The following is a 117,039-nucleotide window of genomic DNA, read 5'->3' on the forward strand; positions in this document are numbered from 1 at the left end:
ATAGACCTGATTCTCAGGTTCACACTCAGCTGTGGAATCTGAAGACTTTTCCAAAGGCATTGCTGCTTCTAGGAGCCTGTGGTCAACCAGGTAGTATTTCAGCCTAGCAGAAGGGAAAGGGGGTAGGAAAAATGGACCAGACATATTGAAGACTGCTAGAGGTAGGCAACATAACTAGGAAGAAACTGTCAGTCAGGGCACGAACCAAGGATGTGTACAACTCTAGGGAACACGCCCTTCCCAGAGGCAGGAAGATGTGCAGTGGTTGGGAGGCAGTCAGACTGAATTCTCAGTGGAAGGAACTTTGGTTTAGACACACAGGCAATGACTCAACCCAGCAGGAGATTAAGATCTCATTGGAGAGAGACAAGGTAGATCTGGGGCTGTGTCTCCACCCAGTCTGTGGTGGGAGATGGGTAGACCAGATTGTAGGAGACAGCACTCCTCCCTGGGGGGTGGGGGGTGCAGAGACCTGGTGAACAGATGAAAAAGATGTGAACAGATTTATTTGTCCAAAACCCAAGCTGGGTCCATGATGGTCTCTGTGCACCTGTCAGCACAGCCAGCCAGCCAGGTTCCTTCTTCTTATTGTCTTCTTCTTTTCTTATTTGCCAGTCTGTTATTTATTTGAATGCAACTACAGGACCATGAAGCTACATGCGAATAAGCAAGCCTGTGTGATGTCTCAGTCTGTGCTCATGTCAGAAGAGGCAAGGGAGCTCTACGGGATCTCTTTTACAAGGTCATCAGGCTATTCATGGGGTCTCCAACTCTCATGACCTCCTCACATCCCAAAGGCCCCACCTCCGAATACTGTCACTGGGGATTAGGATTCAACATATGAATTTCAGGAGGACACAAGCCCTCGGTCTATAGCACCCGGTATTTTGCAGGCTATGTTAGAAGGAGCAAACCCTGTAGAAATCATTTGAATATCACTGAAATCATATTGAGTGCTCAAAGTAAAAACTGAGCCAGACCATGAGCAGAGAATGGGAATGACCTGGACTGGGAATAAGGGCCTGGAAATAAGAAAGCACATCTTCCCATTCCACATCCTACAAAACCGGCACCAAGCAAGGATCCACAACACCCAAGAGAGGCAGATTTCTACAAGGACACAGAACCAACTACGGTTCACCAACTCTTTTGATTTTTTGACAAGTACTGAATCCATGATCCAGAATCCGGCTTCCTGTTTACTTCTATAACTGGCATTCTACTTACTTCGCTACACCTTAATCCTCATGTAACTTGGTGGAGCATTACATTCATCAGATAGTCCCCATAAAGATTGAGAAAGGAGCAATGAGAGTGTGTCAGTCAGCCCAGGCTGCTATAACAATATCACAGACTCGGTGGCTTGAACAGCAGATGTTGATTTTTTGGTCACAATTCCAGAGGCTGGAAGTCTAAGATCAAAGTGCTGGCAGGTTTAGTTCTTGGTAAAAGGGCCCACTTCTTGGCATGTAGGCGGCTGCCATCTTGCTGTACGATGGAGGGAAAGCAAGCTCTGGTCCTTCTCTTCATACAAGCATACTCATCCCATCTTGGGCACCCCATCCTCATGACCTAATCTAAATCTAATTGCCTTCCAAAGACCCCACCTCCTAATACCATCACACTGGGGGTTAGGGCTTCAACATCTGCATTTGGGGACACATAAATGCATAGTCTATAACAGAGAGTGAGGAAAGAACCACACTTCTCAGGGGCTCTGAAAACTTCTAGATGCTGCCTTTTCAGGACAGTGAGGGGGAAGGAGAAAGCATGGGCTGGTTCAGCTGCTGTCTGTGTCCTCGAGTGTGGTGTGGGCCAGATGTGGGGGCTGAAGTCCCATGGAGGTTTCCAGTAGGGAGTCAGGGCCAAGAGCAGCCCGGTAGTGAGAGAAGACATGATTTTAGCCTGTTCTCTCACAGGAACCACGGAGTGGGTGGGGAGTGGCATCCATACTAGAGTCTGAGAAACTTTCCACCGCAATCACTGTAGAAAATACTGCAAGATGCCCTTCAAAGGAAGATATGCTAATGATCTACATTATTTTTTTGTTCAAAGTTTCTAGAGTCAGGTCCACTGGCCTTTTGTTACCTCACACATAAACCGGGCAGGGAAGGGAGGGACTGGCTTTTATTTGGGTAACACTTTTAACAATTCTGTGTGGTTGTAGCACAGTGGACCCTGAACAGCTTGCGGTTTAGGGGTGCCAACCCCACTCTCACCCCGCACAAGTCAGAAATCCCCATATAACTCTTGACTCCCAGAAAACTTAACTTCTAATAGCCCACTATTGACCGGAAGCCTTACTGATCACATAAACAGTCAATTAACATATACTACTGTATTCTTCCAGTAAAATAAGCTAGAGAAAACAAAATGTTATTAAGAAAATCATAAAGGGAGCGCCTGGCTGGCTCAGTTGGTAGAGCATGTGACTCCTAATCTCGGGGTCGTGAGTTCGAGCCCCATGTTGGGTGTAGAGATTACTTTTAATGAGTAAATAAATAAATAAAATCATAAAGAATAGAAAATACATCTACAGTACTGTACCGTATTTAACAGAAAAAAAATCCCCGTGTGAGTGGACCTATGTTGTTCGAGGTCAGGGGCATTATTCCTTCTCCAGATGACCATTCATGAGGTGAAATGACTTTGTCACGGGCACAGTTAGCACGTGGCACAGCCAGCAGGGGAACACACACAGAGCGAATGCAGTGAGTGCTCTGTCTCAGCAGCACCAAGAGAGAAAGGAGGCTTGGGCTAAGCTTTCACGCCAACTTAAAATGTGGTTCCTGGACAAGGAGAGGGGAGTCGTTGATGAAATACGATATGTTCATTGAACATTTAAGAAAGACAATGACCCTACGGAGTGCCTCTGATACTCTCTGGCTCTCTACCAAGCTCTGAGCGGGGAAGGGCCCTGGAAACAAAGACAGAGTCTGGGCTGGGTCTCTCCACCCCCAGTCAAAGCACGGGTGGGTGTGCAAAACCCTGAGTCTGAGGTGCGGAGGCCTCAGGACCCTCTAAGTGGAATCTGGTGTCTACCAAGCCTCCCTAATTGGCCGGGGCATCTGGTTTTCTTCTGTGTACTACCACTCCTCTCCTTCCTTCTGGTTGGAGCTCTGTGCATTTCCCAATCGTGACAACACACATTTACAGACAACATTTTGTCTTATAGACCACAGACGTGATCGCCTCCATTGTTTGAGAGTTTTCTAGTTTACCTCCAGGAGGAAATCTTTCCCTCATTGCCGAGTGTATTAGAAACTTCATTCTTCCTTCCACTTCCTGTCGAAGGTAACTTATATGACCTTTATTTTACAAACTGAGAATCCGAGGCTTCATGTGATGGAGGAGTATAGCCAGGGCCATGCAACGAGCAAGCAGGAGAAATAAATTGTGGAGATTCAGAAGAGGGACAAGATAAGAGACTTGTCTTGGGGTGGAAGGCAGGGGCAGGGAGGACAGTCCAGGCTGAAGAGCAGTACGCAGCAGGTAGGAGGGCAGGAGGGCAGAAAGCAGGTGGTAGAGTTCATCAAAAACTAGAGATTAGCAGGGCAGATGTTCTAGAAAGACAGGAGATGACGGAGATGCTTGGGCTAGTTAGAAACGCAGTACACAGGAGAACAGAGATGGGGGAGGCCTGGGAGGTGACGAAACAAGGGGCTGGGTGCACTGGAAGGAAACAAGTTGGTAAATTGACAGTTTGATCAAAATTATAATTTGATCAAAAATAATAATTCCCAGGGGCACCTGGGTGGTGCAGTCGGTTAAGTGCCCCACTTTTGGTTTCCGCTCAGGTCGTGATCTCAGGGTTGTGAGGTGGAGCCCCGCATAGGGCTCCGCGATCAGCAGGGAGTCCACTTGAAGATTCTCTCCCTCTACCCCTCCCCTGACTCTAGTGTGTGCACACTCTCTTTCTCTCTCTAAAAAAAATTAAAATAATAATAATCTCCAGAGACTGGGTGTGTACTGATACTTTCGGTCTACCACAGAGGATGACTTCTGTTGACATTTACATACCTCTAAGCAGTTTTGTCCATTTTGTAGAAACTTTTTTGATTTTTTTCCCCTACATTTTTTCTCAAGTCATTCTCTACAGCTGTTTCTGCTCTGCAAAGTTTATAACAGTGAAAATCTAGAAACAAACTACACAGTCAATAATAAAGACTCAGTAAAATTCAATTATGTTGGGTGACAATTTATATGGAAGGATCCCATTTTTGTTTTAAAAATAAGTAAACATATACAGAGAAAGCATCCAAGGGTTATTTGCCAATCTAAGTTTCTCCAGATAGGTGGGATCACAGCAGCTCTTTATTTATATTTTTTTGCTTGTTTGTATATTTTCCCATAAAAGAGTTTACAGGTTTGTAGAATTTTCTGAATTAAAAAACATTTTTTAGGGGCGCCTGGGTGGCACAGCGGTTATGCGTCTGCCTTCGGCTCAGGGCGTGATCCCGGCGATCCGGGGTCGAGCCCCACATCAGGCTCTTCTGCTATGAGCCTGCTTCTTCCTCTCCCACTCCCCCTGCTTGTGTTCCCTCTCTCGCTGGCTGTCTCTCTCTCTGTCGAATAAATAAATAAAATCTTAAAAAAAAAAAAATTTTTTTTTAAAACTTTTTATTTATTTAAGAGTGAAAGAGCACAGGGGGAGGAGCAGAGGGAGAGAGACAAGCGGACTCCACACTGAGCGATGTGGGGCTCAATCTCAGGACCCTGAGATCATGACCTGAGCTGAAACCAACAGTCAGACTCTTGACGGACTGAGCCACCAGGTGCCCCTTAAAAAGCAATTTTAAATTTATTTTCTACCAACTGATGTCTGTTTTGCTTGTTTGACAGATTTTCCATAAGTCTTTGTGTTGATTAGTTGAAAACTAACCCTTTCCATAAGAAGTTTACTTTTTAAAAAACATAATTTTTGTGCATGTTTTATGACTTAAATGTGGATATTTTTTAGATGCTGAGTTTACATATGCATTCACCTAAAACAGTCAATAAAACTATGAACTGTCAAAAAAAAAAAAAAAACTATGAACTGTCAGGGTGCCTAGGTGGCTCAGTCAGTTAATCTTTCCACTCTTGATTTTGGCTCAGGTCATGATCTCAGGGTCGTGGGATCAAGCCCCACTTTGAGCTCTGTGCTCAGCATGGAGTCTGCTTGTCACTCTCCTCCTCTCCCCCACATCTCTAAAATAAAATAAAATCTTAAAAACAACAAGAACAACAAGTACAAACTGTCTTTATCACTTTTCAACACTGAGTTTCCTACTCTTCAAGGAGCCAGAACAAAAGCTTGATCTGTGAGCAAATGACTCGGTGGGGGTCTGTTATCTTTTCCATCATGTCGTTTGGTGCTATCCCCACAGTGCGTGGGCAGAAGCAAGCCTTGCTCCAGAACTTTGATCATGAGTACAGCTTTGAGTGACAGCCTTAATGTGGTCCTCAGTGTGTGATTGGGTCATCAAAGCCAGATCAATGGCTTACGTGGCAGGATCGGGAAATGAGTTTATCTGTGATCAGAGGGTTTCGAGGGATTAGTAACCCTTTTAAGTTATGCTCTTCCTCTGTGGAGAAAAGCAGTGCAGAGAGCAGTGATGACAGCCCAGCATGGAGGTAAGACATCCATAGAACCGTAGAGAGCCAGTGCTGATCTATGCTGGGAATTTTAAGGTAAATCGTCTCTCTTTGATCTTGAAATACCCCTTGAGACAGGTGTTATTATGAACCTTTCAAAGAGGTCAAGTAATGTGCTTAAGTTACAGTTAGTAACTGGCTGGACTGTGATGAGAGCCCAGGTCTGTATGAGTCTGGTGAAGGTTAGCATGCTTTTTATTACAGTAAGCGGCCTCCCGACCAGAAGGTAATTTAACTAAGAGCAGGACAGTGATGCTACAGCAGATACGCCTCCGGTACTCTACAGTTTATGTTACTCTATAGTTTCGTCTCCACGTTCCATTGGAACTCTCCCGTTCCTCCTGCTCTGGTAGATGATGCCGCTTATCGAGCACTTTCTGTGTAGCCGCCCCTGGGCTGAGTGATTTGCATATATCATCTAAATTTATTCTTCAAAAGAGCCCTAGAAGGTGGCTATCATCAGCCCCATTTACAGATGAAGAAATGGCAGCGAAGAGAAATTATTTGCCCATGGTTCTAAATATAGGAACCCAGAGCCCCGATTCCAAAACCTGTTCTATTAAACTCTATGCCTTACTCCACTAATCAAACATGCACAGAGATCAGGTTCACGGCCACATACCATGTCCATAGAGCGGAAAAGTCTTTTAAGTCTGAAGTAATGTTTTCTTTCTAACATTGCAGGAGGACTTAAAAACTCTTGGATGCCTCCTTAGGTTTCATGGAGTTCCATCTTGGAATTCCTGAGCCCAGTTTCTTAGAAACTCATGCAAGATCAGTATTGTGGTTCAGAAACTAGGAGCTTTGTCTAACTTTGAATATCAAAGCCAAGGCTGAACCAACTCTCCAGTTTTAAAAGGGAAAGGTACGATTTGTACTGCTCGTTTATCTTCTCAGATGTCTACCTAAAGCCACAGATAGGACCAGACATAGAAGCGCAAACTCCATCTTTACAAAGAATGCACCTCTGATTCTGGACTCTGGGGAAGGGCTACCAGATGCAGGGGAAGAAAAACAGCACAGGATAAAGCTCCCGACGGTCCAACATCTCAGGTACCAAAAGAACACAGCTCTCCAGAGTAAGCGCCTTACACCTAGGAGCAACACCGATATTCCTTTGTTTGAACAGGTAGAAATGAAACACAAGAATAGCCGGGGAAGTGGGGTGGCCGAGGAAAAGCACTTTTGCAGGAAGCTGTCTGTACCTGAGGCAGGGTGGAGGGAAGAAACCGCAGCTGTGAGTATCCTTGCAGCTGCTGACTGCGAGAAATAAAGGCTGAAAGAAAAGAACAGACTCCAGCACGTACTCTCCACGCCTCAGAAGTTCTGCTACTCTGGACCATGACCCCAGCATACTCCCTAACCCAGCCCCCTGCAAAGGTCTAGTTTAAAAAGGACTTAACTCACCAAAATTTCGACAAAAATGGAAAATGTTCCCAGCACAGATCAATACCAAGTCATACCAAGAAAAAAAGGAAGAAAATAAAATTATCTGAGAAAAATATTCCACCGTCACAGATGAATCCTGGGACCCAACATATTACCATGAAGTTTTTACAGGTAATGAAGCGTTGGCCTCTGTCAATAGAAATTCAAAGCAGAGATATCAGGGAAGATAGGATGGGGAAACTAGAGGTGAAACCTAGGCTGCTTGTGCTCAGGAAATTAGTGCAAAGGTTTCAGTGGAAATGGGACATCTGATAATAGACCCAGCTGAAAACACGGCAAGGCTGAGAAAAGTTAGCAACCCTAAATGGACGTGAGCAGAGCTGTAATTTTAGGGCACTGTCTAGGTGCACGGGAAGGGTACACCAGGGGAAGGAAGGCACTAGCGATGGGAGGTGGCAGGCGTTTCAGAAGTTCAAGGAAACAGGAGCTATAAGGACAATGAGATTGTGTCTAAGTCCATTTGAGTTACTAGCACAAAATACCATAGACTGCATGCCTTATAAAGAATAGGAATTTATTTCTCACAGTTCTGGAGGTTTGTAAGTCCAAGATCAAGGTGCTGGCAGAATCGGTGTCTGAGGGGGCCCCACTTCCTGGTTCACTGACGGCCATCTTCTCTCTGGGTCCTCACATGGCAGAAGGGGCGGGGAAGGTCTCTGGGGTCTTCTTTATAAGGACAATCCCATTCATGAGTGCTCCACCCTCATGACCCAGTCACCTCCCAAAGGCTCCACCTCCTAATATCATCACCTTTGGGGTTAGGATTCCAACATACGAATTTAGGGGTATGGAAGATACAAACATCCACATCATAACAAATGGCTATTCCTAGGTTCCACTGATTTTTTACAAAGAACAAATAAAAGCCTGTGGGCATTTAATAAGGAACTGAAAGCCAAGTCTGAAAGCCAGAGAAATTCCCACGTAGCTTTCAAAGGGGCTTTCCTGAGTAAGTGAAAGGGAGGAGAACACTGAAAACTCTGCTCAGCCAGCATTTCCCCTTGTTTTAAGACAATACGAAGACCTTTTCTCCACAGCACAGAATCGTTTCCCTATGGCCCCCCCTAGACGTTAGACTTTACCTAGGGTTGAGCAGCAGCATAAATCCAGCCAGGGACTTTTTTTCCCCCAAGGGATGTCATAGTCTAGCAACCATCTCCATAAGTCTTTTTTTTTTTATGATATGTTAGTCACCATACAGTATATCCTTAGTGTTTGATGTCGTGTTCCATGATTCATTGCTTGTGTGTAACACCCAGTGCTCCATGCAATACGCACCCTCCTTAATACCCTTCACTGGGCTAGCCCATCCCCCACCCCCCTCCCCTCTGAAGCGCTGTTTGTTTCCTGGAGTCCATAGTCTCTCGTGGTCCATTTCCCCCTCTCCTCCCCACTACTTCGTTTTTCCCTTCCTTTTCCTAATATCCTCCCTGCTATTCCTTCTGTTCCACAAGTGAGTGAAACCACATGACAGTTGTCTTTCTCTGCTTGACTTACTTCACCAGGTCAGTCTTGCACGGCTGCCTGTCCATCCATCCTGCTCCTAATTGTGCTCATTGCATTGCTTCATCCCATCCTCCTCTTGCCCCTTGTCTTCTGGTGAGTGAGAGCTGGCACCTGGCCTCTGTTAAAAGGGCCCCATTGCTATGAGGAAGCCTAGCCAGGCATCTGGCAACGGTACTACTCAGTTTGTAAACATCAGAAGAAATGAAGGGTGATTGAACAGGTGGCTGAGGGAAGTCATCCTCATAAAACCGCATCATCCCTTGCCCAATTTCCAGACCTGAGCCAGTTATCAGACACAGGACCCATCAACAGACAGGGAGGCTCATTCCCCAGGAAGAAGAGGAAACCTCTGCAAGTCCTTCACCCAGGGGACCTGTGGCCCTTTACGTAGGCAACTGTACTAGGGAAAGAGAAATAACAAAAAAAAATTTTTTTTGAGGATTATTATTGACACGGATACCTAGAGACCTGAAGGGTTATTGCGCCCCCTTGTGCAAGTTGGGGTATGAGAAGAGATAATAAAGAGTCCTGACCAAAGTCCACCTACATGGACCCACCCAGTGACCCATTTTCCCAGTTTCTGAATGTGCAGTTGAGATTGATGTCCTTGAGAACTGCCATAGTCCCCACCTTGGTTCCTCGGCCCTTGCATGAGGGCTATTATCGTGGAAAAGGTGGAAAAAAGTTTTTGAAGCTCTGTGCTCCTGGATCAAGATAGAAAACAATAGAATGCCCCAGGGAGTGGGAAGGATGGCAAAGATGAGTGCCATGCTTAAGGATCTAAAGCAGGAGTTGGTAAGCATTTTAGGCTTTGCAGGTCCCAATGGTCTCTATCTAGCACAACCATTTGTCTTTGCTGTAGTAGCAAAAAGCAACCACGGAAAATATGTCAATGAAATAACATTTCTGAGTTTGAATAAAACTTTACTTACAGACACTGAAATTTGAGTTTCATATAATTTCCATGTGTCATAAAATATTCTTCTTTTGATTTTGTCCCAGCCATTTAAATATGTAAAAACCACTCTTAGCTTGCAGGCTGTATAAAACAGGAGTAGGTCAGATTTGGCCCATGGGCCAAAATTTGTGGACCTGTGATCTAAATGATGCTGGGTGGTAGTGGTCATCATATTTCTACTAAATTCACCAGTCTGACCTTGGAAAACATCATACAGATCCTGAAAAATAATAGTAGACTACCGTAAAGTCAAGCACATAGAAGCCCCTGTTGCAGCTACCAGAATAAATATGGTATTTTTGCCAGAGCAGATTAAGATGGCCTCAGGTACACAGCAGGTGGCATTATGATTTGGCCAATGAGTTCTTTTCCATTTTAATCAGGACTGGTTATAAGAGACAACAATCTACATTTATGGTTTTGCTCGAGGGCCATGTTTACTCTCCTGCTCTCTGTTATAATTCTCCAGAAGAGATCTGGATGGCTGAGACATCCTACTGAACATCCCATGCATATTATTATTATTGTTATTATTATTATTATTATGTTCAGTTAGCCAATATACTTTGATAATCAGGCAGATGAGCAAGAAATAGCTAGCCTTTTCAGATTGGCCTCTTCCACTTAGTAACATGCATTTAAATGTTCCTCCATGTCTTTTCATGGCTTGTTAGCTCATTTCTTTTTAGTGCTGAATAATATTCCATCGTCTGGATGGACCACAGTTTGTTCATCCATTCACCTACTGGTGGACATTTTGGTTCTTCTAAGTTTTGGTGATTATGAATAAAGCTGCTATAAAATATTTTGTATGCAGGTTTTTGTGTGTACGTAGCTGTTCAACCCTTTTGGATAAATACCAAGGAGTGCGATTGCTGGTTTAGATGACAAGAGCATATTTACTTTTGTAAGTGTGAGTTTTGGCTGGTTATGTCTTTCAAGGAAATGGGCGCAAAATTTGTGGACATAGAGTTGTTCACAGTATTCCTTTATTATCCTTTTATTGTTCATGTCGGTAGTGATGTCCTCTTTCACTTCTGATATTGAATTTTTCGTCTTCTCTCTTTTTTTCTTAGCCTGGTTGATTGATTTTATTGATCTTTTCAAAGAACCAGCTTTTGGTTTCACTGATTTCCTGTTTTCAACTTCATTGATAGCTGCTCTAATTCTTATTATTTTTTCCTTCTGCTTATGTTAGCCTTAAGTTGCTCTTCTTTCTTGAGGTTCCTTAGGTGGAAACTTACATGGCTGATTTTAGCTCTTTCTTCTTTTCTAATATATTCACTCGATGTTGTAAATTTCCCTCGAAGCACTGCTTTCTTTGCATCCCACCAATTTTCATAAGTTGTGTTTTCATTCTTACTTGGTCCACAATATATTTTGAAATTTTTCCTTTCAACTATGTGCTGTTTAGAAGTGTGTGGTTTAATATCCACATATTTCGGGGAATTTTCAGTTATCTTTCTGTTACTGATTTCTAGCTTAATTCCATTGTGGTATAAAAGCAGCATTGTATGATTTCTATTTTTTTTGTTAAGATGTGTTTTATGGCCTATAACATGATCTGTCTTGGTGAATGGTTCATGTGAGCTTGAGAAAAATATGTATTCTGCTCTTGTTGAATGACATGGTCTATAAATCCATTACATCCCGTTGATTGAAGGTGTGGTTAAGTTCAGCTAGGCCCTCGCTGATTTTCTGCCTGCTGAATCTGTCCGTTTCTGAGAGAGGGATGTTGATGTCTGTAACTGTGATAGCGGTTTCATCTATAAACCTCACAGTTGTATTAGTTTTTGGCTCACATAGTTTTGATGCTGCTATTAGGGGTGTACACGTTAAGAACTGTTACATCTTCTTGGAGAATTGACCTCTTTATTATCATGTAATGCCCTTCTTTATCCTGATAACTTTCCTTGCTTTGGAGTCGGCTCTGTCTGAAATTAATACAGCTACTCCTGGTTTCTTTCGATTAGTGTGAGCATGGTGTATTTTTCTCCATCCATTTACTTCTACTCTGTATGTGTCCTTATATTTAAAGTGGGCTTCTTATAGACAATATAAAGTTGGAAGACTTTTTATCTAATTTTTAAAACTTCGAAGACAGAGGTGTTGGAAATATTTAGGAAGTAATAGAAGACAGCTGGGTACTCTCACTTTTGAGTGCTCCTGGTGGGCAGGCAATGAATCTTTAAATCGCTCCTGATGCTATTAAAACGGCCCCTACTGCTATTGCCATTTTAAGACAATATGCCTACATTCCAACTACCCAGGATTTCATCATCATCAGTAGTAACTTATTGGCACTGTCTATATGATTCACCTCTGGGCTGACTACGGAGAGGGAACTGGCAAGTGGCTTTGAGGTACACAAAGGGGACTATGGGATAGACGAGGCCCAGGGGCATCACGTGGGTCACAGGTGGTTATGTCACAACACACATGCAATACACCAAAATATACCCCAGACAGACTTCCAGGAAGGTGGACTAGCTGTGCTTTCATTAATTTTCTGTCAAAAGAATAGCCATATATTGGTCAGTCAAAGTGAAGTTCTAAAGATAACTATAGTCTAATTTAGGGAACTGGTGCATGCCGGGATCTTTGAAACTCATTACTGGGCACATTCCTCAACATGGGTAAAGATCCACCATTGTGTTGACACCACTGTTTCAGATCATAACCTAGATGACCTTAAGACCTCTTCTACTTCTGAGGACCTACTTCTCATTTCCTTTTAAGGGACAGGGGCAAGGGTCTAAAAGACAGGCATTTGGAACCTAGGAGGACAAAGGCAAGGCCAACCAGTGGCCAAGTTATCTCGAGATGACTCCTACAGTACCATCTGTAGCCACCCTCATCCACAAAGAAAGCATGTCTGTTGGATGCATAAAGCACTCTCTCCTTGGGTAACGAGGTCTTGTTCTGTGGGCTCCCTTTAGGAAACTCTAGAGGCAATCTTCCTTCTGTTAGCACATTCTTCCAACAGGCAACCAAAATTTATCAGATTTAACTTTTTAAAAAATACATTCAAGTGACCTCTGCTTACCTTTACACCCACATTATCTTCATCAGACATGTGTTCCCAGATTTTCTCAGAGATTCATGGCAATCATTGCTGGTTTTACTTCTATGGGAGTTTGCATTCCCTTGTTAATTTTCATTTCAAAAGCTAATTTATTTCCAAGCTCTAAGGATTTGTGTACTGGCCATACACATACTATTTAGTATCTTATATAAAAATGTCTTTTGCAATAAAGATTTCAAGAAATCACCTCCGATCATTTCTTATATATTTAATTGCAAACTCAATGATAGATTATTGATTTTTTTCAGTGGTTTACTTATTATCCTATTTGAATGCAGGGTGCATTTCAAGTTCTTTTTCTAGTCTAATAACTCCAAATAATGATTTCCCCACAGTACACTCTCATATTCTAAAACGCACATTCTTAAACCAGAGGATTGTTTCCTAACAGTGAGCATGAAAATCAAGATGCAAAGTATGGAGGACACATACAAGTGTGGTTAGAAAAATGCTGAGAAAAGAAATAGAAAACAACAACAACAATAACGATGAAGATGGCCTTGGGGAAAATGAAAAACCTTTTCTTCTGTTTCCCCTACCTCCTACCCTCTGCTACATTTCAAGGTAAGGTGACAGCTCTGACTAAACACCAACTGTATCTTCCCCATCATATGAAAAGACCACAAGCATTAAAGAGGATGTCTTTATCAAAATATCTGTAATTGTGACCTTCAGAGAAACAGAACAAGAAGTACTAGTGAATTTCTTGTTTTTTTCATGGGTATCCCTCCTCCCTTCCTTTCATTTCTTTTATACCTAAGACTTCTTCCTGAAGTAAAAACATAGTTTCTATTACAAAAAATGTTGAAAAACAGAATTTAATTCGTGTCTGTCCATGATGGTTTCTCTCTTCTGTGACGGTTGGTTTTTCCTGTTCTAAGGAGAGACACTTTGTTTGCTGGACCTCAATACCAGAGGGGCAAAAAGCAAATCTGAAACATGTTTTTCAAACCTAATTTGGGTCATCCTCCTGTCAAAGTCCATAAAGTGACTCCTGCACACCTCTGTGCTTTCTTGTGTGAGAGAAAGGGATGAGACTGAACAGTCGTTACAGAGTCATACAGTTGTGGGGCTCAAATAAACTATAGGCCCCATCACCATGTTCAGTGCTTAAATCTTTTCTGTTGTACTCACAATGTTGAGATTTCACGGTGCTAATTAATTTACACTCGCTCCCCTCTTAGTTCTGAACCTGTTGAGAAATAAAAGGAGTGTGATTTTGTGACTTAGGATAAGAAATATATATTTGGTCTTCATCCCTGTTTCTGCCATAGAGCTCCTAAAACCCTTGGAATCTCCTAAGTGACACGAGTGATCTGCGTATTTTGTTAGGTGGATGAGATGATTTTCAGAAGGCTCCTACTGATGGAGACTCCCCCTGACTCTGGAGAGTGGAGAGGGGCTGCAGGTTGAATTCAATCACCAACAGCTGATGATTTAATAACTATGCCTACGTAATGAAACTTTCATTAAAACCCGGAAGGAAGGGGTTAAGAGAGCTCCCAGGTTGTGAACAGGTGGAGAGTCAGGGAGAGTGGCACGCTCAGAGAGCATGTTAGCTCCCACCCTTTCCCCATACCTCGCTCTATGCCTCTCTTCCATCTGGCTGTTTCTAAGTGTATATCCTTTTATAATAAATCAGTGATCCAGTAAGTAAAAATATTTCTCTGGGTTCTGTGAGCCACTCTAGCAAATTAAACAAACCCAAGAAAGTGGTCTTTGGAACCTGTGATCTATAGCCAATCAGTCAGAAGTATAGATAACAACCTAGACTTGCAATTGGCATCGTGAGTTGGAGGCGGTTGCTAGAACTTCCGATTTGTAGCCAGTTGGTCAGAAGTACAGGTAGCAGCCTGGGCTTGTGGCTGGTGTCTAAAGGAGGGGGGCAGTCTTGATGGACTGAACACTTAACCTGCAGGATCTGACACTATCTCTGGGCAGGCAGTATCAGAACTGCGTTGAATTGTAGGATACCCATCAGGGGTCTGAGAATTGCTTGTTGACGGGGAGACCACCCATCCCCATCCCCTCTACATTGGAATTGATGATCGGAACACATAGAAGAAGGAACACAGGGACCAAAATATTAGCTTTACTGAGGTAAAGCTAGGTTGCAGCGGGTGGTAGACCCAGGCACAGGCCTTGGGATGTACATGGGGAGGATTGGGAGTGTAAAACAGACAGAAATATAAAACATAAACAACGTCTACTAGACTCTTGACATTTCACCAATCAGGGAATCCTGTCCCTCTCCTGGGGAAAAGGCAGTGATGTGGGGAGGAAAGATAGCAATTTCTACCCAATACTTCCAGTAGCCAGAAACTCAGTCTCCAGAAACTGTCCATACCTGGACAGTACTGACTTCTACAAAAATTCCTATGTGCAACTAAAATCCATATTGCTGAAGCTTCTACTCTACAGCACCTGTTCTATTTGGGGGTCTTTTTTAGAATAAGACTAATTCCTCTTCCATGTAACAGCCCTTAAAAAGCTTTGAGACATACTTTTAGACAGTATCATAGCTCATCTTCTCTCAGTTGAGCATCTGTAGGTGTTCAAATGAAAACCCATTGGTCTACTCACGCACTGCCTAGGTCTGCATATTTGATAACTTTATGGTAGCTATGTTTAAAAATCACCTTCATTTACAAGGGGCAAAAAACAGACCAAATGGGGAAAAAAAACAAATATTTGTAAAGAAAACTTACTAAAAATAATAAACTATTACAAATGATGAAATAATAAAAATCTCTCACAAAAATCTAGGAATTGGACAGGTATGCCCATTCTTATCATTGTTGTTAAGTATTGTTTTGGAAAGCACTGACTAAGCAGTAAGATGGGAAAATGAAATAAAGGGTAAGAATCTTGGAAATAAGACAATAGTTTTAATCTACTGATGACATAATTATATTGCTAGTGAAACAGCCATGACTTCTTAAAGATTTGTGATACTGTTTTGAAATTTTCTTTATTAGCTCTTGCTGGAATCCAGGAAATTTTACGGCATTAAGAGATGTTAGGTGCTATCTCACAATCTTTTCCTCTTAAAAATACAAAAAGCTATGTTCATGGACAAAAACAACAACAACAACGAAAACAAGAACTAGACTCACTGTATTTTCTGTACTATTTACTGTTCATTACAAAGCTGTCTTGGCTCTACTTTCTCTTTCGAACTTCAGCTCAATTTGGATTTTAGCTTTATTACATTATTAAACAGACCTGTGGCTCATCTTATAATCACCATGGTTTTACCTTTCTGTCATGCATGTTTGAAATCTTAGTATTTCAGAATCCCATTTAAGTTATCTATTTTCCTCTCTCATTGGCATCATTATTTGCAACTATACTATCAGAAATTAAATGTTCTGGCTTTCCAACCTTTTCAGGCCATCTTTCCTCTGCAAGTGTTATGCCGCCTAATCCTGCCTGCCTTTTTATGAACTTCTGCAACATTCCTTTCTAAAGGTAAATGATCCCTCCTACATTGTTGGTGGGAATGCAAGTTGGTACAGCCACTCTGGAAAACAGTGTGGAGGTCCCTTAAAAAGTTAAAAATCGAGCTACCCTATTATCCAGCCATTGCACTACTGGGTATTTACCCCAAAGATACAGACGTAGTGAAGAGAAGGGCCATATGCACCCCAATGTTCATAGCATCATTGTCCACAACAACTAAATCGTGGAAGGAGCCAAGAAGTCCTTCAACAGATAACTGGATTAAGAAGATGTGGTCCATATATACAATGGAATATTACTCAGCTATCGAAAAGAACGATTTCTCAACATTTGCTGCAACATGGACGGCATTGGAGGAGATAATGCTAAGTGAAATAAGTCAAGCAGAGAAAGACAATTATCATATGGTTTCACTCATTTATGGAACATAAGAAGTAGGAATATTGGTAGGAGAAGAAAGGGAAGAAGAAAGGGGGGGTAAACAGAAGGGGGAATGAAGCATGAGAGACTATGGACTCTGGGAAACAAACTGAGGGCTTCAGAGGGGAGGGGGGTGGGGGAATGGGATAGGCTGGTGATGGGTAGTAAGGAGGGCACGTATTGCATGGTGCACTGGGTGTTATATGCAACTAATGAATCATCGAACTTTACATCAAAAATAAAATTAAATTAAATTAAATTATATTAAAAAAATAAAGGTAAATGCATGTGTCTGGTGGCTTCCAGCTTTCCCTTTATAGGTATCACAAATTCTAAGAAAATAAATAGAAATATGGCTATCCCCCCACCCCAAATTCCTGCTACTTTACATTACTCATTTTTTTTCTTCTTTATTAGAATAATGTAGAGCAAAGATTCTCTAAGTGTAGTTCCCAGGCCCATGCAAATTCTCCAGTCCAAATTCTCCAGGTGTTTTCCACACCTAGGGGACTAGGAGCTCTGGAGATGGGGTCCATCAAACTGTGTTGTAACAAGCCCTCCAGGTGATTCTGATGCATTCTAAAGTTTGTGAATTGCTGACACAAAGGACAATAATTTATCTCTATATTGAACATTTTTTTGAGTTGTGAAAGCTCTAAAAGATATTCCTTATCAGAATGTACCTAACCTCTGTGTTCTGCAATTTATGTTAGGAATGTGGTTTTCTTAAATTTTCTTTTGAAGATTTCCTGGCTGATTTTGTTTTCAGGGTGATAAATGTTCATGCAGATCTCTACCCTCTTGACATGCTACAATAGTCCTCATCTCCCCAGAAGTCTGCTTCTTTGAATCAGGCATGCTCTTTCAATGTTACATCCTTTTTTTCTTTTTAAGATTTTATTTATTTATTTTACAGATAGAGAGCGCACACAAACAGGGGGAGTGGCAGGCAAAGGGAGAGGGAAAAGCAGGTTCCCCACTGAGCAGGGAGGCAGACACGGGGCTCGATCCCAGGACTCTGGGATCATGACCCAAGGTGAAGGCAGATGCTTAACCGACTGAGCCACCCAGGTGCCCCTCAATGTTATATTCTAATCATAAGTACTTATCAGTTGGTCGTCAACAGCTGCTTCAGCATTCTTCACCAAGTGAACCAACCATGCTAGATTTTCAAATGGTCCTGCTGTGCCCAGGGTTTTGTGATGGCATTTTGGGCCCTTGGGCCCATGGCGGGGGGGTAAGGGGGTTAGGGAAAGACCTAGCGGGAGCACTTGGAGTCCCCCACCCCCACTTTAATTGAAGTGCCTCTGCATTGGTCAGTTTTAACATGGGGTTAACACATTTAATATATTTGTTTTAAAAAGAGAGGAAAGTTTTTATGCCTTAAAAAATATTTGACAGCAACTGGATTAAGTAAGTAGAATACAAGTCTGTCTAGAAATGCATAGGTAGGGTCCAGAGATGGGACAAATACCAAACGTCTGAAGCGACGACACCTGTCTAGTCATTACGATCATTATCAATCAGAAGACAATCTCATTGCCGTTCTTGACGTTCATTGCAGTTCATGGAGAACTGCAGAGCAAAATGGCTGTTATTAGACTCATCCTTGGCCCTCTACTTCCCACTCCATCATCCCAATGAGTTAATTCCCATAAACATTTATGCCAATAATTTATTTATACCATTAAGCATTTATTGAACAGTGACCACCACCCTCAAGTTAATCCCAAGTCCCTGCAACTTAAGAAAGGGGCTCCAGACTTTTCTTTGCTTTCCATGTACACGATGCAACCAGCGTCCTTTCTCTTCTTTCTAACTTCCCTGTGCAAGAGTGTCAGAGCCTGGAAGCAGGTTACATGTATGAATGCCTCTTTTATTCAACAAAAGTAGAAGGTCTTACACTTCATACTGATGTGTTGGAGTGAGGAAGAAGTGTGCATAAACGAACAGGTGAACAAGTAATACAAAACAGGAAACAAAGCATCACAGTAGGTTTTTGATGTATGTATAAATATATTATTTTGCAGCAGTTTGAATTCTCATCTATGTTTTTATCATGCTTATTCAGTTAGTTTTAAGTTTTCTCTGCTCAAAATAATCGACTGCAAGGAATATAGTCTTAGAGAAGTATGCTTTAAGACAGAAAGAAGCCAAGTTGAGATTATAAAATTGCGGTAAAAATTCACCAAATGGAGACTCAAGAGTTGAAAACACCACATATTCTAATTATTTCTTTCTTTCCATTCATATTCTTCCTTTTACATTTCTGGGTTATCCTTATTCTCTTTTGTGTGCCTACTCAGCCTAGACTCACTGTCTTGAGAACTGTGCCCCTAACACACACACACACACACACACACACACACACACACACACACACACACAAATGGGTTCCTCTAGCCATAAGCATTTCATGTGGCCATGGTCCTTTGGCACAGTTCTTGGACCAGGAATGGATCTCTGCCTTAAGGAAATTCAATTCATTGGTTATGTATGGCCAGTCAGATGCTCTCTTGAGGATGTGAATTGATGGACAAGAAGACTGAGTGCTCATGAGTAGTCATCTAATGCTGGCCTATTAGACTGACAGTTCATACTTTCCTACAAAGCCACAAAACCTACCTTGGCCAACAAATTCTTGAGACCTAGTTCAGCTTTCCTTGGATTCTGTGATATACCCCATATCCTTCCATAAATACCCACTCTCAGTTCTCCCTCTCTCCTCTTTCTGCTTACTTTGAGTGGATTTCTGTTAAATGCAACGAAATATTCCTTAAGACACTCTATCTTTGAGAAGGTTTATTTATTAGCCCCTACTGTTACTCTGAAACATCAAACCATAAGCCTCCCCTACTTCCAAACTCTTTTTTAAAAAGATTTATTTATTTTAGAGGGAGAGAGAGAGGGAGAAAGAGAGAGAGCATGCATGAGCAGGGGGAGGGGCAGAGGGAGAGGAAGAGGAAAAGAGAGAATCCACAAGCAGACTCCCCACTGAGCGTGGAGCCCCACACGGGGCTTAATCCCAGGACCCTGAGATCATAACCTGAGCAGAAACCGAGAGTCAGCCACTTAACCAAATGAACCACCCAGGTGCCCCCCCACCCTACTTGCAAACTTGTAATCTCAAATCTTAGTAACCATTTAAACCATGCTTCTCAATACAGGCTACAATTGAAAATTACTTGGAAATTTTATAAAACTTATCATGCCCCGGCCCACATCACACACTGATTGAGTCTGAAACTCCAAGTGCAGGTCCTTGATGTTAAAAATGATTTTAAGGTTCTCCAGATAATTCTAAGAACCAGCCAAGACTGCAAACCACTGGGATATGACAATAACCACCCATTCTGCCAATGTATCTAGTGAAGTTCATACTCACCATGAACTTGATCTGGCAGTGATGTCTACTCTAAGAAAATCAGATATAGAAAGATCATTTTAAAAAAAACAGATAAATTAACAAGTAATTCTTCTCTTTAAAAGGAGATTTCTCTTTCCAATATGGTATCTTTTACTGTTTTCTTAAATAACTGTTCCCTGTTGATTAAAAATATGTTTCAATTTATTCAGCAACCATTAAGAAAGTGAAAGCCACAGACTGGGAAAAAATACTTGCAATATAGATAGATAGATAGATAGATAGATAGATAGATAGATAGATAGATAGATATCTGACAGAGAATTAATATAAAAAGATGCAGAATATACAAAGAAATCCTAATAATCATTTTTTAAAAAAAGACAAAACACCCAACTTTGAAAAAACGGGAAAAAGACTTTAGACACCTGACAAAAGATGATATCCAAATAGCCAATAAATATATGAAAATATCCCCCATACTATTATTTCATTAGGAAAATGCAAGTGAAAGCCACAAGGATATGTGAAGTAAGAAAATGACATACAAAAGAATGACGTAATTAGAACATGTGTTATTATTTTTTATAATATTTTTTATTATGTTATGTTAGTCACCATACAGTACATCCCTAGTTTTTGATGTAAAGTTCGATGATTCATTAGTTGCGTATAACATCCAGTGCACCATGCAATACGTGCCCTCCTTACTACCCATCACCGGTCTATCCCATTCCCCCACCCCCTCCCCTCTGAAGCCCTCAGTTTGTTTCCCAGAGTCCATAGTCTCTCATGCTTCATTCCCCCTTCTGATTACCCCCCTTTCTTTATCCCTTTCTTCTCCTACCGATCTTCCTACTTCTTATGTTCCATAAATGAGTGAAACCATATGATAATTGTCTTTCTCTGCTTGACTTATTTCACTTAGCATTATCTCCTCCAGTCCTTATCCATGTTGCAGCAAATGTTGAGAAATATTGACAATTATCACATGCAAATTAAATCCAGCAGAATATCTAAAATTAAAACAGACAGGGGGCGCCTCGGTGACTCAGTCAGTTGAAGGGCCGACTCTTGGTTTCAACTCAGGTCATGATCTCAGGGTGGTGAGATCGAGGCCTGTGTCCAGCTCTGCGCTCAGCGGGGAGTCTTCTTGAGGATTCTCTCCCTCTGCCCCTCCCCCCCATCATGTGCTCTCTACCTCTTGCAAATAAATACATAAATCCTTAAAAATAAATAAATAAATAATTGAAAAAGACAGACAGTGATGCGCGTTGGTGAGTATGTAGGCAACTACAACTAGTACCTATACGTCCATTGCTAGCATGAGTATAAAAGAGTCACTTTGGCCAAGTGTTTGGCAGTTTCATATAAAGGTAACATACACCTACCCCGTGACTTAATTACTCCACTTGCATGTACATACCCAAGATAATTGTGTGTGTATCCACAAAAAAGCTGTGTACAAAGGTGTTCTTAGGGGCTTTATTCATACTTCAATTTCATACAGTCAACATGGATCAACCAACGCCCCAGGCATTTGCTCCTACATATACCTGGAAGAACTGAGTGCATGTGTCTACAAAAAAAGAAAGAAAAAAGTACAACAATGTTCATAGGAGATTTACTCATAATAATCAAAAAACTGGAAATAACCCAAATGTTCATCAATAGAAGAGTGAATAAACATTTTAGTATATTTATATGATGGACTGCTACACAGTAATACAAAAAGAGAAAAACCTACTGACATAGGAATGACATGAATGAACTCAAAAACATTATGCTGAGTGAAAGAAGCCAATCCCCCTCCCCGCCAAAAAAATATATATATACACCTTACCAGTTACATGAAGTGAAAGAACAAGCAAAACTAGTGTATGGTTAAAGAAATAAGAGAAGTGGTTGTCTCTGACAGAAAGGAGATACTGATTGGGAAGAAATAGAAGGACACTTTCTAGGGGGATGGAAATGTTCTGTAACTTGATTGGGATGGTGGTTACAATGGTGTGTATGTGGGTTGAAATTCATCAGGCTGCTCATTTAAGACTTATATATTTTAGTGTTACATACACTAAAATTATACTCCAGTAAAAATGTATTTAATAAATATTTACCAAGCTTCTGTTAAGTGCCTGGACCTGTATGAGGCATTTAGAATTCAAAGATGAATGAGATAGAAAGGAAACTTCTGCCTAGAAGGGATGTTGGAGTTTTAGGCAATGTATTGATAATAACCTTCTCTTTCCTTCCTGGGTTCACAGTTGAAGGAAGGAAGGAAGGAAGGAAGGAAGGAAGGAAGGAAGGAAGGAAGGAAGGAGAGAAAAGAAAAAATGCACAGGGACTTATAGGTATCAGAATGTCAGCATTAAGTTGGTACAGCTTAATGGAAAACAGTGTGGAGGTCCCTTAAAAAGTTAAAAATTGAGCTACCCTATGATCCAGCCATTGCACTACTGGGTGTTTACCCCAAAGATACAGACGTAGTGAAGAGAAGGGCCATATGCACCCCAATGTTCATAGCAGCAATGTCCACAATAGCTAAATCGTGGAAGGAGCCGAGATGCCCTTCAACAGATGACTGGATTAAGAAGTTGTTGTCCATATATACAATGGAATATTACTCAGCTATCAGAAAGAACGAATTCTCAACATTTGCTGCAACATGGACGGAACTGGAGGAGATAATGCTAAGTGAAATAAGTCAAGCAGAGAAAGACAACTATCATATGATTTCTCTCATCTATGGAACATAAGAACTAGGAAGATCGGTAGGGGAAGAAAGAGATAAAGAAAGGGGGGTAATCAAAAGGGGGAATGAAACATGAGAGACTATGGACTATGAGAAACAAACTGAGGGCCTCAGAGGGGAGGGGGTTGGGGGAATGGGATAGACCGGTGATAGGTAGTAAGGAGGGCACGTATTGCATGGTGCACTGGGTGTTATACGCAACTAATGAATCATCGAGCTTTACATTGGAAACCAGGGATGTACTGTATGGTGACTAACATAATATAATAAAAAATCATTAATTAAAAAAAAAGAATGTCAGCATTATTACTGCTATAAGGATTGGAGAAAATGGCTCTAGATTTATCACCCAAATCTAGACATGATTTGGCAGTTCTTGGACTCCCAAGAGTCCATCCAAGGAGAAGTTTGGGTCTACAGATCAGACTTCCCAAGATGACTGGCTTCACATCCCGACATTTGTGACAACATGGACGGACCTTGAAGTCATTATGCTAAGGGAAGTAAGTCAGATAGAGAAAGACAAATACTGAATGATCTCACTTATATGTGGAATCTCAGAAAACTGAACTCATAGAAATGGAGAGCAGTGGTAACCAGGGGCTTGGGGGTAGGGGATGTGGGGATTTTTTGGTCAAAGGGCACAAACTTCTAGTCATAAGATGAATAAGTTCTGGGGATCCAATGAACAGGATGGTGATTATAGTTAATAATACTGTTTTACATACTTGAAAGTTGCTACGTGAGTAGATCTTAAGTGTTCTCACCACAAAAAAAAAAAAAAAAAAAAAGGTACGTGACATGATGAAGGTATTAGCTCACCCTGTGGTGGAAACCATCTTGCAATACATAAGCGTATCAAATTAACACATGGTATGCCTTAAACTTACACAATGTGTATGTCAATTATATCTCAATAAAGCGGGGGATAAAAGAAAAAAAAAGATTCCTGGCTTCTCACAATTGTTGCAGAGTAGACCCACTTTCCGAGGTTGCTGGCTCAGGGAATGGTAATAGAACAAGAGTGAACCTTTAGTGCTTTTGAACTTTCAGGAGAGTAGCTTCACCCAGTTGAGAAACAGAGGACAGTGGATGTTACCCATTAATCAGGTTGGTCAGTCCTCCTCCATGGAGAGGAGTAAGTCAGGAGTGGGAAGAAAGGCTGACTGTGTGTTCCAGCAGAAGACCCTCCACGTGAAAACGTGAGGCCAGAGAAGCACAGGATCACCCAACAACCCTCAAAACAGGGAGACAGACATAGAAACAAGCAAGTGCAAAATGTTTTGTAGATGACAACAACAAGTTTACAACAGATACACAAGAGAATGGTCTATTCTATTGGGAGTGAAAGTCACAAACACTTCAAAAAGGAGAGATGAGCTCACTTTGAAAGACAAGGGGTGGAGGGACTCTTCAGGCAGAGTTTTCCCAGAACATGAGAAAAGCCATGAAGATATGAAGTGGTCTGACACACTTAACGAACTTTGGGGACTAGGTAGTTGGTGTAGCTAGCAGCTCAGGGTAAGAGTCAAGGGGAGAGACACTGAGAATGTGACATCTTTGAAGGAGATGGAGAATCCGGGAGAAGGACTGAGGGGAAAGAGAGAGTTCAGCTTGGGAAGCGTTGTGTTTGAGAGATTTACGGGACCTGGACAAATCTCTCAAGATAGCCCGATGTATCACTCTGTAGTGAGGGAGGAACATTGAGGCTGAAGGTACAAATTTCTGAGTAATCCAAATGATTAAGGTTGTGGCTAGACAGAGTGAAAATAGAAAAGCACTCCCCTTCTTGGTAGAGGATTCTGTATTTCTCCCTGCCCTCTGTCCCTTGAGTTGTGTTGCTGCTTGTGGGAAGAGTCTACCTTCCCATCCCACTGGTGTCATGCTGGGCTATGTGACTTGCTTTGGTCAATGGAATGGAATGCACGGTGGGCTAAAAAAGCTTTAAGAACTGTTCTGTTTCTGTAAGCTCTCTTGTTTGATTCCTTGTGTCCTAAGGCTGGCAACAAGTCAAACAGGGACTGATTTTCTTTTCTCTCTCTTTTTAAAAAATATTTTAGAATATATTTTTTTCAGTTAATATCCATAGGTTTTATTTATTTATATTTAAATTCAATTAATTAACATATAGTGTATTATTAGTTTCAGAAGTAGAGTTCAGTGATTCATCAGTCTTGTATAACACCCAGTGGGCTCATTACATCATGTGCCCTCCTTAATGTCCATCCCCCAGTTACCCTATCCCCCACCCTCTCCCCTCCAGTGGGACTGACTTTCTAATTGAGATCTGCGAATGAAGAAGACCAAGACTGAGAAGAGTTTTAGTCTGCTCGCTGTCTGGAGCAGAGCCACAGCCATAGCAGAGCTGTAGATGACCCTCAGCTGACATGTAGATGGGTGAGAATTAAACCTTTTTTGTTGTGAGTCATTGAAGCTTTGGATCATTCCTTATGGCAGCGAAACTGATTAACACCCATTCTTACCTCTTACACCTTCTTGAATCTACTAGAATGTAAATTCCATGAAAGCACAGATATGATTTTGTTCACTAATGTTTCCCTGGGTCCCAAAATGGTGACTGGCACGTAGTAGTTGCACAATAAAACCTGTTGAATGAGCCATCTCCTCTAACATCCCTCAGCTTCCCCTTTTTCTCAGGTGACAACCTTGCTTCTTTCATTTCACTGAGAAAATGAAGCAATCAGAAGACTCATCTCGCCTCTCACCACCACATTTCTCAGCAGACCTATCTCTGACCAATTATTCATTCTCTTCCGCCTGTTTTAATGGAAGCACCGTCTATGCTGGTATCTCAGGCTGGTTCTTTTGTCTACACATCAAATTCGTTGGTCTTTCTCTTACTCAAAAACTTTGTGCCTGAAATTCTTCTCTCTCTTTCCAGCATTTCATCAGCAAACGACTCTACTATAACTCCCTTCCTAGAAAACAAAAATAATTTTTTAAAAGTCACAGATTGCCAGGGGCTAGGGGGAAGGAAGGAAGGAATAGGCAGAATGCAGGATTTTTAGGGCAGTGACACTCCTCTGTATGATATTCTAATGGTATATACATGTCATTGTACCTTTGTCCAAATCCCCAGACTTTACACCCTAACAGTGAACCTTAATATCAACTAAGGACTCTGGGTGATGATGATGTGTCAAGGTAAATTCATCAGTTGTAAGGAATGTACCATTCTAGTGGAGGATGCTCATAGTGGAGGAAGCTGTGGGGTAACAGGGGACAAGGGGTAATTGGGAAATCTTTCTATCTACCACTCAAGTTTTCTTTGAACCTAAAACCACTCTAAGAAATAAAGTCCATAAAAAACCAACTCACTAGCCCCCACTGCTATCATGTCAGGCCAAGCCACTATTGTCTGTTTCACTTGGACAACTGTGGTAATCTGATCACTTTACTCCTCAGCTCTCAGCTTTCTCATAGCTTCCATCGATTCAGAATAATATCCCAAACTCCTGACCTGGTCTACAAATCCTTAAATGATCCAGCCTCTCCCTACTTTTCCAACCTGTGTCTCTCTCCTCTGTCCTCCGGCTTGTTCATTCAAACCAGCCAGATTGTTGATCCTAGGACATCGAGCTCATTCTGCCATGGGGGTCCTGTTCTTCCAAATAGCTACATGGCTGTTCCTTCACTTTACCCAGGACTCTGGCCAAGTGTCACCTCCTCAAATGAGCTTTTCTTGACCTCTCCACCCCCATCCTCGAATGCTTTAGTTACCTGCATTAGTTTCCTTTGTAACACCTATCGCCATGGAACATTATCTATCTATTCCTTTGTTTGGTCGCTGATTGTCTACCTGCCTCACCAGAACTTAAGCATCACAGCAATGGCAAAAATTTTGTCTGTTTTGTTCCTGCTATAATGCCAGTGCAATGTGGCTGGCGCGTATTAGGTACTCAGTAAATAGTAGTGGAAACAGAGCACCAAAAATGAGCTCAGCAGAAGATGAAGAATTCCCTTCTTTGTATAAAACAGACAGATAAAATCACCAATGTCAGGAAATATGGGTAATAACAGGAGAGATGTGGTTTTTTTTTTTCAGGAAAAAGAGAAGTGAGAAAATAAGGATTTAGTCCTTGTTTACAGTCTGGATAAAAACTAGCCTGATCTCAACAAATCTCAGTCTCTTCATTGATCAAACAAGAAACAATATTTTGCAATAGCGTGGGGAGGAAAAAAAGGAGGTAACTCAAACAAAAAGTTTTGAGCTTTTCAGAAAAAATGAATTTCATCAATTCGAGTTATTGTTAATACCCCCACTGGTCATGACTGATAGAACAGACTTTTGGATTTCATGAATTTAACAACTTGCTATGTCACTTCTATGTTCTTCCTTTGTTCTGTTTTAATCCTCCAGCTTCATATAAAATCCAAAATTTGTCTATTATAAAATCATCCTCTTACCTCATGACCCAGAATGTTCCTGTTTTTGGTTTTCCTTATTATTTTTATTTATTTATTTTTTGTTTCTTTTCCTTTTCTCAAGCTCTGAAACTAGAAGTTGCTAGAAAAACATGTAGGGAAAGTTGTGAGTTTTCATGAAAGGGCAAAGTTGCTCAGAACCTAAGTAAGCAAAATATTGTACTCCTCCATTCTTACCCTCCCTTGGTCCAGCTCAGTTTCTGGAGATCCATTGGCTCTTAAGGAGAGGAAGGTCTAGAGCGAAAGAGAACACACTCTGCTCCTAAAATGAAGGAACTTACATCAGCTGGCTAATTGCATCCAATTCTTTGGATTTATGATTGAGAATACTGACCATCCTTCCTACTTAAACTGAAGGTGTGAGTACAATCAAACCTTTTGTAACCTATTGCATAATTGTGGACTCAGATATACCACAATTGAACGATTTCTCCTCAAACCCAGTCCCATAGAGTAAATGAAATGAAAGTAATGAAAACCAGTTAAGGCTAATACTATATTGATCTTGCCTCCCAAAACCAGAGCTCTTAAAGGGCTCTCCATGTAATCATTCATTCAACAGATACTGAATACCTATTATGTACAAGGTAGTGAAATGAAGCACTAAGAATAAAAAGGTGACTTAGAGGTATTTCCTGCCTTCAGAAACACATAGTCTGGTTAGAATGATCAGATAGGTCTCCAGAGACCTGTAACACATTATAAATCTGAAAATGCCCTGAGAGTGATGGAATAGGAGTACTGATTAAGAAGTAGATAGACCTAGGTATCTAGACATGACACCACCCCTAGTTAATTGTGCAATGTGGGTGTTTCACAACCGCAATGAGACTCAATGTCTTCATTTGTAAAATGGAAATTGTGATAGTGCACTGACCTTATCCAGGTGCTGTGAGAAGGCAATGAGGTAATACGCATGAAATGCTTAGAACAGTGCTCGCCATGGAGTATGTGCTTAATCAATGCTAGTGATTATGATTCTCAGTGAGATGAGGAGGAGAGATGGTACTTCCAGGATGGAGGGATAAGCTGAGATTTCCATTAGAAGGTAGCATTTGAGCTGGATATTAAAGAGTCACTAACATAATATGATAAAAAATATTATTATTTAAAAAAATAAAAAAATAATGAGTCAGTTAGAGTTGAACCAAGGAAGGAGGAGGTTATATTGTAGGATTAGTGAGCAGTTGATGATTTTTGTTTTGTTTGTTTGTAGCAAAGCCGGCAGGAAGGAGAGGAGTGGAGAATTCCTACTGAAGAGCTAGGCTAGGGCAAATGAGGAAGGATCTTGAATGCCAGGTGATGAAAATGAACTTAATTTCAAAGACATTATGGATTCCTAAGACTCTAGGTTTGGGGTAAGGGAAGGAGAAAATGACTCTGCTTCAAGAAGATTAAACTGGAAGCAATGGAGAAGAATGATGGAGGAGCCAACATGCCCCCTCTGAATAAATCCCTACAGCCCCCTGAGCTCTTGATGGAGCCCCGGGACCTGCTCCAGGCAGCCATTAGTAATTGATCAGTGCTGGCATGAAGGAAAAGATGTAAAAAGATGATTATTTGTCCCTGAACTACAGCCACAATGGAAAAGGCGATATCCATCTAGCAAACACATCCTGTTCTCAAATGGAAAGGGGGAAAAGGAATCTAACTTTTTGGCCATCTCTGCGAACCCAACAGGACTGGTCATCATAAGCAGCAAAATGATAGCAAGGTCAACTTTCAGCTGTTAGCGATGGAAGGCTCAGTTTTTGATTCATTCAAACCAGCTGTTCTCTCCCAGTATCTTATAGGCAGGGCAATTCACAATCGTCAAATGGCTCCTTGGAAACTAGACATGTGGGGAGGGGAGTTCTTCAGTTCACAGTGGATTTAGATTTTCCATGGCACCCCCGTGCCCCACTTAGTCAAATCTGGTGAAAATTACAAACTGTAGAAATTCAACTCTGTGTCACAATAACAGGATGCACCTGTAGATTTCATAGAATTAGCAGCAGCATTCTCTCAACACCAGTTTGAGAGAAATAAGACTGTTTGCATAGCACCAACTGCGGCAAAATCTGAAGTAGTATGACATACCTCTCAACGATGAAAGGTGTCACTCACAGCAGATACTGACTACGCACCCACCCCGCACTTAACAAACATGTACTGAAGACCTCCACCTGCCAGTTTCTCTGGTATTGGTTGATTTGCTATTTGGGGGATTACCAATTTAACAAACGCGTTTGCAGTTGGTGGGGGGCTTTTCTGCTCCCAATCTCCCCAATTATACTGTGGGCTCTTTGAGAGCAGGAACGCTGGTTTTAATTTTCTTTGCATCTTTCAGATCCTGGACTGAGTGCCTTGTTCCTGGGTTCTCAATCCATATTCCTTGAATTGAATTATAATGAAGGATGTACCCAAGAGCACGTGTGTTGTATGGAAAAAAGTAATCGTTAGGACCTTTAGTGGAGATTTCAGACCCATAGCTAGGAGATAAAGTGAGAAAGGCCTGGGACACCATAGGCTTGGGAAAGCAGCCTCTTACTGAACTGAACAAGAACGTGAGCTATGTAAACAATAGACCCTCTGCAGTACCTCTTGTCATTTGACCGCCGAGAGTCCTTCTCTCTGCATTCTGCCTCTGACGCCGCAGCTCAGCACGGTGCTCTGCGGGGAGTGTGAGATGAGAGAGCGAGGCTGCTTTCATGTGGTGCAGCTGGGAAAGGCAGGGCAGGCCTGCAAGGCTCAGAGGATCCCTGAAGAACCCACCAGTCATTTCTCTTGTCAAGAGCTTCTTTCTCTCTCTGAGTAGGTTGTGAGCATCTCCAGAACAGGTCTGAATTTCTTAGATCGCCCCCAGATCCTAGCACCATGCTTTCATCGTAGGTATGCCGTCAACATTTGTGGAGGGATGACTTGACAGGGGTGAGATTCTTTTATCCAAGTTTTGCCTTCTTCCTTCCTGAGACTCGCCTGTTGGAGATGTGAGTCCACAATGACATGGCGACGAGGTCAGCAGCAGGAAAGGAGAGGGAGAAATCGTGGGATTCCTGGGCTCACTGGCCTTCTCTCTTGCCCCTATCTCACAGAGAAAGCTGTGCTCAGCATTTTAACACACGCTCAAAGTGAAGTCAGCTCCACAAGGGCATGAACAAGAAATGGGATTTTTTACTCAAGCTTTTCTTGGAAACGGGTTAACTCTGCAAAGCAAATCACAAACTTCTTTGCCAATGATCTTAAAAATCTCTTTAAGCTCTCTATTATTTCCCCCAAAGTTCCCCTTAATTTTTCACTCTCTCTGAACCCCTTCTCTGCCATTCTCTGTCATCTCTACTTCTCATTACCAATCCACCATCTCTTTTTACTATAAAACAATTTTTCTCACCCCTGTCATCTCTAAAGGGCATACTCACGCCCACCCTACTGACTACGCCTTTGAGAACTGGCGACACCATCCTCAACAAATCGGAGTCAGCAAGCTGTGGCATCTCATCACCTCCAGGACTCACCATCCCTCACTGTGATCACTTCTTTACCTCTTTCTTCCTTACCCCATCCTTTCTCCTCATTTTTTATTTCTGCTTTCAATCATTCAAGAGCCATCTCTCTTAGCTTCCTTTCAAAGGAGAATCTGTGTCACTTGGGACTAGGGGCATTCTTGAAAGGACCATCAAAATGACAAGGCATATGGTAAATGAGGGGAAAGTGAAAGAAGGTGATAGGTTTCTCACCACATCTTCTCCCTTCACCTGCTCCTCCTTTACCCCCTTCTTCCCTATCTAGACTCTTAGAAATAGTTTCTGCTACAAGCTAACTACTCATTAGTGGGGTGACGGAAGAGATGGGGAAACCAAGGTTTAGGATAGTGTGGATGATAAATGCCAAAAACAGGGTTCCTGTCTTCAAGGACCACCCAATATAGTGGGAATGAGAAAACCACCAAAAGTGAAGAACTAACTCTTGGCCATTAACAGCACCGCCTTTCTGCCCCTCCCCTAACCTCAGCCTCAGGCACCTGGATTTTACCACCTGCTGTCTCCTCCCATCAGCCCTTGCTGGCCTCTTCATTCTGTGTTCATTAGCATCTTCACCAGGGAACATTCAAAGAAGGGAAAAGATGAGACTCAAATCAGTGAATTTTACCTCTATCAAAGTTCACAACTTCCATTCTTTACTTCTTGCCCCCGTATACCACGTAATAATGCTACATTTTTCCTTTGCAAGATGTCCTGACATCACCCCTCCTTGCCATTCCAATTTGTATCACTTCATTCAGGTCCTTATTATTTCATGCCTGGGGACCATCCTGGCATCTCTATACTCCCAATCTCCCCTGCACCTTTACTCTCTCCTGTTGCTGCCCCAGCTCAGGCATCACCTGGATTGTGTCCCACCCCTTCTTCGACATCTTCAGTGGTTAAAGTCTGGATATCTTATATTGTCCATCACGGTCCACCCCAGTTTGAATCCAACTGCCATTTCTACCCATAGCTTCCACCACCTGTCTACCCAGCTCTGCTTCTGGCCACTGCAGACCATGCCTTCTTACCTCAGTATGTCCACCTACCAAGGCTGCACTTATCCCTCAAGGACAATTCTTAGGCCTTTGTTGATCATACCAACCCACTAAATTTTCCCTTCCTAACTTTCTGCTGTTCTTCCTATCATGACCATTTGTAATTGTCACTTTTTGCCATTAGAAAATTATCTCTCAAGCCTAAGATAAGGCAGATTGGTCAGAAATTTGCTGTCCGATGTAAGGAACAGTTTCTTCTGGGAAGTACCAAGCTTTTCTGGTAACAGGGTTGAGCAATTTCCTGATAAACTGAGACTCAATTTGCACAGTTGACCGTCTGTCCTGTGAGGAACTCAGTCACCTTTAACCAAATGTTCCTTTCTTGAGCCTAATATATCAGTGTTCTCTAGTTACCTTTCCTTCCAAAAACAAACCCTCTACTAGAAAAGAAATCTTTGAACTGGACTCATTGGAAATTACCTCCTAGTAGCAGGCTTGAAACAAAACCTTGACATGCGCTCACAAAGAATTTGTCTGTAGTTGCTTTATCATAGGCTAGTTGTATTTTTATGCATGATTATCTCCACAAATAGCAGCATAACAGCATATAAAACAGTGGATTATGGTACAGCATGACAGGTACTGTGGCAGTGAGTAGACAGGGTTAGAAAAGGCCTCTTGGAGGAAGTGATACTCATGTGTCTTTCCATCTCAATTGTAAATTCATTAAGCACAGCAGCTTTGGTATATAGAGCGTCAGTGTGAGATGATATATAATTCATGACAAAATGGTTCTGCTACCCTCTCCTCTCCCTAGATCTTCTGTCTCTGCACAGTCCAGTGTGACATCAAGTAGAAAGCCCAAGGCCTGGAAAAAAGGACTGAAATTTCACTCAGTGCAAATTGTACAAGTCAACTCAGTTATTTGTTTTATATTAGTCCATCTTAGCACCAAGAATTGACCCTCTTATTTTGTCAGAAAAACTGTGGGGGCTTTGTGATATGGTATTATTTTGAAACTTTTCATTAATATGAACTTAAATATTTTATAAAGAGAAGGGCCATACACACCCCAATGTTCATAGCAGCAATGTCCATAATAGTCAAACTGTGGAAGGAGCCGAGATGCCCATCAACAGACAAATGGATAAAAAAAGATGTGGTCCATATGTACAATGGAATATTACTCAGCCATCAGAAAGGATGAATACCCAACATTTGCATCAACATGGATGGAACTGGAGGAGATTATGCTAAGTGAAATAAGTCAAGCAGAGAAAGACAATTATATGATTTCACTCATTTATGGAACATAAGGAATAGCAGGGAGATCGGTAAGGGAAGGAAGGGGAAATGAAGGGGGGTAAACAGAGGGGGAAATGAACCATGAGAGACTACAGACTCCAGGAAACAAACTGAGGGTTTCAGAGGGGAGGGGGGGTGGGGGAATGGGATAGGCCGGTGGTGGGTATTAAGGAGAGCATATATTGCATGGTGCACTGGGTGTTATACGCAAACAATGAATCATGGAACACTACATCAAAAACTAATGATGTATTGTATAGTGACTAACATCATAATAATAATTTTTTTAAAGATAATTAACTACTTAAAGGCATTTTTTGTGCTGCTTTACTAATGGTTCCAGGTGTTCCTTAGCTACTTGACCTTCAATAACATCTTGTTACAAATGTCAAGATATGTTTATGTGAAACTTTAATATTAGCAAGAAACCTCTAATTACAACATGTCAGACAATGGAATCATTTAGTTAGATTTATTGTTTAAGGCAAAATGGCAGAGGCCCCATATTTGGGAAAAATAAGGTAAAAACATTTTAGTTTAGAAGCTAATAAAATGCTATGGTTTTTTTTCCCATTTATGGTAAGTTATGGTTGTTCTTATGTGATTTGAAAATTGTTGAGCCATTACTAAGCAAGCCTGCTATCCCCTTGGAAATCACTAATATAGGGACATGTGATGTTTGATCTGTCCATCGAGACCAATTATATTAGTCAGGGCAAGTTAAGCTGCTATAACAAAAGACCCCGCAAGAATGTGGCTTAATGCACAAAAAAATTTACTTATAAATAGCAATTTGAGGTACATATTCCTCTTTCATATGTAGCTGTGTCCAGGCATTCAGAAATCCCAACTGATGGGGCGCCTGGGTGGCGCAGTCGTTAAAGCGTCTGCCTTCGGCTCAGGGCGTGATCCTGGCGATCCGGGATCGAGTCCCACATCAGGCTCTTCCGCTGTGAGCCTGCTTCTTCCTCTCCCACTCCCCCTGCTGTGTTCCCTCTCTCGCTGGCTGTCTCTCTGTCACATAAATAAAAATAAAATAAAATCTTTAAAAAAAAAAAAAAAAGAAAAGAAATCCCAACTGAATGCCTGGAGCACAGTGCTGGCCTTTTCAACACCCAGCTTCCAAAATTACTCTGGTCACATCATTCCAGCCTGCAGGAAAGAAGAAACTCCAGGGTTTCCAGTAAAACAAATGAGGTGGAAGTCCAAAACATCACTTCCACTAAGTTTCTTGGCAAGAACTTCCTAGAACCATACGTAGCTATAGGAGGCTAGGGAATGTATTTTATTCATTTGCCCAAGAAGAAAGGAAGAATGATTTTGGTGAACTGCTGGTGGTCTCCATCACACTATCATGTTGTGGTTGTCAATTTACTGGTCTCTGGTCTGTCACATAACTTGAGTTTTGATTTCGTCATGTGTTTATGACATTGTTTAGTGAATACCCAACATTTATAACACATAGTCCTGCTGACTCACCTCTGTGACTAAAAGAATTTTAGATGGTTCTATAACTGGGACTGACATAAACAAGCAACAAGTCCTAACATTTCCAAGTGAAAATGAAAAAATGCAACCTGAAATTTCTTGAAAATGAAGTGAGTTTCTGGAGAAAATCAGCTGATAATATTTTTGGAGCAGTGTGCAATTTCTATGCTCCTCTCTTTTCCCCAACATACCAGTGTAAGACAGGGTGTAAACACTATCAAATGTGGCCTCTGTTAGAAGGATCTAACTAAGCCAACACTCCTCATAAAAATTACAGTTGTATGGCTTAAAAGACCCCCAAATCACTATTTTCATTTTAACAATTTGTATACCAGGGTGTCTGGGTGGCTCAGTCGGTTGAGCGGTCGACTCTTAGTTTTGACTTGGGTCGTGATCTCGTGGGTCTTGAGATGGAGCCCTGCATCAGGCTCCCGACTCAGTGGGGAGTCTGCTTGAGAGTGTCTCTTTCCCTCTTCCCCTCCCCCCACTTGTGCATGCACGTGCTCTCTCTCTCTCTCTAAAACTAATAAATAAATCTTTTTTTTTGAAAGATTTTATTTATTTATTCGACAGAGATAGAGACAGCCAGCGAGAGAGGGAACACAAGCAGGGGGAGTGGGAGAGGAAGAAGCAGGCTCATAGCGGAGGAGCCTGATGTGGGGCTCGATCCCACAACGCCGGGATCACGCCCTGAGCCGAAGGCAGACGCCCAAGCACTGTGCCACCCAGGCGCCCCTAAAACTAATAAATAAATCTTAAAAAAATAATTTGTATACTGTTTTTATAATAAAATGAAAATTAAAAGATTTTATCTATTTTGTTAATACTTTACCACTTTGTTACTAATAAAATAAAATAAATTTAGCTCTTCGAATTATTAGGAGGAAGAGCTGAGGGAGGTTTTGCTGTAAAGTAAAAAAAAATCATGCTTCAAATTTTGATTATTTTATAAAGAAATTAATTAATTTGCGAGATTAACTTTTGTTGTCTACTTTAATCCAAATGTACATTATGAGTCCTGGTTAGTATCTCTTTGGTCCTCGATTTGTAAATAAATAACATTAAATTTAATTTTACTTCAACTTCATAAAAGAAAAAGAAACTGACATAAAATTGAAGGTATTAGTGAACTTTAGGTAATTGTCACTTTCCATCAAGAACTATTAATTGCTAAAACCTTCTAGAGTTTAAGAAAAATATGAAGCACACAAAAAATCTTGGAGGTAATCGTGGTTTTATTTACTTCTTCATTACATATATGCTTGTTCTCTGAGCATGTCTGGATTTCACACTGTGGCCTTATTTTCTTTTTACTACTTTACTCTTGCTGGTAACCACTAGCCTGCCTCCTCTCCTTCCTTTTTTGAACAATTCAGTCCTAAGGCTTTCAGGCAGAGCAAAGCAAGGGAGACAAATGTGGTGGCACAGTAGCCCAGAATGGTGGTGGGGTCACAGCCCAAAGGTAGTGAGCAAGGTGGCTCCATGGGAAGACTGTCTGGAATGAGGAGTCAGGGTCCAAGCAGAGTGGAGTGGGGGTCCCAGTGGGGGAAGTTAGAACCTGATCAGGGTGAGAGGGACCCACAAGAACAGGCAGATTGGCAAGGGCTATCTGAGCCCAAGTGGGATGGGAAGGAGGTTCACACATGGGGTTGGTGGTGGAACTCGAGCAAGCAGAGAAGGTTGTCCCCAAAAGGAAGGGCCCAGCATAGTGGTGCAGCACCCAAGCAGGGTCAGAAGGACATCTGTGGAGGTGTGGGGGGCCAGCCTGGTAAGGGGTGTCAGAGCCTGATCAAGAGGATGTCATTCCCTGAGAGTTTGGGGGTTGGCTCAGAATAGGAATTCAGAGCCTGTGCAGGGAAAGGAGGGAATCCATATGGGGCAAGGGATGGTGGCAGGGATCAGAGGCTGATAACATACAGGGGGATTTATCAAAAAGCAAAGAGACTAGAGATAATAGAAACCAAATTTTCCACTATCAGGAAAGGGAGTTACAAATATAGGAAAAGAAAAAACTAGAATTCAACCCTGTGGTATTAGATTGGAATTGGGATATTGGGATGTATCAGTGTGAACTCCTTCACGATTTTCAATATGTATAGATGGGTATAGAAATACACACAGATGTAAAGGTGAGTGGGTGAGTGTGTGTGTGTGTGTGTGTGTGTGTGTGTGTGCATGTGTACATACATATACTGTATGCCCATAGATTCCCTAGCTTTGTCCATTGGGGGAGCCTGGGATTAGTTCTTCCCCAATGGCAATGAGCGCATCTCGGCTTCTAAAAATTATTTTACTCTAAAGGAACCAGGGCTCTTTGGATAAATGGCTGATTCCAGAGCTGGGACAGAGAAAGTCAAAGATCAGCCCAGAAAATTTTTTTATGCCCCCAAAGCAAGAAGTACTCAAGAGGAATGATGGGGCACATCAAAAGGACACAGAAGCCAGCTTGAATGGGCTCCCAATTGACAAATGGAGACAATTTGAGTGTTGAAATAAATAATAATAATAGATTATAAGCCACTGAATAAAATAAAAAATCATGAGTCCACATAGATACAAACAAATAGATGAAGAAATAATGGATATTTACATCATACCACAAAATATTTATTACAAAGAGGAAAACAGTGTCTCTAAAGTGGGGGCACCTGGAAGATACCACTTTATTTAATCAAGTGACCAAAGTAAACATCATCAGCAATGGGATAAAAGGGTGTGCTGGTAAGAGCACAGCACCACTTCCGTGTTATTCCTGCCAAAGAGCAAAACCTAAATCTAATCACAAGGAAACAATATATAAATCCAAATTGAGGGATAATCTACAAAATGACTCATCTGTAATCCTCAAATATGCCAGGTCATGAAAACCAAGAAAAGACAAAGGACCTGCTAAAGACACATGACACCTAGATGTAACAAATGGTTCTGAACTGGACCCTTTTGTTGTGAGGGACGTCACCGAGACAACTAGAGAAACCTGGGCCTAAGGATTGAATGGTTGTAATGCATCAACATTGTTGCCTAACTGATGGTTGTAGTGATGTTGGAGAATTTCCTTGTTGGTAGGAAATACCCGTCAAAGTATTCAGGGGCAAAGGAACATTGCACTGGCAACTACTCTTACATAGTTTATTGGGAGGAGATATTTGTATTGTACTTACAATTTTTCTGTAAGTTTGCTTCAAAATTATACAGTGATAACTCTATCTAGCAAAGCTCCATTAAACTGGAGCTTTTAATCTCTGGGACAGACTCTGGAGATAACAGGAATTGCTGTACTCATGCATATGGTTGAAAATGTTTCTAGCAGTGAGGTTAAACCTGCTCTGGAATCTTAAAAAAATAATCTTGTCACACTTTGATAAGTGTCTCACTCCCAGAAAGAGATCAGTTGACCATTTTTCTCTGCAGACTCCGGTACTAAGCTTGGAAACCACTCTTAGTTCATCTGCAGAATTCCAAGGCTCTCTTCAGAGGTAGTTGCTCTTCTGAGAGAATGTCAGAGGTGGAGATAATACGTACTGGAACCATGAACTGCTTTGCTTTGCCCAGATGGTCTTCCTTTTGCTTGCTTTTGAATATTTTAAAAATTGTATTTTACTATAACTAGATGGTTGCTAATGGACATGAATTTCCAGGTAGCAAAACACAGCCAACCATTTCATGAAAAGCAGAAGATAACTCTGATAATTAAATAAGGAAGAAAGATCTAATTTTGAAAAAAAAAAAAAGTACAAAGTTTAAAACCAAAGCCCACTTTTTTTAAAATAATAATATTTTTTTATTATATTATGTTAGTCACCATACAGTACATCCCTGGTTTTTGATGTAAAGTTCCATGATTCATTAGTTGCGTATAACACCCAGTGCACTATGCAATACGTGCCCTACTACCCATCACCAGTCTATCCCATTCCCCCACCCCCCTCCCCTCTGAAGCCCTCAGTTTGTTTCTCAGAGTCCATAGTCTCTCATGCTTCATTCCCCCATCTGATTACCCCCTTTTCTTTATCCCTTTCTTCTCCTACCGATCTTCCTACTTCTTATGGTCCATAAATGAGTGAAACCATATGATAACTGTCCAAAGCCCACTTTTATTGTTTTAAGATTTTATTTATTTATTAGAGAGAGAGAAAGAGCATACGCATAAAAGAGAGTGAGAGAGAGAAAGAGAGAGAATAGGAGCAAGGGCAGGGGGAGATGGAGAAGCAGACTCCCCACTGAGCAGGGAGTCCAATGCAGGACTTGATCACAGGACACTGGGACCATGACCTGAGCTGAAGGCAGACACTTAACCGACTGAGCCACCCAGGTGCCCCCAAAGCCCACTTTTAGTATGACCTCTTAAGAGAAAGACAAATCTGGAGGCAAAAGATCTTGTAAAATGACAACTCACATTCAAGAACCTGGACATCATGGTGAAATGATTATAGCCACTATCAAATATAGATCTCGGGAGACAATTCATGAATTCTGAGTATGGTTCAGTCTTCTGCTTCCTTTTCAATTACCTCAATATTGAAGACCCCGCCATAGTCCCCCCCCCCCCCATCTTGTGTGGCACCTGCTGACTCCTCAGGGAGCTGCAAGTCTGGGGGAGGACCTCAATTTCACAGTGATGTCAACTTATGAAACGCTAAATGAGACCACTGCCAAGAAATGCTTGCTCACCCTCTTTCAGCAGCAGGGGAATCTCCCTTCCCTTCTCTGGGTGAAGCTGAAGAAAGGATTCATAAATGAAGTCCAATCCTTCTCACCAACCCCAGCCCACACCTCCCAGCAATTGAACTTGAAAAAAAACCTGGTTAAAACCACTTCCTATATTTGAGAGTAGAGAGGGCTAGGCACAATTTCCTGACTGAACAAAGCAGCCTAATACTTATAAAGAGCAACTCCAGACTGTCATAGAGACTAGAGGGACCACAGCAAGGGTGGCACCCCGAATGGATTGATACCCTTTCATCTCCCATCCTCCCAGCATGATGCAAATAAGATGCTGATAGGAAACTCGGCCGTCTGCAAAGAAACACCTTCTCTTCACTGCCCTCAGGAAGGCGGCTGATCCCACGTGCCAGGAAGATGGAGCCAAGCTTGCTGATGTGGGGAATCTCTACATTCGTCACAGTGTCTGCCTACGTGACAGGTAAGAGGTCATGGGTGCCCTCAGAATCTTGGGAAGGCTAATGGATATTACCTTTTCCCAGCCACAGAATCGGGGGCGGGGGGGCACCTAAATAGAAAGTGCAGACAAAGGGGTTGAATCTCAGGGTCTACTCCTTGTCCATGACCCACCAGGGCCCCATGTTATGCTTCAGTCATCCCTGATCTATAAACAGAGCTTGAAATGGTGGGATCTCCTGCCACTCGGTCTTTGTTATCTCTGGGGTGAATAGAGTGGCATGATATTTGAATGTTAACAGGACGCTAATGAGCAGATTCCTCAAGAAATTTTCTCCTATCTTCCAATGGATTCAGTTTTTCACTGCACCAACCAGCTGTAAGAAAACACTAAAAATCTACCAGGAATCTCTCTAAGACCAGGGTAATGTCCTGAGATGTCAGTAACTAATATAGGAAACATCGGGATAATTTAACTTTGGCTTCAAGGATGTATATGCTGTTTTTTACTGCCTCAGGAAATAATACCTAGGATTCTCCTCACATGTACAACGTTATAGAAATTTTAGAAAGCATAAGCATACTCACTTTCAGAACACTACTTTTTCTTATATTTTCACATGTATATATGCATGTATACATAAGTGCATGTATGTATGTGTGTATATATATGTATATGTGTGTGTGTGTGTGTATACACACACACACACATATGCAAATTTTGGACTTCATTCATCCTTTCAAATGGGTTTTGTCAAAGATCTTTTTTTTTAACAAATAAGAAACCACTAACTTCTACCTCAAACCACCCTTCCTAATTGAGTGTGAATTTTCTAATAACTTCTTCCCTCGCTCACCCAGGAAGACAGATAAGATATCAAAGTCTACAATTTCATAGCCTTAATTTCTAGATGAATAATAATACTAACTGGCCATAGAAAGATGTGTTAAGAAGTGAAACATGTTCTGCATATAAGGCGTCTTTTTGCTTACTTGGTGAAGTAGCTAGGTTATGGTGAGCTGTGAACTGACCCAGGGGTAGGAATTTCTTCACTGTGGAGTTGAAGAAGGAGAGATTTCTGGAAGGCTTATAAGATGATTTCCGTTTCCGAATGGTCTTTGCAAAGCGGGAGGACAGTACAAGAACAGAAAAGCCTTTACAATATCTCTGGGAAACACATTCCAAGTAAACTTGTGTTATTGCTAGCTGCTGGGGACTTATCTGAAGATATGAAAGGTCTTGGTGGCAGTCTGGCAAGTGGGAGTATTATGAGGACTCTTCCATTCACTCAGGTCTCCAAAAATCTATTCGATACCCCTTAGTCCCCGTTTCAACACTGTAAGAAATATGAAAATGAACAAGACATAGTCTCAATCCTTGAGAGACTTATAACCTAATAAGGGAGGGAAAGGCATGGGTAGCATAACAATACTACAAATTAGAATTTGATGGGATCTATGTGAGCAGGACTAACAGAGAAGCTTCACGACAGTAGCATGACAGTAGCAAAAGAGCACTGAGAGACTAGTAAATTTCCCCAAGTGGACATTCCAGATAGAAAGGCCCCTGTAAGCAAAGCCACAGCAGAGGATGAAGGAACAGCAAGTGGTCCGCTGTGGCCCCCAACACTGGATGGGCATGTGGGGACATTGGGGATCAAGTCTGAAAAGTAGGATGGGGTCAAATGAATGATCAAAGGCCTTGGATAGCAAGTTATAAATTTTAACTTCATTTGGTAGTTAATGAATAACTACTAGAAAATAAAAATGACCATGACCATTTATAGAGCACCTTCTATGGGCCAGACATGTAGTCTTATTTTCATCTTCATAACCACTTCGCGGTGTGGATGTCACAAACTCACTGGATGAAGAATCCAGAACTCAGACGTCACACAGACAGGAACAGAGTTGGGGTTCAAACCCAGGGCTCTCTGACTTACATTTTTTTCCATTCATCACAGACACTTCTATGGAGGTGACTCTGGCATAGAGTGGAGGGAGATCAGGTGCACAGAGACAAGTTGCGAGGCCCCTAACATAGTTCAGTCAAGAGGCAAATGAGGATCTGGTGGCCAAAGAGAGTGAAGTGGGTTGAGTTTCTGGGATGGTTTAGGAACCACCCCAGGATAAGAAAGAATCTCATCTCAGACCTTTTCCTCCAACAGCAGGAACCCCGTCTTAAAGTAAACAAGACTTTTTATTCCTCAGGGGGGAGAGGTCTCTAACGAAATCAAACGGACTGTCAACAGATGCAATTTCTAGCTGATTCATAAGGCAGATTTTCATTCTGAAAATTTCCAAAGCCACCAATTAAAATTGTGATGGGTTGCAGAGGATGTGTTAGTCAACTTGGCTGTTTTTAGTCTCTATATTACTGGGTCCTGGGATGTGGTTAAAAAGAGAATTCTCCTGATGTTACCAACATGGCACGTTAGTGAAGGCACCTTTCTCAGAATTGTGGAAATTCTGAAAGTTTATCTATGCTTTGATCATCTTTCTTTCATTCTAGGAATTCTGTGATCAAATCTTCATCCTCTAGATTGAAAAAAAAAAAACCCAAAGTGTGGAAACCCATTAAGATGATATTTTTGTCTAATTATCCCTTCTTGTAAAGACTACTGCCCACACTGGAATTTCCCATCTTCACATCTGTCATTAAAACCCAAAATGTTTAACTCTCCACATCTAATCATTCCATTTCTCTAGATCCCAAAGTGTTGTTACTGTGGTTAACCTTGCTCATCTTCAAGATATTCCTTGGAGAGCCAGGGCTTTGGTAAGCTGAGGGAATACCTTATAGATCAGTGGCTACTTTCTTTAAAACAGCATGTCTTAAATAGGCAGTGCTGTATGTCACCTGTACTTACGCTCCATTTTGGATTTGAGCAAACCAAGGCACACAAAAAAGTGATTTTACTCATGGTCAGTTAGAGGTAAAGAACTGTTATTGACCCCTACAACTCTACCACTTGATCCCATTCATCCCAAAGAGCAGTATTCTTAGGTTTCTTTGGCTAAGTCTTGAGCATTCTGGATGCTTCTCTGTTATGTCTTGTGGAAGTCATTCCTGTAACAGCTAGAGTCATGCTTGAGTCAGGCTATCCCTCAAGATGGTGGCCATTCAAGTGAATTTCCTTGCTCTCCTCATTGCCCAGAGGTCAGTAGAAACTTCAAAAATTAAGAGTTCCCTTAGAAAGTGGGGTCTGTCACCTGAGGTCAGTGAAGAGAAGAATAAGAAGAAAATTAAACTTTGAAAGTGGGCCAAGGCACCTCCTAACAAACATTGTTGGAAGACAGAAGACGAGACATGTGAAGAGCATGACTTTTGACGAATTGCTCTCCCTCCCTGGGCCTCAGCTTCTCTCTGTAAAATGAGAAGGTTGAGAGAGATGATTTTGAGACTGCTGTTGTTCTGTCAAAAATTCTGAAAAGGAAATAAAATAAGCTCTGCTTAAAAGGCATTTTCAAGCTGAGGTATTTTCGGATGAAAAAGTTTCCAGACTGAAGACATACACACAGGGTCTGGGTTAAAGAGACATTTGCGTGGCAGAGTACCGAAGCCTGACATCTCATCGCAGGTTATTTCCAACTCTTGAAAGGTCCCCCACTGCCCTCAGGCATGGCCCACTGCTTCCGTATGTGCTGCAGTTATAAGCATCAAGACCAAAACACCGCTGAGTGTTGGTGAGGCGTTCTGCTGCTGGTTTGCTTCCTCAGGGAATCTTCGCCCTCAATTTCCTTGCTCCTCACAGGAGAGGTCTTACAAGAGTGCGAACCTGTTTCTCTTCTCTTTATTGCTGGCCATTTCCTGCGAGAATGGTCTCCGTTCAATTGATTGCTTCAAAAGTTATAAGCCCTCCATCCCTGAAAATGTTCAAATAGAGAGGCTGTCTGGCCACTTCTGGGGGATGTCATTGAGGGGTACACATGCTGGACAGGAAGAGGGACAGGGCGGCATTCTGGACTCTTTCCAACCTTCCATTCTGGTTCTTCTCTGCCTCCTTCCAATATGTCTTACTTCCCCTCCTAGAAAATGAAATTAAGGATACGTAATTTTCACATTTTTCAAATCCAAGATCACACACAAGTGCAGATTTTGGGCTCTAGGAGAGAAAGCACAATCCAGTCCACTGTCTGCCACCTGGCCCAAACTCTGGGCAGTGGTGAGAAACAGAAAAAGAAAGGGAATCGGAATAGGAAGGCAACCGAGACTGGGCAAAGGAAAGCCTCTGATAAGGTAGAACTTGAACCATAGGTTTATTTGTGTTCGGCAAACTTCCAGTAGCCAAACATTTGGAGTAAAATGTTCCTCGCCCCTTTCTTCTCCACAAAGTCAAGGGCTCCCTTTCTCTGGAAAGGGTTAAATGAAGCCTCAATGAGCGGTTGTCAAATATGGTGCAGAGATTTCCCAAACCAGGCAGGAGGCTAAAGTGAGAGCCTCTGATCCCTTTGGACTTAGAATCTGTGACTGCTTCTCTTTGGGTTGACAATGCATGCCACGCTGGCATCAGTCTGTGGCCCACCGTGGGCGGGGGGGCCTCAAAAGCTCCTGGGGGTCTCTAAACTTCCTGAGATCCTGGTCTCTTGTTCAGGTCTTTGTCTAAGCAGGTATAAGGTGAGGAAAGCTCAAAGACCCTTAAATACCTTCCTCTTCTTCTGTCTTCCTACTAATTTCTTCAGGAAGTTCTTCTTTGGTGGAGGCAGCCAATGCCCCAGGTAGTATCAAGTGGGTTAAAAAAAGCCCAGAGAACCTCACTGCATAAAGATCAACACATTTGTCACTCCTATACACAGAGCCTGAACATCTCAACAGGGAGAACAACGTGATAGCAAGAATCCCTCTAGCTTTTTTGTTCTTAATCTTTTTTGAGTGCTGGGTCCTTAAGAAAACTTGATGAGATCTGTCTCCTTAGAAAAATGTACACACACAGAAAATTTGGAGTATAATTCTCTGGGTTGTAGCCTCCCTGTAAACCAGGGTCACCCAGTAAGACCTCTGAACCGTTCTTTACCATCTTAACACTCATAGTCATGAACAGAGAGCATGAGACACAGAAAGCTACCTCCCTGGGAAGAGAGCTGTAGTCGGCTTGGCAAAGGCAACTTAAGAGGCATGGTTGTACCTAGGGAGGATAGCAAGAAAAGGGTGCCAAGGACAAACCAAAAACACTAGGGAAGCAAGGAAAGTGGAAAGCCAGGACTAGAATCCAGGCCTCTTAAATTCCAGTCCAATATTCCTGCATGTCTTTACACGGACTCTCAGTGATACACGTCCATCCATCCATTTGCACGTTAGGATCACCAAGATGAAAGACAGTGTGGCCCTTGCCCTCAATCTGCTCACGGGAGTGAGCGGTTCCTTCTAGAAGACAGCCAAAGGAGAGCCAACAGTGTCTGCCAATGAGTCAATGCCCATCGCTGAACCCCCACCAGGATTTCAAATAAGTCACCCTCTTAGGGGCAAACAATAATGTAGTCATCTAGGTATTTTAGGTATTTTCCCAAGATTACTCAGATAGTTTTTGGCTATTTGACTTATTCTCTGGTTCCTCTCGGATTTGCATCCACCAATAAGGGAACACAAGCCTCACTGGGAAATGTATTCACAGCAGCGTGTTCCCAGTGTGTATCTGGGATGCTATAACACATGCTATCCAAGCCCCACCCAAGACCAATTAAGACCAGTTAGGGCAGACTCTCTGGTGATGAGAACTGGACATAACAATAACACTTTTTTATCTAAGTTCCTCAAATGATTTAAGACACAGTTAGGATTGAAATCCACAGAATGACGATTCCTATGTTTGGTCAGGTTCCATGATTTCATTTCTATTCACTAAGAATAGGTGCCTTAAGGCAGTACTTCTCAAAATTTAATGTATTTTCAAATCACCCCGGAATATGTTTACGAGGCAGATTCTGATTCAGGATCTCTGGGGTGCAGATTGAGATTCTGGTTTCAAACAGGCTCCTGTATGGGGCCCATGTAGTTGGTGCATGAACCTTATTTATTTATTTATTTATTTATTTATTTATTTATTCATTCATTTATTTATTCATTTATTTATTATTTATTATGTTATTCACTATACATCATTAGCTTTTGATGTAGTGTTCCACGAGTCATTGTTTGTGTATAACACCCAGTGCTCCATGCAATACGTGCCCTCCTTAATACCCATCACTGGGCTAGCCCATCCCCCACCCCCCTCCCCTCTAAAACCCTCAGATTATTTCCTGGAGTCTATAGTCTCTCGTGGTTCATCTCCCCCTCTGGTTACCCCCCTTCATTTTTCCCTTCCTTCTCCTACCAATCTCCCTGCTATTCCTTATGTTCCACAAGTGAGTGAAACCATATGATATTGTCTTTCTCTGCTTGACTTCTTTCACTTAGCATGAACCCCATTTTGAGTAGCAAGGCTACCATATGAGAGAGGAAATACACATTGTGTCTACCTACACAGAACTTGCAGCTAAAATGGGAAAACCAATTTGGGAAAGACGCAAGATCAGATATTGCAAAGTAGGACATGGCAAAGTCAACACATGCCATAGTGATCCGAATAGGGAGAGTAGCAGGCTTCCTGGAGAGTCTGGAAAGGCTTCTCAGAGAACGTGGTCCTAGGACGTAATGACTCTGAATTTGTTCTTGCGACTATCAGGACATGGGCTGGAGGATGGTATTTTCTAATGATTTTACTAAACTTGTATACATGGATCATGCTCTGTGAGTACCAGACTGAAAACTGAGGAGTTTACAAGGGCAGTGAAATAAATGGCCCATATTTCATGTATAAACCAAAGCTTTTGCGTGTGTGCTGAGCACAATGAGGCTCAAATGGCGGGTGCTTCTCTGACGAAAACAGACCTTTGCTCAGACAAAAAGCACTTGAGTCCTCCCCTCACTTTCATCCTCTAGGTGTCTACACATGTCAGTGGTGTCTGGTGGATTTCCTTCGCACAATGAATCATTGGATCGGCATCACCAGTACCATATGACAGCGCTGATAACAGTCAGGAAGCCCGGGTCTAATTTCCCTACATCCAAATTTTGCCCGTGACTTGGCTGAAGCTAACCGCATACCATGAGGCTAGATTGTAGGAGCTTCCCTCCTGACAACCCACCCCTATGCCCCCATGCCCCCAGTCCTTAGGGCTTTTAATCAGCCGCTCAACTCAGGGCTGGATATCCTGCCAACAGGACCATTTCAGACAGAAAACTCTAAGGCACAAAAGTGTGGGTGGCGACCAGAAGATCACCTCACTGGGAAGATAAAGGGAAGGAGTTAGGTGCAGATCAGAGCTCTGTGCCTCAAAGCAGGGCTCCCCCAGGGAGGAAGGCAGGAGGCAGATTAGTCAGACGTGCTTTTTGGGATTGTTTTCTCTCCAAGTGGGTAGGGTGGTGCCGGGAGACCAGGAGCAGTTGAGTGCTTTTTCCCAAAAGTAGAAGAAAGGGCGGCAGGTTTCTAAAGAATAAAAAGGAAGCTCTAAAGAGGCAATTGGTTCCTTTCCCCTGAAGAGCAAGGGAGAATTACCACGTCTCCGGTAAGCCAAGCTGCCTATGGCAGGAGGGAAATGGGGAGCGGGTGAGCGAAGCTGTAAGCTGGGAGCTGGGAACAGAGGGCCACGGAAGGCAAGCCAGCCCATGAACCCCATACCAACGCCTGCTGCCTCCTTGCTTTCAGCCTTGTTCCAAGAAACTCTTCCTCTTTTTTCTAACATTTTTATTTTTTATTTTAAGATTTTATTTATTTATTTGAGAGAGAGAGAGCACGAGCAGGGAGAGAGGTAGAGGCAGAGGGAGAAGTAGACTCCTTGCTGAGCAGGGAGCCTGATGTGGGACTCGATCCCAGGACCCTGAGATCATGACCTGAGCCAAAGGCAGATGCTTAACCAACTGAGCCACCCAGGCGCCCCCAAGAAAACTTTTCAACAGGAATCGTAATGACAAGAGCTAATATTCATGGCCTGCACGCACTCCTTCAGGTACTTCAGAAGGCACAGTGTCTCTTCAGCTAACGCTCAATATCAGGGAGGCCTCCTCATCATCCCCATTTTACACCTGGCACACTGAGGCTCACCGAGGTTACATGGCCCAGCGGCATAGACTAGGGAAGAACTAGGATCTAAGACTCTGTTCTTTACTATTCTTCTGAACTGCTGCTAAGGCCATCAATTCATGGGCCGTATTAATAAGGGAGTTGAAGTAAGTGTCTATGAGGTCTGTCCCGCTGCTCCTGCGGTTGTAGAAATCCCCATGTCTATGCGCCCCAAATCTGGACCCTGAGGCCACGAAGCTGCCCCTGCATCTACTCAAGGGGCCGAATTGACCTCTCAAGTCTCATGGCTTCCTGGGAGTCTTCGGTTCTCTGAATCCTGCTGTTCCCCTCCCGTGTTCTTTCCACCACCACCACCCGCCCCTAAGAGCAGCCTCGACTGTCTTTCTCGATTTTGACTCTGCTTCAAAGAAAGCGCTTCAGGGGAGCCAAGTCTGCCCTAGCCGCCCACGAACAGAGGAAATTCTGAGCACCTTCAGGCATGAGTCAACCCCGCCATGTTCAGGAATCTCTGCCCACAGCATCACCCACGGTTTTCTGTTTGGGCCCGAAATAGATACCTTCTTTAGAAGCCTTGCTGCTTTTGGTATTCTCAGCAATAAAAAAACAAAGGCAAGGATAAGGTGTATGTCCCCGAAGCGTGGTAGTGGGAGTTTTCTCTGCTGTGGAGTTTTTCAGAGTGTAGCATACATTGCCACCAAGGTGCCGTGGACAGACAGGTGGAAGAGGGAAGGGGGGGGTGGCTGGGGCCAGACTCGTCTGTGGCAGGACTTCTAGTTATGTGTTCGTCCCTTTGTGTAGTAATCATTCAGCAAGTCGTTATTGAACAACTACCTTGTGTCAGATACAGGGTTAGAGATGAAGGTGGTAGAACTTGGCCTCTGGGAACTCCTCACCCGTCAGGAGAGAACTACCATGCAGACATAATTACAACACAGGGTCAGGTGTGTGATGTAAGTGAGAAGGAAGAGTGGATGGGACACACGGACGTTCCTTCTTATTGTGAGCCGCGTCATGAACTGCCTCGCGTTTACACTAACATCTGGGACACGAAGGAGGGCTGAGAGCGCTGTGTTGTCATTATTAATTACTAAAATTATTGAAATCGAATACCACGGATGTCAAATTACAATAATATTCGAATCACATACAAGATTTGCAGAAGCTCTCTTTTGCCCAAGAAGCTCTTTTATGGAGAAAATGGGAACATTTCAGGTGGGAGTACTCACATTCCTTTAAGAACAAACTGATTGCTCCCAAGGCCCCCAAGTATTTGCAAAGCAGAGCGTAGAGACCCCGCTGGCCAAGTGCCGCACCCCCAACTGTGCGTGAACAAGTCGCCAGCCCTAGACGTCCGGAAAGCAGGTGCCTCTCCAAGAAAGACATGAAGGGCACCTAATCACGATTTAAAAGCGAAGCAACAGTGTTTTTTTCACTTCAAAATGAAATGAGTCCCATGGAGCAAACTGGCCCATCTCCTCAGAGAAAGATCGGTTTACGATGATACCAAGTAAAGGGCGTAGGAATCATTTGTAGGAGTTTTACTTGAAGCCCTGAAACTTAGGTTGACGTCAGCTTCTTCCTGTCTGGGAGCTTGGTGAGTTTCCCGGGAGTTTTGGGGGCGCTGACTTTGCAGGAGGCTACGCACCTGACAGCTGTCCTGGCCGCCGTGGCTTCCCCGCCGCTGGGGCCGGGCAGAGCCTTGAACCCAGCTGAGCAGCCTTGTGGTATCTTGCTTCCGGCCCCTATGGTAGTGACACCTCTCTTCAGAGCCTGATTTAGAATAAAAGGACCTTTGTAAAGACAAAACTCCTCATTTTAAGTGGAAAGCAAAACAAACAACTACAAAAAAAAAAAAAAAAAAAAAAAAACCTTTGTAAAATGAAAGGCAGCTTCCTCAGACATCCTGCTAACACCCGGGGGAGCACAGAGACCGCAAAGGGTAAGCATGTCAGCTCGCTTCGATCATTTTGCGTAGAGTTCACTTTGGGGCTTTCACTGACTGTCACCGCCTTTCACCCGGCAGCCTGTCAGTTTCACTTTCCGACTCCCAGGGTCTCTGGCCTGAGCTCTCAATGCGTGCGTGCGACCAAGCCGCGCTGGGCTGCAGCCTCCACACCCACCATCCCAGGCAGCCCCACAGCAGCGCTGCCAGATGGGTGCCATTATCGCTCCCATTTCACAGATGAGGAATCCAAAGTGTTGAGCAGTAATTCGCATGCCTGAGAAAGTGACTGAACTGGCCTATCTGCTCCATCCCCATACAACAGAAGCAAGCTGTTGACAGGTGTCATTAAGTCCCATGGGCTTCTTAGGCAAGCCTTCAAGTCTCTCATTTTAAGTGCTCTTTCAACCATCCCCAGATTAAGTCTCATCTTGGCGTTCTTCGCAATTGCAAAGCATCTTGGGAGAGTAGAAAGGGCTCTTGACTTCGGGAGTCTACAGGCTTGAATTCAAAGCCTTGCTTGGAGTTGTATGACTCTGTTTTCCTCCAGAACAATTGGTGGGTGCCATTCTCCGCAGGCATGAGCAAGGGGGTGGGTATCTCACTGACATAGGGTGGCAGACACTGGGCGAAGAAATAGCAGGGTGCCTGGGAGTGCAGAGGAACGCCACATAAACCAGAGATTAGGGTCCAGAAGGCTTCCTAGAGAAAAACGTTGAGGGAGGCCCGTAGGACAAGCAGGAGTCAGGAAGATGGGAACTGAGTTGTAAGCACAGCATGAGCAAGGCCAAAGACAAAAGACGCAGTGAGCTCTGAGAGCTACACGCAGTTCCAGCAGACTGGAGAGTTCAGGCGGGCAGCGGAGGGGAGATTTCTGAGGCTGAGCCTGAGCTATGACAGAGCCTTGCCAGGTATAGGGCTTTGGACCGTATCCTGCAAGGAACGGGATACCAGTGTGGTCTTAGGGAAGGGAAAGACTCCATCTGTGCTTTCGACAGTCTAGGTGAGAGTTGATGGCAGGTGGGTTCTTTAGTCCTCTGTGGGCCTTAGTTGCTATGGGTATAAAATGGGAATAACAGGGGCGCCTGGCTGACTCAGTCAATGGAGCGAGAGACTCTTGATCTTGGGGTTTTAAGTTCGAGCCACACGTTGGGTATAGAGATTCTGTTAAAAGATAAACTCCTTAATAAAGTGAAATGGGAATATCATGCCCCCATCCTGGGTGGCTGTAAGGCTTGCAAGACAGCCTGCCTAAAGTAACCAGGATATAGCAGGTGCTCAATGGACATGACTTGCTGGACTTCTAATTGGCATAGTCCAAGGCCCAGCAGGCCTTCCCCATGGATATCTCACAAGCTTCTCAAACTCGACACACATAGCATTCTCTGCCCCCGGACCTGCTCTCTCTCCTGTTTCCTGTTTCAGTGAAAGGCATCCCCATCCTCCCCTGCTTGACTCCAGCCCTCACCATCTCTCTGTGCTCGCTCTCATCACCCCCTGGTTTTATTTATCATCCTATTAATACTATAGTATTTTCTATATCATATTTATTATATACTTATATATTTGATTATATTTTAATTATAATAATATAAAATAATAGTCATGTTAATTATCACTAATATTGGTAGTAGCCTACTTCACAGGTGGCTGGAGAGACAAGGAACGAGAGAAGTCCACGTGTATAAAGTGCCTAGAACAGTCTCTGGCATGCAGTGACTCTGGGACAAAGTACGCACCGTCTACGCATGCGAGCAGATTGATAGAGTCTTCAAGCCCCCTTTGAGCCCCGACATGCTGCAGCTTACTAAATCCTTGCCCTAAAGCAGAGTGAAAAGTCCTGTGTCTTCAGCTCTGCGCTGACCTCCCCGCGGGACGGCAGGCTCCCGACCCGCATCCTGTCTGGTCCTGAGCAGGACTGAGACTTTGGTCCAAGCCAAGGAAGAAAGTCTATCCAGTTCACGCTTTAATTACCACTCCTTGATGAGTCCCACGTGTCACTCTGCAGCACAAAGCATGATTCCCAGTGAATCATGGTAACAGACTCTAAGTTCCTATGTCCTTGAAAAACGCAGCCACGTCGGGTTTCAATTCTGGAAGAAGCCCATATTCATGCCCACTGCAGGATCACCATCTGGGGCCATGCCCTGTGATCACTGACTTTGAGGTATCTGTTGAAAAGAATAGCATCTGCTCACTGAAAGGATCAGAGACTGTGGTTTTGCGTGTTAACCAAGGGTTTATGGAAGGCACGGGTGCGTGTAGAGCCGACACTCGGCAGGGAGCTCTGGGGAATGTGGAAGGCTGTGTTTCCTGCAGCACTGGCTGAGGGACAGCGGCCCACTCTGAGCCCAGAGACCGAACTCAACAGAAGCCTCTCAGTGGACTTTGCTTTTCTGAGGCCAGTTTCTCAAGTAGGGCGAGGGCATTTGGTATAATTTAATGGACAGTCTTAACCTCCTCCCTGTGTGGGGGGGCCACCCCATCATCCCACCCACACTGAAATGTCCTGTCGTTCTTCTGTCTGTGGGGTAGCACCTGCCAACACGTGGGTTCGGGGTGCACTTTCAGGCTGCTGTTTGTTTACACTAAACCGGACATAAGCAAGGCACAGTAGACAAGCAGGTCGGGGCTGTTGCCGGAGCACCGAGAGCCCCAGAACCGAAAGCAGCACTTTCCCTTCAGTTAGTGACCTGCGTTTCCACGTGTGGATCATCACGCTCTGTGAAATGCATCATGCGTATGTCTTACTCCGTTCCGGCCGCTATAACGAGTACCATAGACTGGGCTCTATTTGTCCACACGTCAGGGGCCAGCAGGGTGAGGACCCGCCCCGGGGGCTGCAGATGATGACCTTCTCATTATGTCCTCACATGGTGGAGAGCAGAGAGAGGAAGCCAGCTCTTCCGTGACCCTTATGAGGGCACTCATCCCACCCAAAGGGCCCCACCCTCGTGACCTCATCACCTCCCCACACCCTCACTTCGGGCAGTAGGGTTTCTCAACATAGGAATTTGGCAAGGGGTGCAAACACCAGTCCAAACAGTATACACTGTGTCTTGTTTAAAACTGGAGTGATTCTTCAGATCAGGAATGCAGAGTTTCCTCCGAGTGAGGAGGACAAGAGGGACCCCCGGGACACAGCGGTGGCTGCGGGCCACCTTGGATCCAGTGCCATCTGGGCTTCCGCGAGTATGGATTCACTGTGCCTGACACGATTAGGTCCTGCGTCAGCACAGCTGGCCCTCGCCTGACACCCAGGCTGGGCTGTGGTTCTGCAGAGAAGCACATCGTCCCTGAAGGCTCCCGCGTGTCCCGAGACTTTTTCCTTATTCCTTCTTTTCTGTTTCCCTTCTGGTGTTAAGTTTCTACCAGCATCATACTTAGCTGTTTGGTATTCTTTGAAATCTCAGGGTAAAGTTTGTTGCTTTCCAGTTGAAAATCTCAATTCTATTTCACAGAAGGGTCCCTGCGGCAGACTCCGGGTGGGATTCACCGACGGACCATATTTCTACTAAAAATATTATTCCGTGCCAAGAAATAGGTTTCAAAGGTTTGAAGAAAAACTGCTTTTAGATTTCAAAGAACAAGAGTATATTGTTTGTCTCATCTGATAAGGCTTTAATTTTCATCAGGTTGACATTCTGTGGTAAGCGTGTGGTTAACTCTTTCACGTCCGGAAGCTTGTTGCCAACTGAGAAGGCCCCCCGGGGCAGAAGAGAACCACCCCCCGCCCATTTCATTTGCAGAGGCATTTGAGATCCCCAAACATGTCCCTGTTGATTCAGAGACAGCTGCTGGGAAGACTATTTCTGGTTCCCTGCCTCCTTCCTCCCTTCCAAGGTAAACAGAAAGTAACTGGATTCCCACCCCACCCCCACTTTTTTTTTCCCCTTGGTAACAAGTGTTCAGGAAGGCACAAGCTGTCCTCCAAAGGTTCTCACCCTGCAAGTCACTCATTCTTGGGTTGTGGGAACTCTGTGGCTCGCCGGGTCCAGCCAGACCTCAGAAAGAGTGGGTCCGAAAACACACATAAGTCACAGATGACCGGTGCCCCTGACTGCACGATGTGCCCATCTGCCCCGGGCTTTTCTCCCTCAGAGCACACGGCCTGCCCCTCGCTCCAGGGACCACACACATTTTCTTTGATGGCACTCACCTCTTTTAACCCTGTGCCCTCCTCCCCGAGTTCCCAGCCCTGTGACTTCAAATGTTCCTCCTGCCACATTCCCCTCTGCAGTTATGCCTGCCCAGGGAAGACAGATGTCTGTTTGAATGAACGAACGAACGAACGAACGAACAATATTGCCAATGCCAATAAGCCCACGCATTTATTCAGTGCCTCTTGCTACCCACGTTGATGAAATAATTTAAATAAATAATAGGTGATGTGAGCAGCCAACAACAACCAGAAATGACTAGAAGTATTCAAACTAAACTATGGTGATTGGTTGGTGGTGAACAGGAAATGGACCGTGTTTTAACGTATTTGAAATCCATTATAAGCTATGCATGTGAACATAGGTGAGAAGAAGGAAAGTCACAGAGAATGATCATAAACAGTTCTTAGAAGATGAATTCAAAGAAATTCCATTTCCTCATTCTGACACAATCAAGGTTTAAGTAATTAACAATTTAAATATTTTTTTCCAGTTCACAAAGTAACCTTACATATTTTATCATATGGTCCTGAAAAAACACTGCTCTAGGAGTAATAATAGCAGCAATGAGGATTTGTGGAGCATTTTACAGATTTCAAGATCCTTTACTCTCATTATTTCCACCGACGCATTTCTGTTATTCATACCCTTGCAATTCACATGCCAGCAAAACATTCAACTCGTAGTCCCCTGAACACAATAGTCCCTCTGCCAGGGTGACCTAGTCTGCTGAACTTGCCAGGTGAACCCTATTTGTCCTTCAAACATGGTACAATCAAGAGCAGCCTTCCTCCTTACCTGGCTCCCAGACAGGGAAACAATTCCCAGGGGGCACCATGTTTGGAGGCCCAGAAGACCAGTGAGCATGGCAAAGGGCAATGATTTGGTGTGACTAAGAAGCTCCTACAGTCACGTTTAGTTAATGGCCCTGAGGAATCTGCCACCTGCTGATGGATGGGCAGATTCCATCTCCAAACTAGAGCAATGAATTACTGTCACTACCTCCCAACAAAACCTCAGTCCATGTTCAACGAACCCACTTTCTGGATCCCCCTGAGGGGAACGGGGCAGAAGCAACGTTTGGAGTCACAGGGCTGGGGACTCGGGGGCACAGGGTTAAAGGCTTGTTAACCAAAGGTCAATCACAGGGGCAGAGAACATCCTAGAGCTCACGTCCGGGCCGTTTACTACCCTCTTAGTGCAACTGGTTCCGTGATTTAGGATGCTTGATTTGGCAACATTTTAAAGACATTTTGGAGGGGTGGAGAGATGGGAGGTAGAGAGGAATAGTGAGATACTACTGCTATGGCAGGTGAGCAGAGTGTGAAGGTCATGGGTGTGAGAGGAAGTGTGTACAGGAGGGACCACAGAGGCAGAAATCGTGACTCTTGGGAAGTGATTCAATATGAGGGCAAAGAAGGGATGGAATTTAAAGAGGATGCTGAAATGTCAAGCTTGGGTGACACAGAGGATGGGAATATAAGGATCATGAAGAGAAATTAGGACAAGAGGAGGAACAGAAGACCGTTTGTGTGTTTGCTTTTAACTTTTAATTCTGAGATCATTGTAGATTCGCATGCAGTTGTGAACAATGATATAGAGAGATCCAGTATGGCCTTCGTGCACTTCCCCCTTATCACAACCAGGAAACTGACATTGATACAATCCATCAATCTTACTCAGATTTTGCCAATTCGATATGAAGTGTCCGTGTGTATTTAGTTCCGTGCAACTTTATCACATGTGACCCTCACCGCAGTTAAGATCACAACAGTTCCTATCACAAGCATCTCTCCTTAGCTACCCTTTGTAGCCACAACCATTTGCCTCCTTCCTTCCTAATCCCCTGGCACTGTATAGTTTTCATCTCTGTATTTTTGTCATTTTAAGAATGCTATGGGATGGAATTATACAAAATGTAACTTTTGAATTTGGGTTTTTTTTTTTTCACGCAACATAATTCCCTTGAGATCCATCTTTCTGCATTTCTTAGCTGGCATTAGCCTGTAAAAGAAAGCTTTCTCCCCTCCCCAACCCCACCCCACACTCTTTTGGTATCTCTATGGATTGCTAGCTTTCAAAATAATTTCATCATTTTATTACTTTCATCATGGACTCTTTTGGGTTTACCAGATACACTATCATGTAATCCACAAGTAGAGATAGTTTGTATTTCCTTTATTTCTACTTTTTATGACTCTACATTCTCTTATCTGATTGCATTGGCTAAAACCTCAATGGCAATGTTAAGCAGAAGAAGAAATCGTCTCTTTACCTAGAAGCAAAGTTTTGAACAGAGTTGAAGCACCGGAGGTGGAAAGGTGAAAGAGCACAGCGTCATGTCTCCACCAGAGCTCAGGCTGGAGGTAGGAATCGGGAAAGGCCGCACAGCATCAGTGTTAAGAACACGGGCTCTGAAGCCTAGCTGCGACTCCTGGCTCCTGGGTCCTCTAGCTGTGTGACCTCACTGGGTGACCGCCAGCAGTTTATCAAACCTTTCTGTGGCTCTTTTGTAAAATGGCAGTAATAATTACGATATTTATTTCACAGTAGAATTGAATTAGTTAATATGTGTGAAGATCTTAGAACAGCTTTTTGAACTTGATAAGAATTCAGTAAGTGTTAAGTCTTCTTTTATCATGTGAAAGCTCTCAGCACAGAGGTAAGACTTGAAACCCTGAGTCTCCTGAGAATAGAATGGCAAGATCATTGGGAAACTCCTCCGCTGAACTCTTCTGAACACTTTTTGGGATTCTTATGAAAGCTATCATCCTCCCAATCCCAGTCTGAACATGCAAAGAACATCAGACAAATTCCAATAGCAGGGCATCCTCCAAACCAGTATTGCTCAGAGCTGTCAAGGTCTTCAAAAACAAGGGAAGTGGGAAACTGTCATGTAAACTTCACAGCCAAGAGGAGCTCGAGGGGACATGACAACTCCGTGAAATCTGGAATCCTGGATAGGACCCCAGAACAGGATAAGAACAGTAGCAGAAAACTGAGGGAATCTGAGTAAAGTATAAACTTTAGTTAATAATAAAGTATCCATATTGGTTATTAGTGGTGACAAATGTGTCACACTAAGTACCCATAATAGGAAAAACTCGGGTCAGAGGATGTACAAAACGACAGTGAAGTGAGCGTTCACGGAAAGAAAGCCAAGAGCTGCGGAACCAGGGGTTCATGATGTCTTATGATACCGTGAGTGAAGTTTCAAGAAGAAACAGCTAAAGGAACCAGATGCTAAACAAACGTTGAGGAGAACAAGAGCCCCTGGACTTGTCGACTCATAGCTTTCTTGGTGTGCTCTGAAAAACATCATTCCAGGGCAGGCAGAAAGCACACTGAATGGTGATGGAGTGAGCAGGCAGGGAGGAGGTCAGAACCACGAGGTACACAACTCCCGTGAGATACTGAATTCTGAAGGAAGGAAATGAAGATTAGTCACTGGTAGGGCTGTAAGTACCCGGGATGCTTCCAGGCTGACGAGGTGCTGGTGAGACTGGGGGTGCCAGAGAGGGGGCAGCTGGTGGGGCACAGCTCCAGAGGCAGCAGAGAGGAAGTGATCCGAGACCAGGAATGTGTTTTACGTGGATAGACAGAAGAGGCGATGATAACTTAAAGGGGGTATAATGGGGAAATGGTGAGATACGGAAAGGAAGTTGAGGAAGTTCAGAAACAAGGGGACAAGTAGAGAGTGAGAAAGGGCAATCAAGCAAATACCCCATGTGGACAAACTCTCAGTGTCGCTAAGGTTGGGCGGCAGCAGGAATGCAGAAGTAGTGCCGAATTTTCTGATCTCTGTGTCACTCTGCACACACTACTCACTCTTTTTTTTTTTTTTTTTAATAATGATCACACTACTCACTCTTAACCTATGTTTCCATATCTGTGAGTGAGATGCCATTCTTTTCAAAGGGACGGTATGAAAAATCTTGGGTAAACTTAAAAAAAATGTATGTGCCAAAGGATAACTGTCCAATTTTCAAGCTAGTAAATCCCAACCCAAGGATCCCCATATTCTCATAAACTTCACCCAAATATCAGAGATAGCCTCTGGTTCCAATGTCCTCCTTCTAACCTCCCACTGGAGGTAGATGAGCTTAAGGCACTGTGAAATTCGACCAGGGATCCGGGAGGAATTCTTCCCACTCCCTCTTCCAGACAGAGCATCTGAGGTGACAAGGGGACAGAGTGAGCAGGCAGTGGAACAGGAGGAAGACTCAGGTCTCTGACACCCAGAGCTGACTTGCTTTCCCTTGACACTTAGGGGGTAGACCCAAATAGGACAGCGAGCTCTCAACTCGAGGTCATGGTGCTCAATACCTGACATTTTAAAATGAGGACAAAAATTTCTCTTCTATAAGGGGATCACATTTCTTACCCTACTGACACTCATTTCTGTTGACTGCACCAGCCACTCTCCCGGCCCCAGCTGGATTCCTCTGTGTCCTCGATTTCTTCTCTTCCTTTCTCGACCTCTGCAAGTGGTTGTCCAGTGCTACTGATCTCCCCTCCGCTCCTTCCCATTCCCAGATCCTTCCTGGCTCTGACCCAGCCTATTGTAGTGATCTCCTAATTCCTTACTCCTCAAAGTGTGATTGAAACATCGGCAGAAAGTCCTGGGGAAAATGCAGATTCTCAGGCCCTGCCCCAGACTTACTGGATCAGTATTTGCATTTTAATAAATTCCCCCGGTGACTCAGGTGCACACAGAAGTTTGAGAAGCACTAACCTAACTGGTCACCCCGTCTCCCATCTCTGTCTGCCCCACTGTGGCACCTAGCTGACTTCATTCCCTTCCATACATCACCTTGTGCTCATCACAAGTGCTCTCCTTCATTCCCATCACCTGTATTGTTATAGACCAATGAGGTCTAAAAAAAGCTACACTTTTTTTTTTTTTTGAGAAGGTTGGGGGGGACAGAGGGAGAGGGAGAGAGAGAGAATCTTAAGCAGGCGCCATACCCAGTGCAGAGCCTGACGTGGGGATCAATCTCATGACCATGAGATCATGACCTGAGCTGAAATCAAGAGCCGACACTTAACCTACTGAGCCGTGCAGGCACCCCACCATTGGCACGGCTGTTCTTCCTAAAGAACAAGCTTCCAAGCACAGTTGTCACTTTCTATTTTGCATTAAAATCATATACCCGTCCTATCTTCTTTACTAAATTATAAACACTGTGAAGGCAGAGGCCACAACTTAAATTTTTTTTTAATTCTCCTCCAGGGTCATAAATACTTAGAAAATATTCACTGGAGGAATAGTCCATAAGGGACCAAAGTTAATTCACATTATTAATCGCAAACAATGTCATTATCAAATAAAACGAAAGGAAAAGAGTCAACTATAAATATGTTCTCATAGTAGCTTATACTACAGCTTTGTGGTATTTTATATCTTTGTAACTACTTATTTGTAGTATTAATCTAATAACTGTTTTAATATAATATCTATTTAGAATATAAGTTCCATGAGAAGGGGCCTATCTTCACTATTCAGTCTAATCCCCAGGCCTTAGCAAGGGTTCAACACATGGTGGGTGTTGGGTATGGTCTACACAGCACATTATCAGACGTAGGGCAGACAAGTCATGTCAGTAATGCCCTTGGAAGTTAAAAATAGAACTACCCTATGATCCAACAATGGCATTACTAGGTATTTACCCAAGGAATACAAAAATACTAATTCAAAGGGAAACATGCACCCCGATATTTATAGCAGCATTATCTACAATAGCCCAACTATGGAAGCAGCCCAAACGTCCATCGTTTGGTGAATGTATAAAGAAGAGGTGGTGTATTTACACAATGGAATACTACTTAGCCATTAAAAATTGAAATCTTGCCATTTGTAATGACGTGGATGGAGCGAGAATGTATAATGATAAGTCAGTAAGAGAAAGATAAATACCATATGATTTCACTCATATGTAGAATTTAAGAAACAAAACGAATGAGCAAAGGGAAAGAGAGAGAGACAAATCATGAAACAGACTCTTAACTATAGAGAAAAAACTGATGGTTATCAGAAGGGAGTTGGGGGGGATGGGTTAAGTAGGGGATGGGGATTAAGGAGTGTACTTGTTGTGATGAGCACAGGGTGTCGTATGGTAGTGTTGAATTACTATATTGTACACCTGAAACCAATATTACTCTGTATGTTAACTAATTGGAATTTAAATAAAAACTTAAAAAATAATAATGTCCTTTGACAGAGTGACACTGTCACAAATCTATAAAAAAAACTGATTAATCACCTCTTCCTGGATTTCAAAGAAACTTGTGTTTCTTTTTAAAAACAACCAGAAGCAACTAATTACCAGGAGGAAAACTTTTTCTTCTTTTCTCATTTTTTCTATCACAATGTCTGGGTATGGCTTCTTCCAGGAAAAGATTCCATAAGTCTTTCTTCTGCAGAGCTGGAGCAAATCGTTAGAGACAACCATCCTTTGATGCTAAAATAGAAAAATCTCTCCTTGTTTTTGAGCTACTCTTAGTATGTTCTGGACACCTGCTGATTTTATATAAACTTTTGTTTTGGTTTTCATTTTATTTATTTACTTATTCATTCATTCATTTTACATTAGGATCAAGAGTTGAATTAATGATTAAAATCTATGGTGTGCTGTCCTCATGGGTCTATACAACGTGCTTCTCTATGGTTATTTTCCTTCTCTTTATTCTTTATCTACACTTCCGTTTTCCCCATAAACACTATCTCTTATGTCCTTATGTTGCCTTCAACTCCTCCACTATCACATAAATGTACAATATGCGCTTGAAAAAAAAAAGTGGATTCTGTTGTTTTTGGGATTTTTTTCTATAGTTGTCCATTATATTAACTTTGTTAGTCATGTTTATCAAGTTCTGTATATTCTTACTGATTTCTTTGTCTGCTTGATCTGTGAATCACAAAGGGAGGCTTTGAAAAATCTCTCATGATGGTGGACTGGTAAATTCTTCCTTGTTCTGTCAAGATTTGCCGTATATACTTTAAAGCTATGCTACATATAAGTAAAGAATGGTTGGTTTTTGATGTGTGCTTTGCATATTTTAAAGCAGTGTTACTGGGTGCATACAAGTGAAGAATTATTATATTTTCTGTTCAATTGAACTTTTACCAAGGTTCTGGATTTCTACTAATGCTTTCACCTTAAAGTCTGATATTAATATAACATTCCTTTGGATTACGATTGTCCATTATTTTAGTTTCAAACTTTTAGAGCTCTAATGCTTGAAGCATGTCTCTTATAAACAAACATCATGTAAGTTTATTTTTTAAAACTTCTTTTTTATTTAATTGCAGAGTTAGTCCACTTACATTGGTTCTCATTGCTGATGCATTTGGACTGATTCCCACTATCTTACTTTCTTTGTTCTGCTCTTCTCTTTCTATGCATTTTTCCTCCCTTCTTTTGACTTAAAGGAGTTTTTATTCAATTCCATTCTTTTTTCTTTACTAGTTTGTAAGGTATTCACTTGACTCTATCATTTTCAATATCATTTTCAAAATTTTGACATGAACGAAGATATTACAAACTCAAAATTTAATCAATATCATAACCTTCCTCCCAAATAATAAATAACCTTTGAAAGCTTTAACTCCACTCAGCATCCTGACTTCCTGATTTTAATTCCATCTTGATATCTTTTAGCCCTACAAAATAGACATTTTGTCTATTTTATGCAGTCAATACTGGTTTAGATTCACTCGCAAGTTTATCCTTACCTTTACTCACCATCTTTTCTTGCAACCTATATGTTCCTTCTGGGCTCATTACCTTTCATTTTGAAGTACAACATTAGAACAAAGTAAGGTGGTGGCAATCAATCCAAATGTATTAGTAGTTACAAATAATGTAAATGGACCAAACTCTGCAGAGTTTAATAGAAATCCAAAGGTTGGTTAGTAGCATAAAAGTGCAACACACCGGGAAGATATATGCTTGTATGCACCCAATAACATGGCTTCAAAATATGCAAAACAAAAATTGATAAAATCGTCAACTTTTTAAGTTTCTCAATCTGGGTCTGCCCAATACCTAATTCATGTTTCTGCTATACTCATATTCAATCCATCTGTTGGGTCCTTTATTTTCAGTTATTTTAACCAATCTCTGGATGTTCTTATTCCTGCTCAATGTTTTGCATATTCTCCTTCATCCCTTTTAGGACATTAAAATCTTACTTAAAAAAATTTTTTTTGGTCTATTGATTCTGTTTTGGCAAGTATAGGCTTCTCAGTTTGTTGCTCTTTCTTTCGTAATAGTGGCATTTCTCATTTGTTTTGTTATTCTCCCCTTTGAGATCATTGTTCCTGGGGGTGTCAACCCAAATGTCCTAGGAGAAGGGGCAAAGGCTGGGCCCCAGATGTGGCCAGCTGGTGAGTTTAGGACTTGAAGGGGGCAAGCCTTCTTCAGCCCAGAGAAGTCCATTGCCTCTCCCCCACCTATTGGCCAGACCACTACCCTCACCTTCAGGCAACCTGTCTGAAGACAAGGGCACTGCTCTTCTCCAAGAGCTATCTTTCTCCATGGTAATCACCTAGCCTCAAAGGCAAAGAGGAGAAGAGCAGGAAGAGAGAATGCCCAGGGACCAGCCACTCCCCTGTGGCTGTCGCTGTCCTTCTTTCCACTCAGCCATGCTTAAAGTTGCCCTGGGGTAAGCCCACTCCCCACTGCTAATGGAGGCTGGCTATTGATTTTCTGCCTTACAGAGGAGATAGAGAAGGAAGCATAAGGGAGAGAAAAGGACAATTAAAATCTCTGTCCCCCAAAGGTGGCTTCCTACTCCCCCAATCTTGGCTGCCTCACATCTCCTAACACACAAACAAACAGAAAGAAAGATCCCGCCACTCTCCATCGTGTTTGTGCTAGTTCCTCAGATCTCTGAACAGTCCTTTTGCTTCTGTGACCCTCCAGGTTGGGTTTGCAAGAGGGAGCCAAAATTCCATGCTACTTTGCTTCCATGTCTGGGAGCACAGATCTCTTTAAAAGGGCCAGAGTTGTATTTATATATAATCCACATATATTATAGACAAGTCAGTTGAACCAAACACACAATAAAACAAAAGAGATTTAAAAAAATAACCTGCCATATCTGAATCTTGGAACAAGTTCTAATCCTATGCCATTTCCAGCAAATGCAGAAGGATGTGACATTCTAGAAGGTGAGAAATGTAACTAATATTCAGTACATAATAACCTAGTATAGAGGTTCTCAAAGTATATAGTCTGCAGGCATTTCTTGAAATTGAATAAGTAAGCCTGTCACTTCAAGGAAAACAACTCATAGTATTTATTGTGATAAATTTTGAGGTTTGATAATGACATGATAAATTTTGATAAAATGATCAAATGTGAGCAAAATTAGAATTTGTATCACCACTGTGACCTTGACCACTTTGTAATACTTAAAGATTTTTCTCATGAAAATCAGAGGTGATGTTAGCAAATCTAAATTTTTGCTACTGAATAATGAATGTGTTGCTATTTAGAAGATCTGTGTAACTCAGTGAACCATTTTTCCCCATATGACTGATGTGTGGTATTACAAAACCACGTATGGGCACAAAGTCCAAAGTTTAAGATAGACCCATGGATTTTAGTCTAATAGATCCCTGATCTGCAACTAACAATGAAGAAACTACTCTCTGTTGAGTCAGTAACAAAGAATATCCACCATTATCTGAAAAGGCTATTAAAATACTTTTCCATCTTATAACAGTAAGAGGCTAGGATTTTCTTTACTTCAATCAAAACAACATATTACAGTAGCTTGAATGCAGAAACAAACGTGAGAATTCACCTTCTCTTAAGCCATGCAGTTTAAAAGTTTGCAAAAATGTAAAATACCACTCTTCTCGCTGTTTGTTGCTGTTGTTTTAGAAAATGTAGTAATTTTTTTAATACAAATTATTTGTTAGTGTGATGGTTTGTTATTGTTCTTTTAAAATGAATTAATAAATATGCACTTTTAAACTTTCTATTTTAATTTCTAATATGGTACATAATGCTTGATACAACCCACGAAAACAAAAGCTTCTAGGGGACCTCAATAATTTTTAAGAGTGAAAGGGGTCCTGATATAAAAAGGCTTGAGATTCACTGCCCTAATCATATCGGTTGTTTATTTTTTTTAATTTTTTATTTAAATTCAATTTAGTTAACATATAGTGTATTATTAGTTTCACGGGTAGAATTTAGTGATTTGTCAGTTGCATACAACACCCAGTGCTCATTATGTCATGTCCCCTCCTTAATACCCATCACCCAGTTACCCCACCCCCTCACCACCTCCCCTCCAGCAACCCTCGGTTTGTTTCCTAGGATTAAGAGTCTCGTATGGTTTGTCTCTCTCTGATTTCATCTTGTTTTATTTTTTCCTCCCTTCCCTTATGATCCTCTGTTTTGTGTCTTAAATTCCACATAGGAGTGAAATCATATGGTATCTGTCTCTCTCCGACTGACTTACGCTTAGCATAATACCTTCTAGTTCCATCCACGTCGTTGCAAATGGCAAGATTTCATTCTTTTAGATGGCTGCATAATATTCCATTATACATATACCACATCTTATTTATCCATTCCCCTGTCGATGGACATCTCGGCTCTTTCCATTGTTTGGTTATTGTGGACATTGCTGCTATGAACATTGGGGTTCATATTGGTTGTTTAAAAATGGAAACACTTCTGAGCTCATTGGTAAATATCTTAGCTTCAAACCTCTCAAATGACTGCTCCGAATTCATTACCCTGGCCCCACACATACATCAGCAGCGATGGCACTCCCGGTTTCATCATGCTTCACTGTATTCCACTCTGCAGATACTGTTTTTACCAATTGAAGGTTTGTGGCAACCCTGAGTTGAGCAACACTGTGGGTGTCATTTTTCCAACAGCATCTGATCACTTTGTGTCTCTGTGTCACATATTGGTAATTCTCACAATATTTCAAACTTTTTCATTATGTTTGTTATGGTGATCTGTGATGATTATAACTTGCTGAAAGCTCAGATGATGGTTAACATTTTGCTTAGCCATAAAGTATTTTTAATTAAGGTATGTACATTGTTTTTTATTTTCTTAAGTTTCTGTTTAAATTCCAGTTAGTTCACATACAGTGTAATATTAGTTCCGGGTGTACAACACAGTGATTCGCCCCTTCCATACATCACCATGCTCATCACCAGTGCCCTCCTTCATCCCCATCACCTGTGTCCCCCATCCCCCACCCCGCCCCTCTGGTAACCAGCAGTTTGTTCTCTATAGTTAAGAGTCTGTTTCTTGGCTTGTGTCTCTCTCTCTTTTCCCCCGTTGCTTGTTTGTTTTGTTTCTTACTCCACATATGAAATCATATGGTATTTGTCTTTCTCTGACTGACTGACTTCACTTAGCGTAATACTCTCTGGGACCATCCGTGTTGTTGCAAATGGCAAGAGTTTATTCTTTTTTATGGCTGAGTAATATCCCAGTGTGTGTGTGTGTGTGTGTGTGTGTGTACGTATACCACCTCTTCTTTATCCATCCATCAACTGATGGACTCTTGGGCTGTTTCCATATCATGGCTATTGTAGATAATGCTGCTATAAATATAGGGGTTGTACATTGTTTTTTTAAGACATAATGTTATTGCACACTTAGTAGACTACAGTGTAGTGTAAACAATTTTTTTTTGGAAACCAAAAATTTCATTGGAGTTGCTTCATTGTGATATTTGCTTTATTGTAGTTGTCTGGAACCGAACCTGTAATATCTTCGAGTTATGCCTGTAAGGGGTTAGTCTCTGGCATGCAGGGACCCCAGGACCCTCCAGGATCCTCCAGGATCTTATGGCATCTCTTCCCATTGGTTCCTGACCCTGCTATCTTGCTTCTTCAATATTTTCAGTCCTGTTCCTGCAGAGAAACCAACTGCATTGTCCTCTGAGTGTTCATGGTGACCCAACGTCAATGAAAACCTTTTCTCTACACTTCTGTCCTCTTCATTCTTGTTTCTTCCTGACACATCTAAGTTTATTTGATAGCATGTTCTGAGTAAAAGTGAGATTTTTCTTTTAAAGGCAGAAATGAGGGCCACAATACTAGGCTTTCTTGTGATTCCTGTCCACCTTGAGCTGTGTGCTTTGGACAACTTACTAAAGCCCTCTGAACTTCAATCTCCTGCTATGTGTAAACCTTTCAGGGTTGTTGTGAGCTTTAAAGGTAATCTATAGGGCACCTGGGTGGCTCAGTGGGTTAAACCTCTGCCTTCAGCTCAGGTCATGATCTCAGGGTCCTGCGATCAAGTCCCATATCGGGCTCTCTGCTCAGCGGGGAGCCTGCTTCTACCTCTGTGCCCTCTCTCTCTCTCTCAAATAAATAAAGTCTTTAAAAAAAAAAAAAGGTAATCTATACAAAGAAGCAGCACACAGGCAGGGCTCGGATATCATAGTTACTAGCATATACATATATAGCCCAAAATGGAGGAGCTGAGCTCTCTGACTTCTTCAAAGATAATGATCTGAATTAAACCACAACATTTCGCAAACACTTCCCAGTGACCCAGATAGTTCAGATGTAGCTCTACCTCTCAGCAAGAGAGAACCTTTCATCGCTGGGTGGAAAGCACCCTCATTCCTGAAGATTATGATTCTATGTGATGGGAAAGAATTGACCTAGGAATCAGAGGCCCCGCTTTATTGCCAGGTTTGCCAAAACTTGAGGGATGACACACAGCCTTAGTTTCCTTACCTACAAAATGTGTGGATGGACCTAAATAATCTTTAGGGTCTCTCTCAGCGTTCAGATCCCAGGATCCTATTAAGAGGAATATTCAACATGTCCTGCGGTATTTTATTTTGTACCAAAACACTTGCTTTCTATAAGGCCCAAACTGCTGGATGTGTTTGCCAAGGAAGTTGGAGACTATCTTTGACCTTAGGTACAGTTTGGGGGATTTTTCTTAGATCTGACATAGGCGGTGAATGGCTTTAGGTCAGGAACCAGATTATTTCTTTTATCAGGAGCACCAAGCTCTTGACGTAATCCTATGCCCTTTATGTAAACTCAGTAAATCATCATCTAGAAGTTTCTGTGCCTAGTCAATTGTTCTGGTGGCGAAAACGAAGGCAAAAATGAAGCCATCTACTTGGTGCTGGCTGGGCTGTGGGTAAACATCGCTTGACCTTGATTCGCCCACTGAGAAAAGAATCTTATCTCAGACTCTGTCCACATCCTTTTGAATCCCCTTTATTTTCCTTGTCTTTCATGTTGCTCACATTGGCCACAAGGGCCAAAAGAGTTCTCTTTCATTCTGAACAACATCAGAGAAAAAAAACACATCACCTAGCCCGCAACCGTTTTTCACCCACCCACCTTTCCTCCAGCCAAGTAAGCTTTCACTGCACCCTCTTAGACACTGAGTAAAATACGTGGAAACAAAGTGCTTTGTAAACAGGATCACCAGCACCTGAGTCCTGCTCCCTGTCCACCGGGGAACAGCTGGGTCCTTTAGAAAGGGGCAGATGGAGAGGGGAGATGTGGCAGCCGCTGGTGCTGTGTGGTGGCGGTACCCGCAGCATCTGGGAGTTTGTCAGAAACCATCTTAGCCTCCACACTTGCCCTGTCGAAGCCACATGGACATTTTACTAAGACTCCCAGGCAACTTGAACGCACAGTAACATTTGAGAACCACACCCATGGACAACATCAATAAGCACAGCCCCACTATTTGTAAAGAATCCACCTTAGACGTCACTCTCAGATCAAATGACCAACTGCCAAGCAAGTGTTAGTATTAGGAACCCCTGGTCTGCATCTCTTGCTCCCATCCTTCCCACTGTGTGATGGGGCCCCTTACACGAATCAAGCACCTCACTTCACCAAGTTTCTCATCTTGCATTTGAAACCCAAGCAGTAGAAGCTGCACAGGGGTCTCCTGGGAACAGTGGTGGGTGGTTGATGGTGGGGTCTAATGCTTGAGAGATGCCTGCGTGACAGAAAAGCCAGGTTGAACTTCTAAATTTGTTGTTGTCCGTCCTTGGTTGTCACTCCTGTCCCCCATGACACGAGAACTACAAATGCCGAATCTTTCCCTGCCTAGCAGGGGGCATGGTGAGATGGGGAAGTTGAGCCTCCAGCAATCCACTGGAGGGAAAACAAAAACCAAACAAAACGACAGTGAAAAGAGCAGAGTGTCCTAGGGTTCCTCATCCTCACCCACCCTTCTCCCCAGACCTGTCAGCTGAAGAAGCCAAAAGCACCCAAGGGGCGTAGCACTTCAGTGGAGTAGGAAATTCCTGGAGGCAACAAATCTGCGAGTATCCCAAGGGAAGATGCCCCATGACTCTTTCAGGAACAGTGATGAAGGTGAAGTGTGAGAAGGAGGTGAAACACGTCGGATTCTGTCTGTCTTTCATATTACTATTCATAGCAAAACTCCAAAGCAAGATGTGAAACACTTTCAATGTCAGAAAAGCTTAATTTAACTCCCTCTTAGTACATGCCAAAGCCCTTGGGATTTTCAGGATTAATAATAGGTGTTGTCTGTCTTTTTTCCCCTCTGCCCACATAAAAGGTACACGAGCTAAAAAGCAAGGCCACACGCATAATACACCTCCAAGCCTACGGTAGGACTCCCATCCTCGGAGCTCCGTCTTTCAAGCTCTGAGCATTTGCCCCCATGGCCCAACACCAAGTTAGTAATCTGACATTTTCCTCCACTCCATAGAAAGCAGACACTTTACTCTCAGAAGAGAAAATGACATCTACATCCAGAATCAGACCAATACTGAAAAATTACAGAGAGGAAACTTCCCCTACCCACCTTCTAAAGAAAATTCTGGGGAAAACAACAACAACAACAACAAAAAGAAAGAAAGAAAAGGAGAGGAGAGGGGAGGGGAGGGGGGGAGGGGTGGGGAGGGGGGAGGGGAAGAGAAGAGAAGGGAAAAGGAAAAGAAAAGAAAAAAGAAAAGGAAAGAAAATTTGTGCTTGCTTCCCGAGCCTCCAGGCCCATCTGCGGTGTGAGCCAGGAGAATGGGTAGAACTGAGAGCACAGAACAATTTCTTTTATAAAGTCAGAGCTGCTGGTAGAAGCAAGACATGGGTCTGAAAGAGAAAAGCCCCTGTTAGCTGAATTTCAAGAAAGAATATTCAGAATTTTTAGTGAGTAAACCTAGGGAGTGGATGTGGCTGCCATGCTGTGTGGGAAGAAGTTTTATAAGTGATAATATGGTGGAAAAGTATTCAAAGACGTTTTGCTGAGTCACATACGTGGAATTCTCGCTCGTTACTCCTGTGCAAGATCTCAGAATAGACAGTGGTTTTGTCTTTTTTTTTCTAGATGTTGTACTGCTGGGTAGTTTTTTGTTGCTGTTGCTTTGTTTTGTTTTTATGATACCTAGGAAGGCTCAAAATATCCCAGACTTCCTCCCGTTCGATTAAGAAAAGGGAACATTTCAGGGCTACCTTTCCCACACTCTTGTACCTCCCACTTTCTTCGGATGCTATCTGGAACACCCTCGGCAAGGCATTCCAGGGAAAAGGATTCTAGCCAAGCACTTTACCTGTTCTTTGCTATTTAAAGATCAGAGAAGTTTCAGTATTTCTAAATTCCAGGAAAGATGTTTTTATGAAAATGAAGTCTGTGGGAGAAAGAAATTCTGGAACTCCCCTTGTCCCCACATGATGGATGTCCACAGATATTCAAGCTAATTTGTGATGACTCTGGGAATTTCCATGGTCTTATTTAGAAAAGCATATCGTCGTGTAATTCAACAGTTCTTAAGGACACAAAGTTGCCTCAAAGGCAGTTTGCCTTAAAAAAGATTTAGGTGTTTAGAAACGTTCTTGGTTCCTGATTAAGTTATCAGATTCCAAATGCATCTGCGGGCAATCCTTGATTATTTGCGCTAATGAATAATTACAAGAGTTGCTAAGTATACTTCTTCCTGATTTTCCTGAGGCAAAATTATAGTGAAGTGCAGTTCTCAAGTGTACAACTTGATGAGTTTTCAAATATGTACACCCATATAATCAACATTTCCATCACCTGCCTTCTTTCAGCCGGCCCCACGCACCACAAGCAACCACTCCTCTGATTCCTTTCTGTATACTAGTTCTGTCTTTTCTCGAACTTCCTACAAATGAAATCAAACAGTATGTATGATTTTGTGTATATCTTCTTTTGTTCAACACAATATTTTTGAGATTATTTAAAGCCACTATAAATATTTTGTGTAAGTCTTCTTGTAAACATATGCTTTCACTCCTCTTAGATAAATACCTTGGTGTGGAATGGCTGGATCATAGGATGGGTAGGTGTACGGCTAACTTCACTAACAAAACAAAAACAAAACAGCTCTCGGCTTTCCGAGGAATGGTATCATTACACTCCCACCCGTCATGTAGGAGAGTTTTGGCACCTTTACCTGCTCTTCTGCTTTTGTTGTTGTCAGTCTTACCTATATTACCTGTTCTCATGGAATATTCCATGGTGGTTTCCAATTTACTTTTTTTGATGTCATTGGATGTGGAGCACCCTTTCAAGTGCGTTTGGATAATCATCTGTCTTCTTTGGAGGACTGACTCGTTCAAGCCTTTGCCCATCTATTTATCGGGTCGTTAGCCTTTTAGGATTGATCTGTAGCTCTTTAGATAATGTGGAGACAAGTCTTTTTGTCAGAGGTGTGTGTTGCAAACATATGCTCCCAGTGTATCACTTATTTTTTTCATTTTCTTAATGTCTTGGGATGGCTAGAAGTTTTTGACTTACTTTTCTGTTACGGTTGGTACCTTTTGGGTCCTCTCTAGGAAATCTGGGCCTATCCGTGGTTTGCAAAGCTATTTGCCTTCATTGGCCCTTAGAACCTTAATAGTTGTAACTTTTATGTGTACACGTACCATGGATAAACCTAGGGTGTAGATTTTGTAAGCTTAGCTACATGATAAAATTAATTTTTGTATGTGAACTGAGGTTCTTTTTTCCCCATAAATTTATCCGTTTGTTCCAGAGCGTTTGTTGAGAAGATTTTCCTGCCCTCATTGAACCGCCATGGCATATTTATAAAACAATTAACTGAATGTACACGTGTGAGTCTATTTCTGGTCTTTCTATTCTGTTCCATTACTCTATTTGTCTCTCCTTCTACCAATAACTACTGTCTTGCTCACTGCAGCTTTTATAGAAAGTCTCAGTATCAGATGATGTGAATTCTCCAAATTTGTACATTCTTTTTAAGATAGCCTTAGAAATTCTTGGTGTTGTGTTTCCAAAGAGGTTTTAGAATAAACTTGCCAAATTTCTACCAAAAAGTGTGTTGGATTTTTTAAAATTGTAATTGCATTGAATTTGTTGATCAACTTAAGGCTAACTGATGTCTTTTTTCAAAGACGAATCTTTCAATCCATAAACATTGTACATTTCTCCATTTATATAGTTCTTTAATTTATGATGGCAATGTTTCAGAGTTTTCAGTTCAGAAGTCTTGCAAGTTTTTGGTAAATTTATTCATGAGTATTTTACTTTTTTGATGTTATCATAAATAAATTGTTTTTAAAATTTTTGATTTCTTAATTGGTTGTTTCCAGTATATAGAAATAACCGCAAGTTGGGGCGCCTGGGTGGCACAGCGGTTAAGCGTCTGCCTTCGGCTCAGGGCGTGATCCCGGCGTTATGGGATCGAGCCCCACATCAGGCTCCTCCGCTATGAGCCTGCTTCTTCCTCTCCCACTCCCCCTGCTTGTGTTCCCTCTCTCGCTGGCTGTCTCTATCTCTGTCAAATAAATAAAATCTTTAAAAAAAAAAAAAAAAGAAAGAACCACAAGTGATTTTTGTATATTAAGACTGCGAAATTTACCAAGTTGTAGTCATTTTTTTTTCAGATTTCTTAGTAACTTTATGTAAGCAATCAAGTCATCTATGAATACTATTTATTTTGAAATCTACTTTCTGATATTAATGTAGTCACACCAGCTTTCTTATGCATACCTCTGCATAATATATCTTTATGTATACTTTATTTTCAATCTATCATTGTCTTTATATTTAAAGTATGTTCTCTTGTAGTCAGCACAGAGCTGGGGCCTGCTGTTTTATCCAGTCTGAAAGTTTCTATCTTCTGATTTATGTGTCTGGTGCATGTTTCATACAATTACTGATAGGTTAGCTTGCAGTGTGCCCTTTTGCTACCCTGTTTCCCGGGTGTCCCATTTGGGACTTCAGTTAAATACAATAGACTATCTGATATTATCCCACAGGTCATGGGAGGTCTATTCAAATTGTTTGAAATTTTTTTCTCCGTGCTCATCAGTTTGATCATTTCTATTGATTTGTCCTCAAAGTGTAATATGGGTCACATTTTCCTGTTTCTCCACATGTCCGGAATTTTTGAAAACTTGCTGGGTCTTATGAATTATACATTTTAGAAGGTCTGGAATATGTTGTCTTCCTTTAAGAGGTATTGAATTTTGTTCTTACAGGCGGTTCAATTACTGGTGCGTCCTCCCGTCTGTCAGGTTTCGTTTCAGTCTTTATAAGGGTGGGTCTGTTTGGGGGAGTATCCAAATCCCGGCCATGCCAGCAGCCTAGAACTCTGATTTTTTCCCTCCTTGGGTCAGTGAGACCAGGGCTTTGCTTGGGTTCTGTTTGGTGCCACCTGGCAGCAAAGTGGCCATGAAGGAATCCATGGCAATGCTGGGGTTCACGTCACGGGTCCCTCTTCTCAAATAATACAGTGCTGCACTGTTACTAAATGCCTGAAAACACTTTTTTGCACATTTTGTCTGGTTTTAAAGTTGTTTTCAGCAGGAGGTAAGTTTTGGTACCAAAATTTTGTCATGGCTGGAAACGGAAGTCCTGGTTGCTTTCTTCCCCCCTTCAGTTACTTTATCTAGCTCAGGGAATGTCCATTGCTTTTAAGTTGTTCTTTTTTAAATTGACTTTATGGTTTAAAGTAGTATTAGGTTCACAAGAAAACCAAACAAAAGGTACAGAGATTCTTCATCTACTCCTGACCTTATTCATGCAGAGCCTCCCACATGATCATGTTATCAACAGCTCCCACCAGGTGGTACCTTTGTTTCAGCTGATGAACCTACAGTGACACCTCATTGTCATGCAGAGGCCACAGTTTACATCTGGCTTCACTCTTGGTGTTGCACATTCTACAGGTTTGGGCAAATGTATAATGACACGTATCCACCATGATAGTGTCTTACAGAGTAGTTTCACTGCCTCGCAAACCCTTTGTATGCTGCCTCTTCATCTCTCCCTCCTCCCTAACACCTGGCAACCAGGATCTTTTCACCGTCTCCATAGTTTTGTCTTTTCCAGAGTGTCACATAGTTGGAATCACACATATGGAGCACTTGAAATTGGCTTCTTTCACTTAGGAATATGCATTTCAGTTTCTTCCATGTATTTTCATGGCTTGATGGCTCACTTCTTTTTAGCACTGAATACTATTTTATTGTCTGGATGGACCAGAGTTTACTTATCCATTCATCTAACGAAGGACAGCTAAACGTAGCTTCCAAGTTCGGGCAATTATGAATAAAGCTGTTAGAAACATCTGTGTGCAGATTTTTGTGTAGACATAACTTTTCAACTTCTTTGGGTAAATACCAAAAAGTGTGATTGCTAGATTGCACAGTAAGAGTGCATTTAGTTTTGTAAGAAATTGTACAAACCCTCTTCCAAGTGGCTGTGCCATTTTGCATTCCTACCAGCAATGCATGAGGGTCTCTGCTGCTCCACGTCCTTGCCAGTACTTGCTGTTCTGGATTTTGGCCATTCTCAAAGTGTGTAGTGGTACCTCGTTGTTGTTTTAATTTGCACTTCCCTGATAACATATGATGTGCAGTATCCTTTCATAAGCTCATTTGCCATCTGTATATCTTCTTTGGTGAGGTGGCTGTTAAGGTCTTTGGCCCGTTTTAAAAACTAGGTTGTTCATTTTCTTATTGTTGAGATTTAAGACTTCTTTGTATATTTTAGATAACAGCCCTTTAGCAGATCTATTTTTGCAAATCTGTTCTCCCAGTCTGTGGCTTGTTTTCACTGCCTTGACAGTGTCTTTCGAGAGCAGAAATTTTTTATTTTAATGAGGTCCAGCTTCTCAGTTCTTTCCTTCATGGATTGTGCCTTTGGTGGTGCATCTAAAAAGTCATCACCAAATCCAAGGTCATCTAGACTTCTATTATCTTCTAAGAGTGTCACAGTTTTGTGTTTTACATTCAGGTTTGTAATCTATTTTGACTTAATTTTTGTGAAGGATGTAAGGTGTGTGTCTAGATCCGCCTTGTGGCATGTGCAAATCCAGTTGTTCCAGCACCATTTATTGAAAAGACGACCCTTGCTCCATGGTATTGCCTTTGCTCCTTTGTCAAAGATCAGGTGACTATATTCATCTGGGTCTCTTTCTGGACTTTCTATTCTGTTACACTGGTCTATTTGTATATTCTTTCACCAATACCACATTGCTTTGATTACTGTAGCTTGACAGTAAATCTTGAAGTCAGGTAGTGTCAGTCCTCCCACTTTGTTCTTCTCCTTCAATATTGTGTTGGCCATTCTGGATTTTTTTGCCCCTCCATATGAACTTTAGAATCATTTTAGAATCAGAATTGGTATCTACACAATAAGTTACTGGGAGTTTTATTGGGATTGCATAATCTATAAATCATGTCGGGAAGAACTAATATATTGACAATATCTAAACTTCCTATTCATGAACATGAAATATCTCTCCATTTATTGATATATAATTTTACAAAAGCACTTTATTGTGGGGGTGCTAATGGAAATGGTATTGTGTTATTAAGGTCAATTTCCATTTGTGCTTGCTGGTATATAGCAAAGCCATTGACTTTTATATATTAGCTTTGTATCCTGCAACCCTGCTAAAATTGCTTATTAGTACCACAAGGGTTTTTGTCTATTCTTTCAGACTGTCTAGGTAGACAATCATGTCACCTGCAAAAGAAAGTTTTATTCCTTCCCAATCTGTATATCTTTTATTTCCTTTTCTTTTCTAATTGCATTAGCCAGGACTTCCAGCACCAAGTTGAAAAGTGGTGATGAGAGGGAACATCCTTGCCTTGTTTTTCTTTGTTTTTTTGGGTTATTATGCATATCTTGTTTTAGCAGTAGATTTACCTTCTGATACTCAAAACGTAGGTTGGTATTGAGGTAAACAAGTACCTGTGAGTGGTACTGGGGGTATGGGCTGTAGAGAGAGAGGACCTCTTGCAGGAGATAACGGTTAAGGTAAATTTCAGCCCTGCCTCTATCTAAATTACCATTCTCCTTTCCTGGACAGAGGGAAAAAGGAAGGATGAAGAACAGGGATCTATTCTATGTCTATTACGTGCAGGGTGCTCTGCAAGTTACCTTTGTACGTTATTTCATGCAATCTTTAAAACAAACAGTAAAATAGTGATGATGATTATAATACTAGTTTACAGAAAAAGTGGCCAAGCCTTAGATAAGTAAAAGCAATGACACTATATAGCTAGTAAGCTGGTAGAGCTAGGATCTAGAAGCCCATTTATCTCCCCATTCCACCATGCTACCTTCCTTGCCTTATTATTATAGTTATTATGATTACCAGTATTTATTCAGTGTATATGTTACATGTCCCTTTACAATCGCTGGCCCTCTGAGCCATTCAAATTGTTTCCATTTAGACCCTTCTTGGTGAGAGATGGGGTGAGCTGTCCACACTCTACTCACCTTCTGTGATTCAGGAGCTCAGGAGTGTCCTGAGTCTTGGATGTGGCGAGATGCTGGGTACAGCGTAAGGACAGAGAAGCTTCACTCTAATGGAGTGATGATTAATAAGCAATCGGTGACTGTCGTCTGCCAGCAATGAGTGCAGCAACCAGCCTGGATTTGGTGCCTGTGCTGGTGGAGGGAGAGGCTGTCAGTGCCGTCTCCCCTTTTCCTGTTTCCTGTGATCCTTCCTAGCCACTTTCTTTATCCAGCCTGTGGCTTTTCTCAACAAGCAGGCTTTTTCCAACAAGCAGGACTTGTTGGAAGATATGCAATGGAATCATTTTTCTGATTTGAGCAGCGCCCTTTTTTTCCTTAATACCTGGGCATTTGGCCACTATTTCTGGTGTCCTTGGTGAGAAACCGGTGTCCATTCTTGAGGGGGCTGAGAAATGGTCAAGTCTTTGTGATATGAGAAGGAATTTGGTAAACTCAGCGGTGGGTGGGTGGGTGAAAAATACACGTTTCCTACTTGCCAGACTTTGGGTGGAGCACTTTACATATAGTTCTCAAAAAAAAAAAAAAAAAAGAAAGAAAGAAAGAAGAGAAAAGAAAAGAAAACGGTACAAAATCACTAATTATAGAAATTCTGACAATCCTTATTTTCCAACAAGTATTTATCACTGACACATGTCCCTCAATTAAATTTACATGGCTTTCCTCCCTTCCTTTCCTCATACCCTTTGGTCCTCTTCTCTCTTTCTATACTTATTCAGCATAAGGCAAATTCAGAATAAAACCTCATTCACTTCTATTCATTGAGTTTTAAATACATTGCAATTTGGAGAGGAACTTGGTTGAAGTCAAAGTTTGAGCCGTCTCTGATACCAAGGTTTCTAAAGGACAGTGGCAACAGCCTTCGTCTCTTTCTAGGAAGAGGTGGGGTACCCAAAAGTCCTTTAGAGAAGGTGAAGAAATGTGTGATGACATCATCGCAGGGTTAAGTATGTGAGTGCACGAGTGGAACGTCCTGAACTCCTAACACGCCTCTTTTCCTTTGCAGACCTGTGTGACGGTTACCCGCCAGACCTCAAGCACGCCACATACAGAGCTCTCGAGTACAAGACGGGCACGGTGTTAAATTGTGGGTGTGAGAGAGGCTACCGCAGACTAAGCAACTTCATGCATTGTGCGGGAAACGCCAGCCACGCTTCCTGGGAAAACAGATGCCAGTGCAGAAGTACATGTAAGTGTTTCCTTTGGTGACACGGAGGGAGAGAGAAGAACTCTAGCAAGCTTCAGCTTTTGCTCACTCAGCCCTACAGACGAAAACTGGCCAGCCCAAACTCCACGATAACTCACCTCAGTGGGTCCTGGAAAATAATTCACCAGACCAGTGTTTAAGGAGTGCCTCCCGGTTCCAAGGACTGATCTAGGCCCTCGGGATACCCGGCACTCTAAGAACTTAACATCTTGCGGGGAGAGCGGGAACAGATGTTATACTAATCATTACTGAACAATTCGAAAGTAAGTCTACTTCACGGCAAAGTAAATGCACTTGATGCCACTAAACTGTAGGTTAAAAATGATTGCTATGGCAAGTTTTATGCTACGCTTAGCTCATCACAATTTTTTTAGAAATAAAAAATTCAAAAGGAATAGTCAGAATGAGCCTATATAAGCAATAAGAAAAATAATAACAATCCCAGTGAGTATCTACCTGTCAGGCCGCGTTCGCTGTCTTGCGCTTTGCTCTCCGAAGCTCACACCTGACGCGCCCGTGTGCTGACTCGGGCCGTCGGCCGCTCCCAGCTCCCCCCCAGCAAACATGGCCGCGCGAATTCCCAGCAACCCCCGCGACGCTGTGCGCCCTCTCCTCTTCAGCCGCCACCTCCCCAACCCTAAGGAAGCAGCTCTGGGTACAAGAGCGGAGGCAGTGGGCGAGGCAGTTCCTTCCCTGATAAGAGTAAAACGGGAAGAGAAGCTCGTGCTACTCAGTTGGAGCGTCTTATCTATTACGGAAATTTTTTCTTTTCTTTTCTTTTTAAAGATTTTTATTTGTTTGAGAGAGAGCGAGAGAGAGAGGGAGAGCAAGTGAGAGAGAGCACAAGTGGGGTGAGGGGTAGAGGGAGAAGCAGACTCCCCGCTGAGCAAGGAGCCCGGTGTGGGACTCGATCCCAGGACCCTGGGATCATGACCTGAGCCGAAGGCAGACGCGTCACCGACGGAGCCACCCATGCGCCCCTATTACGGAAATTTTCAACGTGGCTGCCATCACGTCTTTCGTGCGTTTCCTCGGAGGGCAAATATACGGTCAAGCAGAAAGGATTGTCGGTCCAGGGTCTGCCCTGCCCAGTGTCAGGAACTGGCATTCCAGAGCTTCAGAAATAGTCCCCCAAAGACCCCTCTGTCCCCTTGTTCCAGTCCTGCAAGACCCTGGCTGCGCTGGGGGAGCAAGGAGAATATCAAGCCCAAAGGCAAGGCAGGCTGGTGTGCGGGCAAGGCCCCAAATCTGCACTGGGGAAGCAGAGAGGAAGAGGAAGCTGTTCCCTTTGAACGTCTTTATTTATGGACTTTATAACCTGGCTGGAGAGCCCTGTGGCCCTCACTGCTGGACGTGATTGGAATCAGCAGAGGACTAAGGGTCCTGAACCTCATCGCTGCTGGGGAGGGCGAGCAGGGAAGGCAGAGCCGCTTGCCCTTGCCCGGAGATTGCAGGCAGGTCACCTTCCTGGAGTGGAATGCAGAGGCAGTGACCCCCGAGGGACTTTCTGAACCTAAGTTGAGCTGATTTTGCTATTGTATGCTCTTCATCGAATCCTGAAGGCTCTCTCACAAGCCTGATTTCTCTACCAGGTTTTTTGTCCACTCTGTGATAATGGAACGTGGTGAAAAGTGGTGGGTCCGTTTGTCCTTTTGTTCCTTAGCCCTGGAGATGGTGTCTGTGAGCCACAGTGAATTCTGTGTCAGCTGCACCAGGCACATACTGCAAGGTCTGCAGACGGCTGTGGAAGCACCCGTGGCCTCTTTTCCCAGCAGACCCTCCCCCGACCCTCAGTTAGAATCCCGAGTTGCTCACAGTGGTGCCCATACTCAACTCCTTTGCCAAAGTCTTCACAATAGAGAGGAGTGTCCTGTTGAATTCCAAAAGATTGAATCCCTTTGCCTTTTAAGTGGACTACTTTAGGGAAGCAAGGGGCATTGGTGGTGGCTGACTCACACCATCCCTCCCGGCATCGGGCCCCACCCTCGCACAAGGCTGGCAGGTGGATGGCCGGAGTGAGCCCCTTTTGGGGAGACACACATACACCAGACGATCTTTCAGTTCTTTCAGAAACACGTGGTGGGCCTCTGACGTCATGCAGAGGAATACTGCCAGACCCCGCTGAGAGCACCCCACGGGCAAGGAGGGTGTGTGTGGCTCCTCTTTGTAACCCCTGCCCCCCAGTACTGCCTGACGTGTCACAAGCAGCGGAAGGGCACTCTTAGAATAAATGAATACACAAGGAGTGTTTCTTCTATTTTAAGCATCTGTGGAGTTATTTGCTTCTTTCTATCTATATTCTCTAGCCTCCAAGAGCACAGAAAGACAAATTACTCCTAGACCCAAAGAACAGAAGGAAATGCAGAGCCCAACGCCGCCCGGGGACCAAGGTAACCTTCTAGGTAAGAGGCGGTCTGGCCAACGCCTGGGAGCCAGCTCTTCCCCTGCAGATATACTCTGTACTCCCCAGAGGAGGAAGGTCTGTCCCACGATCCTCTTCTTTTAGGACGTCAGGTAAACAAGAACAACTGTGTCATGCTTGCGGGCTCTGGAGCCACTCAGCATTTCAAGCCAACATGGGCTCTGGGTTTCCTCCTGCTTTGGGAGCTGGCGGAGTAGAACTGGGCTCGATTCAGTTCAACCCAGTTCAACTGAACTGAGTTCAAAAGCAGGTCGATTGGAACTCCTGTGCCCAGCCCTGTAGACAGCCGTTCCTGCCCTGGAGGAAATGCTCTGTGTTCCCCCCTTCCGTGCGAGATAATCAACTGCCCGCAAAGTAATTCACCCCAAAATGTTTCTATGAACAGGGTTGTGAAGCCTGCCTGCCACGTGGGTGCGCGTGCAAGCCGCCGACAAACACGTCCTAGCTCATGCGATGTGGGGGAGCGAGCACAACTGCAAAATGAATCACGCCAAAGTCGGGGCCTCACACCACGAGGACATAGAGCCCGTTAGGAAAACCTGAGCTTCTGGGGGACCCACTGACCTTTACAAGACCCTATTGTCCTATGCTAATTCTATTACCTTCCAAAAACACTTTATCATCCTGTGTATAATTTCTTCTAAACCTCACAACCCAGTGAGCCAGGGAGCAGGATTATTACTGTGATTTACTGAAGAAAATGAGACACGGAGAAGTTAAAAGACTTGGCTAAACGCTCATTTAGGAGGAAGACCTCAGGTCTTACTAGGGATCTTTCTACTAATCACTTGTTTTAAATTAATTTTAATTTATTTGCAGCTTCCGTTATTAAAAAAAAAAAAAAAATCCAGGGGCACTGTTGCAATATGATGTTTTTATGTTGTACCTCCAACTTTGGGCTGAATGGCATTTCAAAACGCATTTAATTGTTTGTTTTTCTCTCTTTTTCCCATATTACACTGAACGGTTCTTCCAAGGTTTCTCAGGAGGTCAATGTTTGCTGTTCTTTTTTTTTTTAATTTTTTATTTTATTTTATTTTTTTTTTTGATGTAAAGTTCGGTGATTCATTAGTTGCGTATAACACCCAGTGCACCATGCAATACGTGCCCTCCTTACTACCCATCACCAGCCTATCCCATTCCCCCACCGCCCCCCCGAAGCCCTCAGTTTGTTTCTCATAGTCCATAGTCTTTCATGCTTCATTCCCCCAATATTTGCTGTTCTTATTTGAGAGATAACCACTCGTTCTGGCCACAGATGCTCTTAATGGGATGTTTTCATTTGAGAGAAGCAAACATAATTTAAACAGGTTCAGACCATCATGGATTTCATTGGAGGTAAAAGAAATTTTATTCTGAGATGAAAACACAAGTTCAGCCATGATTTGCAAGGTGCTACACCAGAGCAGACCACTGGGGACAGGACTGCTCTCAGCTTCCCTCTGGGGCAGGGGGTTACATGTAAGATACTTTTAAAGGTCATATTGAGTATTCGGATTGTGGAAGGTCTGGAAGGTCAGAGCACATGTCTGGGGAGAGAGGGTACATGTGGTTCCGTATATCCAGATTTGGGGTGGGGTAGGGAATCCTGAGGATAAATCAGAGCAGGACATGATCAGTGGTTACAAGACCAGCCTGGCTTGGGTTTTAGTTGGGCGAGTGGAAGGTTTGAGGGCATGGGGAACTTTCAGAGGCCTCGGCAAGGCTCACAGGGTGCAGGCTTAGGCATGGTGTGATCTGAGATCAGGTTCCATTTCCCCGAGATTCTCTCAGCCCTCCCCTCCTTCTGGCTTTGGCTCTCTCTCCAGTCCTTCAGCCATGGCCCCAAGATGACCAGCAGCCCCCAAGGGGGGATGTGCCTCCTCCCCTAGCCAGGGAGACCCTTCACCCTTCATTGGCCCCAGTGGGCTAGAGACTACCTTTATCCCTCAGCTGAAACTGCCCTTCCCATTCCTGCCCTCTCACGAGAACCCTCGCCATCACCACAAGTAACTGCTCATTCCTCCGTGTTCCCATAGCAAGCGTCTGTTCCTCAGCGATAACACTCTGGACATTCTGCCTTCAGCTGTCTTCCTCATTCAGTCCATCATCCACTCCCACTGGAGTGACAGGGTCTGTGTGCCCTCCCACCAAGCACCTAGCAAAGTTCCTGACACAGACATTCTCAGTATATATCGGTTGAATAAAAGAAAGAATGAATGAATGAATAAAACAGTCAGAACCAAGGTCCAGTCTCTAGGAAGACGCAACTCCGATTCACTCACGATGCCTTCAGAACTTCCTTTCCCTCTTGCAGGTCACTGCAGGGAGCCTCCTTCCTGGGAACATGAAGATCCAAAGAGAATCTACCACTTCGCGGTGGGGCAGACGGTTCACTACCAGTGCGCGCAGGGATTCAGGGCCCTACACAGAGGTTCTGCCCAGAGCGTCTGCAAAAGGATCTCAGGGAAGACCCAGTGGTCACAGCCCCAGCTCAAGTGCATAAGTGAGAGGACGGACAGTCCGTTTCCAGGTATGGAGGCACCTGCTTGGGCCTATTGCCCTGCTTTTTCCAGCAGGCTGAGTGGAGTGGAATTCCTGACCACCAGCAGCGTGACCGTGGGCAAACCACTTCCTCTCCTTGGGCCTCTTCTTTCTCTCACTCTAGAAAACAGACCAGATAAACTAAGGTCTCTATCACCTCGGTTTCCCTGTACCCTGAGTGAGGATAAATGGTAGAAGGTGGAAGAGGAGGGAAGATTTCTCAAGTGCCCCAAAGCTCCCCCGGTGTTATCTCACCGGAGACAAAGCTGCCCCGTCCTAGCCAATCCTGATATTCGACGTCTTCTAAGGTACCAGGACTTCCTCTCATTCAAAAGGGCAAGTCCAGCCTGCCCCCCACACACTTCTGATTTACTGACATATAATGTAAACTCATTATCGGTCCAGCGCTGCACTGTTCGCGTGCTCCTTCTCCTCGTGTAATCCCCCCTGGGCTTTGATACAAGTGCAGATGTGCAGGGAAGGGGCTGATTCAAGCAGGCACGTGCACGCGCACACACGCGCTCATTCAGACGCACGTACAACTCACCTATGCAGAGGCCTACTGTTTTCATTCTGAAAGTGTATTACTATTTTTACAACCAAAAGCCGCTCAGATTTAAACTTCATGTTAGAGGTTTCTTAGCTCACAGCCTATTGGTTCATAGCTCTCCCGGGAGTTTCCTGGGTGAAATCTGAAGCCGCCCCCATAAGGAGCGCAGGCAGAGACCGGAGAAAGAGGCAGGCCAGTTGGCAGGCCGCGGTTTGAACAAGCAGAGGGAACTTACCTGTGGGGCGGCAGCAAGAGGACTGGATCCCAGCGCTCGCCCCCCAGAACTTACATGTTTATAAAGAGGCCTTAACTGGGTGCAGTCACGTATGCTCTGCGGATGTTCTCAACACCATGTTACTGCTCAAGGCTGTGTCCTTGGAGCAGCCTCTGGGAGTGGGAAAGGCAAGCGGGACCCACATTCCGAGGACAGGGAAGGAGGTGAGGAGCCTGCAGGTGCCTGGGTCCAGCCCATGGGTCGACTGGCACTCGTGTCTTTTTGATGACATTCCCCGACAGTGTGCCTGCTGGGAGCCCGGTGGCTGACACGTGTCGCTTTCCTCGTAAAAGGACGGCAGGGCAGGGCCGTGTCCTGGGTGACTGGAAATACCCACAAAGAACCGGGGACCTGTCACCAAGAGAAACTGTCCTTTTGAGCATGTCTGCTTCATTTGATGTTTCCGCGGGGTTGGATTATCATGACCTGTTTCCAAGCCACAGATGGAAACCAGGGCTGAATGGGAAGCTTGGGGAGAAGGAGCTGCTCGGGATTCCACAGCCAGCAGATCAGGGTCAAAATTCCCTCCCACTCGGCTCTGCTGGGCCCATTTCCCTGCACGCCTGTGACCCGCTCTAGCCGCAGGGTGTGGGGCCCCCAGACAACGTGCTGAGAAGGGCGATCCGCACCCCACTGAGCGTGTCTGGGGTCAGCTAAGGAAACCCGCTGCCCCCACCCTCATCACTTCCTCTCCCCACCAGATGACGAAGAAGAGCCTCAAGCAAGCACCCGTGCTCCTGGGAGAGACACTTCCTCCCCCTTGCAAATGACAAGTACTACCGGTAAGGCTGGACTTTCTGGGAGGGTGAGAGCTCGGCCCTCGGGTCCTCAAGCAAGAGACCAAACACAGTTGGCCTGGGGTAGCCCCTCCCGGGCGCCTGCCCCTCCAACCCCCAACCCTCAAACATGTCACAAGCAGGGCGCCTGGGTGGCTCAGTCGGTTGGGCATCTGACCCTTGGTTCCGGCTCAGGTCGTGATCTCAGGGTCGTGAGATCGAGCCCCGTGTCCGGCTCCACACTGGGTACAGAGTCTGTTCAAGTTTCTCCTCTCCTTCTGCCTTCCCTCCTGCTCTCTCTTTTTCCCTCAAATGAATAAATTTATCTTTAAAAATCACAAACAAACATGTCAAAAGCAAGTGTTGGCAACAGGAGAAGCCAGGCTGAGGTTGGCACCGGAAGGCAGAGGAAGGCAGGCCTGTCCGTCATGCCCTTCCGTCGGGCTCCGAGGCTCCACTCACGAGAGGCCCTAAGCTCTCCAGCCAGTGCACTCAGATAACCAGCACAAACCGAGCATCTTCTCATCTCTTTTCTGCACAGATTTCCACAAACACACGGAAGTGGCTACCTCCGCAGAGTCGTTCATATTCACAACCGAGTATCAGATAGCAGGTGGGTAGGCCTTGTGCCTTCTGTGGACAAAATGCACCCCGGACAGAGACTGTGGGGTACGTTGCTTGGTGGTCGGTCTGGTGGGTCAGTCGGTTAGTCAGTTAGTTTAAAATGCCCCCTCCTTACACTGTGTAATAGTTATACGAGTAAAGGACAAATCCGGATTTTAACAACACAAACTCATAGTAATCTGTCATAGTAAGCGGGCTGTGACGTCTCAAAGCCGCCCCAAGAAAGCCCTCCTGAATGGATCCTAAATGACAAAATATCCCGTAAACCCTACATTCGTTTCCTGGTAGGAGAGAAAAACAGGCTTTGAGGGCGGGAGAAAAAACCGAGCTCATAGCAACGGAGAGCAGAGCGCTGGTTGTGGGGCCTGTGGGTGGGGGGAGACGGGAGATGCTGGTGGAGGGACACCGACTTCCCGTTAGAAGATGAATCGTTCTGGGGAGCTAATGGGAAGCATGGTGACTCTGGTTAGCAACACAGTATTGTAGACCCGAAATTTGCTCAAGGAGTCAATCTCCCGTGTTCTCACCAGAAAAAGGAAATGGTAGACAGGAGGGGTGGCCGGCGGTCTTGGCTGGTGCTCCGGTGCTAATCGTGTTGTGACGTACGCTCCCATCAAATCCCACCCCTCGTATGCCGTGAACGTCCGCAATGTTATATGTCAGTTATGTGCCAAGAGAGCTCGGGGAAGAAAAGGAAAAAATGCGCTGTGAAGCCCGTCCAAGACAGGCAGTTAGCTGGGCTGGCGGGAGGTTGCCCCAGCACCAGAGGAACACAGCATTTGGGAAATAGGAACACTTTCAAGAGAGGCTCATGTGTCTGTCATTTCTCCTTGTATTTCGACATTTCCTTCAGCCATTGTGGGCCTCCCTGGTGGCCCCCTTAACTGAGGCCTCTGAACCTTTCTGAAGATAGTGCCTGTCAGGGAGTTCACGCTCCTCAGAAAGAGCCAAGCTTCTCGAGGAGAGAATGGAAAGGCGCCAAGCCCTTTCCCACCTCCCCAGGGCTCCAGCCCTGGTCCCTGAGTCTCCTAGGAAATCATGTCAGGGTGGGAGCTGCATTCTGGGAGGGAAGGCAGAAACACCAGCGCTCACCTCTTCAGGAAGCCCTTGCTCTGGGGGCGTTCCTCGGCCTGTCCTGCGACCCAGCCCAGTAGGCCCTTTTGCTGAACTGCTTCTCTGTCGACAGTGGCCGGCTGCGTTCTCCTGCTGATCAGCGTCCTCCTTCTGAGCGGGCTCACCTGGCAGCGGAGATGGTGAGTCCCACATGGTCATGGTCACGAAGCCCTGGCAGGAGCTGGCGGGTGGAGCCCGGTGTGGGAAGAGCTCAGGCAGAGATCCCCTCGCCCCCAGGCCACCCCATTCTCCCACTAACCGGCAGTGGTTTGGGGAGCAGTAGAGCAAGAACTGGCCAAGCCACACATTCCCAAAGCACCCAACAAGAGTTTGGTGAAATGGGAAAGCAAAGGAAACTAGCACTGGTTGAGCACCTACTGTATGCCAGGCTTGATGCGTATCTAATAAACATTCTCACAACCTAACTTCTCAGAACATTCGAAATAGCTACGCGTTCCCAGATCAAGCAATGCGAACAGGACTGCAGGAGGCCAAAACCGCAGCCTGAATCTAGGGCCCAAGACCTTTCTGCTCCCATCACGTGGCTGGAAGGGAACAACGGGCAGCATCCCTCTGAGTTTTCCTCTCCGGAGCTCCTCCCTGTACCTACTGCAGACAGTCAGACCGGAACCCCCTTGACTGGGACGGGACCCACGTGTGGTCTTAGTTGCATTAACTCGGATTTTCAACCGTGGTTGCCAATTTGAACAAGCAGGAGAGACTTTTTTTAAACACCAATCTTGCTCTCCAACCAGAATCTCTAGAACATCAGTACTTTTGTTTTTTCAGCTGAGATAAAATTCATCATTCTAACCATTTCAAAGTGCGTAATTCAGTGGTTTTTGACGATGCTCTGTACATACCACTATCTCATTACACACCAGAGCATTTCCATCACCGCGAAAGGAAACCCTGTGCTCCCCAATTCCCCAACTCCCCCATTCCCTGGAAAGCACAAGTTCACTCCCCATCGCGGTGGACTTGCCCGTTCTGGACACTTCACATAAATGGAATCATACAGTATGTGAACTCTGGTGACTGAGACATTGGTATTTCCTTAAAGCTCCTCGGAGGCGCTGAATACGTGCACATCCAGTTTTTTTTTTTTTTAAGATTTTATTTATATATTTGACAGAGAGAGAGACAGCGAGTGAGAGAAGGAGCACAAGCAGGGGGAGTGGGAGAGGAAGAAGCAGGCTCATAGCAGAGGAGCCTGATGTGGGGCTCGATCCCAGAACGCCGGGATCATGCCCTGAGCCGAAGGCAGACGCTTAACCGCTGTGCCACCCAGGCGCCCCATACACATCCAGTCTTGACAACTCTGCGCTAGGCCAGTAATTCCCAGATTTGAGTGGGCTTGTTAATCAGAAGCTCCTGGAGGGCTTGTTAAAACACGGATGGCCAGGCCCTGCCTTCCAAGTTTCTGATTCAGCAGGTCTGGGGTGGGGCCTGAAAATCTACATTTCGGACAAATTCCCAGGTCAGATTGACGCTGGTGTTCCAGGCACCAAACTTTGAGAACCACTGCACGAGACAGCATGAAGCATCAAGAGAGTGAATTCATTTCACGCACACACAGAGAAAGGCCACTTTCTCCCTCCCTTTAACAGTGGACTGCAGACCTCCTCGGTCACTCTCCTGACTATCGAGGACATCCCACCAATGTGCCATCTAACCTACCCTGATACAAACTCCCCAGGAAGACCCTGAGAAGACTCAGACTCACCCCCCACCCAATCCCAGAGCTCTTAGATCCTACAGTTAGCCCAGGCAGAGAAAAACCGTCACATTGCTTGGATTGTTATATTGGTCACCAGGCCCACGAGTACTCCTGAGTTCCCTCTTGTGAGTTAAAAAGTGCCAATTGCTGCGATGCAGAGGCGAAGCCCCTAGGGTCATTACATTAGGAATTGCTCACATAAATACCTGACAGTCTACCAACTTCTCCACGGTATTAGCTGATTCCTGAGGCGTTATTGTAGGATTATGTGAGATCAAGTGTGTCAAGTAGTCAGTACATTGTGGGAACTCGACATGCGGTCGGTCCTCCCCGCCCTTCGCTGACAAGACTTAATACCTCTCAAGGAAACTTTCATTCGGTAGCTTCAAGATGAAAAGCCTTCAGACACAAAGGGATGGAGCTATTTGGGAGTGGCAAACGTTTGGAATTTAGGTTGTGACATAACAAACAGCCTGAAACTATGTGAGTCCCCACAAGCTCTGCCAGAATTACGATCTTTCAGGAGACCCACACTCATTCCTCAAACTGCCTTCTGCCACCAGCTCTAGCAGTGAGAAAAGCCTTCCTAGAATCTAATTTCATCTGGTGGTGCCCTCTTGTGGCCACACAGAAATCCTACATCTGACAATTCTGGGGGGGCCCCGGGGGTGTACAATGACTAGGAGCCGGTGATAAACAACAGCTGTTGGCCTACCCCGGCTCCTGACCGCCAAAAGCTAAATTTTCATGAATTTGGTGAACTGTTCTTAAGCACAGCCATTATTGAAAATTCAGTATATAAACATAGTTACATAGATTATATTAAAAACAAAGTTAATAGATATTCAAAAGTAGCCACTTTCCAATGATTTTACTACTTTATTTGTCCTCGGGTTATTAGATCTATTGTACCTGTATCGAGGCGTTGCAATAGGACGGTCTGCTACTGTGTACCTCTTCCCAGTCCTGTACTCAGTTGTCACGTTGGCAGCTCGAAACTGGGTGTGGTGGGAGTATTTACACCATGGAAATAGGCCAACTTTTCAAAGAGCTGGCTGTTAATCATTTACCCACACACCATTCTCCCAGCCTTGCCCCGGGAGAGCTCTGAGCAAGGCAGGAAGCGATCAGATAATCCTGTGGACTCGGTCAGGGCTGGGGAAGGTCTAGGACTACACCGTCCAACACAGTAGCCACGGGCCACATGTGGGTATTTAAGTCTAAACGTAAATAAATGACATAAAATTAAAAATTCAGTTCATCAGTTACACTAGCCACACGTCAAGTGTTCAACAGCCACGTGCGGCTACCTTACTGGATAACACACATACAAAACATTTCCATCATCAGAAAGTTCTTACAGTACAGTGCGGGCCAGGAACTAGGAGCTTTCCACTCATGAAAATCACTTAGCACACTTATTATCGCTTTTCCGCACCTACCGCCCTCCGTATAGCTCAAAAAAATGTATAGAACATCTCTTATGTAGATGTTGGTCAAAGGGCACAACCTCGCAATTAGAAAATGAGTAAGTTCTGGAGATCTAATGCACAGCATAGTGTTATAGTCAACAATACTGTATTATACACTTCAAAGTTGCTAAGAGACTAGATCTTAAATGTTCTCCCCACAAAAGAGAAATGATAATTAGGTGACACGATGGAGGTGTTTGCTGACGCTATGGTGGCCATCACGCTGCAATACAGAAATACAATATACTAAAAAATAGATAAACACATTGTACGCCACAAACTTACACAATGTTACATGTCAATTGTATCTCAATTTAAGAAACAAACAGACAACACTATCATGAGAGTATCTGCTATGTGCCAAGCTCTTGCAAGGGGCCCAAAGATGAATACAAACGGTCCCTGCTCTGAGGAGCTTGCAGACCCGTGGAGAAGACGAAACAAATAGAGTTCAAGCACAAATTTTTAAAGCCCGAGATTGAGGTGTAATAGGAACAAAGAGAAAGTACACTTAATCCTACAAGGCGGTGCCAGCAAGGCTTTTAGAATTGATGGTGCCCAGGTGAAAGAGGGCAGGAGATGGCTGCTAGGCGGGGCGAGCGCGGGGAGAGGTAAGGCGGTGTGAGGGGCCACAACGATGGCCGGGAGAAGTCAGGCAGCTCTGAACACCAGGCTTCGAGGTGCACGGGCAGCGGACACAGCGCTGCTGTAGGGGTGGACAGTGACCACGGCATGGAAGACCAGGTCAGGCAGAGGGGCTCAGACCCTATCCTGGGGGCAACAGAGAGTCACAGAAGCTTGACCTACAGGACAAATGGTAGCACAGACCCTTCGGACAGTCTGGCTACAGCAGAGGCTAGATGTAAGGGACCAAGGAATCATGGTGGCAGTTATGACAGCATATTTAGAGAGACGAGGTGAGCACGAGCTAGGTCAGTGGGCACACATTAAAAAGGAGGAAAAGAATCAAGAAATACATTAAGGGGGTCAAATTAGCAGGACTTGCCAGCTGATTGGCAGTGAGGGTTAAGGAAGATGGATGGAGCAGGGGTGACCCCAGATTTTCAAGAGTGACAGGGGGACCCCTTAGCCTCTATACACCAGGAAGAAATACATGCAAACAGCAGGACAGCCTCAGGGGATCAGCCCCAAAGCAGACGCATTCTGCAGTCCATTCACTGAGACCGACCCAGCCTCCACACTTCTAACCACCTAACCCAGCCTCCGCCCCTGGAACCACCCAGCCCTGGAACTGACAAGGAAATGGAAGGTGTACTCATTGCACAATGATTGCATCACCGTGCTGTAGGAACCACGGGGCAGCCAGTCTGGGACTCTGGAGGGACAGGGAGGCCTTGGGGTCAGATTTCAGCCTGCGAGAAGAGGACAGGATCCAGGGGTGGAATTTTAAGTGAACAGGTCGGTGGGGGGTTATGTTGAAGGCTCTACCCACATCAGCTTAGGATGGGGATCACATTTTTTTCTTGGTGCAGTATTACACCTATGACTGACTTGGCTGTGTCACCACAGGAGGAAGAGTAGAAGAACCATCTAGAAAACCAGAAGTGGTAAGAAGCCAAGAACAGCTCACAGAAGTCATGGAGCATGAGCAAAATCAAAGAAGTCGAACGCTCACCCAAGAAGCATCTCCCGTGATCTCTTGGGTTTTGGAAAACTCTGAAGTCACATGCTGACACATAGGCAGCGGCAGCCTCATGACAAAACCAGCTCTGTAGTATCAACGAGTGAACTCGACCTGCTTCCGCACAGCAGCTCCAAGGTCACTGGTGGAACAGGAAGGAACAGCCAGAACTGTAGGTCTTATTTTCATGTGGACATGGTCATTCAGGCTTGAACAGCATGGGACTCTCTCCACACCACCATATACGGTACAAAGAAAAGTAGCTTCATATTAATTTCACCCTAACTTCTCAGTTTAGAAATCCCAAGGAAAACCCCAGCACCAATGTAAATAGACACACACACACTCCCCACCCTACGTGACTGGACCCCGCCCTGTGATGCACGCAGATCCTTCCCCAGCTTCTGGCTAATTAGCCCATTCTCCTGGCCACATTCCTTCAGGAATGCCTCCTAAGAACTCCGAATCTTTTTGTCCTTAGCTCAGTCCTCTAAACTAGCCCCCTTCCACTTCCATCTGAATTTCTGAATTTCTAAACAGAAGCCATAGCAGAGTAATCTTTTGGTAACACCGACAGAGGGCAACCACGCCTTTGTGGATCTCAGAGCTCAGTGTTTAAAAGGATTTTACTAGAGGTACGCTGGGAAAAGAAGGGGAAACTACGTCCCAAGTAACAAACTGTACCTAGTAGAAAGCTCCACCTGTATGTTACTAACACCCCCCTTTTACCAGTTCGTTTCTGATTGCTTTAAATGATGCTCTGAATTTGGTCTGCACGAGTGTGATTTCACAGACACGTCCCGTGCAAATGCCTACATTTCCGAATCAGTCATAAGAGCACTGATAAGGGATCGAAACACTCAATGTTTATAGATGGAAGGAAAGAAGGAAGTGTGGCGCAGGGAGGGAGATCACACTGACAGAAGGTAACATGCAAAAGGTCACCCCTTAGTAGCCGTCAAACGGTTAGCAACATGGTTAGCAAATCAGAATCACCTGGAGGCCCAGTTAGACCGGGGGGCACATCTCCAGGGTCTCTGAGTCAGCAGGTGCAGGCCGCCCAAGGATTTACACTTGTAACAAGTTCCAGGTGGTGCTGCTGAGGCTGGCCCCGCCTGGAGATCACACTTTGAGAACCACTGGGTTGTAGGTCTCCATGCCCATCCACTCTCAAAAATCACATGATTAAGGAGATTAATGAAAGGTTAAAACCAGCCGGTGTTCATTTCTGAAAGGCCAGAAAAGTGTTATTTTAAAAATGGACAGGCATCAGCAGGGCCATATCCAGATTAAAGAACCATTTTCTGCCCTTTCTGTGACTAACCAAGTACAATCCAGATTCCAGTGTCCACTTCCCTGTGCCCCCAAGTACATGTTTTCTGGGTTGAGGGGAATCTCAGACCAGGAAAAAAAAATTTTTTTTTAAGTGTTACTTATCTTGAGTAAAATTGAATTGAATTATCATGACTCATTTTGGCAGGGGGGAGACCTATGAGACCAAATGTATTAAATAATAATTAAGATATTATTTACCTTTTTCACGCTCACTCTAAGTGTATGGTGGAGTTTTCCAGAAACTACATGATATGTGATGATGTCATCTCTCTGATGTTAACATGTAATGAGTATTACTACTGTTTATAAGAGAACTAATAAAGAATATTTTTTAAATTTCTTGGTTTTAGTGTCTGCATGTGGTATCACTAGCTATAACTACACAGATGAAAGTAGATAAAAGCTCTTTGGGATTCTCAATACTCTTTTTTTTTTTCTTAGAGAGATAGAGCACAGAGGTGGGGGCAGCAGGAAGGGGCAGAAGGAGAGGGAGAGAGAGAATCCTAAGCAGGCTCCACACCCAGCACAGGACCCAACGCCTGGGCTCGATCCCACGACCCTGAGATCATGACCTGAGTGAAAATCAAGAGTTGGATGCTCAACTGACTGAGCCACCCCAGGCACCCCTCCTCAGTACGTTCTAATAATGTACAGAGGTCCTGACAAATAGTTAACAAACACATTATCACTGGTCGTTCCAGAAATGCAAATCTAAACCACAGTGAGATACCCCTTCATACCCATGAAGGTGACTTTCAGCAAAAAGGAGAATAACAAATGTGGAGAAATAGGATTGATTTCTCGTACATTGCTGGCGGAAATGTAACAGGTGCGGACACCGCGGAAAACAGATTGTTCGTTCCTCAAAACATGAAACACACAATTACCACATGATCCCGCAATTCCAAGAGATACCCAAGAGAGGTGAAGACCACACAAACTTGTACATGACTATTTCTAGAGAGGGCAACAGCCCAAGTTCCCATCAATGCACAAAGGGACAAGCGATTAGTGGTTGGTCTATCCACACACTGCAGTATTATTCAGCCATAAAAAGGAGTAAAATATTGATAAAGTACTGATTCACGGTACAATGTGGATGAGCTTCGGAAACATGCGAAGGGAAAGAAGCCAGACACAAAGGTCATGTATGATTCCCTTTATATGATATACCCAGAGCCGAGAGATCCATAGAGACAGAAAGCAAATTAGTGGTTAACCGGAGCTGCAGAGAGTGATTATTCAATGTTTTACACAACACCCTTCTGAATACAGTAAATGCCACTGACATGTACACTTTTTCTGGTTATGTGAATTTCACCTCAATTAAAAGAAAAAAAAAAAGAGGTCCTCAGACCCAAATACTTGAGCATAGCTTGTTCCATGCATGATTCTCAAAGAATGGTCCTCAGTTCACAACAGAGGACCGGGGTCTACCTGCAGTTTCCATGGTGACTTACTTTCTGATACTCTAGTAAGTGAGCTATTACGAGACCCTGAATTTTTTTAACTAAAATTAACATATTACTCAAGTTTCCTGAAGACTCTGATTCAGTATTCTACTGAGAATGTGAAATGTGCACAGCTTCCAGGAAGAATGCGGTTATTGATAAACGGCTAGAACGATCTTGGGTTGCTTTTGGTTTTCAATTGCTGGTACTCTCTCAGCAAAATTATCAATTACTGTCAGTACTTTTCATATATGGGTTGTGAGCAAAGAAGCACCCCACAGATTTCTCCGGTCTCCGTGGCTCAAATGAGGCCTCATGTCTGCGCTGTGGCCAGAGGACGTAAGGTGATGCTTATTTCCTTAGGCCTGAGCCATTGACTCCACCTCTCGAACCTAGAACCAACTTCCCTCGTTGGTTGCTTGGAGCGGACAGAAGAGTAAGACCCAAATAAAAAGCAGGTCATTACCAAGAGAAGGGAGAATGGATGTAGGGGAAGCAACCACACCTTTCTTTGTGCCTTTCCTTCTAGCCAGTATTATTCTATTAAGGGAGAGCCTAAATTTTCACATCAGTCATCCCGTTATAAAGCTTAGGAGGAATTCGGTCAAAGCTCCGTCCCAGGAGCAGGAGAGAAAAATGTGGACAACAGATCTGTAGCACTGGCTTCTGGGAGTTCTTCAGGATGTAGGAAGGCTTTTTTGCCGGTCTCCCACGGACAATGTGCTAGGCTGTCCAGGCGGAACCAGGACTCTGGATCTGAGCTACAGCATGAGCCCTGGAATGAAACTGGAGTGGGCCTGCTGAGTGGGGGCTGGGCGAGATCATCCAGAAATGTGATTGCCAGTTGACTTGTGAGCCCGACCCAAGTGATTGGAGGCTCCTCACCCCCTCCTCTGTCCTTGGAATGTGGATCCCCATGACCTTCCCCGCTCCCAGAGGCTGCTCCAAGGACACAGCCTTGAGATAGGGATGTGGTGAGAACATCTGCCCGATATACGTGACTGACCCAGTTAAGGCTTCTTTCTAAACTTTTAAGATGCAGTGGGTGGGTGTGGGGATCCACTCGCCTTGCTGCCACACGAGCCAAGTCTTGTATGTGAATTCCTTTGCTTGTTAAAACTGCCACCTACCAACCTGGAGCGGCCTGCCTTTTTCTTCAGTCCCTTCCTGCCCTCCTCCAACAGACGCTGGTTTCAGATTTCCCTGGAGAAGCTCCAGAGGAGGCTGCAAACCAGCAGCGGGTGAGCCAGCCTGGGAACTGGAGAAATGGGCCCTGGGAATGAGGCATCGCAGGGAAATCCTGGGTTAGTCGGTGACCTCTGTGGAGGGAGGGGTGGCCTACATGTCAGATGCTTATGGCCTGTTGCATGAATAGGGGACGCCCTGAAGACACCAGCTGCTCTAAGGGGCTTGTTTGAGGAAGTGCACACACTTCTCCGTGGCAGAGAAGGACAGCAAGGCTGTGCAGCGGGCTGGCCTCTGCTGTGGGCAGTTCTGCTGGTCACCGACACCCACCTTGAGGCTGAAGCTTGAGTCAGCAAGCTAGAGCTATCAGGGGAGGACATGCTGGCGTCCACTAGTCTGGCCTCGGGGCTGGCAGATGAGGTGGAGGGGGTGCAGGATGATAAGTTAGAGGTCTTAGGCACCCCTGAGTGGCGCAGCCGGTTAAGTGTCTGACTCTTGATCTCAGCTCAGGTCTTGATCTCAGGGTTGTGAGTTCAAGCCTCACATTGGGCTCCACACTGAGTGTGAAGCCTACTTAAAAAAAAAAAAAAGAAGAAGAAGAAGTCTTAGCCTACCCCTTGTAAAAAGCTAGGAGAGCTCCAGCTGCTTTGGGTTAAGATCTGGGCACCTGTGACAAAGCCTGAGTAGAGGTTAAGAGATGGAATCCCTGAGAACATAAGAATGAAGAGAAGGATATTATGGTAACTGATGAGAAAATGGGTAAGATGTGTCATGCCTTCTGACCCATACTAGGAAAGAACAGTTTTAAATTGCAAGGATCCCAAAACTCCCAGGGGGAAAACTTGCATTCTTTCTCTTTCCCTTCCTGTTGTGAATCTCATCACGACTTTGAAATGTAAACAGCCCAAGAAATTAACAAATTATTGCTCAGAGAGACTGAAGAAAAAAAGGGGGGAAGGGGAGAGAGGCTTTTTAAAATACAGACTGCTTGCTGTAGGAGCTCCCTTTCCCAGATTCCAGTCCAAGGCCTCCAAAATATCACAAATATCAGTAAAAAGCTTTAGCCGTGGGAGTGGGTGCCTGATTCGCAGCTAGAGATTGGGAATGAACGCTGAATAGATACAGAAAGTTGGAGAAGGTCTGTGGAAAAGAAATATTGAAAAAGGAATTTTATATGTAGTGGAGCTATGATTCAAATAGACGTATGTAAGTTTAAAAAAAAAAGTTTTACTATCAAAAGTACACTGGTACAAAATTGGAATTTACTTTTTTCTGTGTTAAAGGGAGATAGTTTTCTTAGATGATTGGTTTGCTCTTAATAAGAAATTGTAAACAAAGGTTTTTCTTTACCTTTGATGTAATCTGCCCGGAAAACATTCGGTGGGTGTCTTGTCTTTATCAGGTCTTTCATTACTCAAGAAACTAAGTCTTCTCTGTTAAAAAAGCTAAGTTGTTTACAACTTTGTAACCTTTGCTACATGTTAAATTTCATGGGAAGCATCATCAAATAAGAAGTAATGCTAAACTTTCTTTAGGGTATATTTGTACGAAATTCCCCAAACTCTGCTATGTTCTAGTATAATGGTATCAGTCATAATTTTTGAATGTGTATGTCAGAGAAAGAACCAAATTCCCTTGTCAATTGCATCATAATGAACTCTCATCAGATCTAGAACCGTGACCATTTGTAAGTCTTTTGTCATTTGCAGACAAATGTTTATTGTTTAATCTGATGCTTTGGCAAAAAGCGTTCCTGCAGAAGTGATTGATCTTTAAGGATATTGGTGGAAAAGACTCCGACGGGTTTCTAGTAGGTAAAATCAATTTGCCTTCACATGGGAGAGATAACAATAAACCTTTCCAGCATCCCCCCAAGGCCATCTGCACAGTCCCAGTGTCATGGGATAGTACCGGGCACCTGTCCCTGTTCTCTTTTCCCACATCAGTGAAATGGGTCCATTACATGGATGATATCATGTTAACATGTGAAGATTTTCCCTGTGGCAGGACACCCTGCAAGCTCTGCTGGAGCGTCTATGAGAGGATGAGCAGCGAACCCACAGAAAATTCAAGACCCAGATACTACAGTAAGGCTTAGGTGTCATCTAGTTAGGTAAAACACCTGTTGTCCCCAAAGCTGTGATTCATAAGGGGCAAGTTCATCTAACTCCTAAGAACACGAGAGAAGTGCAAGCCTTTGTAGGGATTTGGGGGGTTCGGAGGGCTTTACTTCCCCACCTGGCACAGTGTTCCTGTCCCTCATGCTGCCTGGCAAAGAGGGCACATGGAGAGCTGGGGGTCAGAGTAGCAGCCACCTTCAGAAGGCAAAATACTAGTCAAACAGAGGAAAGCTCTGGGCATCTCCGAAGCAGGGCTGCCGTTTGCGTTAGAGATGTCTGTGACTCCGGGAGATAGGAGTCAGGCACTGGGGCAGAGACAACAGAAGGACAGCGTGCCCCTGGGACTTTGGTCCCAGCTCTGGAAGGGGACAGAAAGCTGATCTAGCCCCTACAGGACACTAGCTCCTAGTAGTGTCCGCAGCACTCCTCCAGGTAGGGCCTCTCCCACAGCAGCCAGCGCAGCAACTGGGGGGCTGACTTCAGAGTGGACTGGCTAGTGATCACCCACGGCCCTGGCTTTTGGCCCGTTGCACGGACAGCAGGGCTGCTCTAAAGGGATGAACTCTATGTCTTGGACAATGGGAAGCAGGGGGCAGATGATCATGAATAAGGCTTGTGGGACCAGAATGTGGGTGGAAAGACATTTAGGTCCACCTGCAAGAGCCTGAGGCGTCCTGACCGCTTTTCATGCCGCAGTTGATAAAAGCACTGACACGCCCTGGCGCTCAGGAAGCTGAAGCCCTAGCTTGGGTATGAGCCCAGCCACTGACCCTTCTGTAGATGCAGCAGATGGGGTGCGTAGGAAGAGTGGCCACTGCAGTGCCCAAGTTAAATGGCTTATTGCAAAAAAATTCAGAATGCCCTTAAAGTGCAGCGTCTTGGTTAACGCAGTAACAGCATGTCCTGCATGTGCGAAACAATGCCCAAGGCAACAACAAAAGAATTTGGACGCAACTTCTGGGGAAGATGGCAGAGGAGGAGAACCCTCAGCTCACTGCTCCCACGGGTTACACCTAGATAACACCCACGTCACTGTAAATAACCCAGAAAACCACCCGAAGACTGGCAGAACCACCTCTCCACCACTAACTGTAGAGAAGAGGCCACATGGAAGAATATAGGAAGGACAGACAGGAGGTCAGGAGCCAAACAGACCCACAGCACTGCCTGCAGGAGTCAGGGGTGCTGTGGGTGCAGAGAGGGGAGAGGAGCAGAGCCCCCCAACAGGAACCCCCAGCACAGGGGACCCACCCTGGGGAGACAAATCCCTATAACTTTAGGCTTTGAAACCAGAAAGGCCTAACTCCATGAATTCTTACAATCAGTGGGACTTAACACCTTGAACTTTAAAAATATCAGCAGGCTCAACTCTGGGAGAGCCAGAGGGTAATAGGAAACTGAGTCCCCCCCATCCTTAAAGAGCCAACACAACAAAGAGCCCTGGCAAGATACAGCATAGAAGCAGGAGTTTGAAAAATGCCTGGGGTATATGGAAAGATTTATTTACTAATCTCAGAGCATGTGTTAGAAAGGCAGGAATCTTTGGGAGACTTTTCCAAGAATAAAAGAGTTGGAAGGTGCCATTTCCATCCCCTACTCCCCCAGCCCCCACCTAGATACCAGGGACACCTGGAGAAACAGCACAGTGCAAACGCTATCCACTCGGCTTGCCAAAAATATGCCCCACCCCCACATTCTTCTGCAGACCCACCCCCTCCATCAGAGCCTGGGCAGGATTTTCCTGGGCAGCTGCAGGGCCCTTCCACAGCAGACTAGACCTGTGAGGACCTTGCTGGTGCCACATGCCCCACCCCCATGTTTGTTTGTTTTTTAATGTTTTTTTATATTATGTTAGTCACCATACAGTACATCCCTGGTTTCTGATGTAAAGTTCGATGATTCATTAGTTGCATATAACACCCAGTGCACCATGCAATACGTGCCCTCCTTACTACCCATCACCAGTCTACCCCATTCCCCACCCCCTCCCCTCTGAAGCCCTCAGTTTGTTTCTCAGAGTCCATAGTCTCTCATGTTTCATTCCCCCTTCTGATTACCACCCCTTTCTTTATCCCTTTCTTCCCCTACTGATCTTCCTAGTTCTTATGTTCCATAGATGAGAGAAATCATATGATAATTGTCTTCCTCTGCTTGACTTATTTCACTTAGCATTATCTCCTCCAGTGCCGTCCATGTTGCAGCAAATGTTGAGAACTCGTTCTTTCTGATAGCTGAGTAATATTCCATTGTATATATGGACCACAACTTCTTAATCCAGTCATCTGTGAAAGGGCATCTCGGTTCCTTCCACGATTTAGCTATTGTGGACATTGCTGCTATGAACATTGGGGTGCATAGGGCCCTTCTCTTCACTACATCTGTATCTTTGGGGTAAATACCCAGTAGTGCAATGGCTGGATCATAGGGTAGCTCGATTTTTAACTTTTTAAGGGACCTCCACACTGTTTTCCAGAGTGGCTGTACCAACTTGCATTCCCACCAACAATGTAGGAGGGATCCCCTTTCTCCACATCCTCTCCGCAATTGTTGTTTCTTGCCTTGTCAATTTTTGCCATTCTAACTGGCGTAAGGTGGTATCTTAGTGTGGTTTTGATTTGAATTTCCCTGATGGCTAATGATTTTGAACATTTTTTCATGTGTCTGTTAGCCATTTGTATGTCATCATTGGAAAAGTGTCTGTTCATATCTTCTGCCCATTTTATGATTTGTTTACTTGTTTCTCACATATTGAGTTTGAGAAGTTCTTTGTAGATCTTGGATACCAGTCTTTTATCTGTAGCATCATTTGCAAATATATTCTCCCATTCCGTGGGCTGCCTCTTAGTTTTTTTGACTGTTTCCTTGGCTGTGCAGAAGCTTTTTATCTTGATGAAGTCCCACAAGTTCATTTTATCTTTTGTTTCTCTTGCCTTTGGAGATGTGTCATGAAAAAGGTTGCTTTGGCCGATGTCGTAGAGATTGCTGCCTATGTTCTCCTCTAGGATTTTGATGGATTCCTATCTCACATAGAGGTCTTTCATCCATTTGGAGTTTATCTTTGTGTATGGTGTGAGAGAGTGGTCAAGTTTCATTCTTTTGCATATAGCTGTCCAATTTTCCCAGCACCATTTATTGAAGAGACTGTCTTTTTTCCACTGGATGTTTTTTCCTGCTTTATCAAAGATTAGTTGCCCAAAGAGCCGAGGGTCCATTTCTGGGTTCTCTATTCTGTTCCATGTGTGGAACTATGTGTCTGTCTTTGTGCCAGTACCATGCTGTCTTTGTGATCACAGCTTTGTAGTACAGCTTGAAATCCAGCATTGTGATGCCCCCAGCTTTGTTTTTCCTTTTCAACAGTTCCTTGGCGATTCGGGGCCTTTTCTGGTTCCATACAAATTTAAGGACTATTTGTTCCAGTTCTTTGAAAAATGTCATCGGTATTTTGATCAGGATAGCATTGAAAGTGTAGATTGCTCTGGGTAGCATGGGCATTTTAACTATGTTAATTCTTCCGATCCATGAGCATGGAATATTTTTCCATCTTTTTGTGTCTTCCTCAATGTCTTTCAAGAGTGATTTATAGTTTCTAGAATATATATCCTTTACATCTCTGGTTAATTCCAAGGTAACGTATGGTTTTTGGTGCTATTGTAAATGGGATGGATTCCCTAATTTCTCTTTCTTCGGTCTCGTTATTCGTGTATAGAAATGCAACTGATGGGGTGCCTGGGTAGCGCAGTCGTTAAGCGTCTGCCGTCGGCTCAGGGCGTGATCCCGGCATTCCGGGATCGAGTCCCACATCGGGCTCCTCCACCGGGAGACTCCTTCTTCCTTTCCCACTCCCCTGCTGTGTTCCCTCTCTCGCTGGCTGTCTCTCTGTCACATAAATAAATAAAATCTTAAAAAAAAAAAAAAAGAAATGCAACTGATTTCTGAGCATTGATTTTGTATCCCGTCACATTACTGAATTGCTCTATAACTTCTAATAGTTTGGGAGTGGATTCTTTTGGGTTTTCCATATAGAGTATCATGTCATCTGCGAAGAGAGACATTTTGACTTCTTCTTTGCCGATTTGGATACCTTTGATCCCTTTTTGTTGTCTGATTGCTGTTGCAAGGACTTCTAGTACTATGTTGAATAATAGTGGCGAGAGTGGGCATCCTTGTCGAGTTCCTGATCTTAAGGGAAAGGCTTCCAGCTTTTCCCCATTGAGAATGATATTTGCTGTAGGCTTTTCATAGATGGTTTTTATGAGATTGAGAAATGTACCCTCTATCCCTACACTCTGAAGGGTCTTAATCAGGAAAGGATGCTGTATTTTGTCAAATGCTCTTTCTGCATCAATTGAGAGGATCATATGGTTCCTGAGTCTTTTCTTGTTGATATGATGTATCACGCTGATCGATTTGCGAATGTTGAACCACGCTTGCATCCCAGGGATGAATCCCACTTGGTCATGATGGTTAATCCTTTTAATGTACTGTTGGATTCTATTAGCCAGGATCTTGTTGAGGATTTTGGCATCCATATTCATTAGGGAAATCGGTCTGTAATTCTCCTTTTTGATGGGGTCTTTGCCTGGTTTGGGGATCAAGGTAATATTGGCCTCATAGAATGAGTTTGGTAGCTTTCCTTCTGTTTCTATTTTTTGAAATAGCTTTAGGAGAATAGGTATTATTTCTTCTTTGAATGTTTGGTAGAATTCCCCAGGAAAACCGTCCGGGCCTGGAGTTTTGTTTTTTGGAAGGTTGTTTATCACTGACTCAATCTCTTCATAATTAATTGGCCTGTTTAAAAAATAAGTTTCTTCCTGTTTCAGTCTTGGTAGTTTATAGGTTTCCAGGAAGGCCTCCATCTCTTCCAGATTGCTTAATTTATTGGCATATAGCTGTTGATAAAAGTTTCTAATAATCCTTCCAATTTCATTGGTGCTGGTTGTGACCTCTCCTTTTTCATTCATAATTTTATTAATTTGGGTCCTTTCTCTATTCTTTTGGATAAGTCTTGCCAGTGGTCTGTCAATTTTATGGATTCTCTCAAAGAACCAGCTTCTAGTCCTGTTGATCTGCTCTACTGTACTCCTGGTTTCTAATTCATTGATTTCTGCTTTAATCTTGATCAACTGCTTCCTCGTGCGTGGATTAGGCCTGTCCCTCTGTTGCTGTTCCAGCTTCTTGAGGTGAGAATATAAAAACTGCATTTTAGATTTTTCTATTCTTTTGACTGAGGCTTGGATGGCTATGTATTTCCCCCTTAGGACTGCCTTTGCAGTATCCCATAGGTTTTGGACCGTTGTGTTTTCATTCTCGTTGGTCTCCATAAATTGTTTAAATTGATTTTTGATTTCCTGGTTTATTGAGTCATTCCTGAGCAGGATGGTTCTTAGTCTCCAAGTGTTTGAGTTTCTTCCAAATTTTCCCTTGTGGTTGAGTTCCAATTTCAGAGCGTTGTGGTCTGAGAATATGCAGGGAATAATTTCAGTCTTTTGGTATCAGTTGAGACCTGTTTTGTGACCCAGAACATGGTCTATTCTTGAGAATGTTCCATGGGCATTAGAATAGAATGAGTATTCTTTGGTTCTGGGGTGTAGTGTTCTATATATATCTATGAGGTCCAACTCGTCGAGTATGGCATTCAAAGCTCTTGTTTCTTTGCTGATTTCTTGCTTAGGTGATCTGTCTATTGCTGATAGTGGAGTGTTGAGGTCTCCTACTATTAGTGTATTTTTATCTATATGTCTCTTTATTCTGGTTAAGAGTTGGCTTGTGTATCTTGCTGCTCCCCTGTTGGGGGCATATATATTTATAATTGTCATATCCACTTGTTGGATACATCCTTTAAGAATAATATAGTGCCCTTCTGTGTCTCTAACTATAGTCTTTAGTTTAAAATCCAATCTATCTGATATGAGAATTGCTACCCCAGCTTTCTTTTGAGGTCCATTTGCATGAAAGATGGTACTCCATCCCTTTACTTTCAGTCTGAATGTATCTTTGGGTTCAAAATGAGTCTCTTGTAGACAGCAAATGGATGGGTCATGTCTTTTTATCCAATCTGCACCCTGTGTCATTTATGGGAGCATTTAGGCCATTTACATTGAGACTGATTATTGAGAGAGATGATTTTAATGATGCCATGTTGCCAGTAAAGTCTTTGTTTCTATAGATTGTGACTTTCTGTTCTGTATCACTCTTGGGGCCTTTTTACTTTTATAGAACCCCCCTTAATATCTCCAGTAGGGCTGGTTTCGTGGTTACTAAATTGGTCAATGACTGGTGATTCGGGAAGGTCTTTATTTCTCCATCAATTCTGAATGACAGCCTTGCTAGATAAAGGATCCTTGGCTGCATGTTTTTCTCTGAAAGAGCTTTAAAAATGACCCCCCCCCAACCCCTTCTCTCATTCCAGGTCTGTGTAGACAGGTCTGACATAATTCTGATACCTTTGCCTTGGTACGTGAGAAATTTCTTTGCTCTGGCTGCTTTCAATACTATATCCTTGGATCTAATATTTGTGAAATGCACTATGACGTGACGTGGTGTAGGTTTGTCGTGGTTGAGCTTGGGAGGGGTCCTCTCTGCCTCTTGGACACGAATGTTTGTTTCCCTTGCTAGATTAAGGAAGTTTCAGCTACAATTTGTTCAAATATCTCTTCTAGACCTCTGTTTTTCTCCACCCCTTCGGGGATGCCAATGATTCTGACATTGGAACGTTTCATTGAGTCAGTAATCTCCATATCCTACGTTCCTGAGCGTGGATATGTTTGAGTCCAGATTCTATTTTAGCTTTTTCTTCTACTAACCCATCCTCCAATTCGCTGATACGTTCCTCTGCCTCATTCACCTTGGCCGTCAGAGCCTCTAGTTTTGACTGCATTTGGCTCATAGAATTTTTAATTTCTGCCAGATTCGCTCTCATTTCCGCCCTTAGAGATTCTATATTCTCATTAACATTTTCGTTAATACTTTTTTCAAGTCTACACATCATCTTGACCATTGTTACTCTGAATTCCATTTCTGATAATTTGGTTATATACATATCCATTAGTTCTGTGGCAGAGGCCACAGACTCATTGTCCTTTCTTTGCTGGGGGGGATTTCTCCCTCTCGTCATTCTGATGAGGAGAGGTTGCGGGGTTGTCCAGAGCCCAAATTATTGACCGGGACCCAGGCCATGCACCCTTGTTTTATAGGGATCTTAGGGATGTGGGCTTCTTGATTTTTCAGCCTGCCTTCTGGGGGAGGGGCCTGCCGCGCCAATACTCAGGCAGCCCTGTTTGGGTAGAGTCTCCGTGTCCCTGCGAGGGGGGTGGGGATGGGCATGCTGTGAGCGGTATTTCCAGGCTTTTGTTCTCTGGCAGCTTTCCCTGGCGGTTTGCTGTGCCTCTTCTGAGAGTCAGAGCAGCAGCGGCCGAATTTCAGCCTCTGTCTTAGAACAGAGGGATTGCGGACCGTTCTCCACTAATGTTCTGGCCACTCAACTCTGTTTCTGTTGGTGCTGCTTAACCCTGCAGTGTCCCGGGATGTGCGCCCCACACCCGGCGTCCCAGCCCTCACTTCCAGGGCTGGCATGTCTCTGTCCTTTGTGTTTCTAACACCGCCAGCCGCCAGCCGCCCCCGTACACTCCGGAGCTCCCGGTCCCAATCTGGATCCAGTGAGCGCACCGGGATTCCGGTGTTTCGTGAGATGCCAGGTGGCGCGCGCACCCGGCTCACGGTCTCAGTCTGCTGTTTTGCGGGTGCCGTCCACGAGCCCACGAGCCCCGCCCGCTCTCCCATGCAAGTGGCTACCGCTTCCCGGCGCCCGAATGCGGCGGCTCCCTCCCCCTTCCGTTTATCTTCCGATATCTGTGCACGGTTTCATGGCTCCCCGCTTCGTACCTCAATACTCAGCGCTGGAGATGTTCATTTGTAGAGATCCATATGTATATTCCTGCGTCTCAGGCTGATTCCATGGATGTTCAGGCTGGTCTGGTACCTATCCACCTTGACTCAGGGGACCGGCTGAAAAAGGGGTCCCCTACTCCTCTTCCATCTTAACTCTCCCAACCACACCCATGTTTTTTGGTGGATCCGCCCCTCCAACACGCCCTTGGAAGGAGTCCATCCAATGTGGCACCACCAGCCTGGCAGTGTGCAGGCAGCCCTGTCAGGGGCCAAAATGATCCCTGCCCCAGGGGGAGGGGAAGACACCCACACCCACCAACTCAACTGCAGCCCTAGCAGTGGGCTGGGGGAAGACATCTGGTTGGATTACAAGCCCCACCCGCCAAGGAAAGTCTCAGGGGCCAACACAGGGAGAATGCCCTGTGGCTCTGTGCCACCGCAGCTCTAGCAAATGACCCGTCTGACTCAACTCAAGCCCAGTGCGGCCCCAGACTGACCCACCAACAACACAGGGACCAAACCCTGTGCACAAAAGGCAAAGAAAGCCATTGTAGACGACAGGACTGAAGGCAAATGTGGCTCAGGCACAGCGGTAGGGTGCACACAACACCCATAGGAGACACCCCTGAAGTTCTAGGTTCCGGTGAATGAGGGATATTGCACTACAGGACATTATAGGACCTCTTCTTCATAAGGCCACTACTTTCAAGCTGACCTTCTAACAGAAACAGACACAAAGGGTTGTACAAAATGAGATGGGAAAATATGTCCCAAATGAAAGAATAGGACAAAATCACAGCTAGAGAGCTAAATGAAACACACATAAGTAACATGTTTGATAGAATTTAAAGTCATGGTCATAAAGATACTCACTAGACTTGAGAAAAGAGTGGAGGACCTCAGTGAGACCCTTAACAAAGAGATAAAAAAGAACCGATCAGAAATGAAAAACACGGTAACTGAAATTAAAAATACACCAGAGGGAATAAATAGACTAGAGGAAGCAGAAGAAAGGATCAACAACTCGAAGGAAAAAGTAATGGAAAGCCATAAAGCTGAACAGGAGAGAGAAAAAACAATAATAAATGAAAATATATTAAGGGAACTCGGCAACACCATCAAATGTAAAAATATTCACATTATAGCGTCCCAGAAGGAGAAGAGAGAGAAAAGGAGGCAGATAATTTACTTGAAGAAATAACAGCTGAAAAATTCCCAAATCCGGGGAAGAAAACAGAAATCCAGATCCAGGAAGCACAGAGAGCCCCCAACAAAATTCACCCAATGAGGCCCACACCAGGACACATAGTATTTAAAATGGCAAAAAGTAGTTGGTGAAGAGAGAATTGTTAAAGCAGCGAGAGAAAAGAAAGCAGTTACCTACAAGGAAAAACCCCATAAGGCTATCAGCAGAGTTTTCAGCAGAACCTTTGCAGGCTGGAAGAAAGTGGCATGGTATAGTCAAAGTGCTGAAAGAAAAAAAAGAGAAAACAAAACTGAAACTAAGAATACTCCATCCACTAAGCCACCATTCAGAATAGAAAGAAAGTAAAAGAGTTTCCCAGACAAACAAAAGTTAAAGAAATTCATCACCACTTAACCAGGCTCATGAGAAATGTTAAAGGGGACTCTCTGAGTGGTAAGGAAAGACCATAGCAGGAGTAAGAACGGTAGGTGGCACAAAAGCAGTAAAATTAAGCGTATCTATAAAAATCAGTCAAAAGATTCACAAAAAAAAAACACGTAAAGTATGACACCATATATCTAAAATGTGGGGGATGGGGAAGTAAAAATTTAGTGCTTTTAGAATGGGTTCAAACTTAAGCAACCAACTTTATGTGGACTGCTAAATGCATAAGATGTTGTATATAAACCTAACAGTAATCATGGATCAAAAAACCAATAACAGAAATGCAAAAAATAAAAAGAAAGGAATCTAAGTATTTCAGAAAGCCAGCAAACCATGAGAAGAGAGCAAGAGAAGAAAGGAACAGCAAAGGACTACAAAAACAAACTTAAAACGAGTATAACAAAATGGCAATAAACACATATCTAACAGTATAACTTTGAATGTACACAGACTATATACTCCAATCAGAAGACAGAGGATGATGGAGTGTGTAAAAAAAGCAAGACCCATGTATACGCTCTCTACAAGAGACTATTTTTCAGACCTAAAGATGCATGCAGATTGAAAGTGAAGGGATGGAAAAGCATTTATCATGGAAACAGAAGTGAAAAGAAACCTGGGGTACCAACACTTATATTGGACAAAATAGACTTCAAAACAAAGACTATAACAAGAGACAAAGAGGGACACTATATAGTTATAAAGGGAACAGTCCAACAAGAAGCTATAACAATTACAAATATTTATGCACTCAACATGGGAGCACCCGACTACATAAAGCAGCTAATAACAAACATAAAGGAGGTAATTGACACTAATAAAATAATAGTAGGGGACTTTAACATTCTACTTACATCAATGGATAGATCATCCAAACAGAAAAATAATAAGGAAACAGTGGCTTTGAATGATACATTGAACCATGGATCTAACAGGTATATTCAGAACACTCCATCCTAAAACAGCAGAATATATATTCAAGTGTCCGTGGAACATTCTCCAGCACAGATCACAAAACAAGCCTCAACAAATTTAAAAAGATTAAAGTCATACTATATACCTTTTTTGACCACAATGTTATGAAACTAGAAATCAACCACACATGTGCGTGCACAAGCACATGTGCGCGTGCGCACACACACACACACACAAATCTGGAAAGAACACAAATACATGGAGGTTAAATAACATGCTACTAAACAATGAATGAGTCAACAAAGAAATCAAAAAGGAAATGAAAAAAATACATAGAGACAAATGAAAATGAAAACACAATGATCCAAAATCTTTGGGATGCAGCAAAAGCTGTTCTAAGAGGGAATTTTATAGCAAACCAGGCCTATCTCAAGAAGCAAGAAAAATCTCAAATATACAACCTAACCTTACACCTTAAGGACAAGCAAAACCCAAAACCAGGAGAAGGAAGGAAATAATAAAGATTAGAGCAGATATAAATGAAAAAGAAACTAAAAATACAATAGAACAGATCAATGAAACCAAGAGCTGGTTTTGAAAACATCAACAAAATTGGTAAACCTTTAGCCAAACTCATAATAAAAATGGGGGGAGGGAGGGAGAGAGAGAATTCAAATAAACAAAATCAGAAATGAAAGAAGAGAAATTAGAACTGACACCACAGAAATATAAAGGATTATAAGAGAATATTATAAAAAAAATTATATGCCAACAAACTGGACAACCTAGAAGGAATGGATAAATTCCTAGAAACATATAACCTCCCTAAACTGAATCAGGATGAAATCGAAAATTTGAACACACCAATGATCAGTGATGAAATCGAATCAGTAATCAAAAAGCCCCCAATAAACAAAAGCCCAGAACCACGTGGCTTCACAGATGAATTCTACCAAACATTTAAAGAAGAGTTAATACCTATTGTCAAGCTATTCCAAAAATAGAAGACAAAGGAAAGCTTCCAAATTCATTCTATGAGGCCTGATACCAAATACCCTGATACCAAAACCAAATAAAGACACTACAGAAAAAAAGAGAGAACTACAGGCCAATATTTTTGGGATGCAAAAGCCCTTGGCATATATTAGCAAACTGAATCCAACCACAGATTAAAAATATCATTCACCCAATATATATATATATATATATATATATATATGGATCATTCACCATGATCAAGTGGGACTTATCCCTGGGATGCAAGGGTGGTTCAACATTTGCAAAGCCATCAACGTGACTTATCACATCAATTAAAAAAAAAAAAGGGAACAAAAAACATGATCATGTCCATAGATGCAGAAGAAGCATCTGACGAAGTAAAACATCCAGTCAGGAAAAAAACACTCAAAAAAGTTGGCTTAGGGTGAACATACCTCAACATAATAAAGGCCATACATAAAAAACCCACAGCTAACATCATATTCTCGGTGGTGAAAAATGGAGAAATTTTCCCCTAAAGTCAGGAACAAAACAAGGATGTCCACTCTTAACACTTCTATTCTTCAAAATATTGGAAGTCCTAATCACAGCAATCAGACAAAAAAAGGAAATAAAAGTCATCCAAATTGGTAAAGAAGAAGTAAAACTTTCACTATTTGCATGTGACATGATATTATATGTAGAAAACCCTAAAGACTCCACCGAAAAACTACTAGCACTGATAAATGAATTCAGTAAGGCCCAGGATACAAAACCAATATATAAAAATTTGTTACATTCCTATTCACTGATAACGAAGTAGCAGAAAGAGAAATTAAGAAAACAGTCCCATTTGCAATGCACCAAAAAGAATAACATACCTAGGAATAAACCCAACCAAGGAGGCGAAAGACCTGTACTTTGAAAACTATAAAACACTGATGAAAGAAATTGAAAATGACAAACAAATGGAAAGATATTCCATGCTTATGGACTGAAAGAATAAGTATTGTTAAAATGTCTATACAAACCAAAGCAATCTGCTAATTTAATGCAATCTCTATCAAAATGCCAACAGCATTGTTCTTTTTTTCTTTCTTTCTTTAGAGAGAGAGAGAGACTGCCAGGGGAGAGGGAGAGGGATAGAGAGAATCCCTAAGCAGGCTCCATGGCCTGACACGGGGCTCCATCTCATGGCCCGAGATCATGACCTGAACTGAAATTAAGAGTTGGACGCTTAACTGACTGAGCCACCCATGCACCCTCAAGAGCGTTTTTCATGGAACTATAATAAACAATCCTAAAATCTGTATGGAACCACAAAAGACCCTGAATAGTCAAAGCAATTTGGTAAAAGAAAAACAAAATTGTAGGTGTCACAATATATTTCAAGATCTACTAAAAAGCTGTGGCAATCCAAAACAGTATGGTGTTGGTACAAAAACAGACACATAGGTCAATGGAACAGAATAGAAAGCCCAGAAATAAACCCATGATTATCTGCTCAGTGAATCTTCAACAAAGGAGGCAAGAATATGCACTAGGAAGAGGATGGTCTCTTCAACAGATGGTGCTGAGAAAACTGGACAGCTACATGCAGAAGAAAGAAACTAGACCACTTTCTTACACCATACACAAAAATAAACTCAAAATGGATTAAAGAACCTAAATGTGAGACCAGAAACCACAAAAATCCTAGAAAACAGCACAGCCAATAGTTTCTCTGACATTGGCCATAGCAACATTTTCTAGCTATGTCTCCTGAGGCAAGGGAAACAAAAGCAAAAATAAACTATTGGGACTATGCAAAAATAAAAAGCTTCTGCACAGCAAAGGAAACAATCAACAAAACTAAAAGACAAACTACTGAATGGGAAAAGATATTTGTAAATGACATATCCAAAAAAGGGTTAGTATCCAAAATATATTAAAAAAACTCATACAACTCAATCTCAAAAAAACAAATAATCCAATTTAAAAATTGGCAGAAGACATGAACAGACATTTCTCCAAAGAAGACATCCAGATGGCCAACAGACACGTGAAAAGATGCTCAACCTCACTCATCATCAGGGAAATGAAAATCAAACCACCATGAGATATCATCTCACACCTGTCAGAATGGTCAAAGTCAAAATTACAAGAAACAACAAGTATTGATGAGGATGTGGAGAAAAAGGAACCTTTGTGCACTGTTGGTGGGAATGCCAACTGGTGCTGTCACAGTGGAAAACAGGATGAAGGTTCCTCAAAAAATTAAAAATAGAATTACCCTACGATCCAGTAATTCCATTACTGGGAATTTACCCCCAAAATATGAAAACACTGATTAGAAAAGATATATGCACCCCTACAATAAGTTTATTGGACCATTATTTACAATAGCCAAATTATGGAAGCAGCCCAGCATCCACTGATAGATGAATAGATAACGAAGGTTTGGTGTACATATACACATATATAGATAGGTTTAACAGGTGACATGGATTAAGAATATACTTACCATGATGAGCACTGATAATGTATAGAATTGTCGAATCCCTATATTGTCCACCTGAAACTCATATAACACTGTATGTTAACTACTGGAATTTAAAAAAAAGGGGGGGTGCCTGGGTGGCTCAGTCGTTTAAGCATCCAACTCTTGATCTCAGCTCAAGTCTTGATCTCAGGGTTGTGAGTTCAAGCCCCACACTGGGCTCCACGTTGGGCATGGAGCCAACTTAAAAAAAAAAAAAAAGAAGTGACATGCATTGTACACCACCTCTATGCTGAATGAATCTTTAAGAAATGGAACATGCCTTGCCACAGAAGGCTTCTAGAGAGAAGTTTCTCTGTCACCTAGATTGCAGTGTGAAATCCCATAGCAGAGTGTTAGGCAAACTGTTATTAATGTAGCTTGAATAAGAAACAAATTTGCATTGTTCAGAGCCACTAATTTGTGAGGGCTGTTTGTCGCTGAAGCCTGACCTGCCTGATTCTGACTGATACATGACCATTCAGAGATGCACACAGATTGTGGCTTTTGTATTTAAGCCATAACAAACCAGGCCCCACCCACTAGTTGGCAGGAAAATTAAAATGAAGTAAACAAAATATCCTATCCAACTTAAACAATTGGGTGTCTCAGTCTGTTGAGCGTCTGACTCTTGATTTCAGCTCAGGTCATGATCTCATGGGTCGTGAAATCGAGCCCCACATCGGACTTTGTGCTCAGCATGGAGTCTGCTTGAGATTCTCTCTCTCCCTCTCTCCTTGCCCCCTGCTTGCGCTCTCTCCTCTTGCTCTCTTCTCCCTCTCAAGAAAGAAAGAAAGGAAGGAAGGAAGAACTATGATTAAAGAAATGGGACCAGAGGAAGCTGCTGGTCTGTAAAGCGGAGGTTTAGAGGGCCTCTGAACAGTTGATCAACCTGCGTGCTGCCCTACAATTGGAAATAGCTTTCTTTAAAAGATTACATTCTCATGAACAGTTAAAAGTAAAGTAAAAAAATTAGGAGCACCTGGGTGGCTCAGGCGGTTGAGCAGCTGACTGGGTTTCGGCTCCAGAGAAATAGCACCAATAAGATATTACGAAGCCCGAAGATCTCCGGTTGGCAAGCTGGACACCCAGGAGAGCCAATGGTGCAGTCCCAGTTCCAGCAGAGTTAAATCCCAAGGCGTAATACTGATGTCCCAGGTCACACAGAGGCAGGAAGAGTTCCCTCTTACTCAGCCTTCTTGTTCTATTCAGGCCCTTAGTGATTGCATGAGGCTCACCCACGTCAGGGAGGAGGACCATCTGTTTTTCTCAGTCTATGGGATTCAAATGCTAATCTCATCTAAAAACACCCTCACAGACACACCCAGAATAACGTTAGCCAAATGTCTGCGCACCCTATGGCACAGTCAGGTTGATACATAAAATTAACCATTACAGCTACAATAATTTTTTTAAAGAACCTGTAGATTCCTTAGAGAACCAGAATTAGAAGTGGATCCTGAGCATGGGACTGAACTGCTGTGATCTCATGACCAAAGTTGAAGAGGTGAGGAGTTGTGTCTTACGGATGAGCAAAGAAAGTGGTTTCTTGAGATGGAGTCTACTCCTGGTTATGGTGACAACAAAGGATTTAGGATATTACGTGAACTCAGTGGATCAAGCAGTGGCAGGGTTCGAGAGGAGTGACTCCAATTTTGAAAGAAGTTCTACTGTGGGTAAAATGCTAGCAAACAGCATTGCATCCTACTTGTTCTTTTTTAGTGGTTACTTTAAGTTTCTAATATATCTTTTTTTTACTTGTCACAGCCTATCTGCAAATAGTATTGTTGCACTTCACCTTAAGCATAATACTCTTTCACCAGTATATTTCCTCTTCCTCTTTTGCATCCTCTAAGCTGTTGTTGGGAGGCATTTTACTTCTACAAATGCTTCTCATAATACATCGACACTATTTTTGCTTTAGAGCGTTAATTATCCTTAAAAGAGTGTAAGAACTAGAAATAAGTGTTTTCCATATTTGCCCACATTTTTTACCATTTCCAGCACTCTTCATTCCTATGTGTAGAACAAAATTCCTGTCTAGTCTCATATTCTTTCTGCCTCAAAAATTTACAAGCCTACCTTCTTTTACTGCACTTTGCTTTATTGCACTTTGCAGACACTGCATTTTTTTTTTTTTTTTTTTTTTTACAAATTAAAGGTCTGAGGCAACTTGGGTTAAGTCAGCCCATCAGCGCCATTTTTCCAACAGCATTTGCTCAGCTCATGTCTCTGCATCTCATTTTGGTAATTCTCGCAATATTGCAAACTTGTCGTTATTATTATATTTGCTGTGGTGCTCTGTGATCAGTGATCTTTGATGTTACTATTGCAGCTATTTTGGGGTGCACAGACTGCACCCATATAAGATAGCAAACGTAACTGATAAATGTGGTGTGTTCTGATTGCTCCGCAGACTGGCCTTTCTTCCATCTCTCGCTCCCTGTCCTTGGGCCTCTCTCTTCCCTGAGACACAACAATATGGAAATCAGACCAATTAATTACCCTACAATGGCCTCTAAGTATTCAAGTGAAAGGAAGAATCACATGTCTCTCTCTTTAAATCAAAAGCTAGAAATGATTAAGCTTAGTGTGAAAAACATGTCAAAAACCAAGATAGGCCAAAATGTAGGCCTCTTGCAACAAACAATTGTGAATGCAAAGGAAAATTCTTGAAGGAAATTCAAAGTGTTACTCCAGAGAACACACAAATGATAAGAAAGCAAAACAGACTTACTGATGATACAGAGAAAGTGTTAGGGGTCTGAATAGAAGATCATACCAGCCACAACATTCCCTTAAGCCAAAGCCTCATCCACAGCAGGGCCTGACTCTCTTCAACTCTGCGCAGGTTGAGAGAGGTAAGGAAGCTGCAGAAGAAAAGTTTGAAGCTAACGGAGGTTAGTTCATGCGCTTCAAGGAAAGAAGCCGTCTCCGTAACATAAGAGTGCAAGATGAAGAAGCAGGTTATCCAGAAGACCTGGCTAAGATAATTACTGAAAGCTGCTACACTGAACAACAGATTCTCCAAGGAGACAAAACAGCCTTAGTGCGGAAGAAGAGGCCATCTAGGACTTTCCCATCCGGAGAGGAGAAGTCAGTGCCTGACTCAAAGGACTTCAAAACAGGGCGACTCTCTTGTTAGGGGCTAATGCAGCTGATGACTTGAATGCTTACTGACCATTCTGAAATCCCAGGAACCTTGAGAATGATGCTAAATCTATTCTGCCTGTGCTCTAGAAATGGAACAGCAAGACCTGGACGACAGCACATCTGCTACAACATGGTTTACTGAATATTTTAAGCCCACTGTTGAGACCTACTGCTCAGAAAAAAGGATTCCTTTCAAAATATGACTGCTCATTGACAATGCACCTGGTCACCCCAAGAGCTCCAACAGAGATATACAACAAGATTCATGTTTTCCTGTGTGCTAACACAACATCCATGCTGCAGTCCCCGGATCAAGGAGTCATTTCAACTTTCAAGTCTTATTATTTCACAAATACATCCCATAAGGCTGTGGCTGCCAAAGATAGTGATTCCTCTGATGGGTCTGAGCAACGTAAATTGAAAACCTTCTGCAAAGGATTCACCATTCTAGATGCCATTAAGAACATTCATGATTCATGGGGCGCCTGGGTGGCACAGCGGTTAAGCGTCTGCCTTCGGCTCAGGGCGTGGTCCCGGCGTTGTGGGATCGAGCCCCACGTCAGGCTCTTCCGCTGGGAGCCTGCTTCTTCCTCTCCCACTCCCCCTGCTTGTGTTCCCTCTCTCGCTGGCTGTCTCTATCTCTGTCAAATAAATAAATAAAATCTTTAAAAAAAAAAAAAGAACATTCATGATTCATGGGAAGAGGTCTAAATATCAACACTCACAGGAGTTTGGGAGTCAATCCCAACCCTCATGGATGACTTTGAGGGCTCAAGACTTCACTGGAGGAAGTCACTGCAGATGGGGTGGAAACAGCCAGAGACCCAGAATTAGAAGCAGAGCCTGAGAATGGGACTGAACTGCTGTGATCTCATGAGAATCATGAACAGATGAAGCGTTGCTTCTTCTGGATGAGCAAAGAAAGTGGTTTCTTGAGATGGAATCTACTCCTGGTTAAGTTAACAACAGAGGATTTAGAATATTACGTGAACTCAGTGGATAAAGCAGCAGTAGGTTTGAGAGGACGGACTCCAATTTTGAAAGAAGTTCTACTGTGGGTAAAATGCTAGCAAACAGCATCACCTGCTACAGAGAAATCCTTTATGAAAGGAAGAGCCAACCAATGAGGCAAATTTCATTGTCGTACGAGTGTACCTGAGTTATGGAGTCCAGACAACTGGGTGAGCAAGTAGACCCAGCTAACAAGATAGTGGCCTTCAAAAGCTACTTAGATCTGATCTAGAAATGGAATGTTATAGGCCACTGATACAACCAGATGTTGCCTCAAAGACCCAAAGCATAAAATATTATAAACTGGGCTAGGTAGGTAACATGACGAGTCAGAATTTCTCCCTACACTTGAACTCACCAGATTAAATGAAGAAATGACCAGTGTTAATATGCCTTTATAGACAGACTAATTAGAATAATCTTGAATACCTTTTAACCTTAAAATGTTCTTGCAACTGTATTATAAATTCAATTATTTATTGTTTATATATAATAATAACAGGCTTCTTTTTCTTTAAAAATACAACATAATTGTATGTGCTTTAAAAATGAAATATAATAAAATTTATTTTAAACCACTAATGAAGATGTGAGGATAGGCTTAATAGTACATCAAAATTGATGAAAATAATGAGTACACTATATATTTTTCCTTCCATTGCAGAAATGAAAATAACATGGCTAATAAAAGGAAAATCTATAAGGAAAAAAAAACCCAACCCTATCTGAAATGTAATTTCTCTTTTTAGGTGTGTTGTTACAATATCATTTAGTTGTTAACAAGAGAGAACCTGAAAATAATAATGACAAATAAGATACATATTTAATATCTCTTTCTATTCAAGAAGTTCAAAGGAAGATGGTCCAGGCTGGTTTGGTCCTCCTGGTATCAGGGACCCAAACTTTTCTATCTTGTTTCTACTTTATGGGTGACCTGTGGCTTGCATTATCAAGAATTCTCAAGTTCCAATATGACTGCTGGAGCTCCAGTCTTTATGTCTGCATCTCAGCTAGAAAGGAGGAGAAAGAGCAAAGAATGGCACATCCCCTTCTTTTCAGGTTGCTCAAAATGAGTCACTAGATATAAAGCATATTTCTGTTTTCAAATTTCTTTTGCAACTAAAAGAGCAAATAAAAATTGTCTATTGGTTTTGGAAGAGTGTGTAAAGAGAGTGTCTGGAACATACGAACTATCATTTAGGTATGCAACAATCTTGCCTAACAGTCTCCCAGTCTACCAAAATCTAGACTTTAAATCTCTTATTGGTTAACTATTTTAGAAACATTTTATCTTTTCATTTAGTTGAAAACATTATCATTTTAGAAGCCTGTTTACTTTAGGTATATTATTTATTTAAAACAGCTACTTTACACTAGAAGTCTCCCTAATTAAATGATCAAAGTAAACTTTCACTGGAAAGCATATCTGCAAAACTGTATTACAGCTGTTGGCTTGCCATGTTTCAACTGAAAAAAAATTACCCAGCTTTAAAAATAAGATGTTTAACATTCCCATGAGAATTTTTAAATTTAATTTTTAAAGCAGATAATACAATATGTTTCAAAAATTCTAAAAAGGAGATTAATATTCAAAAACATAAATAACTTACATAACTTAAAAAATTTTTAAAACCTAATTAAAAAATGGGCAGAAGACATGAACAGACATTTTTCCAAAGAAGACGTCTAGACAGCCAACAGGCACATGAAAAGATACTAAACATCACTGATCATCAGGGAAAGGCAAATCAAAACCACAATGAGATGCCACCTCACACCTGTCAGAATGGCTAAAATCAACAACACAAGAAACAATGGACATTGGCAAGGGTATGGAGAAAGGGGAACTCTCTTACACTGTTGGTGGGAATGCAAACTGGTGCAGCCTCTGTGGAAAACAGTATGGAGGTTCCTCAAAAATTAAAACTAGAACTACCAGAATTCCAGCAACTCCACTTCCAGGTATTTATGTGAAGAAAATGAAAACACAATTCACACAGATGTATGCACCCCTGTGTGCATAGCAGCATTATTTACGGTAGCCAAGATACGTAAACAACCTAGGTGTCCATCTGTGGGTGAATAAATTGTTGTATGTGTACACAATGGAATATTACTTAGCCATAAAAAAGAAAGATCTTGCCATCTGTGACAACATGAATAGGACTAGAGGGTATTATGCTAAGTGAAGTCAGACAAAGTCAGACAAAGACCATATGATTTACCTTATATGGGGGAACCTAAAAAACACAGAAGCAAATAAACAAAACAAAATGGAAAGAGACTCACAGACACAGGAAACAAACTATTGGTTACCAGAGGGGAGGGGTGAAGAGATGGGAAAAACAGGTGAATGGGGTTGATTAAAAGGTACAAACTTCTGGTTACAAAATAAGTAAGTCACAAGGGTGTAATGTACACAGAGGGATTATACTCAATATTGTGATAACTTTGTATGGTGACAGATGGTAACTGTACTTCTCATGGGGAACATTTCATAATGTATAAAACTATCAAATCACTTTGATGTACATCTGAAACAAATAGGATCTTAATGTCAATGTGCTTTAAGAAAAAAGGAGGGGCGCCTGGGTGGCTCAGTCAGTTAAGCATCTGCCTTCAGCTCAAGTCATGATCCCAGGGTCCTGGGATTGAGCCTGCTTCTCCCTCTGCTCCACCCCCACCCCTGCTTGTGCTCACTCATACGCACGTGCGTGCTCTCTCTCTCAAAATAATAAATTAATCTTAAAAAATAAGAGGGCAAAAAAGTTTTTTTATAACTACACAGTATTCTCTTGTATGCATGCTACGTAATCCATCCAGTCATTTCCCTATTGATGGACATTTGGATTATTTCCAATTTTCACAATTATTAAGATGCTTTTTAATACATTGTTTATGATGTAGCTGAAGAAATCACTTGGGGGAAAAGAGAGAGAGAGAGAGAGAGAGAGAGAGAGATGACTCTAACTACAACTCTAACCCCAGAGAAAGAAAGTAATTTTAAGTTCATAAATAGCTTATGTTTCAACTCAAGATCCATAAATTCTCACATTTAAAAAATTACAATATTTATAATTTTATAGACATTTTATTCTTAACAGGTTAGGTCAAGGATTTTT

General features: G+C 43.1%; 1 protein-coding gene and 1 non-coding gene across 2 annotated transcripts; both read left to right on the forward strand.

Moving 5' to 3' along the window:
- The first annotated feature begins 2,401 nt into the window (after positions 1-2,401).
- On the forward strand, positions 2,402-2,474 carry TRNAR-CCU (transfer RNA arginine (anticodon CCU)). The gene has a single exon. It is a non-coding gene; the product is annotated as a tRNA-Arg (tRNA).
- Positions 2,475-39,040: 36,566 nt separating this feature from the next.
- On the forward strand, positions 39,041-91,409 carry IL2RA (interleukin 2 receptor subunit alpha). The gene is made up of 8 exons (XM_087857749.1): positions 39,041-39,516; positions 76,418-76,600; positions 78,925-79,020; positions 81,337-81,552; positions 83,089-83,169; positions 83,705-83,776; positions 84,974-85,040; positions 89,623-91,409. Exons 1-8 carry the CDS (start codon positions 39,453-39,455, stop codon positions 89,645-89,647), a joined length of 804 nt encoding a protein of 267 aa, XP_087713875.1. The 5' UTR covers positions 39,041-39,452; the 3' UTR covers positions 89,648-91,409.
- Positions 91,410-117,039: the final 25,630 nt, after the last annotated feature.

This window comes from Ursus americanus, chromosome 31 (assembly GCF_024610735.1).
Source record: "Ursus americanus isolate L20-20 chromosome 31, mUrsAme1.1.p, whole genome shotgun sequence".
In the NCBI taxonomy this organism is placed as follows: domain Eukaryota; kingdom Metazoa; phylum Chordata; class Mammalia; order Carnivora; family Ursidae; genus Ursus; species Ursus americanus.

What these genes read in the sequence shown, in the direction of transcription:
- IL2RA (XM_087857749.1), top strand. Translation starts at nt 39,453, where the DNA reads ATGGAGCCAAGCTTGCTGATGTGGGGAATCTCTACATTCGTCACAGTG. An exon ending in ATGCCAGTGCAGAAGTACAT is followed by an intron (nt 76,601 to 78,924) that starts GTAAGTGTTTCC and finishes TATATTCTCTAG; the next exon opens with CCTCCAAGAGCACAGAAAGA. An exon ending in CTCACCTGGCAGCGGAGATG is followed by an intron (nt 85,041 to 89,622) that starts GTGAGTCCCACA and finishes GTGTCACCACAG; the next exon opens with GAGGAAGAGTAGAAGAACCA.